This window comes from Aythya fuligula, chromosome 16 (assembly GCF_009819795.1).
Source record: "Aythya fuligula isolate bAytFul2 chromosome 16, bAytFul2.pri, whole genome shotgun sequence".
Classification (NCBI taxonomy): Eukaryota; Metazoa; Chordata; class Aves; order Anseriformes; family Anatidae; genus Aythya; species Aythya fuligula.
Genome location: NC_045574.1, coordinates 15,377,820 through 15,509,836, shown reverse-complemented (window position 1 = coordinate 15,509,836; position 132,017 = coordinate 15,377,820). Strand labels below are relative to the sequence as shown.

Genomic DNA, 132,017 nt, shown 5'->3' with positions numbered 1-132,017 from the left:
GAAGCAGCACTGCAGCTCCCTGGGCGTGTGCTTGCTCCCCATTTGCTCCACAGACAAGAAGGCAGTTTCTTCCCAAAGCGTCACAAAGCTTCCCTTCCCGCAGCTCCCAGGCCCACACGTAGCTTCTCAGCTTGCAGAAAAGCTGACATTTTTCCCCATTGCATTTCATGCAGTCCTGCATGAGCGACTAGAGCTGGTAACAAGGATAGGATGAATCGCATGCATGGAAAACAGAACAGGGAATCCTGCTGGCAAACCCAGGGACAGTATCTGCATATTTATTTTCCCATCTATCAGGCCATTCACAAGCATCTTAAGCTTAATAACGTGATTAAGGCGATTTAAAAAAAAAGAAAAAGAATCTTTGACAACGTCCTGCAAAATATTCCATCTCATTTTGGGTGGCAGGAAAAGCTATTTCAGGGAGGGAGAAAACCTCCGAAGGGCTGCTTTCTGAAGACAAAAGGATTTATTTTTTTTCCTTTACGTTTTCTGCTGCCTGTTCCTTTTATTTCTCCTCACCCTCCCAGTGCTGAGGCAACATCGCTCGACCCTATCCCGCCAGGGCGGGAGGTGGCCCACGGCGGTGCCGGGGCAGATGCCAGGCCCAGCCGCGGGTCAGGAACCCGCCGCCCCCTCCCCGTTTGGGATTAAGCTCCTCGGGGCTGACGCACACCGCGGCCTGCTGACCCCAAGCGCAGGGGTCGCCTCCATGCTGCTCCGCAATCCCCACGGGCATCTCTGATCGGCGGCATTACAGAGCTGCCGCCGCGCCACCGGGACGCGGCCTGACCTCCACGCTGCCACCCGCGGCCCCGCGGCCCCCCAGCCGCCCCCTTTCATCCCGCGCACTTGGCTGTGCATGAGCGGAGCTGGCAGCCCCGGCGGGGAGGGACGGGGCTCGGCACGGGGCGATGCTGACCGCAGGGGACTCAGGGCTGGCCTCGTGCCCCCGTGGCAGCTCCCAAAGCCTGTGCTGGGGTTTTGGGCGGCGAGCGCAGCCCTGAGCAGCAGCAGGGCACTGGGAGGGCTGAACGGGGACGGTGCCAGGAGCAGGGGCTGCTGCGGTGCCCGTTCCTGGGGGTTTCCTGGCAGGCAGCGGGGCCTCCCGTGGCGCCCGGTGCGCGCGGCCCCTTCCGGCTGCCCGTCAAGCCCAGCCAGCCGAGGGCTAATCTCCGCGGGGCAGCGGGCGCGGGGGAAGCAGGGGCCTCTTGCCGCGCAGGGTGAAGCCGACTGTATTTCTGCAGCGGTTTGCCTCCCCTGGGGCTTTCTCGGCCCATTTCCTCTGGTGCAGCCGCACCGCAGCCCCCCCCTGCTCCTGCCCAGACCCCGCAGTGGGGGCTGCAGAGGGGCAGGGGCAGCTCTGCGTGGCTGCAGCCACAAGGCAGCCACCCCTGCAAGCTCAGACACCCGCACAGCCCTGCTTGATGTGGTGGGGGGCACCCCACTGCATGCCAGGAGGTCTCTCCTGAAGCTGGGGGGCACAACGCAGCGCCCTGTGCTCCCACCTGCCCCTCCAGCCTCCCACAAAGCCACGGAGGGGGGACACAGAGTCTGCCCCCCCCCAGCATGGCTTCAATGCAGCTGCCGTGGCCAATAACGATGATGGAGGGGGCCAGGAAGCTTTAGGACATGGCACCCTCTCCCCTCATGGAGACGCCGCTGCCATTTCCCTCACATGCAAAGGAGCCCCCCAAGGCCCGAGAACAAAAGCCCTGGCGGCCCCCGCCGCCCTCCCCCTGCCCGGGGCAGACGCAGGCTCCGCTTCCTGCAGCCGGCGGGGAGGAAGGAACCGGGCGCTGCGGCTCCGCCTGACCTTGAGCAGGGCACACAGGCAGTGGCCGAGCTCCCGCGGGAGCCCCCCGCTTTCCCAGGGCTCGGGGCAGCAGCCGCAGGCTGGGCTCTTCTGAGAAGCCGGTCTTTATCCACGGCCAGGCTTTCCTGTTTGCAAAATAGGGCAGCGCGAGTTGGGGCTGGCCAGCGGCTGGGAAGGGGCTGCGGTAGGCGAGGATTTTGGAGGTTAGACCACAGACGAGCTGGGGAGGAGAAAGTCGGTCCTCAGAGCAGCCCAGAGCCCAGCTCAGCACCAGGCCAAGCCCTCAGTGAGGCCGTAGGGAAGTGCAGGGCCTGATGCAGCAGAGCAGCAGCCAAGGAGGGATTGCCCCCACCATGGCTTCAGTCCTGCACCGAGCACCGTGGCAGCAGCCAGCCCTGCCCCTCTGCACCCCACGCCTCCCCATCTCCAATTTCTCCAGGTTTTGGGGCCATACAGCATCTCGGTCTGGGGACCCAGCCCAGCAAAAAATCACGCTGCAAACTGCAGCTCCCAAACCCGCTTTGTTTCCCTGGGTACAGCAGCCCCAAGCACACCCCTGGGAGAGGCAGCAGGAGAGGCCCTGGGGCAGTGCCACCACCCTGGGTACAGGGACCCGCTGGGATGCATGGGGCTCCTCATGGCCAAAGCCCCAGGGCAGAGCCCCTCAGTGCCTGCCCACCCGGCGTGAGCTACATCCACTGAGCACCATCCCCTCCTGCAGCCAGGGTCTCCAGCGCAAGGAGCTGGAACCAGACCAGACGCAACCAGAAAACACAAATACCTATGGAGGAGTGCCAAGAGCTTTTCCTAGAAAGCGTTTGCTGTGGAAGAGACGGTGGCAGGGCCCAGCAGACCTCGCTGGAAGGAGACAGTGGGACTGCGGCGGACGGTGCTGCAGCACCAGCTCACCTCGCCTGCCTGCAGCAGGCAGGGCGCCTGCATTGCTAACCCAGCCACAGCTTTGTCCTTTGCTCCATTTCTGCTCCCAGGCTGTGCACGTCTGCTGCCTGCAGACGGGGCTTGGGGGGGATGCCCCCCTGGGAGCTGGCAGCAGAGGGTCCTCCCCTGGCACAGCTCCGGCTTGGTGGGCACAACTGCACTGGGATCAGCGGCACCAGGACTGGCCAGGGACCAGTGGTATGGTGAAAACATGACTGGCCCCAGCTCTCCACATTAGTCTAGAGCAATTGCAAGAACAAGTTCAGGTGCCCTAACCCCACAGATCAGCAAATTCCTTGCAGCAGAGGCCAGGCCCTGGGTTTGCACAGCGGGGCCTCCACGACCCCTATGGTAGGAAACAAACGCTCCATTATGGTGGTGACCCCACAGGCTTCCCAGGGCAGCCCCAGCTCCTCCAGCACCATCCCAGCCTCCACGGGGAGGCTGCTGCTGCTGCCTGGAGGCTGCCGTGGCCAGAGGGGGACGGCGGGGACAGCTCGCCCCAGGGCAGGCACTGCTGCACCCTGCTCCAGGCACGGGGAGAAACCCTGCACGTGAGCCTGGGCTGCCCATTCCTGCAGGAGGGGGGGAGAAGCTGGTCGTGTGCGAGGCACTGGAAATATTCCTAGCATGTCCTCCCTTCCTGAGCCTTGCCATCTCTCTAGGCATTTCTTTGTCCAGGCACACTGGGAACAATTGGGGTTGCTCAGCCAGACCGCAGGCTGTCGATCAGCAGAGCGAATGAATGCTCAGGCATAAGGAACCCATCTTCTCCCGCAGCACGGGGACGTGGCCACCAGAAACAGGGCCCGTGGCACACAAAGCAAACAATGCCCGGGCAGCAGCGCCAGCAGCAGCCCGAGGAAGGTGGTGGGAGCCCCGCAGCCCATCCGAGCAGCAGCAGAACGGGAGGGGATCGGCCGTGTCCCCGGCCCCACCGCTCAGTTTGCACCACGCGGGTGCCCAAAGGCAGCTGCTCGTGCCCCCACTGCCTGCCCCAGCTATTTCAGAGCCCCCTGATCCAGGACCGGTTGCAATCGCATCCTTTGTGGGCACAGCTCCACCACCAGCACCCCGGTCCTGCTGGGATGAGCCCGCCCCATCCCCCAGCCCCAGCTGCTCCCCACTGCAACCCCAGCCCCACTCCTGGGGGGGCTGCGCCCCATGAGCTCAGCGACCATTTCCCCGCGCTCCCTGCAGAGCACAGCTCCATTTTATAGGTCTGCTCTGTCCCAGGGGCATCGCTGCTGCAGCGCAGCCGCTAACGAGGTTATCCCCGACCACGCCACCGAGTTCGCCATGGAAAGAGAGGGAAAGGGGGGGGTTAACCCTTGTGCTGCCAGCCAGGCACCTCGTGACTCCAGGGAACATCTTTGTGCTCCTAGCAGCCCCAGCGGTGATGGTGCTGCTGCACAACACCAGGCAGGGAGGACCGTGCCAGCTCCTGCAGCATGGCATCCATCCCCCCTCTCAGAGCATCACCCACATCCACAGCAGCAGCCCCGAGCCCTGGGGCAACGCCAGCCCTTATGCAGGGTGCCCTCGGGACGGGTTTCAGGGAGTGGCCCGAGGAAGGGCTGTGCCTGCCACCAGCTATGGCCGAGCCCAAATCCTTCCCCAGGCTTTGTTCCACGCCAGCCCCTGGGATGGTGGATGACAGGAAGGACACCGTCAGCCTGCAGACAGCAGGCGTTGCTTGAACGCAGGCACCGTAAGCATCGCTACCCCGAGCACCATGGCACTGCTCACTTTTTTTGCACGTCCCTGCGCATCCACCCTACGGTGATGCCTTTGGTGCGGGGCTCCCACGCGCTCCTGGCTATGCTCCAGCACCCCCATGCTGCACGTCCGCCCCCCGGCAGCGGGACAGAGCCACATGCAGGGCGCTTTTGCTCAGCCAGGACCCCTTGGACCCAGCCACGGATGTCCCAAGCAGGCACCCCACAGCCCTAGGAGCCCCCCCAAACCCTTTACCAAACCGAAGCCATAGGAGCAGCGATGCGGCACCCCCTGCCCGGCCCTGCTCCCACCCCGAGCCGAGTGGGGGTCCCCGGGCAGGACCCTCCGGTCCATCCATCCCCCCCTTACCCCCCGCTTTCCCCACATCGAGTGCAAGCTCTGGGGAGCGGCTCTGCCCCCCTCCCCACCCCCGTGCCGCCCCCCGGTGCCTGCGGTGCGCGGTGCGGAGCAGCAGAGGGAGCCAAAGCACCGCGCAGCGGCCCCGCGCCGCCCCCGCCCCGTCCCCCGCCGCTCCCCGCAGCCCCCGGGCATCCCCGCAGCCCTGCTCTGCCCCGGCCCTGCCGCCAGCCCCCCCCCCCTCTCCCTCCCGCAGCCCCCATCTCCTCCAAGCATCCCTCCCTCTCTCCATCCTCTGCCCCATCGCTCCCAGCCCGCAGCGGTCGCCTCCTCCCCACCCGACGCCCCCCCCGGCAGCAGCAGCTTCCCCCCCCCGGTCCCCGCAAGCCCTTTGCCATTTGGGTTTCCCAGCCAGGAGCCACCCCGAGGCCACCCCCCGAGGGCACCACGTCCACTGCCTGCCTTGGCAATCCGGTGCCGTGGCCCCCGGGAGCCCCCAAACACCCTCCTGGGAGGGCAGGAGCCGTGTCACATCAGTCACCCCCTTCTCCATTTCCCAGATTTGTGCAGGATGAATAGAGCTGAAGGCCAACTGCCCCTGCTCCTTCCATCACCTGGGGACGGTGCCTTGGGGGGCCCCGTGCCACCCCACAACGCGCCACGTAGGGGCAGGTCACCCGCCAGGCTGCCTTTGCTGGGAGCCGATTAAAAATAATAACAATAGGAACCACGGGCTCTTTGGGGGCTAGCTCAAGGCATCTGGTTACTGAGCCAGGCAGGCTGGTATTTTTAGCCTCCACTACTGAGGAGCTGGCTTTTTATACCCACATATATATAGGAGCTACCACGCCACCACCTATGTAGGGCACGCAGGACGCCGGCGGGTGCCAGGGCCCCAGCTGCTGCCGAGGCCCGGCCAAGGCCCTGCTGTGCCAGGGGACGGGGCTGCAGAGCCCCCCAGGAGGAGCCCCCCCGTGCGGGGCTGCAGGCACAGAGCGGCTCGGAGCACTGCTGGAGCAGGTTGCAGGAAGGGGGAGCACACGCCTTTCCACCAGCTTTTCTGCTTGATCCATCTCACATGCAGGCGAATGCTAAGCATACAATGCAGTTATTGAATAAAATTATGCTTTTTTTAGTACTTGTGTGCATGTCATTTTTAAGGCTCTGCCTGGAAACCAAGCGTACAGACAGGAGAAAGGGCTGAGGGAAAAGCCAGGCCGAGCACAGGCTCCACGCAGGGTTTGGAGACTGCTGGGATGCGCAGAGGCGAGCGCAGCACCAGGGATGAGAACAGCTTGCGGGTGATGCGCCCGTGTCTCCATCACCCCTGGGACAGAGCCAAGAGCGCTCCTGGCTGGGGCAGGGGGAGCAGACACCACTGGGACCACCCCATCCCCTCCCCGTGCCCCCTCCTGAAGGCGTGAGTCACCCCCTTTATGCCCCCCACGCTCTGGGCAGCTCCACGCGCACAATGCAGCGAGTGCCCAGGCCCAGGCGCAGCACTCACGTTGTCTCAGAGCACAGCACACGCCACCGCCTCGCCACCGGTGTCACAAACGGGTGGCTGCAACAACAGCGCCATGAACCACTGCAGCCTCCCGGTCCCACACCAGGCTCTGCCTCCAGCTCAGCCCTCCCCAGGCCCGGGCTGTGCCCCAATTTCTAACCTGCCCCCAGGGCCTCTTCCCCTCAGCTGTGCCCCATCCCAGGTGCCCCCAGGCCCTAATTCCTCCCACTCAAGGGCTCGCCCGAAAGAATGTCTCCCTCTCGTTAGCAGTTTGGCCTTTATCTATCACTCCCCTCCCAGCAGGGCTCCCATCAGCTGGGGGCACAAAAAAAAAAAAAAGAAAAAAAAAAAGAAAAAAAAAGGGAGGGTCTGCTGCCCTGTGATAGACAGCATTGCCTAAACACAGAACAACACAAAGGGCTTGCAGAGCTTTTATTGCTGCTGATCCCTGCACTGCTACCCGAGACCTGCCTGGAGCGGAGGCTGCCCTTGTCGATGGCGTTTTGCAAACAGCCCCCCCGAGGGCCCCTCGGATGGGCCGGGGCGCAGCTCCCCGCTCCTGGCCGTGACAAACAGGCTTGGGGGCAGCAGGTCCCCCTCTGTCACCAAACCGGCTGCGGCGACGCCGGGCGCGGTGGTGCCATCTGTTCGGCAGGCACAGCCCAACGTCACGCTGTGCTGCAGGAGCCGTGCCAAAGCGCCCGGACCCTGCTGGGGCAATCGCACAGGGACTGCACGCGCCCTGGGCTGGAGCGTGGTCAGGGGCTCAGCTTCAACCCTAGCAAAAATGAGCACAGGGAGAGCAGCGGGGCCTCCCCAAGCCTGCAGATGAGCCCCCCTGGGGCAGGGGGAAGGGGTCCTGAGGCTGCCTGGTGGAGGTGGGCAATTCATGGAGTCCCAGCAGCAGCCAAAGCACCAGTCCGTCCCAGTGAGGACACGGTGTTGTGGGGCTGCAGCCACGCTGGGGAGCCTCGCGCCTGGCTCCGTCCTGCTCCGCTTGCTTGCGAGTGAAAGGATTTGTCAACAGGGAGCTGATGAGTCCCGCGGGGCCATGATCTCGCCAGCCCCCCGTGCACCTCCTGCCTGGCGGGCAGCCTGGGGAGGGTGTGTGGCTTGCGCAGGCACCGGAGAGCAAACTGGCCCTGTGCAGCCCAATGCTCCAGGTCTGCACCCGCTGCCCCACCAAGCACACCAGTGTGGGTCCTGACCCACTGCCCAGGGGAGGGCACACAGCATGTGTCAGGCTCCACCGGGTGGCTCCCGTGGTGCTGACCCCATGCACGTTTCTGAAAGATGCTGGGTGTAACCTGGGCAGCGCTTGGCACACAGAGCAGGCGCACGCCGCTGAGAGGAATATTCTTTCAGTGGGAGAACAAGAAGAGCCCTCTGATGGCTGCCTTGTCCCTTGTAAACACCAACTTTGAGAGCATCAAATTACAGCCGCTGTAGCGGCTCCAAACAAGATGGTAATCAGGAGCGCGGGAGGCACAGCGCCGTGCACAGCGGGTGCTGGAGGGGAGCGGGGGCCGGGAGGCAGCGGTGAGGCCGTGCCACTCGCTGCCATGCTGCACCACCTCCATGGCCCTGTGCTTCTGATGGCCCCGCTGCCTCCCGTCCCCCCAGCTGCATGGTGTGGAGCTCCCTGCCTTGCTGATCCCTGGGTGCCCGTGGGCGGATGCAAAGGGGGCACCCGGTGGGCACAGGGCACCCATGTGGGGAAAGCACCACGGCTTGGCCACAGCCCCATCAGGACCTGCCGCAGCCCTCGGCAGCCGTGGCTGCGCAGCAGGGGTGGCTCCCACAGCGAGGGCCAGGGTGGATGGAGCCCACGCGGGACGGGACTCGGCGTGCTGCGGCTGCCTTCCCCGCTGGGGCCGCAGCTTGTGAGATGAATCTTGCCTGCAGCCGGGGGCTTCTCCCCAGACACCACCTGCAGCAGGGCTGGCGCGCCCGGCTCTGGCACCAGAGGAAGCCGAGCGTGGGCGCAGCCGCGTGCTGCCGGGCAAACCCTCCGCAGGCGGCACAGCCCGGCCGGCAAAACCCCCGGGACTGCACAGCCCACGGGGCTCGGTCCCTGCTGGCCGCCTCCCCGGGCCCCTGCTCGCCCCCGCGGCCTCGGGCGCTCCCCGCCGGGCTGCGGCCCCCGCGCTGCGGCGCTCCCGGCCCCGGCTGCGGGCGCCCTCCCCGCATCCCTCCCTGCCTCCATCTGCTCCCGCGGCTGCCGGGAGGAGGCAAACGGCACCGCCCGCCCTCGCTCCCGTCCCCGCCGAGCTCAGGCACCGGGAGGCGAACGGGGCGGCCGCAGCTCGGTGCTTTCCCCCCCGGCTCCGCGAGCCCGGCGCTGGGGCTGTCCGGGCACCGCTCCAGCCCCGTGCCCGGCACCGCCGCACGCCCCCGCGCAGCCCTTTCTTCCCTCCCTCCCCGCAGCGGGGATTTGCTTTGCCCCCCCCCGAGCCTCCCCCTTCCCTCCTCCGGCGTCCCCCACCCTGCCCTCCCCTGCCTTCCACTTTCATTTCCCTCATCCTCAGCCGAGGCCCCTGCGCCCTCCTGGCCCGGGCTGCTCGCTCCGGGCGGGGGCCGGGGGGGGGAGAGCCCAGGGAAGGGGGGGTGTGGAGAGCCCGGGGACTGCCACGGCGGGGCAGGGGCTGCCCGGGCCACCGCCCCCCGCCCCCGGCCGGGCTCCACCGCCCCCGCTGCGGCAGCTGGCGGGGAGGGCAGGCGGGGAGGGCAGGCGGCGGCTCAGCTGCGCGCCGCGGCCGGGATCAGCTGCGCCGCGCCGCCCGCCGCTCCCCCAGGAGGGACGGGCTGGGGACGGGGCTCGGCCCCCTCCCGGGCAGCGGTGCGGGGCCGTGCTGCCCCCCCGGGTCACTGGCTGCCTCCCAGCCCCGAGCTGCCGCTCTCCTCTTCCTCCTCCTCCTCCTCCTCCTCCTCCTCCTCCTCGTCCCCGGCCCCGCAGAGCCGCCCGGCGCAGCCCAGCCCTGCCCGCTCGGAGCATCCGCGCTGCGGCTGTCGCCGCGGAGGAGACGGAGCGATGCTGGAGAGGCGCTGAGCCGCGAGATCTCTGGACAGGGGACGGGGAAGCACAAGGCAGGAAGGAGAGAGATGCTCGCAATTATTATCCGGCCAAACCCTTCCAGCATATTGCAGCCATAGCAACAGAGATGGGCTGTCCCAGCCGGAGTCTGCAGTGCAATAAAAGGAGAGAGAGGGACGCAGGGAAAGAAAGAGCCGTGCATTGCACTGGGCAATCTCCTAAGGGGTTGGCACAAACAAACAGCAACTGGAAGCAACTGGAGCCAATCCCCCAGCTCCCTTTGTAATGCTTTCTGACACAGATTCCCTCTCCATGGCTGACTTTGCAAGTTTCCCCATCCTCTCCCCTCCTTGCACGGCTTCTTTTCATGCGACTAAATTATACACGAGAGGAGGGACGTGCTGGAAATTCTAGCAAAAAATAAAATTAAAAAAAAAAATGTGCGGGTTTGTGCAGCCGCCTGCAGCACCGCTGCCTCCGGGGCTCCTCCTGCGCGTGGAGAGGGACGGGACCCGCTCCCAGGTCAGCAGCTCGGAAGCCTATGAATTCTGAAACCACGGCGAAAAAGGATCTTCCTGCGCAGGGCAGGAGAGCAGCAGGGCACCGCGAGCGTGCAGGGCAGGGCTGTGCCCGCAGCCAGCCCGCGGCGGGGGCCGGAGCCACGTCCCCTTCCCCTTCCCGAGCGGCTGCCGCTGCCCCAGCGCTCGGGGGAAGGGGGGCAGAGGCGTTCGCTTCCTCCCAGAAATGTCTTATTTAGGGGCCAGTAAAAAAAAAAATATGCAAATCTCGCAGGGATGGGCCTGCGAGGCTCCAACGCAACCTCTCCCCCTCCCCCGTCTCTGTAGTTAAATAGCAGCGAGCCGAGCCCCGGGCAGAGGGAAGGGAGCGCGGGGGCTGCGGGCCGGGGGCTGCGGCGAGCAGCACGGAGCGGGACAGCGGCTCCCCCGGCCCCAGGCGTGCGGAGAAGGCTCCTGCTCCCTCAGCCCGGGTGGGAGGAGCGAGCTGTCACTTTTCGGTGCTGGGCTCGCCCAGCATCCCTGTCGCAGCAGCGCTGCCGGGCTGCGATGAGTCAGGTCGGCGCTGCCACGCGTTCCTCCCCCAGCCCGCGCCCCGCTCCGGGGTGCTCAGCTCCGCAGCCGCCAGGGTGCTGGGCCGGCAGCCAGCCCCCGCCGGGCCCCCCCCCCCCTCCCCGGGTTTTGGGGCCGCAGAGTGCGGGGGTTGGTGCCCCGCAGCCCGGGGAGCCCCGGCTCGGGGCATCCCGCGGGACACGGGCACGTTCCCGTCCTGCGTCCCACCTCCTCTCGCAGACAATGAAAGCCTGCCCTCCTTCCCGAGCCGCAGCAGAACAAATAAAGCAAGCACCATATGGTGCCAAGACTCGTTGGAAATGGGGCCAAACCCAGGAGGCAGGGGGATGGCAAGCCTCCATCCCCACGCCAGGCCCCATCTCGAGCTCCAGGCGAGGGTGGGTTTGGGGCGAGCCCTGCACCGTGCCGGGGCTGCTCCTGCTGCCCCCGCTCCCTGCTCTGCAGGGGCACGGCTCCGTAGCTCAGCCCGGCTTTGCAGTGAGCCCCTTGTCCCCTTCCCTGCCTGCAGTGGGGCTGAGGACAGGACCGAAGCTGCCCACGGGACCCCTTCCTCCTGCGGGGGCTCGGGTAGCGACCTGGCTCACCTCCGGACCGGCACTGGATCTGCCAGGGATAATGCCCTGCACCCTGCCACATGACAGCCTGCGTTCTCCTGCCCTTCCCCCAGAATCACAAATCCAAGGAGAACTGCAGCCGGCCTCTCCCCTACAGTCCCTGCAGCCTCGGAAGCTGGCGGGGATGCCTCCCTACAGCTTCAGGACACCACAGACATCGTCCCCCGCTGTGGGCAGGACGGAGAGTGGCATCGTTTTCTACCTGCCTCAGCCATCCCCCCACCTGGACACGCTCCCACAGACCTGCAGCTCACAGCTTTACCTGGTGCCTGTGTGTTTTCAAGCCTGTCACCCCCACACACAGGCACCTGGAGGTGAGATGCCCCCAGACAGAGCTGGGCATCCCCACGGCTGGGTTTTTGGAGGTGCTGAGTGCCCGCAGTTGCTTTGCAGTCAGCTCCCTGCACATCCCTCCCAGCACCCAGCCCACCTGGGGCTAGGGCACAGCATGGGACAGAGGGACCCAGCGTGTCCTGGGGCTGGGCATGGGGAACTCCCAGGGTCAGAGGGCTCCCCCCAAACTTTGGCAGACCTCCTGCAGCTTTAGCAAACAGATACAAGCCCTGGGCGTGCCTGAGAGCCCCATTTGCAGAGCCAGAGTAGTACCTGGGCTTCCACTCTCATTTGCCCCATTCCCCCTGCAATGGCCTCATAGAGGGAAGCATTTGACTGTGCCCTCCAGGCCAAACTGAATCGAAATTAGGATCTCCCAAAGGTTTTGTAGCCATGGGGTTCACCTCCATCACTTGCTAATGTGAGCAGATCATTTGCACCTGAGTCATGCTGATGAGAATCAAGTAAGTTGTGCAAGCGAAGGGGTTTATTGAATCATACACAAAAATGCTCGGATGATAACCATCAAGCAGGGCCCAGGGAGCAGCCCACGGTCCTCCCCCTGCCCCCTTCCCTCCTGTCTAAGAGGCTGTGCGGGGAGGCTCACAGACCTCATCCTGCTCCCCCACCTGCCACCAGCTCCGAGCAAGGCGCTCAGCCTCTGGAAATGCTCCACGCTGACTTGTGTTTGCAGAGCACTCTGCGGACGTGAAGCGCTGTATGAAACGTTCTGTTATTATTTATTGCCAGTGTCAGAGATAACCAAGAAAGCAAGGGGCAGTCTTGTCCCACACAGCCTTCCTAGGCTTCCGAGCTCACACAGCCCTGGTGGAGGGTCCCTGCTGCGATGCTGTTTGTCGGCCAGCGGCCACGGCCGCCTGTGCTCATCCTGGCCCCAGCTCCACCCTCTGACTCACTATCCCTCCACTTGTTGATAAACAGAAAAAAAATGTACAATGGGCGCATTGAAGTTGCACAGTTAAGCAAAGAGTGCAGCAGTATGGGGTCAGAAGGGGAACCTCTGTCATTTTTTGCTCTATTAATTCAGAGGTGGGAATTGGCAGAAACGGGGACAATCGACAAAATGCAGGGACAGGTCTGAATTTCTGAACATCCCCCAGGGTTAGACCCTGGGCAGGCTTTAAACGCCAGCAGGCAGAAAGAACAGCAGCGAAATCAGGAACAAAGAGGCCGTGGGTGCTGCGGGCACACGCTGGCCAACTCCTGGGTGTGGAGGAAGGAGCCCGGGGGTGGTGCTGGGCCGTGCCGTGCCGTGCCGTGCCGCGTCCCTGCAGCCTGCGGGAAGAGCACGTGCAGCTGTGGTGGCGGGGCTGGGCACTGGCACCTGGGGTTTAACCAAGCAGGCAGCAGCGGGGAGCAATGGCAAGGTGCTCACCTTGCACAGCGACAACCTCCTTTGCTTGAGGTGCCTGCATGCAGGGGACAAGGGATGTACCAGCTGGTGGCTGTGCCAGCATCGCCACTGCATGCATGGGATGGTGCCCGGGCACCGCAGGGGTGAGCAGTGGGCACAGCTTCACCCAGCAGGTCACCGAGGTGCTGGCAGGGGCAGTGCAGCCAGGAGCTGCCTTGGCTTCATGCAGCAGCCAGCCTGGGCAGGAGAAGCCCGGGGAAGCTGTGGGTCCGTGCCAGGATTGGGACCCTTGCAGCTTCCGAGGCCTCTGGCTGGCGCGTTCGGCGCTGGGGCGCTGGGGTTTGTGCCAGGAGCTGCGTGTGCCCGCACGCTGCTCCGGCCAGAGCCTGCTGTCAGCAGGCAGGCCGGGGACCCACGCCTGCAGGAGGTATTTGCAGGATTGGGCCCGGAGCAATCTGTTCAGATAGAAGTGGGTGGTGAATTAATGGAAATGGGAGAACAACTCCCCTGTAGCTCCAAAGCGGGGCGTTAGCAGTGAGCAGAGCTCTGAGCCACGGAGAAGGCTGGAGCCCTCCGTGCCATTTCATCGCTGCTGCTCTGCGTCGGATTTCCCAGGAGCCCTGCAGCCTCGGCCTCATTAATTATGCAAATGAAAAGGTGTTGCCAGCACGCCATCCCGAGGTAGGATCCCTGTGGCCCAAGTTCTGCTCCCAACCTGCCGGCCGCTGCCCCTGCGCTCAGGCCAGCGAGGGTCCGGGAGCACATCAGGCAGGATGGATGTTTGCAATAATTATCCAGTCATCCCCTTCAAGTGTACTGCAGCCATAGCAACAGACAGATGTTCTGTCCCAGCCAGAGTCCGCAGCGAGCTGGGGAGAGAAGCACAAAAATTAACCCGTTCAGGCCCAGGACAATGCAGAATCCGCTTTATTCTGGGACCAGAGCAAGCTTCGACATCTCGGAGGAAATTCTAGGAAATCAGGTTAAAAAATAACAATATATACACACACACACGCGCCATGAATAACACTTGCCCCGATGCTCACTCACCCGCTGTCTTGCAGAAGGAGTTGGCCGAAGGGCAGCAGCACCCTGCAGCACCCCACAGCTCCCTGCAGGCCCTGTGGAGCCCCCCCTGTGCCCCCATCCCGGTGCAGGCTTGGCTGGCCCCACAGGAGGCGATGCTGCAGGTGCATGAGGCTCTCACTGCCCGTTGTTAACCGGCCCCTGGAGATGAACAAACGACACCGGGGCTGCTGCTGTGGCTGAGCACGATGGGCACCCAACCGGGCAGGGAAGGGAGACGGATGAACCACCTGGAGGAGCACCCACCGGTAAATTCACAGCTTTGTCAGAGTGTTTAAAGTATTAGGAGGTGGGACGCAGCCAGACGGAGAAATAGCTGGCATTTTGTTGTCCTGATTCTGCGCAGGTTTCTGGGATTCAGCCAAAGTCGCTGACATCCCACCCAGAAATGCTGTAACCAGGGCCCTCCTGCCCACTACAGGGGCCCTGACCAGCAGGCAGCCCTCTTCAGGCACAAGGTCTCTGCTGCCTTCTCCTTTCCCCACTTGCCAGAGCTTCCTTTAAGCACTAGAACCGAAGTGTTTTAAGCTGAAGGGCGGGCTCCCACCTAGCAGTGCCTTCCAAAGGGACTGAAACTGCCCAGCCTGGCCAGACCCTGCCCTCCCTTCCCATGGCAGCGATGTGCTGCGGTCCTGCAGTGGCAGCCCAGCCCTCAGCACCGCTCTGGGGATTCCTCTTGGCGGCCCGGAGCAATCCCTTGACCTCGGAGCACCATGAGCAGGCTCATGGGAAAGCCTCGTCCAGATGTCTGCAGCTGCAGATGCTGCTGGAGTGCACCCATGGTGAGGATTTCAGAAGAGGACAATGGAAACGGGGGAGGACAGCCCACGCAGATGTGCCTAGGGGAACTAATTACACCTAAAGGGAAGGAGAAAACCCTCTCCTCCCGGCTGGGTGAGCAAGACAACCCGCCGTCCTGCACCACTCGTAGAGGTCACAGGAGCGCAGTTTCACTTCCCAAACTGTAAGGCTATTTTTGATCCATATTACTTCCTTTCTCATCCTCTGCCACCCAGACAATGAGAACGCAGCTCGCAGAGGGCATCCTGGCTTCTCAACGTTCGTCTAGTGACAGCTTGTACCGTGTCAACATGGCCTACTCTGGAACTCTTCGGTCTCCTGGTTGGGGTTTTTCCTCCTTCTCCTCAAGAAGAAGGAGGAGAGCAGTAAATGTGCTGATCTTGAACGCGAGGGAGATGTGGCATCGTGTGCAGTCGCACAGGATGTGGGCAGGTGCCATCAGACTTCCCCACGCAGCTCTGGAAATGTAACTCAATCCTGATCTACAACTCCCTGGCTGTTCCTGTCCCAGGCTCCCACACAACTCTGGCAGCTGATGGGTATTTCAGTCCTAACCAAAACATTTAGGCTACTGCACTCCTTCTGCTTTCTTTTTTATCCTTTTTTTCTCTTTTCTTCAAGCACATCAGTTGAGCGTTCACGTGGTTTGATTCCCAGACCTCCAAAGCCAAGCTGGAGATAGAATAAGAAGGTGGGAGAAATGTCTATTATTCCCACAAATCCCAATTCAATTTGTAACTCCAGCTCCTCTGCTTGCTTCAGTCCCAGGCCTCTCTGGAGCAAGAGACACACCAAATAATGTTTTGGTGCTGTGACATGGACAGAAATTCAATAGGCTCCAGAAAGAATTCGCACTCTTTTCTGACTACCCTTAGCTGTTTTGACTTATTATCTGACCTGGATCTAAATTAGGTTTTGATTAAAGTCAAGAATCATTTCTACTTTGAAAAGTCTCATTGTTTAGGTTCCGAGTTAGCAAAAACTACAAGAGAATTACAACCGATTTCTCACTTTGGGGACAGAGACCCCAAAGGGCCCTGCCTGGCTGTGCCCAGAGCCCTCTGTGAGGGGCAGCTCCGCCACATGATGCTGTTCATGACCTGACCAGACTCCGTTTTCCCAGCGGTCAGGTTCTCTCCCCAGTTCTCCTCTGGGATCACTCCTGGGGAGACTCACTGTTCTGATGCCCGGTTAGCATCTTCTAATTCCGAGTGTGGCTTTCCACGCAGTAAGGTTATTCCTACTTGTTCTCACGTAGTGCTGTAGCTCAGTTCTTTTCTCTCCCTGGTGTTTATCTCCTGATTGTCCACAAATGCGTCTTCTCTCAGCATTCGTTTTGCTGAGATCAGTGAGCCGAGTCATCTCTGTAAGATACACTCCTTCCTCCTGAATATTCTAGCAAACTGTCTCCAACCAGAACTAGACAGCAGCCCGGGGCTTCACCAGAGCCTTTTATACATCACCATCTCTCTCCCAAAATGACTCTCCCAGGACAACTTGGGATCATTCTCCTTTTTCTTGACTGCATCCCGTTGGTGGATCACAGTTATCACCAGCTCCAGGCAGGTGCAGACGGAGACTAGGTGAGACAGGTAGGCTCCCTTTACAATAGGTAGAAAGAGTGAGGCACCTCCAGAGAGCAACTCATCTTGCTCCAAGACAGGCATTTAAAGCATCTGGGACGAATCGCTCCTGAAGGCGCTCATCTTCCTGCATCAACTGTGAAGGGAGTCTGGGCAGCCAGGTACCGGCTGGCCAGAGCTTGAATGACTGAAGCTAAGAGAGCCAAACCCTCACCCCTAGTGATCCAGTGAGTACCTCCATGTTTCTCTGCTATTTCGTTTCCAGAGGAGGAACTCCCAGCTCCTAGCAGAAGTGATACTACCTCCTCAGCTCACTTTGTGCTGCTCAGGACCCTGCCACATCCACTGACATGGTCCCAGTCCAGGAACGAATCCAGACAGTGACCAACACCCCCAGAACAACTTGGGACACTGCAGGGCACCGGCTGGCACCGTGCATCCCAGCAAGTCCCTGAGGTCTGTGGAGCACTTGCTGTGCGTGACTTTTTGCATTTTTTTTTGTCTTTCAGCTGATAAACTGCATTTAGAAGAACCCCAAGGAGATGGGTACTCTCCCGTTGTCCCCTTCCCACATCACTGTAAATGGGCAAGGGCTGGGAAGTGCCCCCCGCACCACCTCACCCCAAGCAGGCAGCCTGCAGCCCTTGCTCCTGGCCAGCCAAGAATGGCTCTGGCACCATCCTGCTGCACCGAGGCACGAATTGAGCTCCCATGGGAGGAGGGAAGGCTGATTCCCCGCAAGGAGCTCGCTGCCTTTTTGCTTTGCATCTCCCATGGAGGAAGTTGCCCAGTTGCCCAGGATACATCTATGTTGTGACATTTGTTTCAAAATACAACTAATCCTGCCGTGATTATTTGTTCCAAAACATCGCCATTCCTACCTGGCCAGCTTGGTGGGCACCGAGCTGCAGCCGAATGCGCCGTGTGCTCCTAATGGTGCTGGGTGCGAGGGCCCTGGCTAAGGTTTGAATACTGCAGCTGTTGGATGGGATGGCTGCAGGAAACACGGGAATATTGCTGGGCTGAATCAGCCCATCCAGGCTGCTGTGCCATCCCTGACCCTGATAAACATCAGGTACTTCAAAGGAAGGCCCGAGTGCTACAGCAAAAAAACGTGGAACGGAGCATCCACAAAGGCAGCGTCCTTCTCACTCCTGACAATTGGTTTTAGATTTATCCCCTAGAGCACAAATGTTTATCTTTCCCTTTCTCTTTCTTAAGTCTGTGCCTTCATGTGTTTCTCCTCCAAACAGGCACCCGGTCCCTTTGAATACACAAACACTCTGTGTGGTGATAAATTCCATGGGTTAGCTGTAAGATGGGTAAAAATTATCTGGTTTTATCCATCTGGGTGACTCATAATTCTGCTGATTGTCCCTTATTCTTGTACCTTGAGAAGAGACCTCTGAGCACCCACCCTTTGCCTTCTCCGTACATTCCCATCCTACAGAAAGGCATTGCAGCCTTCCCTGCTCGTCTCCCAACTCAGCTAACCTGCCTTAATGTTTCTAATTAAGTATTTCCAAGGTATTATAATCACTAATTCCTGATTTCCTTGTTTTTAGGAAGCTCCTTCCAGTGAGGGAATAACTACAAGCAGTACTTGTAAGTACCCCTCCATGAAAAAATGTTACAAAGAGAAGTGATGTCTAGATCATATTTCTTGGCAGTTACTAAGAACTTTATTTGTATGGTGTAAGTAGCAGTGGACCTCGTGTAATCTCACGCTTTTCTACAAAGGAACCTGCAGCAGATCCCCTGTGCTGAACAACTGGCATCGCTGTCATCCAGAGCTGAGAGCCCGAATGCCAGTGCCAGGAAACACACATTTTTTTTTTTTTCTTTTTCTATTTTTAAGGACAAGAGTGGCCTCAATTTCATGCATTATAATCTGGCATGTCATGAGATTACCCATGCAGTGCAAGTTAAACCCTTGTTGAATCTGTGCTGGATTGGGACCTAAAATGCTGGTCTGCACGCTGAGCCCGTCTGTGAGGGGTCTTCCCCAAACCTTCACGCAGAGGCTAACAGTTCTTCTTGTCGTGCCTTGCCTTGTCAAACTGGGGAAACTCCTGTCCCTACTCCCAGGAGAGCGATCCCCCCCCATTTTCTAGGTGGAGCCCCAAACCTTCTCAGCAGACAGATCAGAGAGATTCGGGTAGTCACATGAAAGAGCAGACAAGGCAATTAACTGCAACTGTTAACAAATCAAAACAGATGGGAGATAGCAGAGGAACCTAGCCAAAGGAAAAGGTGAGCAGGACGTAGCTCGTCACAGCTGGAATGCCAGCAAGCACAGAAATCAAGCCCGGCAATCGCTGCGCACCAGATGAAGGCCACTCACTGGGCATGCTGCAGCCTCCAGCAATTTTCTACAGGGGACAGCCACCGCCAGGGGAGACTGTTGCAGTGTGGCTCCATGTGGCTGGAGCAGGCTGGCTCGTCCCATGCCAAGGACGTGTCCCAGACAAATGCCACACTGCCGGTGACCACCAGGTCCCGCGGGCAGCACCTTGCTCCTCTGGGCAGCCCGTGCATACCCAGGCCCTTGATCCTTATTTCCTGATGTCCCAGCATTTCCCCGCTGTGCCACAGGTGAGCAGGTGACACACAGGTGACAACATCATGGCTCTAAGATGCAAATACCACCGGTGCACCTCACTTCTGAGCACAACCAGTAACCATAAGCCGTGCCGTGGCCCTCACAGCGTTGTTCTTCCTCCTCTTGACTCACCCCTCTATTCTGGCTCGCCCCACGCTAGAAATTACCTCCCACAGCCAGTGCCTCCAAGGCACGTTTTCCTCTTCCAAGCAAGCCCTTGTTGGAGGCTCTCCTCCAAGCCTTCCTGCACCTTGCTCCTGCCATCAGACAGCTCCCTGCACCTCTCTCCCCACACAGCAGCCCCGCTGCTTGTCTTGTGCCTGCCAGGTCCTTCGCTGCTTGGGGCACAGCCAATGTCCTCTGCAAAGTGCCGTGCTTGTCGGGGAGGGGTGTCCCGTAACCACCGAGGAATATAGTGCTTATTACTCTGCTTCACTGTGATGGAGCTAATTTTTGGTGGTCACCATGATTTGGCAGTGATAAAGCCCAAATCTGTGCTGTTCGTGGGAAACCATCCAAGTCCCGTGGGCAGGCAAGATCCTACTTTGGCTTCAGGCAGATCAGGCTTTTGTCCCCACCTGCAGTGCTGTGAGAAGATGTTCCCTCTCTCCTTAGCTCCTCAGTGTTTAGGTTGCAAGGTGGGAAATTCACTGATTTACTTCACTCAGGTCTGCTCACACTGAGGAAGGCAGCTCTGCCGCTGGTCAGAACAACTCATTTTCATAGCAAAAGGGAGGCTTCCTCTTACTCTTTTCCCCACTCAGATTCTTCTGTGAAGCAGCTGGACTAGTGCTGAGCACTTCTCTGACGCTCTGGACAGGCAGCGATCCCCACTTCCCACCAGGGCTATCTGCAGAGCTCTCAGGAAGCTCGCCCACCCCATTGCCACCCCACTGCCACCCCGCTGCCACCCCACTGCTGCTCAGCTGGTCACTGCTGGGCAACCACACAGCTGCAGTGCAGGAGCAGGCTGAGCCGAGCCTCAGCAAAGTCTGCGAGAAAGCTGGCCACCAAGTATGCAGAATATTTTTCTCTTTCCTGCCATTTCCATCCCCCCAACTGCTCCTTGCAGCTGTCCCCTGAGAAAGCTGTGCTTCCATGGCTGACTGAGGCTTGAAAGGATGTCCATCTTATTTTTAGTGGTCAGCAAAAATACTGCACTGCACTGGCAAGTTCCTCCAGGCATCCTGTGTTATGTGCCTTTGGGTAGAAAAACCAGAACAGGGCAGACCCTCTGCGCTCCACAAGTCCCTCTCCATCAGTGTCATGCTGGGCTCAGTGCAACCTGGATGGTGAAACTGGGAAATCTTTGAGAGCTGTCCAGAGCTGTCTAATGGGGTAGAAAGGGTCGACGTGATTCATAATGGAGCATTTCAATAATTAATTTCAGTGCTTCAGCGTGACAGACGTCACCTTGTGTTCACCGTACCGCCTCCAGCAGGGCTAGCCCACTGCTCAGGTCCTGCAGCATTTAGTTCTCACCTCGGAGACCTGGACGGGCGCAGTGTGGCCGACAGGGTGCAGGGTGCCAGAGAGAGGAGCCGCCAGCCACTGGAGCTGCCTCGCTTTTGCCCCTGCCTCCAGCCCCAGGCGTGCAGCACCGTGGCAGCGCTGTGCCCTTCAGCTCCAGCCCCAGCCCCAGCCCCGCTCCCTGAAGCATCCCGTTCCTTTGCCAGGTTCCCACAGGCTCCCGACTGCGGCTTCTACCTCCTCGGGTCGGCCCTACCCCTACCGGCACCGCAGGCAGCCCCCGCTGCGCACCAGCGCCGTGCTCCTGCATGACACGGAGCAGGCGTGTGCCCCCACGGGGCAGGGCCGGTGCACACGCGTGGCACCGATGGGCACACGCGTGGGACCAGCAAAATCATGGCACGTGTGTGTGTCACTGCAGGAGACAGCCGGGACCGGCCTTCCTGTCCCCACGGTGCCCCCCGAGCTGGCGGCACGCAGCCGTCACCGGAGCCCCCCCCGGAAAATCAAGGACGGTCCCCTCGGAGCCCACCCCCGCAGCGGCCGGGCCCGGTGCCCCCCGCGGGACAGCTCCGTGCGCCCCAGGCGGCCGCGGGGACCGGGCTGCAGCCGGCCAGGCCCCGGCGCTGCCGGAGCAGATGCGCTCGGGGCGGGGGGCGGCTGCCTTCCCCCGGTCACCGCCACGGAGCGCGGCGGCACCGGGAGCCCCGGCTGCTGCCCCGGCCGGCTGGGGACCGCCCTTTGTCTGCAGCCCCGGGGCTGACAGAGGCACGGCTGGGATTGTCCCGGGGCGGAGGCTGTCCCGGGGCGGGCGCCGCCTTCTCCTCCGCTTCTCCCCCCCCCTAGCCCGGCCCGGCCCGGCCCGGCCCGGCCCGGCGGGACGACCCCGTCCTCCGCGGGGAGCCCCAAGCCGGTGCCCGCCCGCTCCCCGCAGGCCGCCGGTCCGGGACTAGCGCCGCGGGGCGGCCCCGGCGCGATCCCCGCCGGCCGTGCCGGGGCCGTACCGGGCGGGCGGCGGACCTGCCGCTGCCGCTGCCGCTGCCCCGCGGCTCCTCCCCGGCTCTGCGGCGGCCGCGGCGCCCGGCAGGTGCCCGCCTCCCCCGGTCCGCCCGGCCCGCGGCCCCCGCCGCACACGTGCGCCCGCGCCCCGCCGCGCCGCCGCAGCCGGCCGGCCTTTGTCTGGGGCCGGCACCTGGCCCCGCGCCCCCGGCCCGGCCCCCGAGCGCCCCCGCCGCCGGCCCCGGCCGCCCCCCCCCCCCCCCTCCGCCCTGCCCGGCCCGGCCCCCGGGCGCCCCCTGGGCCCGGCGTCCCGTCGCGGCCGGCCCGGGTAGAGCCGGGGGTGGGGGGGGGGGGGCGCGGGCAACGGCCCCGGGGGCGGAGGGGTAGGGGGTGAGGGGGGGGGGGGGGGGGCGCGGCCCCGCGGGTCCGGGCCGGGGGGAGCGCGGGGGCCGGGCCGGGCCGGGCAGGGCGAGGGGAGCGCGGGGCGGGCGGAGCGGGGGGGGCGCGGGGCTGCCGGCGGCCGGGCCGGGCCGGGCCGGGTCCGACGGGGGGGGGGAGCGGGGCTCCGAGGGTCCGGGCCGGGCCGGGGCCGTCCGGGGGAGGGGGGCCCGTCGGCGGCGGCGCGGCCGCTCTAACAGGTGGGATCCCGCTGAGAGGAGGAGGCGGCCGGAGGGGGCGGAGGAGGCAGGGACGGGCGGGCGGGCGGGCGGAGGGAGGGAGGGGGACGAGCCGGAGCCGCCTGTGATCCTGTGACAGGAGCGGCTGCTGCTGCTGCTGGCGCCGCCGGTGCCTCCCGCCGCCCGGCTCCCGGGTCGCTGTCCGAGCCCCGGCGCCCCCCCCGGCCGCGGCTCCTCCCCGGGCATCGCCCCGCAGCCCCGTCCCGGGCCGCGCCGCGCCGGGGCCGGCCGGGCTCGCCGCGCCGCCTCGGCTTCCCCCCAGCCCCGCCGCACGCCGCGCCGGGACAGGGCGCGGGGCCGGGCGCCGCCGCCGCCGCCGCCGCCGCCGCCGCCGCCGCCGCTGCCGCCGCCGGCCGGGCGATGCCGAAGCCGCCGCTGCTGCTGCGGGGGAGCCGCCCCGGGGACAGCGAGCTGGGGCGGCAGTTCCGGGACTGGTGCCTGCGCACCTACGGGGACTCGGCCAAAACCAAGACGGTGACCCGGAGCAAGTACCAGCGCATCGCCGAGGTGCTGCAGGGGGGATCCGGCTCCGGCGGCGGCTCCGGCGGGGGGGAGAAAGGCAAGTTCCAGTTCTGGGTCCGGTCCAAGGGCTTCCGCCTGGGAAACGGCACCAGGGAGGCGACGAAGATGGGTCAAGTGGTGGTTTATGTGCCGGTGAAAACGGGAACGGTTAGTGCGCTCCGTGCCCCGGGGGCTCTGTGTCTGTCTGTCTGCCTGCCTGTCCGTGTCTGTCTGTCCTCCCCACGGGGGTGCGGGGAGGGGGTGGGGGGTGGGGGGTGCGGCGGGCCGGGGGTGCGGGGAGGGTGGGGGGTCCGGGGCGGGGGCGGGCACCCCGGGGCCCCTCTGCCCGCTCCCCTACCGGCCCCGTCCCGTCAGCACCGGGCGGCCCAGCCCCGCCGCGCCGCCGGCCGCCGGGAGCGCGCATGCCCCATGCGGGGCGCGACGCGGGGCCCGGCCGCTCCCGCAGCCCCCGCGGCTCCGGGCGGCAGCACCGGGACAGCCGCCGCCGCCCCGAGCCGACCCACCCGGGATGCGGATGGCGAGAGGCGCCCGCCCGGAGCCTCGCACCTTCCGCCGCCCCCGCCCCCCCCGTCCCATCCGGTGCAGCCCCGGCGGGGACGGGGCCGGGGGCGGGGGAGGGGGGGGGCGGGGGGGAGCGAGGGGGCGGCGGTGCCCCCGTGCACCTGCCCCCGCCGGGGGGGTGTCGGGGGGGAGCAGCGCCGCCGCCCGGTGCGGGCCCCGCCGCCCCCCCCGCCCCGTCCGCTCACGTTCGCCCCGCATTTCCCATCCGCCCCACGGCCCGAGCCCGGGTTTGCAGTCAAGGGCAGAGCAGCGGCGGGGAGGGGGCGCCGGCACCCCCGCCGCTGCCGCTGCCGCCGCCGCGCCCCGCCCGCCCCGCCGCACCGAGCCGAGCCGAGCCGTGCGGAGCGGAGCGGAGCGAGCCCGGCCCGCTGCGGCTCGCCCGGCCCCGCCGTCCCGCGGCGCTGCCCGCCCCGTGCGGCCGCGGCAGCCGGTGCCCCGGGGGGTGCGGGCGGCGGCGGAGCCCGGATTAGGGCTGCCCCCCCTCCCCCGCGGCCGCCGTCCCGGGAAACTCCCCCGCCGGAGCCTCATTGTTCGGCGCCCCGCCGGGCCGGCGGCGCGGGGCGCACCGGGCCGCCTCCCTCCCTCTCTCTCTCCCTCTCTCCCTCCCTCCCTCTCTCCCTCCGTCCCTCCCGCCCCGCCGCCGCCCGGGGCTGCCCCGCCGCCCCATTGTTCCCGTCCCGAGCGCGCCCCGCTCGCTCCCCGGCGCGGAGGAAAAGGCGCAACTTTCGCAGCCCCCGGCCCCGCGCGCTGGGGTGCGCCCCGGCCCCGCTGCCCCCCGCCGCCCGCCGGGGGGGACCGGGGGATTGCTCCGGGCCAGCGGGCACAGAAGGGCTCCGGGAGGGTTTTTCTTTTTTTTTTTTTTTTTTTTTTTTCCTGTCCCTCCCCTCCTCTCCCCGCTGCTGCTGCTGCTGCTGCTGCCGCTGCTCTAAAGGGTGCAGTGTTTTCTGTGCACACACAGACTCCAGCATTGATGTGGCTGGAGGATGCTTCCATTGAGGGCAGCCCATCTGTGGCAAATGCTTCTAAACGCACTATTTACCTCCCATCTGGTCTGCCTTATTATTGGGGGGAGGGGGAAGGGTCATTATTTCTCCTTTTCCCTTCGTGGTGCTCAGAGGCGCCTTTCTTTCTCCCCTTGCAGCCCCCCTCCCCCATTCCATGCCCCAAAAAAATTCTTGGCAATTTTTTTTTTTTGAGACATCTCTGCAGCCCTCCTCTACCGCTTCCCCTCCGCTCCCAAACGGCCCCTGCCGAGGGCGGATTAGGAGCCGAGCCCCCTTGCACAGATCCTGCGCTTCCCCCGGGTCCTCTCCATCTAGCCGGCGACTCTATCCCAGATCTTCCAAATGCTGCAGAGTCATGGTACCCCAGAGAGGCCACGCCAGACTCCCTCGACCCCGCCGCCAGCTAGACACCCCCTCCCCTTTGTCCGTGGCGGAGTCCCGAGGGTCAGGAGCTCAACGAGGCCGGCGCAAGCCCGCGTATTCCCAAAGGGCTTCTGCACAGATGAAGTTTCAGCGAGGAGCGTGCCTAGGCCCCCACATCTTCCCTGGCAGAGTCCCTGCAGGCTACAGATAGGAGATACACCCAGGCTCCCGTAAGCCAACAAACAAAAAGCAGGCATGCCCTCCGGGGACAGCTGCGTTTTCCAAGGGGCAATACTGCCCATTTCCCAGGGACTGCAGTACCTGCCCGAAGTTAGGGCTGGCAGTGCTGCAAAGAGCCACTGGCTGGAGGAAAGAGCTGTCATCGCTCTCCCCGAAATCCTCCGGTGCCAGGTCTGTAGAAGTTGTGGCTGCCTCTCCCCCCGGCTCCCGGGCCCCCCCAACCCCACCTGGCGCCCCCCCCCGGGAATCCCGTGGCCAGTTTCAGCCCAATGTGTGTGCTGGGTTTTGGCTTTGCCTGAAGTGGCTCTCAAATGTAGAGATAACTTGACGGGGATTCTCTTCGGCTCCTGATAATTCAGTGCTCTCCTGGTCTTTGGTGCTTTGGGCTGGTTTTGGGGGTGCATTTCATTTCTCTCGTGCATGCAGTCAAATAATTCACGACGCCAATACGAGCTTTTGGCTTGACAGTAAAGTGTGTATTCTGGTTTCGTGCCTGTTCTGCTGCTTCTCCCAAATGGTCCCGGACCGGCATTTCGGCTGCTTTCTCCTGGCCGTGCTCCTCAGCAACCCGATACCTCTCGTCCTGTCCCCCCGTCCTCCTCCCAGCACATCTGCCGGGGCGCTGGCGTGCTCGGGACCGTCCCGGGCCGCAGGGACAGGCAGAAATATACAGGCGGCCGGGGGGCAGCGCCGGGGGCGAGGGGGGGGCTTGGGCGCCGCTGTGCTGCGTCTGCAGGTTGCTACAGGAAATCCGAGGGACCGGAGCGAGAGAGCTAGAGGAGAGGTGCTAAAGAGCGCGTAGAGGGCAGCAGCGGGGATAAGATCTTTCCTGCCCCTGATAGGGCTGGGGCCACTCCTCCTCTGAAAAAAAAAAAAAAAAAAAAAAAAAAAAGGGAAAAATCATCCTAGTAACCCCCCGCAGCAACCTGGTAGAGCTGTCCCTTTTGGCTTATGCATCCTGAGCTGGCTTGTGCATTTTCTGCGCATCTGTAGTGAAAACATAATTAACATGGGGTTATTATTTTCTCTCCCGAGTAACTTTCCCTTGCCCTCCTCCAGGCCTCTCATCAGAACAGGCCTAATCAGATTTGGGTGGCTTGAGAGCTGTGACTGTGCACTGAGAAGGGGGCATCTGCCTTAGGTGGTGGTCAGAGCAGATGGTGGTCTTCTCAAAGAATGCACTGGGAATAGGAACAGCAGTGCGGACGGATGTCTGGCACAGAGACTGTTCGGATTTCTTTTTCCCAGATGAACGTCCCAAAGATGCTGGACATTTAACACATCCAATTAAAAAAAAAACCCTCAGCAGCTACGCATGGGGTTTGGCAGCGTAGGGCGTTGTTGTCCGGCAGCCCGGTTCATGCCCCAGCCGGGTGCTGCATCCCGCAGGCCAGGCACTTGGACAAATCGGCGTTTAGGCTGTGCTGAGGAGGAGGGTATCTTTGTGTGCTGCTGCAGCACAAACAATGGATATCCCAAAGTGCCCAAGGCTGCCGTTCCCTCACGTGGATGGCGTGCACTAAGGTGCAAACCACCTCGTTATCCGCCTGCTGGGCCGAACCCCGCGTTCCCTGGGCAGCGCTCCCCCCCTTAGCCCCGGCTTTGCGAAGAACTGTGGGAGAATTCGGTCGTGACAAGGTGCTAAGATGCAGTTCGTTAAAATCTCGTGTCCCTCCTGTCCTAAGCATTTAGCATCACTTAGACAGCCTCGTACAGAAGTGCAGGGAGGCAGAGGAGCGGTGCAGGGGCGCGGGCGGCCCTTGGGTGCCAGCCGGGCTGCGGGTGCCTTTCCCGGCGCAGCAGGGTGTGCTGGGGCCGGCCGTTAGCTGCGGGAGTGGTTACGCACACTCTCTAAATCAATGCCGTACCTTGCCGTGCGTGGTGTGAGCCTGTCACAACTCCGGAGCGGTGGCCAGCCTCGCAGGATGGATTCATTCTGGCAGCCCCGCGGTGCAGGCTGGAGGACTGAGCCCAGTCGGACTGCGGGGTGAGGCACGGGAAAGCCTCGCGCTGGGCTGACCCTTTGGGTATTGTGCAAAGGCTCGGGGATTGGGTAGGCTCTGCAGCACTGCCTACGTTTGATTTTGCTTTCCTGCTCGCTCTCTGTCCCCTGCAGAGCTGGCATGAGGTTCTGGAGTTCTTTTAGGCATTAATAAAAGGCTGATGACATTTGTGAGGGTGGGCTGCTATTGTTGTACCAGTGCAGTTCACCTATGCTGGCTCCCCCGGAACCGAATGTTTGAAATCATTTCACGATTGTGCCTGGTGAAATTCATCTGAGGAAAGGTACTGTGGCGGGGAGGAGCGCTACAGAGAACAGAATGAGACCAAAAAGCAAAATGGATGCAGGCCTTTCACCAACAGCGGGAAAGACATCACATGGGACACGGATAAATCTCACAGTACAGCGTATCCCTAAATATATTTTAGTTCCCAGAGACAGAGAGCGTTGTGATGCTGAAGCATGTGAAAGCCGTGATGCTAGGCCGTGGGACAGCACAGCACAGTGGCAGAAAGCTTGAGTTGAGAAGCTGGGCATGTCGGAAAGATGCTGCTCCAACAGTTAATAGAGGCTACATTTTTCCTGGTACAAGTACACTTCAATGCCCATATTCAGTGCCCCAAAAAGCTGCACATCTATAACCTCTAAGAACATTAGTCAACAGAAGGTTTTCACTATTGTGAATAACCACTCAGACTTTCTGTGGACTTCACGTGATAAAAAAAAAATAAATCAAGACTGTTCAGAAGAGCCTGAGACAAGGCAAATGGGCCTGAGGGTATTATCTGAGAAATTGTCTATTACTTCTTTAGCACGAGCCTTACTTAGAGTATACAGAGCCTTCACCTGCTCTGGAATAGCCTACCCCTGAGCATGCAGGGCAGCACTGGCTCTTCCAAGGAGCTGAACTGGTGGCAGGTTTACATTCAAATCTGCACTTAGGAGACTGGCACAGTGCTAGCTGGGTGCATGGTCCCATCCAACCAAATACAGAGAAAATCTCCTACCTCAGTACCAGTTCCAGATTCGGCTCTAAGTTTGCACAATAGCAGCAGCGGTTTTTGCTTCTGAAGACTGCTGGTGGTCAGAGTCACGCTGGTGATAACCCATCCAAAGGTTCCTCATCCCACCCCTTCTCCCTGTCTCAGCCCCCTTACGCATGCCCAGATAAACAGTTTCAAAAACAGTCATCTCTATACACCATTTATGCTGTTTGCGATACCAGCGACATCGCTGGCATTGCTGATCTGAGAGGAACCGAGATCCAGGAGGATCCGAGGTATTTCCTTGACGAAGCACTCGTATCACCCGAAAGTTACCTCCCCCTGCAACTGCTTTAAGATTTGTGTTTCTTGTTGGGCATTGCTTTGAAGGAAGGAAATATAAAATAAAATAAAATAAAATAAAATAAAATAAAATAAAATAAAATAAAATAAAATAAAATAAAATAAAATAAAATAAGCAAATGAAACACAGCTTCTGTAAGGCTGCATTAAAATAATGCTAAAATACAAAGGAAGGAAAGCCAGGTCCAGTGAGATGCTGCCGTTGGGGTGTTGGGGCTCTTCAGATTATGCCCTGTCTTTGCAGAGGAAGAGGGGTCCAAGCACTCAGGGCCCTGCTTTACCGAGGAGCTGAGAGGACTGGCGATAAGAGCAAATGTGGGCTGTGCTCTCACCTCTCCTCCAAGGGCCGTGACTCAAAGGGACTTACTCTTATTCTGAGCAGGCAGGGGAATTCAGTTGCTGACTAAGGATGGCAGCAAAGCCCAGAAGAGGTTGCTGCGCTGGTTTCACTGACAACTTTCTCAAGAATGTTTGTCCAGACCATTCTCAGCAAAATGCTCAGATAATATCATTCCTTCAGTTTTGTTTTTGCTAGTAAACTAGGACAGATATGAGCGGTGTATGAATTTATGGACAAAAGAAATTGGCAGGGAAACCACAAAGAGGCATGGGCATCAATGGACTGTCCAGCCAGCCAGCGCGTGGTGATGCTCTGGCTTCTCAAAACCTTGTCTTCATTCCTGGGACAAAGGAATAGATATTCATTTCTCTTCCTTTAGTGCAAATTAGCAATTACCTTCCCCCGATCTCATGTTAGCTGTGCCCGCCTCTGAAGAATTGCATCAAGATGGGCCAAAGTCACCACAGAGTTTTGGTGTCTCATCTAATTAGCTGATTGTAGCTAGGAGGTACCTGTTGGCCCAAATCGTTGTCTTTGTTGGAATGCTGCTGACTTCCACTTCTATGGCTGGTGCCAAAGAGGAGCAATTTATTTGAGAAGAAATAGCTGCAGAATGGACGTGCATGTATATGGGAGCAGGCAGTAACAGCAGGGGTTTGGAGTAATGGTTTCTTTCAGCCAGCAGCCACTGAAAGTAGGAGGCTGGTTATGTCTTACCAGGGCGGTACTGGGCCTTTCACGGGAAGACAACTGGGAAACTGGGATGCTGTGTAAATGTTTTCTCTCTGCCCTTGTTCTGTTTTGGCTTGATGGCCTGGAAGGACACGTTTTCTCTTCTAACGCCCAGGCAGAAGCAATGCTAGCATCTCAGATGGACCCGTTAATCACAGAATATCCTTACTGAGGATATTCTCTGATCCGTTCCTCGCCGAGAGGGAGGGGTTACTCTAGGGAAGACAGAGCGGGTCCTTGGGACTCCTGGCTTGGCTTGCATTTGGGTGAGGGATCTAACAGGCCACCCATGCATCCATGCTGCTGACACATCCGAACCCTTCTGGGTGTTGATGCTGCAGGCGCCGCCTGTGCTGGTGCCGTCATGGCCAGGGCGCTCCATGGGCCCTGTGGCAGCACCCAGCCAGGGCAGCTCCTCCCTGGGCGATGCTTTTGGGTCGTTGTTCCCACTGCCAGTTCGGGTGCCGGGTACCGCGGGTACCTCGGGTACCCGTGGGGCTGTGGTGGCGGGGAGGAGGCCGGCCTGCCCTCGCTCACCTGCCTCGGGCCTTGTGATCCAGCACAAGCCCTTGAGCTGGTGACAAAGGTCTGGATGTGGGCTGGGAAGTGCGGTCCTGTCTCTTAGCAACTGGTTCCTACCTCTGAGCTCTCGGAGCTGTGTGGGACAGAGAGCATCAGTCACGCTCCTGCTGCAGCAGCAGCGTGCCGAGGAGGGGACGGGGGGTCCGTCCCGCTCCAGCCACAGCCCTGATGCTTAGAGAAGCTCGGGCGTTTCTACCACGAGCAGTCAGCTGCGAGTCCTAATCAAAGCTTGGGTTTAATTGCTTTCCCCGTGCCCTGTCTCTGCAGGGCGAACGCGTCGCCCATTGGCTGCCTGCAGGGGCTGCCTGCCAGCTCCCTCGGGAGCAGCTCCGCGCTGCCCCTGCTTTTCGGTGGCAGGGTGGGGACCGGGCGGGGAGGAGGGAGGACACGGCCCATGTATTTCTAGAAAAATTAGATGTCACAGGGTCCTTCCCTGAACTCCTCCGCACTGCACTTGGGAATCCCCCAGCCCTCCTAGGGACATTTGCATTGCTATTTTCTGTCTCGGTGCCTTGTTCTGCTATTTCACCCTCGTGCTTCCTCCTCCTAACCAAAAGCGACTCCTCTCTGGTGAGCATTTCTCAGAGGCTCCCTTGCAAAGGCCTGTTTCATAAACATTTTCACAAATCCTCTGCTTTGTCCTCCTAATTAACCATCCAATTGGCCCCCAATGGAGCCTTCACCTCTCCTGTGAAGATCCTGCTTGCACAGATTATAACCTGTCAGCTGCCAATTTATTCCTCATGCAGAGGGCAGGTTATATTAATTGTCTGTCTTCCCTGCCCCGTTTGGTTTGCCCTCCCTTTCTTCTGCTCACCGCAGCATCCCTGTTTCAAGACACAGGCTCACAGAGAGGCAGAGGAACCCAGCAGCGAGGCAGGGTGGCTTTACTGGTGTGCCCAGCCTGCAGCAGTGAGGCTGCTGGACCGGCCGTGGTGGGATGCTGCTGGGCGGTGTCAGCCCTGGGAGGGGGGGCCCTGTGGACGGATTGCCGTGATGGAGCCGTCGGTGTTAAGCAGCACGTTTGATTTCTGATCCTCCTACACGTAGTTGCAGTTGAGAGCTCAAAAAAAAATCCATTTGGCTGGCCCAGGTTAATCGGGAATCCCTGGGGATGATTTACAAGTCAGATTTTGGAAGAGTTGGGGCTCACCCTGTGTGGTTACAGTGGAAACAAGCCAGAATTTGGAGGAGGGTTACCTGACAGATGTAGCAAAATTCAGTCAACTTCTGCCCCCTCCCAGCTCCCTCTGTGGGACCCCCCCACCCTTTCAGGTCCGTGCATGCAGCCCAGAGTAAATAAACGCTGACTGCTGTAGGAGCCTGCTGTCACCAAGGGTAGGTGCCGTGTGTTTTGCTTGGTTCAGGTGTCAGGGAAAGGGGTGGTGGAGTCCAGCATAACCCTGATGGCTCAGCAACGTCAGCTTTTGGGGTAAAGGCAGGAAAAAGGCGCAGCAGCACAGCGCAGCGCATGTCCTCAGTGCCCTTACCTGGCACGGAGGCTCGGTTCTGGGAGGGAGCTTGAGCCCCCTCGAAGGGCTGCTGAGTTGTCAGCGCTTTCCTAGAGGCACATCTTGCAGTGCCTGCGGGAGTCTCTGACTCTGGCCCACATCCTCTGCATTGCCAGGGAACAATGAGCTGACACCAGGATGCCACGCGTTCGGGGCTCAGCCTCGGCCCACCTGACCTTGATTCACTGGAGCATCATTTGTAACTTATTTTACATAATTTTGCTTGCCCCTAACGAGCTGAGCTGCTGCTGCTGCACTCTGCCTCCTCCTACTTAGTTTCATTTTGACATCACTGTGTCCTCACGGTAGGTTCGATGATGTTGCACGGCTGCCCTGACGCTGCTGGGTCTGTTCCCAGGCAGAACGAGGGGTAACCTTGCGGCGAAGGGTGACCTCGTCACTTGGTACAGCGGCGTCTCCTCCTCCGGCTTGAAAGATTTTGCTTTGGTAGTGATCTTTATTAGATTCCTGCCTCAGAGCTGGGAAGATTGCTTACCGTGATAAGTTACTGTAGGGAAGATCCACCTCTAAACACATACTGAGTTTGTGTTGCAGCTATGTATTTTCAATATTATTCCAATATTCAATATATAATTTTCAACATGTAGCTGCAGACTTGCTTCAGAATGCTATTTAATATAAATGCTCTTCTAATTATAAATTCAGTTTCTTCCCAGACCCCTTGCATGCCCCTCCATATCACCTAAAAAGATCCAAATGCCATTCAGAAATTGCTCCTCATCTTTACAGATTTATTAAAAAAAAATAAAACAACAACAAGCTTGCAACAAAAACAGCAAAAAACACTGCAGCCTGGCAGCAGCCACCAGATAATGCCCATGACACCTGCCCGTGAGCAGCCGCCCTGTCACACCTCCCCGGCTCGGCGGAGCAGCGCGGTGCGGTCCGGGGGCTGCAGCCGGGGCGATTCCCCGGGCAGGCCAGAGCTCTCTGCAGTCAGGCGCTGTGCTCACGAGGCCGCAGCGGTGTTTCCACCCCAAACTGTCAGAGACGGAGCCCTGATGCAGCTCGGCCTGCCCCAGAGCACCCAGTGGATCATTCCCTTTGACGCGGCTGGCTCGCCCACGGCAGGCAGCGCTGCCTCCCGGCTGTACCCGGCCACGGGGTCACGTTCTCCCGGCAGCGTGCACTCACCTCCCTGCGCCCCACGCAGCTGCTCCTGTGGTTTCCCCGCAGCAGGCGGCCGGTGCTCGGGGGGAGGCAGCTCTGCTCTCCTGCGCCGTGCAAAATGTCCTCTGCCTGCAGGGCATGGCAGGCGCGCAACCAAGCCTCTGCCCTCCGCCGCTGCTGCGCCCGCCACCCTCGTGCCCCATCGGCACGGGGCATCGGCACCCACCCCACCACCCGCAGCCCCCCGCAGCCCACCTGGGCCCTCCCCGCAGCCGGAGGCAGGGCTGCCATTTCCAGGCTCGCCCCTCCCAGGCTGCCGTGTTTTCATTCAGAGCCCTGGGAGCCGGCAGAGAAATAAGCTGAGGTCAGAGCAAAGGCCTGGGCTCATGGAGACGGCTCAGCTGTGGCTGCTGAAAGAGCAGCTCGCTTCTAAGAGGCGCCTGTCCCCGGTGAGAGACATACACCTCAGCTTTGTTTGCCGTCTAAAAATAATGCGCCTGGCTCCCCCTCACAAGGAAGTATTTACCTTGGAAAAAAAGTATTGTGTACCGTGCCGGCTAGAGAAACAATGCGAATGCACCGAGCACAAGGCTGGCAGTCAGGGACTCGGGTATGCTGCTCCACCAGCCCCCGGCCAGAGTCAGCGGGTAGCCTTGGGGAAATTACTTCTTCTGCCTGCCTTGGTTCCCTCTGGAGAAATTACCTCTCCTGGGCCGTGGTGAAGATCAGTTGATCAGCAGAGCCAGGGCTGGTTTTACTGCAGTGAGGAGGACTGGAGCTATAACAGCTGGATTGGGCTTCATGTTTGCCTGGTAGTTCGTGCAAAATGATGTATAAATGCTTAGCACAGAGAAACGTCATCATTTTAGCTACCATTTTTTCCCAGATTTCCAACCAGATACATTCAGAAAAAAAAATCCCAGAAAAATACTTGAGGATCAAAAGGAGCAAAATCTTTAAGTTAAAGCATTTCCCATGTTACTCTGATGGGTTCTTTTTATCATTAGCTGTACGGTTGATATTGTCCTCAGTCTAGCATTTCCCCAGGGCCTATTCCTAAGGCATGCACTGTGCCCATGGTATGAGGGACAAGAGGAAGAGGGAAGTTCTAGGAATCGAGCTCTTCTTTCTCCTCGCAGCATTAGCAGAGGGAGCCTGCTGTGGTTTAACATATCCCCCGCAAAAGCTGCTTTCATCCTACACCTAAATACCATGAGGAGTGAACTTCCTAAAGCCCTGGAGAAGTCTAAATATAGAAGCCAATCAAGCACTGACTTCCCAGAGATGAGAAGTACCAAGAACAGTTTCTTGATCAAAAGTTGTAAGAGTCCATATTGAAATAAAGCGTCTGTCTCGGTACCCAAGCCTGTGCAGAAGGAGTAATTGTAGAGGTGGGCTCGTGCTCCTCGCATGTTGGCTCCGTCTGCCTTGTGGCACCTGCAGCGCCAGGCGCAGAGTCTGGAGGCTGTGGTCTGGTGAGGTGGATGGATGCAAGGTGCGAGCCACTGAAGCACTGACAGGAATTTTTCTGACAGTGCGACAGAATTTTGCCCCTTGCTGTATATTGTGGTTTCTGTCCCTCTGTAGGTGCCCACTGCTTTTTCCTGTGTGTGTCCGCTCCTGGTCACAGCTGATCATTTTTTTTTCTGAAGAACAACAATTTCCTTAGAACAAAGCACAACCTACAGGAAATTAGAAAGGCACAACACCAAGGTTGTGAATCTCAAAGCAGCAACCTGACAGCGCCTCCGTGCACGTAGCAGAGGGAACCACCACGGGCACTGAGGACGAGCAGGGATTGCTGATTGCTGCAGAGATGGCACCGCCAGGCATGAACCCTCGCGGGGGCACGGCATGGGGAGCCCGGCTCCTGCCCTGCAGCACTGCAGGCAGAGGGGATGGCACTGCCTCTTCCCGGCGTGCAAGAGAGGTGACCTTGAGGGGCCGCTCGATGCAACCAGCCCCAAAGCTCCCATTCGGGTGTCCCGGGGATGAGTGTGACAGCGGCCCTTCCAGGTAGCCAAGGGAAGTAAGAGTTTAACGTGTCGAGAGAGGCTGTACTGAGCCGGCGGGAGATGCTGTGGTCGAGAGACAGAGACCAGCACTTTCATGTGGGACGTGCGAGGCCAGGGGAGGGCTGAGGGTCTGCTCCTCGGACAGCACGCAGCGTGCAGCCATAATCAGCAGGGCTCTGCCAGCAGGAAGTGGCTTTTTGCTCGCAGGAAGCTGAATTCGGCTGCTATCAGCCCCTTGCGTAAAGGCCAGGGTGAGCGTTTTATCTGCCGTTGAGCGCAGCAGATGGGGAAGCAGCCGGCACTCCCTCCTGTCCCGCTCCTTTTCCAGCACCCCTGCCCCATGGCCCTTGCGTGACCCCCTCTGAAAACAGCCGCTTTCCTGCGGAGCGGTGCAGGGGCACGGCTTGCTGCACCCAGGAAAGCTGCCAGCACCGCTGGAGGACACGGACATTGCCCCACAGCCTCGGGACCCTCAGGCTCCTGAGCTCCTCCTGGGCCTGTGCCGCATCCTCCAGCAGTGACCCCACCAGGCGTGCAGGCTGCGGGGAGCTGGACCCCTGGGTGTTCGGACTGAATCCTCCCAGCTTCTCTCAAACCAGAGGCTGGAGCCAGGAGAGGGGACGAGGGCACAGAGGCTGTGGGGCTGAGCAGCCATTGCACGAGGCTGCTCCTCACACATTTGGGTCTGGCATTACACAGGGAGGCAGCAGCCGGTGCGGAGGTCAGCGCGGGTGTCCCAGCACCCAGGAGGGTGCAGCGTGCCCCTCGCCGCTGTGCTCAGCCGCAGACCCCCGGCTTTGACCACTTCCACACCCCGGGCAGCCAAGAAATGGCCGCAGGGGGCTGCAGAAGCCCGGCGGGCAGCCGGGAGCAGGGACCGGGGCAGCCGGGGGCTCTCGGGGTGGCCGCTGCCCACCGGGACCTGGGGCCGGCTTGCAGCCTAGGGAAATCACCCCGGGGCCGTGCCCCACGGCCGGGTAGGACCGGGGGGGATCCCCACCGGTGGCCGCTCCCCCGCCAGCCGGTGCCTCCCCACCGTGAGGAGCCGGCCCCGGCCCGGCCCGGCCCGGGGGAGCGGATTACCGCCGGCAGCGCGGCCCCGCCGGTTGCCATGGCGACGCCGCTACCTGCCGCCGGGGCCTCAGCCCGGGCCGGGCGGCGGCGAACGGGGAGGGTGGTGGTGGGGGGCGGCCTTTTATTTCCCCCCCCCATCCCTTCCCTTCGCCGCCGCCACCTCGGCAGATGTCACCGGGTGGCCCCCGCCGAGCTGCACGGCCCGGGGCAGGGAAATGGAGCCCGGGGGGGGGGGGGGGGACACACAGAGAAAGGGCACGGCCGCGCCCGAGCCGCTGGGCCCCGGGGGAACGGGGACGAGCAGGGGCTGCCGAGGAGGGGAGGGCAGGGAGGCTGCAGGAGAACAAAGATGCGGGGAGGGGGCCGTGAGGGCAGCCCCAGGGCCGCCGCCAGCTCCCCAAGCACGAGGCTCGCCCCTGGGTGCTGAGGGGTGAGGGGGGCTGCGGGGCTGTGGGTGTGAGGTGACCCTAACCACAACGTGGCCCCCGGCACCGAAAGGAGCCCCGGTGCCTTTAGGGTTGGTGCTCAGGGGGCTGGGGGTCGGCCAGGGGCAGTGAGGAGAGGTGGGGGGCACGGGGAGAAGGGTGCGGGAGGCTGGTGTGGGAATTGGGGATGAAGGGGGCTGTGAAGTGGGAGCGGGGGGCATGGGGGGAAAGGGGGGTGAGGAGAGGAGGGAGACAAAGGGCTGTGGGGAGGAAGGAGGCTGGTGGGAAGCGAGGGGAGAAATGGACAGGAGGGGTTGGAGAGCACCGAAGGTGGCTGGGATGGTGGGAGAAAGGGGAGCAAAAGCTGTAGGAATAGCACAGGGGACAGACCAGGGACAGGAGGGGAGGAGAAAGGGAAGGAGGAGAGGCCAAGTAACGCTGGACAAATGTGGGAGGAGGTGGGATGCCTGGGCATGGCAAGGGGGCTCCCTCTGCCAAGCACCTGAGGTGCCGCCGGCTTCCCAAGCACCTGTCTCAAGGCCGACTCCTGAAATCTTGCACGTGTTTTGGGGGCTGGCAGCTCCCAGTAAAGCCCCAACACCAGTAGGGGGCAAAAGCATCCTTTATGCTCATCCTTCTTCCCAACTGAATTTTTATTGCTTTCTAAACTTAATGGCTTTTAAGCCGTTCTGAGATATTACGGGCTCTGACTCATGCCTTGAATACTCGTGAGCAATCCTGGGTGTGGAAGGAAGAAGGAGAGGGGCGTAGGCCCTTTGAGAGGTAACCTATAGCACATATGTCCTCTTAAATCCTAGGTCAACATTTGGTTATATTGCCACTGATAAACCTTCATAATCCCAGAATCACCAACTTGTTACAGCTTCTGATATCCCGTGGCTTTGATACTGCTTGCATCTCACCTGCTTCCCAAAGCTAAATAGTCATCATGGGGGGAGAGGTCTCAGCACGGACAAGGGGCTGGAGAGCCTGAGGACTCGGGAGGGCTGCAGCAGGGGACGGGCTGGCGAGGAGGCAGCTCTGGCACCCAGCATCCAGACGGGCTGGCGAGGAAGCCAGCACTGATGAGCAGAGAGGCTGTAGTGATGCCAGACCCCAAGGCTCTCCTAGCTGCAGTCATTGTAAAACCAAGGAGGAAACGGGCAACCACCGGCCTTGCAGGGATGAGGGTATTTGCCAGTTGGGATAGCCCTGGAAATAGTGATTTGCGTGGGGAGTTGTTTGCAACCTTAATTTTGAGGGCTCTGCTTGTTGTGACTGACTGTGCTTTTCTCCTGATGCAGTTTCCTTTGTCCTGTTTCTCTAATTATCCTCATTTCAACCCTGCTCTGAGGATTATTGGTCAGTAGGAAGCCTCCTAATGCCCATTCCTCCTTGGCAAGGGAATACCCATGCCCTGGATTAAAGTGAAACTCCCCGAACAGTGACAGAAGAAATTAGATCTATATTCCTCAGAAACCCTCCCTCAGGCGAAGTTTCCCGACCCCCACCACATCAGCCCTGCCACCGTGCCCCTTGTGTTCGTTCTCAATATTCTCTTTGTTACAGCCACCTTTATACACAGCTCAGAGCTCCCGAGGGAAGGGAGAGGTGGCTTGTGCAGGAAAAGCCCCGTGCCCGTTTGCAGAGCGAGCACACCCACCCGTCCCACGTGTCGATGGTCTCTGCTCTGAAATCGGGGTGAGCAGCTTCACCAGGCAGCGCTTCACGGTAAAAGACTGCGTACCCAGCACGTTGGGTAGTCTTTAGCAGAAGTCCATCCCTCTAAATGATTGATTTTTGAGATTCCCTTGACTGGAGGCTTAAGAACAGCATTTATTCAATCTGTAGTCCGTGTGAGTATATACAGCCCAAGCACCACTAACAACAAAAAAAGACAGCTTGGAAGATGGGATATTTCCTTTGCACGCAGCCCTCGGCTCGCATTCACAGATTTGAATGCACATGAAGATAGTTTGCAGGTCATTTAGATGTGCAGGTTGCTGCTCACCAGCCTGCTGCGTACAAACTGGGCTGCATCTGTGCATTTATTTTCGGAACGCGGGCCTCAAAGGGAAGTGTTATATGTGTGTGTGTGTGTGTGTGTGTAGCATATATTTATATATCCATACGCAGCAATGGCATTTTTTCAAGCAGAGGCAGAGTGACCTCCAGAAGCCTGGCCCTTTCTGGTACCCCCTGCCGTCAGGGCAGGCACCGACCGCCTCCATCGCTGCTCCCCGTGCCGAGGCTTTGTGCCCGAGCGCCGTCAGCAGCTGCCGGCTACCAAAAGCTGCCTCCCCTCCCCGGCGCTCCCTGCCAGCGTGAGCTGACACCGTTCTTGCCAGTCGGCTCGGAGGAACACTGCTCACCACACTTCCCACTCCCACCAGTCTGTCACCACTGCCGTGTGGCAGAATTACAGCCTCCTGCTCCTCAGCACATCCGAACACAAAGAGCTGTGCTGCTGCTGCCAGCGCTCAGCTGCTCTGCGTATGGGAGGGAGGGAGGGTGCCGCGGAAAGGTCAGTGCAGGGAAGGAGGGCGATTCTGACTCGTTCCTTTAGGGGCCGTATCCTGGCATCGCAGTGAAATCTTGTCCTGCTTATCGACCGTGTTCATGGGGACAGCATTCAGCTGGGGTGCCCCACACATGGGCACGCACATCTCGGGGGTTCCCAGGGTGGTTTAGTACCGCTGCAGGTCCACAGAGCTTCCTCTGCCTATTCCCAGCCTAGCAAAATCATTCCACATTATGAAAATTGAATTTCTCGATTGGTTGCGACTCCGCTCTGGACTCTTCCCTCGTTTTTGTTCCTGGCCCAATTTCACTGGCAGCTTTAGCAGCAGAACAGCAGCAGCCGCCACTGCCCTGGCTACAGCATCCTCCTCCCCGGAGCACTGTTTAATTTATCCCCCACCTCCCCTGTGCCCCAGGCGGCTCGGGGCTGGCGCTCTGCGACTCTGCCCCCTCCAACCACATTAGCCCCGGGCCCATCTCGTCACCCCTGTCACCCACCGCTGACACTAACTCGACTTGCCTGCACTGTTGTAGGGGGCAGATGGACTGTCGGAGCCCGAGGGCATCTCTCTGAAACGCGTGGCTGTGGTGGAAGATTTCTTTGACATCATATACTCCATGCATGTGGAGAGCTCGTCGGAGCCAGGCAAAGCACCCAAACATGCCGGGCAGAAGAAAACCTACCGAGCGGTGAGACCCCTCTTGGTGCGCCCGGCGGCGAGGGGATGGGTGCGCAGGGCAGCGGGATGCGCTGCCAGCGGGACGGCCGGAGGGGGAGGCTGCAGGCTGGAGGCGATGGAGGCCGCTTGCCTGTGCGAGGAGGCGTGAGAAAAGAGTTGGTTAAAGGCACAGCAGCTGCGCTCAGGAGACGGGAAGCGGGGCTGCAGCAGCAGCACAACAGTACGGCTGCTTGGAGAGGAAAGACCGAATGAATCATACAAAGGCAACTGTACATGTCTGGGAAAAAAAAAGAAAAAAAAAAAAAAGGAAAAAAAAAAAGGAAAAGAGAAATGCTCAGCATCGCTGATGTGTGAGGGGATGTTTACCCTGTCCCCTGCGCTCTGCTCTGTGCCATCTGCCTCCCCTGTGCCAGCCTCTCCCCAGGGAAATGTCAGGGCTGGGCCTCAAAGGGCAGCAGCAGCCAGGAGAGCGGACTGGGGCACAGCCAGAGCCCGGCCCCGCTCTGCACCACGCCGGGGGCTTTGGCCTCAGCAGCCCAGGGCTCGGCTCCCTCCTCTGGAAAATGGAGGCTGTTCCCGAGCTGGGTCTCCTCAGGTGCTCCCCGGCTGCTGAGAAGCAGATCTATCCATCCTGATGCCACTCTAGTTAGGTCAGGAATAATTTAGCTTGAAGTGTGCTTCTCCAGGGAGCTCCCTCTTTCTCCTGACTCTGCACAGCCCTTCGATGCAAATATTTGGGCTCTCCCGTTAAAAGAAGAGCTGAATTTACTGTCCAAATCCGAGCTGTTCTCCTGAATCCCACAGCCCCAAAGACTGAGTCGCCTGGAGACAGAAGTGGCTGGCAGCAGCTGGCGTTTCTGGTGCCCGCAGCAGCTCGGAGAGCTCTGCACAGGCCACCCCACTCTCTGCAATGATGCCTGGGGTTGTGTGGGGCTTGGTGTAGGACTGGAGCCCTCACGGGGCTGGGGGCTGTCTGTGTGCATCCCACACCATGGGATGGTGCAGCCCTGCCCTGTGTCCCCGCTGCTGGCACTGCAACGTGCGTGCCCTCCTGCCCTATGGACCATGACAGCCGTTCCCTAATTCCTTCAGTTCATCATCCAGAAGGATGAGGCTGTGCCTGGGGAGCCCAGGGCAGCAGCGGGGTCCCACTCTTTGCCCTCAGGCTCCCTCCCAGGCCGAGCTCCCCCTGCAGCACCGTGCATCCCCCTGGGCCCGGGGCTGCAGCTCTGGCCGGTCGGCTCCGGGAGCTCGGCTGCCCCCAGCTGCCTCCCCCTCTCCCCAGCATTTCTGATTAGAGAGGCACTGGAGAGTTTGCCCTTGTCCCTGACCTCCAGAGGGAGGCAATCAGAAAGGGAGTTTGGATGGGAGATAACTCATCAGGGAAGCTGTCTGCTCTGCAGAGCATCAAATCAGCTGAGAAATAACAACTGTACCACTAAAATTAGCTGAACATTTGCAGCAGGAGCTGAGGGCCTGCTAGAGCAAAAGCGACAGGGACACCGGGCTCAGTCCCACAGGCGAGGCGGAGGGACAGCTCTCTGCATACGCCACGGTTCCACATTTGCCAGCAGCAATTTTCAGGCCCTTGAACGTCAGCGTTTCTGTGGGAGCTCCTGGTGCTGGAGCAGGGATAAATTATCGCGCAGAGGCAGGGGCTGAGCCGGGCATCTAGGCAGCCACAGCAGAGCTAGGTGGGGCTGTGCCTAAATAGAAGGAGAATCCCATGAGGACCAGGCACTGCATCCTCCATTTGAATCGCCGGGACGAGGAGGTCCCTGACTGAACTTTCTACCCATCTGGCATTAGCATGCATGTAAAACACTGGGCTCTGCTGCCGCTCAGTGGAGATGGATGTCTCTCCCTCCCACCGCAGCGCCAGGTCCCAGTGCTGCTTTGCCATCACCACAACCCCCCCCTGCCCCAGCAGGCTTCCTCCATACCGTATTTGCCATCTATTTAGGAAGACTTAAACGTCACCCCTTCCCGTGGGATAGAAAAAAAAAAAATGCTTGGAATTCCTGCACCTTTGATTTTGTTAACGAAATGAGGTGGGAGGCTGAAGCTCCTGGCCAGAGGAGGGTGCGGGGGTCCGGGCTGCTCTGCCCCGCTGCCGTGGTTCCCCGGGTGTCTGGTTGCAGCCCCGCTTCCCGTGTGAGCCCCGCTTCTGCTGGGCTCGCCGCCCCGAGGAGGGGCCCGAACAATTGAATTTCTGTCTGCTTTATGACCCCACTTGTAAGTGCTGTGACCCCTGCTGGGGTCATGGCCCTGGTTTGGGAACCGCTGCACTGGGACGAGTCGCTTAGACCAAACAGGATGGGTGATTAGCTGGAGGAACCAACCCCAACGTGAGAGGTGGACTCTCCACCCTCTTAATGTCTCCCAATTAAGACCAGATGTCTTCCTGGAAGATGTTTTAGGCTGCTGGGCTGCAGGAGAACCTGGGTGAAGCTCCCTGCCTGGTGCTATAGAGCAGGTCGGACTCCGTGGTCTCTTAACGGCCTTGAAGAAATCTTTACATTAAAATTGAAATTGCCTCCTCTTTTCTCCAAATAACCCAAACATGGTCTTTAGAAACACTGTAAGATTGCTGCTGGCAGGGACTAATTGGAACAGCAGGGGCCCACAACAGCCAGGTACCTTCCGTGGGTGCTGAGTTCTGGATATAGGGTTTTAACTTCAGGTACCCAAGTTTAAAAAATTTACCCTTAGCTCTTTCTCATCTGTAAAATACACATTTCCCACAAAGGTTCAGGGGATTTAATTCATTGCTATTTGTAAAAATGTTTTCAATTCCCTAGATAAAATATGTCACAAAAGTGCAAAGTATTATTAACAGTAATTGATTGTCATTGTGGGAAAAAGTGACCTGCCCTTACAAAAGATTAATGGATTCTTCAGGTTACTGGTGCGATGGTAATTAACAATGCAAACAGAGCAGAAGAGGCCTTACTTTCTCATTTGATTCATTCGTAGCTTCCTTCTTCTCAGATTCCAAGGAGGAGCAGAGAGGAGTTTTGGGGCAGGGGGGCTGAACCTGGCCCTTTTTGCTCGGCCGCCCTCCAAAGCGTGTTTGCAGGGCAGATGCTGCACGGGGCAGGGCAGGGCTGGGAGCAGCACCCCATTGCTGCCCCTACCCCAGCTCTCTGAGCTGTGCAGGGTGAGGGGGGACAGTGCCGGCTGCACCCCGGCCCTCGGGCTCTCAGGCAGGCCATGCAGCCCTCTCTTTGTTTCTCCAGATTGCAGAGACCTATGCCTTTCTCCCGAGAGAAGCTGTGACCAGGTTCCTGATGAGCTGCACCGAGTGCCAGAAGAGGATGCATTTCAACTCCAACGGACTGGAGCCCAAAGGTAAAGGCAACGGGATTGCACTAACAGAGCGGGCAGCATCCCCTACCAGACATCACTGGAGAGCTGTCAGTGGCTGCCCCACTCATGGGATGTGTCTGTATGAAACGTTTTTCCCAAACCATGCTATTTTCAGTGCACTTTTGCAGCAAGTGCTAAAGAATTGTTTAAAACTCGTTTTGTCTATCTCTGCTTATGCACTGTTTTCAGCAGAGGGAGTGGGAAGGGGCTGCTCAGCCCCGCTTTCCTTCCAAGCAGGCGATTCCTCTTCTGGGTCCACCTTCCCCAGGGCAACTGTACAAAGCTTGGGTCGAAACCTCTGCAGAGAGGTCTGCAATCAGCTCGTGACTGTATGTGGGTGGAAGCGTAGATCTCTGAGAAAACTTGAGCTAAAGTTTTTCCTTCAAACTATTAATTTGGTAATGAAAGACACTGAATATGTCTGAATAACTGAAGTTTCTGATAAAGAGGGAATTTGCAGTAATTAATAGATATGCACGTCATGATCCCATTTTGGATAACAGAAAGCGTTTTGGTAATCAAAGTTATATTATGCCTGTGTATACAACCAATTAGCATGGCAACTGTGGTAGTTAGCTCATTACGATTCTTTTGTAAACTGAGCCAATCTGCAGCTCTGAGGCCTAAAAGCTATAAGCAGTACGTAAGATGGGATCAAGTTTTCTTCTAGAGTAAACGGTTAAAGCTGATGTTTTTATGTTTTTGTTTTTGTTTTTTTTTTTTTGAATTGTGAACTTGTTTTCCTCATCAAGTGCAAAACATCAAACTGACTCTGAGAGGTTTCACCCAACAAAATTATAAAAAAATATAAGCAAACTGCAGAGAATTAGAATATTCCAAAACTCTTAAGGCAAATAGAATCATCTGGCAGCTCCTATCAAGCAGATGAGCAGAGTTAAATGAACACAGGATCCAACAATAGGAACTTTCTAGTATTAAATACCAATTTCCAACTGTTTACTACTAGGAACAGACCTACAGACAGCCCGGAGGTTCCGTTTAAGTGGATTATGTGTGCCACTTATCCATAGCTAGTTACTGAAATGCTTTGTGCTTGCTTTATATTTTTTAGAAACTCTCACAAATAATCCTACGTGACATTTATTAGCCCCAGCTCCATCCCTGCAGCCCTTGCCCATCCTGCCTGCCAAGGGCCCGATCCCTCCTTCAGATCAGGTCAAGAGAAATTGTGGCCTTTGGCCTCTGTGGGTGCAAGCCCGACCTTTACACCGGCCGCACTGCATCTGCCACACGTTGTGCCCCTTGTGCTGCCCCTCATGCTGCAGCTGCACCAGGAATTTGGGGCCAGGTCCCCTTTCCAGGGGCTGCTGGTGGCAGGGTCCTGCCCCATGTGCCCTGCGTGCCTCCCCTCGAGCCGTGGCACCATCCAGGCTCAGTGGCAGCACATGAAGGCGAGATGCTGGGTGTCCTCCCCAGGGTGGTCCTGGCTGCAGAAACCCTGAATGGAGCTGAGATCTGCTGCCCTGAGCAAAGCAGAGCAAAATGACTGCCATGAGGTTTTCCCCCTTACTAATTCTCTCGAAAATAAGCCCAAGAGGAAGAGAACACCCATCAGAAGTCCTGCTCCTTATCCAGCAGGAATGGAAGGACAGAAATACCTTTCTGCTCTGAGTAGTACCTAAATAGTGACTAAGTACCTGTGAAAACACATAGAGTAGATTAGATAAGGTAACTTTTACTGGGGAAGAGTGTCTGATTTCACTAATGCATATTCAACAATTCATCTGGAGCAAATCACCAAAAAAAATGCTGGGGTTGTAGAAAAATTATTTAGGTGTATTCACATGCATAAACACACACAGACACACATATGTAAACTCTAACTCAGTAAGATAGAAGCATTGGAGTCATTCCTATCTATTCCTACTTCTCTTGTCCATTAAACAAGCCTCAGCACACTTCATTTGTAATCAGAAAAATCCCTAATTAAACATATCTAACATTGAACCCTGCAGGGCACCCACGTAATTCATGGAAGCAAAATTATCTTGCTCATGGGAAGCTTTGAACAACACCATACTTTTACCCTGTTATTAAATTAGGGCTAATTCCAGTGGAATTATACGAGTCCAGAATTAGGATTGAAACCATTTTACTTTAAACCGTTCTGCCTGTTTCATCTGTATTTCCAACACATGGGGCACGTGGTAGTTAACTTTTACAAAAGGAGCTAAGTGATTCCAGCGTACCCCTTTTGTGACATAAGATTTGAGGATTGTTCCTGTGGAGTCCTCCAGGCCCTTTAAAACAAAGGTTTTCTTTATTTCCAGTTAGCTTTAAAACAAATAAACAAATACAAGTTTTTTAGGCTCCAGCTCTTCCTGTCGCAGTCGCCCAAATTACAGGACATTTGTTGCTGCTGAAGGGATGATTCCAGGGGTACACCGGGATGGTTTGAGGCAGATCTAAGTGCCAAGGTTCATCTCCCTTCTCCTGCTCTCACCTGGGGGTGCTGAGCTGCCTCTGATGGGCCTCGCTCAGCACAGCAGCTCTGAGCTCTGATGGGCAAGATGCAGGAGAGCAGCGTGCTGGCCTCGCCTCTTTCAGGCCTGGGCTTCAAGGAGAGAGCAGCCCCATCTGTGTTATTCTTAGCAAAGCTTTCCTAAACTCATCCCGGTGACCCCAGCCCAGCTGTGTAGGAGGCAGGTTTTGTTCCTGGGAGCTTTTTTTGCTTTTACTGCAGAACCAGCCTGCGGGAAGCACCCCTTGTGCTGGGATTTCGCGTCTTTTTATCACAAGATAACGTCCTTGCACAGTAGAAAAATGGCTTATTTTGCATGCTTGATGTATACATAGAACTGCTCCTAATTAATCCGTAGGTCGAAGCATGACAGGGAGCAGTGATATACAGCCATGAGAAAAGAGGAGAGGAATTAGTTTACAAGATCCCCAAGTTTACAACATTCCTAAAAGCTTTGCACCTTCATATGCGAGCGAGTGATGGCCTGAGTAACTGCGGCCATCTGTCCTGCGTGCCGAGGCAAGAACGCTTCAGATGCCCAGGACTGAATTAGCAGGACCTGGAAAGAAAACACCACATTTCCACGGCGCATTTCCTAGGCTCTGGATGTGGAAGATTTGCAAAAACTTTGCAATGTTTAACTCAGTTACAGACAGTATGTTTTTGGGTCAGGTAATTTCTTAGTCAGTCACGATAGATGTGAAATTTCCAGAGGTGTGAAGCGTCTTCAGGTCCACTGAGTTCCACGGGGATTTTGTGATATTCAGCATTTCTGAGAGTCAGGCCCATTACGTTTGGGTTGATGGATTTTCTAAGCTGCTGTAAAACATTTTGTGAAGGCTGTTTGTTAAAGGGGCTGTGTCAAAGGTGCCTGTGAAACTGGTGACCCCAGAAAATGCAAGCCAGGCAGTGGGATTCAGAGACGGGAATGGAAACCTCCCACCATCAGTTCACCTTCAGCTCCTGGAAATCCTTCTTCGTTGTTGCTTAAGCTCGCTTTCCCGTGGATGGCTGCACATCCCTTCTGAGTGCCCGGGAAGGTTGGGTCAGTTCTTCACACTTGCATATCCCTGTGCTGAAGGCAAAGAAATCTTTATTTTTTGCCAGCAGTCTTTCCTGTGGGAAATGGCAACTTTCCTCTTGAACAAACACACTGCATGAGCATGTAAATGTAGTGGTAGAATAAATAATTGTAGCAGTCTCCAAGTCCTGTGCAGGGAGCTCCACAGTGATGACGACAGAGCTGACAAATCTTTGTGAATTCAGAAAAATCACTGAGGATTTGCTTTACTGGGACTTGCCTAGTCTGGCTGGAAAAAGTGATCTGCAGGAGCAGTCTGAATCAAGAGTGATCTCCAGAGCTCAGTATGATGCAGCCAGAGGAATCAACAGGAACAATTTAAGTTGAAGATTTTTTAAAATTAAGTTTGTGTTTTAATGAGGGTGTTAAAAATAATCTTCATCACCAGATAGCGATACTTAATAAGTTGCCTTAATGTTAACTCCTACCTGAGGGAATCCCGGCAAAATTGGCAAGACTTTGCAATGCTAAAGCAAGCTGCAAATATATTTGTGTTCATCAACCTCTGCATAAATCCCATTTGCATGGAAGTGCTTCTGAGACTTCAGCAAGACTCAGTTTCTTCCTATTACATTTTAGCTTGGTAGGCTGCAAAATTATATATTGTGTGTAGTCTTTTTCCACAGGTGACAGCAATGCTTTTTTTTTTTTTTCTTTTTCCAAAACAACATCTGTTCTGTAATTATCCTCTTGGTGGGGTCGTATTCTTATAGGAACCTTAGCTCAGCGGGCACCAGCTCTAGTTAGGGATCCTAAGTGCTTCAAATACATATGTTTAATGATTATGAGAACGCATCGCAGGTTTGCGCTCCCACATCTAAACTGAGTTTTCCCTCTGTTCTTCAGAGAGCGAACCACCTTCCTCTTTGGTTTCTGGGATCATTGACTACAACATGCCGCTCACCTCTACTTATCTGAAGCAAATGAAGCTGCGGGTGATGAATTCGCAGGAACAGGTGAGTTCCTGCCTCAGAGCAGCGCGCGGCGCACAGCGGGTTTCTGCCCATGTGGAGGGGCAGAGGGGGCGGCTGGTGCTTTTCGGGGGATTTTTGGAGGATGCTTTTGGATATGTCCGGTTTGTCCAGGCGGGGATGGCTTTGGGGAAGTACAGCAAGTGTTGCTGCATGGCAGTGGGGAGGGCAGCCTGCCTTGAAGCTTTTGGCTGTGAAAAAGCAAACAGCTGCATCAGTCCTGTCAGCGGGGAGGAGCTGAGGTGTACTTGGTGCACTTATTGTTTGTAGCAATCTGCTTGATCTTTGGACTTACGGTTCTTCCAAAAAGTTGTCTTAAAAATAAATATAGTGCATAGGAATTTGTTTCTCTACCCCTTCCTATTTGCCTGGGAGCTTTAGCAGATGGGCTCCGAAACCCTGCCAATGCTTCAGTCGCTCTGGTCAGCAGCTTGGTGAGGCTCAGCTCCGCTCTTGTGTCGCAGTGGGAGAGGGCTCAGTTGGTTGATGAGAGTATTAGGCCACTGGATTTTGATTTGGGACTGGATGGGGCAGGCTGCCACAGGATTATATGCCCAGGCTACGCAATTTTCTGAAGTTCTGCAGCTGCAGAATTAGCTACGGGAACCTCTGTGCACCATGGAAACAGTCTATAAAAAGAAAAGCATGTTTTACTCGCTCCCCACAAACCAGCACTGGAAGCCAGTGCTGGATCTTCTTTCCAGCACACTGAAACCTAAATCTGATCTCCTGCATTATTGCCAGTTTGCAGTAATGAAAGAGTTTGCATTGTGCCGGGGAGGGAAACATTGCTGATAGCTCGAACCGTGAAGTTGTGCCCCGTGGATATTTGTTTATCTAATAGCAACCTAAGGGGATGCTGGTAAGAGAATCCAGTGCCAGAGTATGAAATGCCAGACGTGGGTTTGCTGTCGGGAGCTGAAGGGACAGACACAGAGCTCCTCCGTCGTTTCAGCGGTGAAACCTTGCCTGAGAACAAATCGATGTCTGACAGGAAGCACTGCTGTGTTTCAGAATTTTTCCTTTGCCTGTGCTGGATGCCCAAGTGGGTTGAGGGCTTTGTTTGCAGCAGGCTGAGCTGCACGTCGGAGCTGCGCAGGGCCGGGCCAGAGGCAGAACTCTGGACAGCTCCAGCCTGGACTGCGGGATGAGGCTGCGGGGTTTGGGATGCAGGACGAGGGACAGGGCTGCGGGGTTTGAGATGCAGGATAGGGGACAGGCTGCGGTAGGTGCCGCTGCAGGGACCCGTTTGGCCATCCAGGATCGAGGGCTGCCATTTCCTTTGGCTCATGCAGAGCTGTTGCTGGGTTTTGGTGCAAATCCCAGCAGAGCGGTGTGACTGCAGCCCCCGCCGATGCACGTGCCATTAACTGCCAACCTTTTCTCCACCAAGGTTAAGGACTTAGTGGGCTGTGGAGGCTAACCGTGTTTTTCAGCATTTGAGGTGGTTCCTTCAAGTTAAGCTTGATGTATACGTAAAGGACAGTCTGACAGGTTTGTTTATTTACCACTCACACGTTTTCTACTGATAGGGCAATTCCTCTTGGCTCCAAAGCGCTGTTCAAGAGAAGCGTGTTGTGAAGCTTAACTAAACTCCTGTGCCAGTTTCTGCAGGCAGAAAGCAGGACTTGCAGTTTGATCTTATTTCTCTAACAGGAAATCTCCTGGAAGCTAGCAGACAGAATCTTGAGTTTTGAAGCTGCATGTTTAGGGATGCGTGTTTCGAGAACTTTGGTTTGTTTTGGTAACTCAGAGTTTTGAGAAGTGTGTGCCCTGAATTTTGCTGTAGGAGTTTGCACTGGCTCTATCACTATACAGACAGATACGATGTACTGCTAACAAGAATGCTCCCTGAGCTGGGGGACTGCTGGGGGACAGGCTGCTGCCCCCCTCTTCCCAGCAAGGCAGCTTTAGGGTTAGGGAGCTGCAGCTACAGTGGTTTCAGGTGTTTGCAAACTGCAAAAGTCCTTTAAAGGCAGGAGTTATTCTGACGTGGCTACTAATGTAAAAACAAGTTGAAAATGCTCCCTGCTTTTTAAGTTTGTTTGCACTACACAAATATACATGGTATGGTTTTTATATCTCAGAATTTACAAAAAGATATTGGTTCCTCTATCTCAGCTTTGCTGCCTTGCCACCTTGCCGCCTTGCACTACGCTAACATTTGATGGTATTAATAGAAATAAATTAAGCAACCGACTTGTGTTCTACTTGGCTTTTGCCAAAAGCAATTATTTGTATGCAGCAGCACCAGGAGGAACTTGCTTCACTAGGGGTAACAATGAATGAATTTATGCCAAAGTGGCCTTTTAACTTCATTATTCAGGAAAAAAAATGTGCATGTAACTGTAATTTATTACTGCCGTTAAGCACATCAGTATTAGGGCAACAGTGTCTCCACGAGGAAGCACAGCCAGAAGAACCTTAGAGAAAGCATTTTATCTATGCTTAGGGACAAAAAAAAAAAAAAAAAAAAAAAAAAAAAGAACAGTAAAGTAAGGAGTTCTTTCCATGGCTGTTCATACAATGAGGAGTTCCTGCAGAATTTACAGAACAAGAAGGCAAATTACTATCCTGCATGGAAGTATGCAGAGAACAAAAGTCAAATAATTTTCTCACATCAGTGAAGATCAATATATTTTGAGTCAGTACATTTATTCTGGCATGCCTGACCCATGCAGCTTATATTGGGTTCAGTAGAACATGCAGGAGCTCCTGGGCTGTGCACCCTCCTTCACTCCAATTTTATAGCAATTCTCCTGTGTGAGAAAAATCGGGCCCTTACCCTTGCCACATAGTGCAGAATTTGCCATATTTCAGGGTATCTGCTGAGGTATTAAAGCCTCCTCTGAACTTCTGACCTTTTCAGTCTAGCAGCAAAAAGGAATGAAAAGAGGATATTTGATATTTATCTATAATGATCCTTCCACCTCATTTTCAAACGATAAATATTAGCATTTTTAAATGATTGCTTATTTGAGTTTATTGCAGTCATTTTCCAGACAATCTTTTCTATCTCATTCAAACTCATCCTTGGATTTATTTTCCATGCCACACCGTTCAGCATGATTTCCACTGAGGCCTCGTGCACAGCGGCTGGTGGAATATGACCACTGTAGGAGAACAAACCCCAGCACTGAAATGCCAAGCTCCCTCTGCTTGGAGATGCTGGTGCTACCTTGGCAGATTCGGTCTGGGCTGAGTAACCGGGTTTAAATGATACAGAAACATTTTCAAAGGTTGCTTCAATGACTGCTGACAGAAGGTCACACAATCAGTGAATGGCAGGAGCTGCTCGTGGATGTGAAATAACACAAGCTTTTTTCTTGTTGCTATGGCTTTGCTACACGGACTTGTAAGTGCTTGAGAGGGAGAGGGCCTTGTCCTGCACCCTCACACACTCCACCCGCCCATTAACAGCACGGTGAGGCTGGGGTGACAGTGCAAGGATGTGAAGTGCTTTGCAAAATAAGAACTCGGTTTCAATAAATATTTTATTGAAATATTTTTTTATTGAAATATTTTAACCAAAGCAAAAGGGTGAGCCTGGAAGGGGGGGGGGGCAGAGGGCTCAGGTCCCCCCAGTGCACAGCGAGCTGACATCTCATGGTGGTTAGGGTCCAGCCTTGCTGCAGGACCTGGGAGATCACACAGCCTCGTGGCCAGGGGGGCTGTCAGCAGCGTGAGGCCCTTTGCCTTCCACTCTGCTTCCTCCCTGGTCCACCGCTGTTGTGCTTGCTCACTTGGGTGTCTCAGAAGGCTCCGGTATTACCAGAACAGCAGAGATGCATCTTGCCCTGGCACCGTGCTTGCTTCCTTGCTGCTTCAGGTCCATCTCCGTGCTAATGCTGGGGATGCAGAACTGGCTCACTGGAGGCTGCTGGGGCAGGGAGGAGCGCACGGCTGGAGCGGAGGGCTCGTGGCTGTGTGACGGTGCTGGCCAGCCACGGCTCAGGGCCGTCCTATGACCGGTGCAGGGTTGGTCTAGCAAATGTCCTGGGGCAGATTTCTGAAATCTGACAGCATTGTGGTGATTAACGCAGGTCTGAGTCTCTCAGTTCATTAGTGAGAATCGTAGACATCTCTTTTCGCGTGGTCCAGAAGACCAGAGCCAGGTCTGGCAGATCTGTGCGAGGTCCAGGTACCAGGATTTAGCTGTTTGGGTGCGCTGTGAACAGTTGTGAAGAAATGCTGTGCGTTCATTGATGTGCGGAGAAAGCAGAAGCGTGCAGTAAGTATTCCTGTTCGGTGCTTGGAAGGAAGCGGGATGATGTGTTTGCATCACATGAGAATGATAAGGTACTTCCTAGTCCATTAGTAATTAGAGAGGGTGTTAAACATCTCCAGGAATAAATATCTCTAAATCAACATGACAAGATAACTTGCATTCAAGAGTCTTTTCCTCAGCTTGCGAAGATCGGTGTTTCCTGACATTCATTTTTAAGACACTTTGGAGCTCTAGCAAAATCCCCTCGGATTTTCCCCTGGAGAAAGGGGCATATTAGCCCTACGTGGAGCGTGGCACTGGGACCAGTGGTGATGCTGGGAAGGACAGGAGAGCTGCGGCACCGGGTGCATGGCCTGGCAGGGAGAGCTTTCCGTGACCCTTGGGTGAACAGACAGGGACAGGGACAGGGACAGCAAGAGGAGGCTGCGTCACCCCAGTTCGGCTTGCTAAGACCAAGACTGCGATGCCACATCCAGGTCTAGGGGCTGTTTTTGAGAGGCCACTGAGAAGCTGCTGAGGGAGCAAAGTGACACCAGGGCTGCCCTGCGGCTCGGCTGGCAGCGAGGGGCTGCAGGAGCTGCGTCTGCCTGACCAGGCAAGGAGCTGTAGGGGTAATTTGATTGCAGGCTCTGAGTACCTTGAAGTCAAACAAACTTAATAAGGAAATAGCGTAGACATAACAAGGAAAAAGGCTTAAGGGCTGAACTTAGGAAAACTCAAAAATAAAGGGCACATTCTTAGCGCAGAGAGAATGAACATTCACTGAAACAAGCTCGCAGGGAAGAGATGGGTTCTCCAAATGTGTATCTCCCAATCCAAACGCCTTCCCCTTCTAGAAGATACTGTTTTGCTGGATGCAAAATACCGAGTTTGGTATAGACATGACTCTGAAATACAGATTTAATTTATGCAATAAAGCCTTGCTGGTAGATCTGCATCAGCAAAAAAAGCCCTCTAGTGGAGATGCAGCTTCTACTGGCAGCAGTGGGCTTTGGCCGATAAATTTAAATTTTGCCCTAAATGACAGACTTTGTCCAGGCAGAAGCAGGGGAGGCGGGCCCAGCCATCATAACAGCATTCCGTACATTTGCTGCTTCCCTTCACCCTCTTAACTGACAAAGACAGTTTAGCAAAACTTTTATCCTTGGCCTTAATGGCTCATGAGATGCGGGAGGTCAGATGATCAAACCATTTAGCCTGGTCTCAAACTTCTGTGAATGGCTTGCTTTCAGTGAAGGTCAGCTCATTTTTGTTATTGGAATTAACCATGACGTTCCCAGCTGGTAAAAACATGTGACGTTTATTTCCAGCTGTGTGGATCCTACAGTATTTTTCCCGGTGTAGCTGCATTACAGGTAAGCTTTCTAGATGCTCAATGCAAACAATACAATTTGAGAGCAGACCCTGGGCTGGCTGGGGTAAATTCGGCCACCGCAGTTCCCATCTTCCGCACGCGGTGTGACGCCAAGGCCCCGACTCTTGGCAGTTACAAGGAAAATCACGTAATTTTCTGTAAGAAAGGAGGTGTTAAATCAAGCGGCACTGCCAGATTCTGGCGATGCTCGCCACGGTTTGTCCTCCTGCACTGCCCCCAGGCGTGTTTAGCGGCTGCGTGCTGCTGCTCCCCTTCCCTCGCTGGCAGTTTTGTGTTGGAGGAGTGGTGCTGGACCCTTGGCCATGCAGCTCCGGGGCTGCTTGGTCCCCCCGGTGCCCCCGCCGGTTCCCTGCCTCTGCACCAGGCCTGGCCATGGCCTGGGCCCCGCTGGCTGAGCAGCCTGAGGCAGCCTCGCTGCCATAGCCTGTTTCTGGGAATACTGAGTGAATAGGGCCAGAAATCACATCCTCTTTCTTGAATTCAACGTTTCTTCCAAGTACATTCATGTTTTGTGAGGAAGATGCTGCCCGCTCACTGTGTGGCAACAAGCATCACGGGCAGCTCCTCCAGCAGAACCAGAGACCAGGTTTTGGTTCAGATCCTGCAAAGGGGGCTCTGAGGCATTTCCACGGGGGCACCGTGCCAAGCCCACGTAGGGTTACAAGAGCATTCAGTGTGTGTCCCACGGATCTGGTTCAGATCTGGTTTGGGTTTCCCACAGCCGTGAGAGGTCGCGCCGGGGGCTCTGCGTCGCCTCGCAAAGCCGGTTGCTGACGTGCTGCGTGTTGACTTTGATCGAGTCACACAAATGGCTGCTTCTTAATTGCCTTCTCCCTCTAAAAGGGGGCTAATACCTTAGAGAGACTTCTGAGGTCTCGCTCGCTAATAAAGCTCTTCGAGAGCTCGGATGGCAACTACTTTGAGAGCGTGAACTGTTATTAATGATTTCCGTTATTATAGAAGATGAAGCTGTGTGGTTCAGCTTTGTAACCTTGAATCATGCACTTGCTTGTGTTTCTGCTCCTGTTAAACCTGCACAGGCAGGCTCGCACCTTGCTTGGTTGCACAGGCTCTTAAGTCCCCCATCATGAGGCTTGCCTGCACAAAATGAGCGTGTGCATCTCTGAGGAGCCAGAGGACTCACAAAGATGGATGCTGAAAAAACAGCGTGGCTTGAGGATGGCTGGGAATGGGGTTAGTGTCGATTGTGTTTCAGTCGATTCAGTTCTGGTTGGGGTGTCTAAGAGGTAAGCTGTGAGGGTCGGTCTCAATTTTTAGCACAATGCAGACATCCCTGCTGGTGCCGTGTGTTCATGCTTTGACAAACAGCGTTAGGGGAGAGTGGATCACGCTTGGCTGCTGGTACCCCGGCCCTTCAGACACTCGGTTCCCTGTATTCTGCAGAAAGCAAATTCCATCCACAGAAACTACTCCTTTCTTGCCTCTTTATTTGGCAGTGATTGGTGTACTCCCTGAAGTATGCTGTATTTCCTCTCTATCTCTTGGTCTTGGCCCCTCAGGGAAAAAAAAAAAAAAAAAAAAAAAAAAAAAAGGCAGTTTTATTCATGCATACGCCAGATGCTAACAACTGTTACTCCTACAGAAGGAGCCACCAAGAAGTGGGAATACAGCCCTCAGCCCACAACAAATCTGGTCTATAATAAAGTTTCCCAAAGCTTTACTCTCCTTTTTTTTTTTCCCGGCTCTGCTCTGGGTGCCAGATAATTTAAAATACAGCGTTGATAAAAGTTGTGTCTCCTCCTGCCACCTGACTGTGGCCCTCCTTCAGCTGCTCTCTGCTTTTACAGCCCTGCCCCTCTTGCCCCGCTCTCCTTACAGGCCTCACTCGTGGCAGATTTGCATTTTTGATGCGTATTATCTCTTAGTGTGTGATGCTCACGGAGCATCAAACGCAGGAGGGCCCGTTTGTTATCTAACCTACTTTCCAGAGGCACAAGAACATCAAGTGACTTGCACAAGGTCGCCCATGAGTCAGTGACTCCTCTGGCATGATAGCCGGATCCTGCATAGTGCAGTCCTTGCTCTCACCACTAGATCCCCGTGCCCACGCTCATCAGCAATGTAACTCCTACAGTTTTCGAAAGGTGGTTGACTCCTGGACCTGGCAGCAGCCCCGGTGCTGCCTATGGAGCCTTGCCTGGGGAAAAGATGGCAGATTAGTACCTTAAGGCATTATTATCTGGAATTGGGATAAGCTGTGCAATGCGTGGGCAGTCAGGGACTCGGGGCATGGTTCTTGTCAAGACCTCGAGCTCAGGCTGTGGTGGCATTGGCAGTGACCTGCCCGGGCAAGCGCTGCCTGACAGGGAGCCCAAGTTTTCCGCACGGGTAGGTCTGTGTCCATGAGAAAGGGTTTGCAGGGATCAGAAGTAATGAACACACAGAGAGGGAAGGAAGCGACTTATAAATAATATATTTGATGTGTATTATATATATAATATAATAACAGTAGTACTGGTTTATTATGTGTGTTTGTTTTTTTTTTTAAACTTAATCCCGTAAGGCACTTACCCCTGTTCTTGACAACCTGATAAATTATTATTACCGATTCTGTATCTAATTGCCAGTTATTTCCCCCCAGATAGTTTGAATCAGAAAAATGCCCACCAGCAGGCAACTCCACATGCTGCCCTCTGGAGCTCTCCCAGCTCCTCCTGGAGGCATCCCCGCTTCCGCCGGTGAGCCCCACTTCTGCCAGCCTCGTGACCCCGAGTGCTGGCACAAACAATCGCATTTCTGTCGGGCTCATGACCCCACTTGTAGCGGCGGTGACCCCATTTGGGGTCAGGACCTCCAGCCTGCATGGGGAAAGGCTCCTGCCCGGCAGCTCTCGTGGAATTGCGTTTCCACCCTCGCTCCCTGTGTGGACGCGTCTGCTCGGCACTAAGTTTGCCGATGCGAAATTTAGGTTAATCCGTTTCCAAAGTGGATTAACCTAGCCCACACAAAGGCACTTAGTATAAAATAAGAGTGTCCACATGGGGAGGCAGCACGGAATGGTGACTGGGCTTTAAACTCGCACCCTTGCTGTTTTGTGCTCCTCTGCACGACAGCGCAGCCGCCTCGGTCCCGCGAGGACCTCCGCTCCCCAACAGCTTTGTGCCGGTCCAGCTCGAAGCCGAAGGGAGTGCAAGGAATAAACAAAGCCCGGCAATGGGAAGGGGTTAAAAGCCCGCTCCGCCGAAGTCCACGCGTCTCCCGTTCACCTTAAATGGTCACGATTTTATTTTAGCTCCAGGGAGGAGCAGCAGCCATCGAGCTGGAAGGAGCGCGGGGCAGGCCCGGGCTGGGGGCTGCAGCTGCTGCCCCCCTGTCCGCCACCTCCCGTGGGACCCCAGGGGATCCCCAGGGGACCCCCAGGGCCCCGTTTTCACCCTCCAGCCCCCGGCCCAGAGCTGGAGGGGCCGGAGTCCAGCCGTGCCCCGTGCGCCTCCCGGCCCGGTGGTGCGGGTCGTGCCTGGCACCCCCCGGGCGGGCCCGGTACCGGGGGGGTTACGGCGGGGGCAGGCTCCGCTCGGCTCGTCTGGTGGGAATTTCCCCCGAGTCGTTACCGGAGGGCAGAGGGACCCGGACCCGGGCCATTGGTGCCCACCGGGACACCCCCGGGCAGCCGGGGGGCAGCGGCCGCCGCCACCGGGGCGCAGCCTGGACGGGGCGGCCGGGCACCGCTCGCTGCTCGCGGCACCCCCGGGGCTCCGGGCACCGTGCCCCGGGCAGGGGGCTGCCGGGGGGGCTGCCCCAGGAGCGGCTGTAACGCTTCGAGGCGGCCACGGGGGCGCGGAGCGGGGCCCCCGTCCGCTCCCCCCCCGGTGCGGCCGGAACAAAAGGATTCGCCGGGGGCTGCAGGAGGGGGCTTGGGCACCGTGCGCCCACCGGGCTGCCGGCAACGAGACGGGGGGGGTCCGGCCTCGAGCCCCCGGGCACGGCCGAGGGTGACCCCAGCTCCCCGGGGTCCCGGCGCGGACAAACCCCGGGGCTGAGCCGAGCGGCCCCGGTCGGGGTGCGGGTCCCCGGGGCCGTGCGGTGCCGAGCGGGGCGCACCCCCCCGGGGGCCGTGCCGTGCGGTACCGAGCAGGGTGCAGCCCCCCCGGCTGTGCCGTGCCGAGCCGTGCCGTGCCGTGCCGAGCCGTGCATTCTCGCGGCTCTCCAGCAGGCGCCCGGCCCTGGACATTGTCTCTTCCTCCCGGAGGAAGGGCCCTCCCCGGCCCTCCACAATGTGCTCTTCCAGGCGCGGCTCCCCGCGCCCCCCGCCCGGTGCGCCGCCCCCCGCGGCCCCGCTCCCCTTCCCCCGCCGCCTCCGCCCCCTCCTCCCGCGGCCGCCGGGGCCCCCGCTCTCTCTCCCACCCCCCCCCCCCCCCAACCTCCTCTACTCCTCGCCTCCCCGTCCAACCTCCCCCCCCCCCCACCCCCCCCACACCCCCCGCCCGCCCCCCCGGGAGCCGGGAGTGACGCGCTCCGCAGCGCCGGCCCCTCTCCCCGGGCAGCAGCTGGCTGTCAGCCTCTCCGGAGCGCCGCCAGCCCGGGCCCCCTCCCTCCGTCCCTCCGTCCCTCCCCGCCCCGAGCACCGAGCCGCGCCGCCGGGCTGGCGCAGGCCGGCAGGGCCCCGGCCCCGCTCCAGGTAGGCGCCCCCCCCGAACCTTTTCCCGGACCCCCCCCCCCCCCCCCTTTCCTCCCCGGACCCCCTCCCACCCCCCCTTCCCCTCTCTTTTTCCCCTCGGGGGGATGCGCGGGGGCTGCGGGCGGCGGCGGGGGGCGGGCGGGGCGGGGGCGGGGGCCCGGCGGCGGGGCCGTTCCCCAACTCCGGGGCCGGGAGGAGGAGGAGGAGGTGGTGGAAGAGGAGGAGGAGGAGGAGGAGGAGGAGGAGGAGGAGGAGGAGGAGGCCGGGGGGAGCGGCCGCGCCGCCCCGCTTCCCCGGGAAGTTGCGGCTCGGCGGGGCTGCGAGGAAGGGTTAAGGTTAGCGCGTCCTTCCCCGCGCTCCCCCTTCCCCGGAAGAGCACAAAAGCCCAGAAGAAAGTGGGAGGAGGCGGCGGTGGGAGCGCTCCGGCCCCATTAATTCCCGGGCACCGGCCCCGCGCCGCCGCCGCCATCGCCGCGCCGCTCCCCCGGCCCCGGCCCCGGCCCCGGCCCCGGCCCCGGGCGGGGATTGTGCTGGAAATAGCCTCCTCCTCCCTCGAGGTAAAGCCCTACTTACGTGTCAATCCCCGCCGCACGCCGAGCCCCGGCTGCCGGAGGCTTTGCGCCGCGATCCGTCCCCGCTTCCCCGCGGGCGAGGCCCGGCCGGGAGCGAGGAGCTCGGGTCCCGACGGCGGCTCCGCGCCCCTCGGTGTCCCCCGTCCCCGCCGGGCTCCGGCCGTGGCTGCCCCGGCTGCGCGGAGGACAGCGGTGCCCTTTCGTTCCCGGCAGGGTCCTGGCGAGGAGGAAGCGCCGAGGGGGTCCCCAGGAGCGGGGCGCGTCCGAGGGGGCGAGCACCGGGACCCCCGCGCCGGGAGACGGCTGCTCGGGGCAGGGACAGGGGCAGAGCACGGGCAGGGGCAGAGCACGGGCAGGGGCAGGACAGGGGCAGGGGCAGGACAGGGGCAGAGCCGTCGTCGTGCCCGGCTCCCTCTCCTCGCACCGACCCCGGCGTTCAGCACCTCCCCGCTGAACAGCAGGAGCGCGGCACGGCCCGGCCCGACCCGCGGGGGCAGCCGGGGAAGGGGCAACCGCAGCCCTCGCCCCCTGCCCGGGCAGCATCCTGCCCCTCGGTGACCGCGGGGCCTCTCCTCGGGGTGATTTTCCCAGAAGGAGGACTCCGAAGGGGGAGGGGGAGAGGTAGCGATCCTCCCTTCCCCTTCCATTTGTTGTTCCACGTTGAGGCTCCCCCGTTTTTGGGAAGTAACAAACACTCATTGTTGCCGTGTCCCGTACAAATCAGCAGAAATTGCCCTCGGTGAGGACGCCCGGAACCTGACAAAGAGCGCCCGGGGTATTTTGTTTGGCGCGTGGATGGCGCACACGAGTGGGCAGCGCGGTCACGGATCGCTGCCGCCACGGCCGAGCGTGCTCGGCTGCGCTTCGGGGCTCCTCGGGCTCCCCGAAGCAACGACCACTACAGCAATTGTGGCTGCGGTACCAATCTTTGCCCCGGAGTGGTTTATCTTCCATTAGTAAGCCTTTCTCTGCGCTGAACTGGTTAAGTTAGGGTCAAATCTGGTTCAATACCTTCTTGGCATGCTCGGAGGGCCGGGTTTAAACAGTTGCTGAGACGGAGATGAGGCCACCTTCCTGATAGCTGCCGCGTGGGCTGGCGCTGGGAGCTGCGTGCCCCAGCGGGTCGTGGCTGGCACCGAGGTGGGGTGCTGATGGGCCTGGCGGTCACCCGTCACCTTTTGTTGCCTCTAAAAACACCTCTGCTGCTGGTGGGAAGCTGAGCGAGGCTGCCTGCCGAGGGGTTGCGTGGCACACGGCCTCGGTTCCTGCTCCACGGAAGGAAATCCGACCGGGACAGGAGGCTGCGGCTTGAAAGGACGTGTTTTAAAATGAAAGGCCTTGAAAAGAGAAAACAAACTATCCTCAGAGCCGGAGCCTGGAATATTTAGCGTAAGGCACGGCGTGCAAAGGACTGGAGAGACGCTTGCAGGGCAGTCCCCGAGAAACTGAGCCAGGCTGTAAAATAAGCAGGTTACCGATAGCCTTGCATTTATTTACGAGATACGGTTAGAAGAGCAGCTCCCCCCTGCCCTGCTCAGCCCGCGCTACGGGAGGTTGTTCTCCAAGAAGGAGAGCTGCTGGTGGAGAATCGCTGTCTAGCAATTAAAGCGTCGCAGTCCGGAGGTCTCGCTCCTGCTCCCGGCCCTGCCACCAGCCTGCTGCCTTCTTGCACGACCGGTGCTGCTGTCGGGACCCCGGGATTCTGGCTCGATAACGGGAGGAATACTTCCCCAACGCAGAGGAAAGTTGAGAGCCTCAGCAGATGAGTGCACACACGGTGCTTGAAGATTCGTGAATGAAAAGTGGGACAGAAACGCCGAGCGTTCGCTCTGCACATGCGAGTGTCTGCCTTTGCCAGTTGGAAAACATTGGCTGCGAGTGTCTGTAAAGCAGCTGTGAATATTGGACTGTAGATAAGGAGAGGAGCAGGGATGTTGTTTTTCCAAACCCTGCGCGGTGCCTGGAGTCCTGCTCCGATGTTTGGGTGTGGCTTGTGAACGCACCAGCAGGATCCGACTTCCCCTTTCAAAAGAGGAGCTGCACGCACACTGCCTGACCCTTGATCGCTCGGTCCCTTGAACGTTGGAAACAAAGCGATGGGACTTTACAGCGGGGTGAGAAGATCTCTCCGGAGAGCTGGGCAAAGCAGGAAGGAGGAGGGCAGCGGCCACAATGCTCGGGTTTGAGGAGGGACTGCGGGCCGGCGGAGCAGGGCAGGCGCTATCGCTCCCCTCCGTGCCACGGGTGGCGTGGAGCTGGGGACGAGGCGGCCAGTCCTGAGACAGGCGCTGGTAATGGATTGTGTTCTGTTTTCTAATGAAAGTTTCATTTGAAGTTTGTTTACAGGAAAGAAGAAATTAGCAGAGAGAATTCTCCTGAGAACCCAGAGAGGAAAAAGAATGAGCTGCCTGACTCGCAAGCCAAAAGAGGGTGGAAGGGTAGATTAGATTTACCGTATTGCTCCGAGTTGTAGCTGTTGCTACTGTTCAGAAACGCTTCCTTGTTTGCCTGGACAGCCGAGCCCGCTGTGAGTCTGTGCTCAGCCGGGTTTCTGGCGTTTGGAGAAAATTCGGAGCTGCCCACCCAGCCAGGTGTTTTGATCCCATGGCAGGGTGCTTTGGTGCCGGGAAGCTGTGCCGCAGCCCCGGGTCTGGCTGGCGGCTGCAGGGCAGTGCTGGGAGTCACTGCTGGCACGGGTGGGCAGCAGAGGAGGTCGCAAAGCCTGGGTGTCCAACCCTGATGGGTGTCGTGAGGACAGAGCGTGCTGGAGGCCGCCAGTGGCCCTGCTGGCAGTGATGAGGTGGGCGCAGGGGCACGGAGGGTGCCACAGCCACAGCTGGAGCTGCTGGGTTGTGCAGCAGAGCAGCTCCCTGGGCTGCAGCCCTGCTCTGTTCAGGGAAGAGGCACAGAGGCCCAAGGAGCTCCCAGGGCACCATCGCTTGGTGCCAAGCAGAGGGGTTCCTCCAACAGCTCATGCCCCCAGCTCGGGCTGCTCACTGCTGGGACCCCGTCAAGGTGCTTGCTGCAGCATCACCGGCAGTATTAGCTGAGCTTGCTTGGGGTCTGCTCTGCTCCTGGACCCGTGCACTGCCCGGGAGGTTTATCCCGTTTGCGTTTTGGATGGTGCTGAAAAGCAGGCGGCCTTGGCTGAAAGCAGAGGGTGACACTGGGGACACGGGGATGGGATGGCCGGGCAGGGTCCCGCATCCACAACATGCTCCCTGCTGGTGGCTGGAGCGTGGACCTGAGAACATGCGGCCGCCTTGTTTGTCTTGAGTCATTTATAGCTTATCAGTTTCTGGTTTGATACCCAGGGCATTTCTAATAATAGGCTAATGTTACTGCACCTCGAGAGAATTGTACACGTTTGTACAGCACTTTACATAGCATGTGCATGCGAGGCATCTTCATGGCTCTGATTTTCTGACTCGTGTGATGCCTCCAGGGCTACGTTTGGGTGCTGAGGCTGGGCGTCCTGTGCAGTGCGAGCCCTGCGGAGTTACTCCTGAGCCAGGCACTGTCCGAAAAACCTTCTGGTCTCTCCCAGGGCTCCTCACCCTCCAGCTGCCAGGTGTTTGGCTGTGGGCAGCGAGGACCTTGGCATTTGTGTTTGTCTCTTAAGCTCTGACAGTAATCTTGGGTAAGCCTTGTGCAGAAGGCCAGCTAGGAGGGTGGCTGGCTCCCTGTGAGTGAGTGCGGTAACGGGACTAGAGAAAGCGTGCAGCGGGGAGACCTGCGTGCTCCTCTCCTGTATGTGCAAGATGGAGTTTGCAGAGAGGCAGGATTGCTTCCTGGCTGGGGCAGCAGCTCGGTATGCCAGCAGCAGCGTGCTTCCCAGTGCCTCCCAGTGCCTCCCAGCGCCTCCCAGCGCCTCCCAGTACCACCTGCCCTGCTCGAGCCCCGTACAAGTGCAGGATCTGCACCAGGGGCCCCTTGCCTGTGGGTGTGGTGTGTGCGGGCACCCCAGTCCTGGGGCAGTGGGCAGCTGAGCCGTAAATTCCAGGAAACTCCCCAGGAGGCCGGGGGTGGCGCGAGCCAGCGCCCGCAGCTCCTGCCTGGGGCCAGCAGATGTGTCTGCAGGGACAGGGAGCGGGAGGAAAAGCACAAACCTGTCTTTAAAGACATTTATTTGTTCACAATAAAAACTGTCAGCCAGAGGCAGCCAGACAGGGCAGTTTTTATGAGGCGCAGCCTTACGTTGGAGGGGTTCTTGCCAATTGCTTCTTACACGGAAAGGGAGCGGGTGGTGTGTGTTATCTCAGGACGAGGGGAAGGAAAGAAAAGGAGCTGAGCGTTTACAAGCCTTTGAAATTCTTCAATCAAAGGGAAGCGCGGTTGAAAGCGCTTCTGGAAACATTTTTGGTGTTCCCCTCCACCCCGCAGCCCTGGATGCGGTCTCCGTCCGTTATTTTGGGAGGGCGGCCGGGGAGAGGAAGGCAGATAAAGGAATTGCCGGCGGGGCCGTGTGGATGCGGGGACGCGCATCTGCTTCCTGCGAAGCGGCGTGCTCGGCTCGGCTCGGAGGGCTCGGCTCGGGGAGCTCCCCCGGCCCCTCCTCTCATTCAGGATCTCAGCACCGCCGGGATGGTGATGGTTTTGAAATCCTGCGGCTGACCTTTCCGGCTCTGGAAGCGATCCAAGGGCTGTGTCTCGAAGTACTGTAAAGGTTAGCCAGAAGGGAGAGAGAAAATGTCCTTTCAGCAGCAGGAGTGGGAGAGAGGAATGTAATCTATGCCGCTGGGAAGCCGCTGCCGGGGCTGGCAGGGCTCTCCTGCCCCAGGCGGTGCCTCCCGGGGCGGGCAGGGGCCACCGCAGCCCCTCCGCCAGCCTCCAGCCTGGACGAGCCTCAGCCACCCAGCCGCGGGGTCCTCCCTTTGCCAACACAACCCCCTTCCCTCCAGGGAAGGGCCTTTTCTGCAGCATCGGGCAGCTGGGGGCCATGGGGACTGATGGCACCATCCCCGGCTACCCCCCCGGACGCCCCCCTGCAGCAGATGATTTGGTTTCGGGAAAGTCTGTGATGTTTTACGGAGCCGTTTTAATGGAGCTGCGCCCTGGCCCCAGCTCCCACACGCCGCTCGCTTGCCAGAAACACGCTGGTGTGGATGGAGATTAAAGGGTAAACTCCAGGGCTCAGCCATCCGCTCCTACAGGATGCGAGCTCTTTCTAATTGTCCTCAATTAGAGACAGTGCCATTGCTCAGGCACGTCTTCAGGCAGGAAGCAGAGCTGGGGCGTTCTCCGCTGGGAAAACCACCTACCCCGGGGCTGCTCGCCAGGGCTCGGGGCCGGCAAGTTTCCGTGGGGTGCAGGAGCTGGGGGCCGAGTGGCTTTTAGGAGGGCGTGCGGCCGGGAGATGCTAGAGCTGGGGAAAGGAGGAAAGAAAATAGCTCGGCGCCTTAACCCTTTCCTGCTTGCCCCTAGGATGAGACATCGGTGAGCAGCGAGGACTTTGATATGAACGACTCCACATGGATCTCAGCTGACCAGCACCTGAACTCCAGCCTGAGCCCCAGCCAGGACGAGAGCATGCGCAGCCCGCAGAACCTGCACGGCCAGGAGGACGGTGAGTGCCCGCGGCGGGCGGGAAGAGCTCGGCGCCTCTCGCTCGGGATGTTTTTGTGACTTATTAAACATTAACCAGGCCTTTCTGATCAGGTGTCCCACCTGGAGGATGGATTTCATATCGGCACAGGCTTCGAAGCCTTCCCGTTCACCTCCAGCTTGCATTCAGCCGGGGCCCTCCCCAGCTCCCAGCTGAGGGTCCCAGCTCCTCCAGCGCCGGGTGCTGGGGTTCCCCAGGCGTGGCGAGGAGACCCCCTTAGTCCTCTGCCTGCCACAGGGAGGAGACCAGCCCTTTGTGATGCTGGCTGCAGCTTCCCATGCCTGGGAAGTTGCCCTGTGGGCAGTATGTGTGGTCCCCAGGCAAGAAATGTGTCCTCTGCAGGAGCTGGCCACAATGAGGCTGTGGGGTGGCCGCGGGACGTCACCTCTCTTTGGGCAGGCGCTTGGAAGGGGCTGGAGGTGCTGCACGTGGGATGGGTGGGAGGGAGCCTTTGGCACAAAGTTGTGTTGTGTTTCTTCTGTGAAGCGAACTGGTTTAAAGAAATGCTCGAGTAAATAAGTGGTAGAAGCACGAGCTCAGGTCAGAGTTCATCTCTGTGATGCTTGCACGGGTTCGGTGCTCGGACTGCTCCTCAGCCTGTGCTCTGGAGGTTGAAGCCCTTATCCACGGCTCAGATGCTGCTGGGAGGGCAGAAAGGGATTGGGGGGCAGCCCAGGCTGTGGGGGGGAGCTCTACAAAAGGGGTCTGGAAAACCCCAGGAAGGAAAGGGCTTTCATACCCACGGGTCTCCCTGGGGTGGCTCTGTGTGGCCGGAGGCAGGGTGACCGGGATGCTCTGTCCATGAGTCCGGTGTGCCATGGCACCCAGCTCCTATTGCAAAGCTGCACTTTGGGGAAACTGCTAATTGTAAAACCATCCAGGAGCCTGGCAGCCTCAGTGGGGATGTGAAATTGTCCAGTAATGCACTTCCCTGCCCAGCGAGGCTGTGCCCACAGTGCTGGGAGGGCATTTGGGTGCTCGCACCGCTCCGGGGCCAGGCTGCACACGCAGGGCTCCCATGGCAGAGCCTCGAGCACCCCGGCCTCTCTTACCCGTGGCCTTGACGGGTCTCTCCATATCCCCCAAACTTTGCTGTTCTCCTGCCAGGACATTTCAGGCATGTGGCTTATCCCTCACCGCTGTATTCCCAAGGCTCATTTACAATCTAGAATGACACGGTTTTGAACCCTCTTCTCAACGCTATTATTCACCAGGACAGTAATTTAATAAGGGACGCACGTATTTAGGCAAATCAAAGTATTCTCACTCAAGCTAAATCCTTTCTCTGCCCTCTTAGGAAATGCGTCCAATTTTTCATGCCCTGTGATTTTTCTTCAAAAGCAGGTGTACTCTTTGGGGCCCTTCTTGGCTCCTCCAGTTTCTCTTGTAAGGTTCAGTTGTGAGTGATGAAGGACAAATAGCTCCTTCCTTTTGTGAGGAATGGAAGTGAACTGAAAAAAGGGGAAACCTGGCCCACGGCGCTCCCAGAAGGCGACGCCGTGGCCCAGGCGAGGGAAGTGCCAAGGGGGGACCTGGAGGGCACCAGGCTGGAGGAGAGGAGCACGGCGTGGAGAGGGGGCATCGTGTCGTGAAGGGAAAGGCGAATTACTGGCGGGAGGAAGTGAATGCATGTGAATTAAAATGTTGAGTGCTCTTCAGTTTCCTCTTCTCACGGCCCATGAAAAGTCTTTTAAAGAAGCAAACGTGTTTTCCCGTGTTCGTGCTCATTTATTTGGGCTGTCCACGTGCAAGACTCCCAGGGAAACCAGTGTCAGCAACCAGCGCTTGTAAACTGTCCAAGAGGCACCGCACGGAGGGCACAAGCCGTGGTGGCACCAGGGTCTGTTCAGAGTACTTCGTGCCTGGTCTCCTGCCCCTGAAAATCCTTCTCAGGTTCTGAGCTGCTCCCATCTGCCATCGTGTAATGGGAAGGGTGCCTGGAGTGTGTTTTCTGTGAAAGGCTTCCTGAAGCATAGACTTTTACTGAAGAGTTGCCTGTTTGGACAGCAGCATCATCTGACACCCTTGCTTAAAAAAAAGCCTTGTTTGGAGAACTGAAGCACCGACTTCAGGTCTTCTGGAGGGCTGCAAAGAGCGCACTCTCATATGACACACAAGCACAGCCGCATGAAATCCAGAAAGGCGTGAGAGCAGGAAGCGGCTGTCCCACGCCTTGATACACAGGTATCTGCTAAATCTTCAGAGAGCTAAAGAGCAGCTCGGACAGAAGCCAACGCCTTATTTTGTCTGCGTGCCCAGAAACCTTGGCCCGGTATAACCACGCTGCAAACAGCGTCAGCCTTTGGAACAGCGGGGAGAACAAACAGGAGCTAATGGCTTGGGGAGGTAAGGGATAGCAGAAGACACTGTCGGGAGAGCATCAGCAGCAGAGATGGGGCTCGTGTTGGGACGCGTGGACGTAGGGACACGCCGCAGGGACACGTTGCAGGACGCAGAGATGCACAGCAGGATGCAGGGACACGGTGGGACGCGGGGTCAGACAGCCCTGAGCAGCGCCGCCGGCACAGGCACACACTTGCTCCTTCCATTTTCCTTTGTTACTCATCCTGCGGGCCCCAGCACGGAAAACGTGAAGCTCCCTGCAACATCCCTTCCCCGTAGGATGTTACTCACAGCGTACGTGCCCCGCAGGAAGCCGGTGGATACCCAGAGCTGCAGCAAGATCAACATCAGCTTTTTGCTGCTGGAGCTGAGCCATTGTGCAGGACATCCTGGAGGGACGTGGCCGTGGGAGCCAACACGCTTTGGGAGCAAAACACCCCAAAAGGGGCGGCATTGTGCTCATCCCACACCCATCACCCTCCCCAAAGTCCCGGGCATCGGGCTCTGCACTGCCTGAGCTGGCTTCAGGCATGGGCAGCTGGGGTGGGGAGGCCAGGGGAAGGGGCTGCTCCTCGCCCCTGTCCTTCCTAGTAAGTGGGCTGGCTCCCCAGCACTGGTTCTGCCTCCTTGCAAGCACGGGGCTGCTTTGTGGCACCATCCTGGGACAGATTGCTCTGGGTGAGGTCTCTGCACGCCGTCCTTTGTGCCTGGCAGTGTCCCTGCTGAGCCTGGGCTGCCAGGAGCAGCAGGCGCTAATCCAGACCTTGGAGAAAGGACTTTCTTAACCTGCTTAGCTGCGAAGGCGCACGCTCGGCAGGGCATCCCTTGGGAAGGCTCCTGGGTGCCGGGGACGTCCCCTGGGAGCCCTTCGAGGAGGAGCCACAGGGATGTGCATGTGGGTGTTATTTCTAAATGATGTTCTGGGGAGCAAGGGGGGTTTGTGGCTCCTCAGGACACATGGAGAATGGCAGGGGCAGCACAAACTGTCCCACCTCTTCTGGCACCGCACACGTGCCATGGATCCTGGTCTCAGCACCATCATTTCTCAAGGTGCCTCTGACTCTGCACATCTCCAGGTTTCCTGCGGTACTGACACAGCAGAGAGATTTCTGGGGAGAGGAGTGATCCCCTGGAAAAACGTTCAACCAGAAGCCAGGCAGTGCCTGCACACTGAGCTCAGCCTGCCCCACACCACAGCCACCCCAACGGCTCAACCACAGAGCGCTCGCTGCAGGGATTCAGCAGGCCCTGACCGGATCTGTTTGTGCTTTTCCCAAAGCCAAATTCTCACTTTTCAGGGCTCCGTGATCCAGTGTGGGACTTCACCCTCTTGGAGACCCCAGCTCGGGGCCATCCTCCCCGCTCTGCCCTGCCTGGGCTGTATGAGGCTGGTGGCTCGCTGTGCCCTCACCTCTCCCCAGGTCACCCTCTGTTTATCGGGGGGCTCAGAGGCCCTCTCCAACAGCGGGCACCCTCGTTCCAGCCACTTTTGGAGCCTGAGGAATGCAGCGCTGGTGCTGAGGGACCCCAGCTTCACCCACCCTTGGAGCTGAACAGGGCACAAGGCTCCCTGCGCCTCCCTCCATCTCTTCCCCATCATTTTGTTTATCGCAAACCCAGCACTGCTGAGCTGGGCTCCTCAGATCCTGGAGCTTCCCCCTTGTGCCCCCACCTCCATCCCCAATGAGGGGCAGCAGGGTGACCCCTCAGAACACACCTTAGTTAGTAGGGTGCTCCCAACCCCTCACTGCCACCATCCCGGCAGCAGGGACAAGGCAAATCCACGCCACGAGGCCTCCTGCAGCTGTGGTGCGGGGCAAGATGTCTGTCCCGAGGCCCTGTGCTGTGTCCGCTCCCTCTGGCCATGGGAGACGGCACCGGGGGGCACCGGGGGGTGCCGGGGAGGGGCAGCGGCCTCACAGCGCTGCCTTGTCCGGCCGGGCCCGCCCGCGGCCGCGCTCCGTGCCCAGCCGTGCCAGGTGTCCGGCTCGCCGGGGGCTCCGGGAGGGCGGGCGGGGAGGATGGAGGTTTCGTCTGGGACCTAACGAGGTTTGCATTAACGGAGGAAGACAGGAAATACAGCGTCTGAACTGGATGCTGGCCAGCCCCGCTTCTGCGCATCGCCCGTCGATGTTTCAGTTTTTTTCTTTTTTTTTTTTTGTGCGTCTTGGAGGAAATCGGCCGGGCAGGACCTGGAGAAAGCAGACGTCCCCTCCGGCCTCCCAGCACCCTGCCCTTGGGTGCCGAGGCCCTGGAACGCCGCCCGCTTGTGCCTGATGAAAGCTGTGCTCCTGCCCAGCAGTGGCCCCCCGCGAGGCCCCCTTTCCCACTCCGTCTCTCTAATTTGTATTAAGTATCCCTTCCTCGCAGGCTTTCCTCCTCCCCTTCTTCCCCCTTCTCGTCTCTTTTGTGAGTGAATAATTTATGGCACTTTTCATCTTCCTGGCTGTTGTTACAGTCAGACGTCTGTGGGATGCTTTGAACACTTTTGACAGTCGTTTGCAGGCTGGATGCGAAGCTCCAGCCCGTGCGGGTGACACGGCGCTGGGCACGGCTGGCACTGGGCACGGCCAGCAAAGGACACGGCCACCTCTGCCACCACCATGGGCATGGGCGGGCACGGCCAGGGCAGTGCGGGGAGCAGGGGGCTCCCCGGGACCCCAGAGCTCCCAGTGCTGGCCATGGGTGGGAGGGCAGGGGCTGAGCCCCCCGTCCCAGTCCCGGTCCCGGTTGGGGGCTCGGTGGCCCCTGCCCCGCCGTGGCGGTGCGGGGCTGCGGCGAGGTTTCCGTGGGCCGCTGGCTCTTACATAAGCTCATTGTTTTCCAAGTCAAAAGAGGTTTTGTCTTCGCTCTGGAGATGTGACAGGAGGAGGAACAATTTGCCCCATTCATCTTTAATTCTGCCTTTGGACAGCGGCGCGGTGGCCCTCGCTGACATAGACGTTAAACCCAACCACTTCCCTGCCGTAAAATCTCCCGGGGAGCAGGTGTTGGAAATCTCCCCTTCCCCTCCTGATCTCTGCAAATCCAGTGTCACAGAAATCAAGGATAATCCAGAAGCCTCTTCAAAATGAAAACGCTGAGCCCTGATTAATTCATTTAATAAGTGACTGATCCCCTCCTCCCCCATCACCGCTACCCAAGAAGCCATTTTGCTTCTCCGCTTCCCTGGGATTGGCGCAGCCGGGGAGGGACGGAGGCCACAATAGACCCGGCGCTGCCTCCCCGCTCCGCAGCCGCCGCTCGCCCTCACCCCTCGCCGTGCAGGAGCTGCCGTGGCCGAGGCAGAAAGGAGCGGGGATCCCGTGCCGAGGGTGCTCCCAGCCCGGCCCCTGCGCCCGGCCACGCGCGCCCGGCTTTCAGGGGCTCCTTCGCCTCCAGCCCCCTGCCCGCGGAGCCCCCCAGCTCCGGAGGTTCGATAGGGGAGTGAAATATTTCGCTTCCCCGACTGAAAGATCAAACCAGCTCGAAGTGACATTGTTTTTACAGTTCCATCTGCTTCAATTAGGTCGTGGGGGTGGAGCAGAGGGGCTTCCAATTATCCTCATTAGAGGGGCTCCTCGCTCAGCCAAACTCCAGCCGCGAGCAGAGAGCTCACGAGACTCGTGCTGGTTGATAATGAATATATTCATGGCTGCACAGCCTGGCTTTGCTCTCCTGCTGCTCGCGGAGCCCTGCTATTTATCTGTGTGTTTTGGGCGCGCTCTGGGAGTTTGCAGAAAAGCTCCCGAATCGCAGAAGTTTGGTGCGCGCGTCTCAGCAGTGGTGTCTGGGAGCGCAGCCCTCCCTCACCTCTGCTCGTGGTCCTGCGGATGCCACGTCCCTGGTGGAGGGTGCGTGGGGCCAGGCTTGGGACCAGGCTCTCCAACAGCATCCCCTGTGGCCTAGGGAGCCCTAGGTCTGGTCCTAGCACCGGGGGGGGGTCCGGATCTGGCCCCCCAGGGCAGCACTCGCTGCTGGCCATGGGCTGGAGCTGCCCTGGTGCTCCCTCCCGAGGGCTTCCCCGTTTTTAAGCTGGCTGAAGCCATTCCCGTTCTGATCCGAGGTCCTCGGCAATCTGGATTTGCAGCCGTTTCTCTGCCCACAAGACTGAGATTAATCCACCGCTCTACCAACAGAGCTTCTGGGAGAGCACAGCCCATAAAAGTGAAGAATTAAGAAAATTATCTGTAGCTCGTGGGTTTACAGACCTCGCTATTTACATCCATTCATCCTCGGTTTAAACGAAATTGTTCTTGCAGTAGGTGCTGGTCCCTTATGTTCGATTCCCATTTCATTTCCATATTCCACCTGAACAGGCTCCCGAACACCACTTCGTGTTTGCTTTCGGTATTTTTTTTTTGTCTGTAGCAAAGCCAAGGTTTGTAAATGCGGTGGGACCGGCTGGAAACCTGGTCTGCAGCTGCTGTGCGTGTGTTGTGCTGCACAAAGGCAACCCAGAGACATTGGAAGCCGGGGGGGCCGTGCCTCCCCCTGCACCCTGCCCGGGGGTCTCTGTGCCGGGTGCTGTGCCGGGGGCTGCATGCCACCCCGGGGAGCTGACGGGAGGTCCCTGCCGTGGGTGCTGATGGTGTTGTTGCTGTGGCTGTGCCCGGGCTGGTGATGGGGCCTGGTGTGCAGCTCGTGCCTCCGCACACAGCAATAATGCTCCTTAATCCCCCCGAGAGGCATCGCAGGATGAGGCCGGAGCCTCCCTCTGAGCCCTGTCTGCATGTTTTAATTCGGGGATGTTTTAATTCGGGGGCTTGCAGGGGATGGAGCAGTCTGGGAGCAGGGAGCGCTCGTGCCTGTGCTGGGGCGGTTCGGGACACGCAGGGCCCTGGCCGGCCCCCACGGTCTGTTCGGATGCCTGAGCGTCCTCAAGTCTGTTTATTTTAAGGGATACAAAGTCCTGCGCTGCTGCAGCCTCCGCAGGGGTCACAGGAAAGTTCGCTGCAGCCTCTCATTAAAGTTCCCTGCAGATGCTGGCCGGGGTTTGGGGAAAGAAGGAGGAGGAGGAGGTGGTGGCAGCGGCCGGGCACCGTCCCTCTGCCCTGCGCCCGCACACCTTTGGACTCTGCACCCATGTGCGGGCAGCTGGCGGCACGGGGACAGGGTGACCCCACAGCCTGACCCTGGGGCTGGGGACCAGGGACCAGGGGCTGGGGATCAGGGACCGGGGACCGGGGCCCAGGGACCGCCATCTGCTTGTCACCGGCTGCAGCTTCTTTGTTCGCAGCTCGGCGCACACTTGCACAGGAAGCGGCTCCCCACGTGCTTCGCCCTTTCCCTCTCGCGGAGGCACCTAATGAAATAAAGGATTTACTGCAGCGAGGGGGAGGGCAGGGGCAGGGGCTGAGCGGGGTTTGACAACGTTGTCCCTGGCCTGGGGTCGGGCTCCTTGGTGGGCGTGGGGCCGCTGGCAGCACAGGGGATGGGGACGGGAACGGGGACAGGGATGGGGACGGGGATGGGGATGGGGATGGGCTCTGCTGCAGCCAGGCAGAGCAGCACAAACATGGGAGGCTGGGGACAGCCAAAAACCCGAGTGTGTGAACGGACAGAGGAAGAGAAAGCAGGTTTGGGGCAGGGGAGGGTGCGTGGTGCTGCCAGGGCTAAGCCCGTGGGGTGCGGCGAGGGCGATGCTTTGCATGGGCAATGGGGCACTGTGGGGAGGCCGCGGCTGCCAGCAGAGCTTTGCATTTGGAAAAGCAGCAGCAGGAAGAGGGAGGGCAGGGAGGGGCGGTTGTGGCCGCCCTGGTGGCCCTGGGGATGGGGCTGAGCCCAGGAGGGGCACGGCACAGGGGGACGAGAGAGCCCGAAGGGGGCTGAGGGCGGTGTGTGACTGGTGCTGGGGGCACGGGGACGTGGGCAGGAAGGAGATCTTGAGGAGAAGCCTCGCCAAGGGGTCTGCAGCCTGTTCACAAAGCTCCCACAGCTGCTTGCAGGCTGCACGAGCCCGCTTTTACCTCCCCAGATGATCCTGTGCTCACACGAGGGGCAGGTCCCCAGGTGCTGGAGTTCATCTCCTCCCTCCCGCGCCGGGTCCCAAACCGTGCCAGGTGCACCCCTTGTGAAAGCCCTCGGAGGCGAGGGACCCAGGCGGGGAGAGGAAATGCCCCTTTCTCCTCCCTGCAATGCAAACAGAAACCTAAAAGGACCAAATTCCAAAGTTCTTATTCAAGCCTGGGCGCCACGGCCCCAGGCAGGGGTGCGGACGGTGGGACTGACACCTCCAGAGGGACAGGGGGACAGGGGGACAGCTGGCTGGCTGCGGTGCAGAGGGTGCAGGGAACGACAGGAATGAGGTGGCGGAGCCATAAAGCGATGGCCCTACAGCCTCCACCTGCTGCCTGTGAGATCCCAGAGCCGGCTGTGCCCCGTCTGTCCCTGAGCACCTCGCAGCAAGGCCAGGCCTCTCCGAGCGGCACCGCGGCCGTGCTGTACGTCCAGCCGGGCTGGGGGGGGAATCATTTGGGGGGCCGGGGCTGCCACCTCAGGGCTGTGGCCCCAGGACATCCCCGGGGTGACCGTGCGTCTGTCCTTGCAGATGACTCCTCGTCAGAGAGCTGCAGCGGGAATGGCTCCTCCACCCTGAACCCCTCCACCTCCAGCAGCACGCAGGGCGACAGCGCCTTCCCCGAAATGAACGGCAATGGCACCGCGGCCCCCATGGACTTCACCGCCTCGGCCGACGACCAGCCCATCAACCTCTGCGACAAGCTGACCCCTGCCCACGTCACCCCCTCCTACCAGTCGGACAGCTGCAGCACCGACGGGCTGCGCAGCAGGGTCAAGTACGCGGTGAAGACCACGGCAGAGGTACGGGGCCGGGCTGGGCTGCGCGGTCCCGATCCACGGGGCACGGCACGCGGGGAGCGAGCGCACGTGGTGCTCGCGGGCTGGGCTGCGAGGGGGAGGCTGGGACATAAGGAAGGGGAACAGCAACATCAGGACAAGGAAAGGGCTTCTGAGCTGCCCATCCCATGGCTCTGCCTGTGGGGTGGTGCGGGGTGCCCACGGTAACCCCCGTCTCCTCGCAGTCCCCGCCGTACAGCTCCGGCAGCTACGACTCCATCAAGACCGAAGTCAGCGGCTGCCCCGAGGACCTGACCGTCGGCAGGGCCCCCACGGCCGATGAGGATGACGACGACCACGATGACCACGAGGACAACGATAAGATAAATGACTCGGAAGGGATGGACCCGGAGAGGCTAAAGGCCTTCAACGTAAGGACGGCACCGCGGGGACGGGGTTGGGCTTAGCGAGCCCGCCGTGCGCCGGTTCGGCGTTCCCACCTCGTGTCTCTGTGCTCTGCAGATGTTCGTGCGCCTCTTCGTGGACGAGAACCTGGACCGGATGGTTCCCATCTCCAAGCAGCCCAAAGAGAAGATCCAGGCCATCATCGAGTCCTGCAGCCGGCAGTTCCCAGAGTTCCAGGAGCGGGCTCGCAAGCGCATCCGCACGTACCTCAAGTCCTGCCGCCGCATGAAGAAGAACGGCATGGAGATGGTGAGCGGCCGCCCCTCTCCCACCTTGCCGTGGGGGCCTGGCAGCAGGGCCTGAGCAGGGCTCTCCCCTTGTGTCTCCTCAGACCCGGCCCACGCCGCCGCACCTGACCTCAGCCATGGCCGAGAACATCCTGGCCGCCGCCTGCGAGAGCGAGACGCGGAAAGCAGCCAAGAGGATGCGGCTGGAGATCTACCAGACCTCCCAGGTACCGCGCTCGCGGCAGGAAGGCTGCAAAACGGGGCAGGAGGGGAGAGCGGGAGGACTCGGAGCGAGTTGGCGAAGCGTTTTCAAAAGCCTTCCTCAAAGTCATGGGGCTGCAGGGTGGGGAGATGGGGAGGGGGAGCCCTGCTTGGTCCCGGCCATGCGTCGGCCCTCGCGGCCTCGCTGCAGCCAGCCTCTGCTTCCCTGTGCAGGACGAGCCGATCGCCCTAGACAAGCAGCACTCCAGAGACTCCACAGCCATCACCCACTCCTCCTATTCACTGCCAGCCTCGTCCTACTCCCAAGACCCCGTCTACATCAATGGAAGCCTGAACTACAGCTACCGTGGCTACGGGTCCCTGGGAGGCAGCCTGCAGCCACCCGCGCCGCTCCAGACAGGGAACCACAGTAACGGTGAGTGGCCCCCGGCCCCCCCAGCACCCAGCCCCGCTCCCGCAGAGCCTCTCCAAAAATCCCCTCTGCCTTGGCAGGGCTCTGCCCCACGGTTCAGCTCACCTCGTTAGCAAGCTGTTAATTGTTGACCTGAACTTGGAAGGACAGTCTAGGTGGAACTGGTGGAGTGAAGGAGTGTCACTTAAAAAAAAAGAGAATCTGTAGCAGCTATTAATAATTAACAGAGCGAGTGCCTATCACCGCCCTGATCTCATGGCTGGTATGAGCCATTCCCTCCCCAGCCTTCATCGCCTGCTCTCGGGGATGGGGCCGGGGCCGGTGCAGTTTGGGGCACAGCTCAGGATGGCGAGGGGCTGCCTGGCAAAAGCAGCTGGGGAAACAGAACGGATGCTGCAGGGCGAGAAAGCCGTAGGAGAAAGCAGGCGAGGCATGTGGGGCCGGCTTAGCCGTGAGCAAGTGAGCGGAGCGGAGCAGCCTGGGCTGGAGGAGGGCATGTGGGGGAGCACGATGGGAACAGGAACGGGCAAAACGAAGCTCCCCGGGCAGCAGCCCTTTGGCTTTGCTCGCCCCTCGGCCTGTCATATGGCCCCATGGCCACGAGCAGCCCTGCTGGACACCTCAGGGGGTCCCTCCTGGCCCTGCTCTGCCTTCACCCACCCCGTGCACCCCGGCTTCCTGCCCCTGCCCTCCCTGGTGGAGGGAGGATTTGAAGGGATGTGATTTCCGGAGTCCTGAGAGATGCCTGTCTGGGATTAACTCTTATCATCCCTTCCTAATGCTTCTTAACCCTGAATAAAGATCCCACCCTGGCCTCCAGCTGCTGAGACCTAATCCTTGTGGCTGCCGTGGAGGCAGCTCTGGGCCCCCTCCAGCCCAGCACGCACAGCCCTGGCCCCGCCGCCCTCCTCGTGCTGGGCACAGACACCGAGTGGGCCCTGGGCAGGAGACAGCAAACAGCTGCAGCCACATCCCACTGAGAGCCCCAGCAGGAGCAAACAGGCTCTGTTTATAGCAGACATCAGCAAATTTGCTTCTTTTTAATGGATTTTTAAACCTCTGCTTCCCAATTTTTTTTTTCCTTTGCTCAGGCGCTTGCCCAGCGCCGTGCGAGCACGCTGCCCTGGCACGGGGCAGGATGGAGCCCGCAGGGGGCTGCTGCCCCCAGGCTGCCTCCTCCCTCCATCCCCTACCGAAGGCGAGTCTTGCTCAAACCCACTCCCAGTGTTTTGCAGGACTCCATTTCATTGATGGACTAAGCCAGGGACACGTACAGCCCAGTGAGCGCACCCAGCCCTCCCCACGCCGTGTGTCCGGGCAGCCCGAGCCAGCAGCCTGTGCAGCGCCTCTTGGCCAGTGCCCCCGGGCTCCCGTGGGCTGCAGTTACCCAACAATAAAACAGGGAAACGCACCCTGGGCAGGATGTGACTTGTCACGTGCAGGGGAAAAAGCAGAGACTGGAGGATGGGTTTGAGCAGGGGCAGGGACGTCCCTGGCAGGCAGTTTGGCAGCGCAGGTTCGGCGCCTGGCAGCTCGGGGCTGGCAGGCGGCGGTCACGAACTTCCAGCAGAGCAGATGAGGCAGACTGCAGGAAGTGATTTTTGTAATGTTGACTCAAAAGTCCCTTCCCTCGCAGCTCGTGGCCGCTTACCCGTGCTCGGCTCCGAGCGCAGCGCTGCAGCACGGGGTCCGGCTGGGGACCTGCTGCCTCGTCCTGAGCTTCCCTCTTGCTTCTCCTTGGCAGGTCCGACTGATCTCAGCATGAAAGGGGGGGCCTCCAGCACGGCCCCGTCCAACAGCACCAGCAGGGGAATGCAGGCCGCCCAGCTCAGCCCCACGGAGATCAGCGCGGTGCGGCAGCTGATCGCCGGCTACCGGGAGTCCGCGGCGTTTCTGCTCCGATCTGCAGATGAACTGGAAAACCTCATTTTACAGCAGAACTGACTCCTCGTGTCTGCGTCGCTCCTCTGTCAAGAAGACAATTTATACCTGCTAGAAAGAGGCTCCCAGCAGTGTCCTGCTCAGGACCACCATCGTCCTCCCGTGAAGCAGTGGGTACATGTAGTTTTAGAAGGTGGAACCCAAAAGACCTGTTTTCTTTTACACTCCAAGCACCTGGGACTTCAGGCACAAGGACACATTTTTGAACCGTACCACCACACGTGCGTCCAGCTGACCAGAAGCCAAACCTGCGGCTTGGAAGGATGTGGGACTTTCAAGGGCAGAAGGGAGCCTGGGGAGGTTTGGGGCTGCAGATGTATTTAGAATAACCTTTGTGGACCCAAATGTTAGAATCCCGTCCCCAGATAATTTCCAAGTCTTAGGTGAGCTGAATCACATATTTATTGAGAAATGGACCCTCCTCACCCCTTAGTAATTTATTTTTCTGAAAATGGATTCTTTTGAGTTTGTACAGATTGCCAGTTTTTTTTGTCTGTCTGATCGGAAGGAGTTTATTCCTGTGAAATAACACATTCCATATCACTACACTACTAATTTCCAGGCAGCTATGCCTGTTTCTCTGGGGAGCCCTTGTCCCACAGGGTGCGAGTTCGCCATCCAGCCCTCGCGCCTGTAGGTTGCTCAGCCCCCGGTAAGCGCAGGTGGAAGCTGACCAACGGAGGGAGCGTCCTGCTTAGACCTTGGCGCTAAGCAGCCCCGTGTAGCAGCAGCAGTGGGGGCTCAGATCTCCTGCAGAGACTCGGCAAGCTCAGCAGACCGGCTAGAAGGACGTCTGGCGCTCCTTTAAGTCACTGCAGATCAGAGAAGGAAGGAAGGAAGCACCTGAGAAACACTGTCTCGCGTTCACCATCTGTATTCTACCTCACACTCCATTGTGGGCTTTTTCCAGGACTCCCGAGCTGGCTCTGTGACTGTAAGCGTGGCAGACAAGCGGACAGGACAGCACGGAGGAGCCCGGGACCAAACCAGCAGCCAAGGACCGCCGGCGCCGCGCTCCGTCCCGCCGGGGTGCCGCCGCTGGCCCAGCGCGCGCCGACCACGCTCGCGCCGCGCTCCTCGGCGAGGGAGGCTGTGCTCAAAAGTCTGTGTGAAACCGACACTGGGGGTTGCAACAAGAGAATAAACTATTTAGAAACCACGCACGGGTGTAATAAAGGCTAGCGCGGACTCTCTGCGCGAAAGCAAGCTCCGCCAGCGAGCGGCTCGCTCCTTCCCAGAAGACGTTCGGGCACCGCTCAGCAGCAGACCTGACAAAAAAGCCCTCCAGGGCCCAGGATCCTCCCCCCCTCCCTGGCCACAGTCCTGGAACAAGCCCACAATTCCCAAAGTGTGGAAAAAAAAAAAAAACAAACAAAAAAACATAGTCTGGTCACCATCCTGCCCCGTTACCGTCCCTCTCCCCCAATAATGCACTTCGTTTTGCTCAGTGCAATACCTACTACCAGTGCTGCTAAAACCAGGGACTTCGCTCAGGCACTAGGATGCTGAGCAGAGCCAAGCAATGCAAGGCGCTCTGTAGCCATATAGAGCAGCAAGAAGTGCTGCCTGACACCGCCAATTCTTCTCGCCGCCTCCCTCCCAGTGCTGGCGTGGCTCCTCCCGGCCCTGCTCAAGGGCAGGAATTGTCACCACGAGATCGATTTGATAAGTACAAAACCATATATAGCTCATTTTGACCAGAGATACTCTCTCTCCTTGGAGCCAGCTTCTTTTTCTTTTCTTTTTTTTTTTTTTTTTTTCCCCTCTTTTTTTCCTCTCTTTTTAGGCCGCTTTGAGCCTGAGGATGAGGGCTGCTGCTCTGCGGAGGGCGCGGGCAGGAGCTGCAGAGAGCCCTGCTGGCGCGGCCCGGGGCTGTTACAGGTAGCAGAGGCCGGTCCCCCACCAGGAGTGGACCCGGGCAGCTCGTTCAGTAGCCTTCGTAGCCAACTGAACGCCCAACACACTGGAAGAAAAACAAAAACCTAGACCCAGTTCTTAGTTTCAGTACAGAAAAAGCCACCGGCTTTTGAGGACAGGCTTGCCTGGCCCGGCATCAGAAGGGATGAGGCGCTGCATTGACTGTTTTCCCCAAACCTTAAACTTCCCCTGACATTTGGAGAAAAGGGACGGAGCTCCCGGCCGCCCCGCGCAGCCCGAGCGTCCCTGTAGAGGTAAGGTGGAGGCCTGCTGGTGCCGTGCTGGTGTGGGAACGGGGAGCATCGTGTCCGCTCGGAGCACCCCGGGTTGGGGCCGGGCTCCCCCCGGCCCGGCAGGCAGGGGAGCGGGGCTGGGGTCCGCAGCAGGACCCCGGCCCCGGCGGCCGCAAGCGAGCCAGGTTCCAGACTCAATGCTTTCCCCAGCACTTCACAAGCCTGCTTGGTTTGTCCACTGCATCCTCCCATACTTGGAATTTATGTAAATATTTATTTTTGTGTGGATACCATGAAGTAACAAACCTTTTACAAAATATGTAACCGCAGCCATTTGTGAAAGTCTTAATGTTAAAGAAAGAGAGGCAGAGACAATCGCTGTCCCAGAATTCTCTCTCTCTACGATTATAACCCAATTGGTGCCTCTGCTCCCGTAAGAGGCCCCGAAGAACATTTAGCCATAGGTTTGCCATCCAGTTCACCGAAAAAGAGGTTACCCAGGGGCTTATGAACAGATTGACATCAGCTACAGTTTGTTTAAAGTTTTATTTATACAAGTTTTAGCTGTCTTGACCAGATCACCTTTGAACTTGTCTTAGCATGTATTAAAGTTTAGTAGCTCTTACACTTTTTTAAACTGCTGGTAGAACACAGATGAGACTCATGTTTGCATAGGAAGGATGTTAAACAGTCTACCCTGTCACAACAACTGATGTTCATAACTTGCAGCTGAATGGTACAGACTCAGATTTCCAAAGCCCTGGTGACAGCCACATCTGTGACAAGTTATGAAACAAACGAGATCGACTACGAATTTCTCTGTCAGGGATTTTTTTTTTTTCTTCTCATTTTATTTTTTTGCGAGCCACAGCTTTATGGTTTCTTTGGAGCAAGCTCCGCAGACATCTCAGTGCTCTTTACCTGATCTGCACCCAGCTGTGGCTCCTCTGCGGGCCAGGACTGTTTCGCAGCCACGTTCCTGTGCTCTCCCCAGGCAGGAAGGGGTCAGGATCTAGTCTAGGTTCTCAACAAGGAGTGAGCAGGAGCAGAATACAACAGCTTTCCAGATTTTCTGAGAGGTGAAAGGAGAATGCTGGGTTAGCAAATGGTCTGGATGTTTTTTTTGTTTAAGAAAAGCTAATCACGGATCGAGAAAATAGGCTTTTTTTTTTGGTGTTTTATTATTATTTTTTTTAAATACAACCATCCTGCCCTGGATGTGCGGTTCCCATGACGGTGTTTCTACATGGGAGAGCGTTCCCGGGATTCCGAGCAGATGTAACTCGTACCTCCCCGATCCAAAGGGCCACTTCCCTCCCACGGGTGGCTGTCGGATTTAGTACCAGTTCATTACAAAAATGCTGCTTTGAACTCAGAGGGTTAATATACTTTTGATTTGTAATTTTTTGTAAAACTTTTTACAAGGTAGCATAGTATTTCACCAGAATACCAACTACAATCCGTCCATGGTCTGATTTTTATATAATTTAGTGGTGCTTTAGAAACTTTTGTTTGGTTGTTTCGGAGCTGTACAGCTCAGTTCTTCGCCTGTATCTACCTAAGACCAATGTGAACCTTTGTATTTTTGCTCCTAATTTTGGACTCAGTGAAAGTGTACTGTTTACATGTACAGAACTCCCGGCCCCTGTGTGTTCTGCAAGACCTGCTGTTGAAGAGGAAGCTGCACCTCACCCGGTTCGTCTGCTTAACAAAGCCACAGACTCACTCACCCTCATTGACACACGTCCCTACCTTAAGGAAGACCCCACAGAATCGAAACGCCCTTTAAACAGCTTTGGGTTTTGCACAAGATATTATCACTTTTTTTTTTTTTTTTTCCTGTGGCCAATTTAAAGATTGGCTGCGCTTCAAAATGAGAATTAATCTGAAGTTCAGTTCACTAAATAACCAGACCTCCAAACACAAATGGCACGGTCCTGCTATTTCACCATCTTCCTTCTGACATTGGAGGCACAAAGGTGAAAGCTGCCCAGCTCAATTTAGGGTCCAAACAATGGAGAAGCGCAATCGAGCCAACTGGGGGCTTGTGAGGAAGCAGGGGGGGGAAAACACTCATCGGCATAATTGGAAACATACTTTAACTAACATGGTTAAATCGCCCGAGATGTTAATTTCAGATTAAAATGGTAGGAGAGCGTTCCCTCGGGAGACGGAGGGGCTCCAAAACGAAGCAGAAGATGGCTCTTCGGAAAGTCAGCGCTTTCCAGAGGGGCCAGAGAGAAAGCATATGGCACTTAATCCAGCTTTTAAGGTGACACTTTATTGCTTAATCAATTGATTCATTTCAAAATGATATTTTTGCAGATAGGCACCTATGCAACTTAATGTGGCTCTTAAGCAGATGAGCACTTCCTCCTCAACGAGCTTGATAAGAGTTATTTGTGTTATATACTGTGGATTTTTCCAGTAAATGTGGCTTAATATTTTAATTCTTAGAATGTGTGTCTATTATATATGTGATGCAACTTAATTCTGTTCTGTTGGTGGAATGATTAGCACAGGCCAACTCCCTGTTCCCCTCACTTAACAAAGACCAATGAGCTGTTAATCAAGCTGTTATCTCCATGGTATTACTTGCTAAATGCACTGATTTCATAAGTATGTGGAATCCTTTTTTTCTTTTGAATCTGTATATCATATATAAGACTGAATCTACTTAATAAACACTGTATAACAAAAAGGGCTCTCTCCTCAAAATCAACCCCAGCGGGGGCTGCTGGCTCCCCGCTGCGCCCCGCGCCATCGCCAGCCGCGTCTGCTCAGCGCAGCACAGGCGGAGCCCAGCCCCAGCCCCGCAGCGCGCGAGAGGTCAGTGTCATTCGCCACCAAAACGGCTTCTAAATTTAGGTCTTTTTTAAAAAAAAATTTACCATGCAGTTATTTTGACATAAGCTGTGCTTTCCATTCCGTAACAGACAGGTGCAGTTACCGTAGAGAGCAGCGTTAGCACTCACAGGCGGGGATAGTCACGGATTAATGCTTAATTTATATTTTGACAAAATTAATTTTGTGAAGTGTCTGTTTTTTGTGGAAATATGGAGTTTTCATTGAAGTTTGTGGAAAGTTCTCCCTCTCCTCATGGAAAATACTGATTTTTCGTTATCAGCTTTATTCATTAAGTATAATAAATCTTTGCATCCATAAAATGTCTATCTCAAAGCGCTATGTAGATAAAATCTCCTGACCGGGCTCAGTGACTGGCTGAGTCAGGAGGGCCGAGGAAAGATGAGTCAAATCCGGTCACAGCTTTGGTGGAAATATCCCATTTTGACGTACGCCCTTACCTGTGATGCAGAACGGGCAGGACCTTCCCAGGGATTTGCTGCTGAAGCCTTGAGCGAGCAGCCAAAGGGTGCCCTGAACATTTGCACTCGTCAATAGTCAGCTGGGACAGCGCATCCCAAAACGGGCCCTGCGCGTTAATTGCTGTTAACACACGTGTCTGTGTGCACACACAGCTACTGCAGGTAATGCATGTCCCAGCACTTCCAGAACACCATTCAGTTTTAACACACAGCAAGCCACTGGGGAAGCTTTGTTCCCAAAGTGAAAACCAAGCAAGGGAGGTGCTGCTGCAAGTCATGGACAGCAGCAGCAGCAGCAGTCGCGTGGCCGTGCAGAGCCCTTCCCCTACCTCTGGAAATTCCTGCTGCTGCTTCTGCAGCTCTGCCACAGAGAGCCTTGGCTGGGCTGTCCACTGCTCCACGGCACTGCAAAGCGGGATGCAAACAGCGGGCAGGAGATTGCCTTTGGAAGAGGAAATCGGTTATTTAGTAGATAAATGTCATGGAGGAAAAAAAAAATATTTATATTTGTTCTGTGTGAAATTCAGCCATTAATAACAGTTTTACTTTGAAGCCTCCGAGCTCCTCTGTTCTGCAGATAACTAATCCTGACATCACCCTTCACCACACCAATGAAAGACAACTGCTGATTTCAATTATTTAACAATTTTAAAGCTCCCTTAAGTAACAACGAAGTTTTTGCATTCCTTGGTTTTAGCTTATTTAAATTACCTGGGTATGTTTAAAGGCACCCATGTTTGCAGACAGGCTGCCAGTCAGGGCACCACCAGCACACAACCCTAAGCCACAGCCCACTCTTCTCCTTCCCAAGTCCCCTTTTCTCCCTGCCAAGCTGGTGCCAAAGCAGCTGCTGCCCCAGCCCACGGCTCCCCTCGTGAACAGGACCCCAGAGCAGCAGCAGCTGATGTTCAGCCAGCTGAGGTCAGGGGGTTTCCATGAGCCAGCTGCCTCTGCCGAAAGACTGCAGCGAGGACTGATGGCTACATGGAGACATCTCAGCTCCAAAAGCGAGGGATTCAGAGCTTTAACCTCCTCCTGTGCTTGGGACAGAGCTTCTCTTTGCACTCAAATGGAGCAAACATTCAGCTTTTGGTTTTGCTCCCCCCCTTTCATTCCTATCACTATTTTTAAAGCAAGCAGCCCAAGGAATGTGGGCTCTGTTACCACCACGCTCGTGCACGCAAACAGCCCAGAATTAATTACGTGGTGGAGCTGAGAGCAGAGCACGGCCACGGCTGTTTTGCAGCACGACAGAGCCTCGTTACACGCTGCACTGCTGCACAGATCCGAGCACCCCCAGCAGCCCCACCGCCCGCTGCATGAGATCGCCACCTGCCTTGGGAGGATCCACGCAGTGAGAGCAGAAGCGAGGCACGTAACGGGATCTTTCGTGTTATTCTTTTTAAAAATGCTTCCTACCTAGAAAAAAAAAAAAAAAGAGAATGTATCAATAACGTACAGATAGCTTCAAAAAAAACCCACAAATGTGTAATTGGTATCCCAATGTTGTGCTTTTGAAAGCATTTCCAGATCCATTTACTCAGCAGCTTGTTAGGACAGCACCATAGCACACGAGCTGTACAACAGCAGGAGCAGAGGCTCTGCCCGGTGCTGCTGGGGAAGCCCCAGCACATCGCCTGCAGCCCGGTGCCACGGGGAGGCTGGTGGCTGGGGGTCACCGTCACTGCGGAGGGGATCGTGCAAACTTGGCTCCAGCAGCATCCCACACCCACACGGCTTCTGTGCGAGCCTTTCCAGCATCTACTTCCCAAGAGCCACGCAGTGTTTGCAGCAGGTGCATGGTCTTCGGTTATCTGCAAGTGTATAAAAAACAACGTGATGAGGCTGTGACAACAACACTCCCCCCCTCTTTTTAATCATCTGAGCCCAGAAGCTCTGGAGCGCTCCCAGTTAAAAAAAAAAAAAAAAAAAAAAAAAAAAAGCAATATTGCCTTAAAGAGCACAGTGGATGATTTCAGAAAAAGAGGATTGAAACCACAAATGGAGGTTTTACAGAGTGTTTATTTTTCCAATACCACAAGGGACATACATGAGCAGGCCCCCCCGGAGGGCTCTGCAAACCAGACCGGTTCAATCTGTACACTACAGTGGCCCCAGAGGAGACAGAGCCAGAGAACCCCAGCTCTGCTCCCGATCTTTGGTAAGCAGGTTTCACACCTCCGCTCCGACCTCACTAATACTGCGTTTCAGCTCATCCCAGGGTGCGCGTGTGCACGCAGGAGTTGGTTCTCTCTCTCCTTCCACAATATGAGACTGTCAGATGCACTAAAGATAAACCATTTGAGACTAAACTTGTTGCATCCCTCAGGCTTGCATCTCAGTTTAAAAAAAAAAAAAAAAAAAAAAAAAAAGTGCACGGTGAAGGGAGGTAGGATAGAGCTAGAAAAGATACAAGCAGAAAAAAAATAAAAATAACCCCCCCACAATTCTTGCTACTGTGTGCTTGAAGAACAGCCAACTTTTGGCCCCGTTGAAGCAATTCACTTTTGGTAAGTAATTACTCCGAGGAGGAAGAGAGGCGAGTTTCTGCTCTCTGCCAGCCCACGGCTGCACGAGGCCGTTCAGCTTTTTGCAGTGCAGCCCCAGCCGAGCGCTGGGAGATGCGGTTACAGCGACAGCTGGCAGCTAGCTCGGAGTGACCAGGAAAGCACACTCAGCTCAGCAAAGCCCCTCGGGTCATCCTTGAGCTTCTACATCACAGTCTACCTGCACAACACAGCACGGAGCCCTGGGCAGAGGAGGAGGCTGTCAGAACCGAGAGTCACCTTTGCATGTCGAGCCTCACGCTAGGTAAGACAGAATACAGTGGCTCTGACTACAGATGCAGATTAATAACTAACACCACTTTAATGCAATACTGCTGTAGAGCCCGAAAATCCAAGGAAAAAAAAGAACCCTTTATGTTCTATGTACATTACATCCATTTACAGAGTTGGCCAGTACTGTGTACAACATATAAATACATGATCAAACAGATGCATAGAGGATACTTACAGGAGCCAAATAATTCACTTTATACATCCAAGAATGAAAATATTTTTTAAAAAAGGAAAAAAAAAAAAATACTGCTTTAAATGTTAGATGGTCGTCACACAGATGCACAGCTAGACACTTGCAAGTGGTCAGATGCTGTCACGTTAAGGTCCTCATTGCAGAGCTACAATACAGAGATCGCTGGCCACCTAAACGAGCTTCTAGGAACCTTTGACTTTCCCCACTAACTTGTAGCAACAGCCAGCCAAAAGAGGCAGTCACAGCAGCTGGTCCAAGAGTTCAGCCAGGCACGCAGTCCCATGGCCCACGCGTCTTCCTGCAGACCAGCAGAAGGCATTCAGGTGGCACGTGCCACCTATTTGCTTCTTGCATCCTCTCAGTTGGCTCCAGCCAGTACCCGGTCAGCTGCACGCGGCTCCACCTGCAGAGTGCTTCGCTGGTCCCTCCGTCCACCTGCAGCATCCAGAGCCCGTGCAGAACCGTCTCCTGCAGAGCAGCTTTCTGCTCGCACTTACTGCACAGTGGTGCTGCCCACACAAACCGAGAATGGAGATGGCAGAAGGGGAGAGTGGAAGACTGTAGGGGCTAACCTAGCGCAGCCCTGAAATAGAAAACACCCTGTTCCAGTTCCTTTGGATGTAAAGATTTCCTCTACAGAGGGTCCACGGATTGCCACAGCAAACTGCCTCCCGGCCAGGTGTTAGCCTCAGCATGTGTACCAGAGCACAATCAGTATTTCCACAAGAGCGTTAAGCAGAAGGATGGCTCCAGTGGGGCGCAGCCCACAGACAGTGGAGTAGTTGTGAGCAAGGAAGGGTTTTGCGCTGTAGATTTCAGTGGGAAGGCAAGTCAACTTTCCTCACCAAAACAAAGTGTAACAGCATTTCTACTATAAACAGAATAGCATTTTGTGTACAGGTTTTAGGATCAGTCATTATCAAAATACACACACTGAATATACAATTTGTCCCATGGCCATAATTTATTATCTCACCACAAGGCACAATACACAAAGCTTAGAGGGTCCTATACAGTCGTCATGACAAAATGCCCCACAGCCTTTACACATAATCATGGCTTTAAGGCTGCACGAACACTTGAACGATATTTCTTCAACACTGCTGCTATCAGCAAACATCTGCACAGAAAGGGATGTATTATGGTTTGCAGCAAAGTTCGCTTTGTGGGTTAGCTGCATCATGCTTCCAGCAAGACTTCTGGGAAAAGCTGGAGTGTTAGATGAATAATTAAAGCTGGTGGAATTAAGCTGCAGCTTAGAAAGCTTCCCATAAAATGCCTGTTTGATATTGAACTGAGAAGGTATGGAAGAAGGCTCCAAAGGGTGATTGTGTCTTTTCCCTGGTTCCCTTGAAAACTTAAGAAATGGCAGGTCCATAACCAGCGGAACACTTTGCAAGTGCTCAGTTAGCTCCAGAGGGCTTTGTGCTGCTGCCTTCTGCTTCTCTCCACTGTTCTTGGTTGGGCTGTCACATGCCAGCGCGTTCTCATTTCTTATTTCTCCCATGGTGTTCACGTGCTGCTTTGAAGTCCATTCTTCCCTTACACCTGGCATTCCTTCTCCAGACGCACAGCTCTTGGTCAAAGGAATCTGTTTGCTGGGGGCCAAGGTCCCCATGTCTGAAACTTGATCTGAAGCCCTCGAGTGATGTAGTCTGACACTGGCATTGCAAGGAAAACCAGAACCAAAGAGCTTTTTGCCTTTAACTCCAATGTAATTTTTATTGGCCGGTGTACTCCCTGTCTGATTTGGACCAAGAGAATTCACATTTGGAGATAAAAACGGAGGCTCTGGAGATGGGTTCAACTTCTCAGGACTTTTATTTGTGATAACATTTGTTAGTGGGTTGCGCTGCGGCACCCGATGGATCTTGGGCACTTCCTTTTGCTCTTCAAAGCTACAGGAAGAAAACGTTCTTTCCTGAGGGCTCATCTCTTCATGCTTCTGAGAGGCACTTGCCACATTTACTAGTTGGTCTTGGCAGCTTAAAGCTGAGTCAATTTTGGAATGTTTCTCTGGAATAGACTGATTCTCCATATCCTCTGCTCTAGGCACCACTGCCCCTGGTCCCCGCTTCTTTTCCTGGGGATCTACAGATCTCACTGAGTGGAAGTCATCACTCCTGCTTAGGGCGCTCGTCTTCATTTGTACATCTGGAGAAGATTCTTTGCCAAAATAGCAACTGCTACCTCCCTCCACTTGCACGGAGAGGCCTTCTGACTGCTTGTCTGCAGGCGGTTGTGTAACTTCCAGCTTGACACTGGCTTGAGATCCTGGGATGACTTCTTCCAGTGGACGGTTCCCCTTAAGCAGCTGCATCACCAAAGGGTTGTTGGTTTCAACAGAGGATACGGGCCGAGCAGAACCTGACAGCCTCTCGGATTTTGGGGGCAATGGTGCACGCAGCCCCCATCTCTGAGGTGGAGGTGCAGTGCTCGTCTCTGTGACCGAAGGGAAGTCCACAGCAAAGGCCAGACTATCTGTTTCCACAGGTAACTTCGATCTAACTCTATCACGTCTCTCAGTGTTGCTCTGACAGGAGTCTTTCCTTGCTACATCCCTGCAGTTGACACTTCTGAAACATATATCCATCTCTACATTTTCATCAGCTATGTCAGCTTCAAAATCCGAAGCAGTATCTGTTGTCTCACTGTGTGTACTCCGTACTTCATCGTCTCCATTCAGCTTGAACTCTTGAGTTGCTCTCAGTGGCTGACACACATCTTCCGATTCTGTTCTGGGGCACCTCTCTCTAGGCTGCACAAGTTTTTCAGAGGTATCTATCCTATTCTGAGAAATGAAGTCCTCACATAAAGAGGATTTCACCAGAGACTCTGTATTCTGTTCCTCATTACTTGTTTTGCCATCACTCTCTTTCTCTGCCTGCAGATGTGTGAACTGATACCGTGCAGGCATTACTTTCTCCACTCCTGCAGTCACTGTTCTGGAGTTATCGCTATCGTTTCTCGTGCACTGTTCCACAAATGTTTCAGAACCATTACATCTAAATCTAGATATCACTTCTGGCTCACGGCATTCTTTACCACCTGATGACAATTCTGGCAGAAGAGCAGGACAACTGGAGGAATTTTCCTTAACATCAGAAGGATAATCCAGCTGTACTGGGGGAGAGCTACCACCTTTGAGTTCTGACGGAATCCCATCTCCTGTAGGGCTGATCACAGCTCCCTGTACCTGAGAACAAGACAGACCGTTTACTGGAGGAACCAGGCATTTCAGCTTTATACTTTGCCTCTCCTCTGATGCAACACAAGCTGGGGTTTCAGTCCTTGCATCACAGGGGAGCTGTTCAGGGCTCTCCTCCCGCCTCTCCAAAGTTGCACTGTCAGACGATGACCCAGTCACAGCATCACAGAACTGCCTTCTAGGTGAGCCATCCACGGGCTGAGCTTCCCCTGAGCTAGTGCCTGCAGCGCGCTCCGGAACGCCGCTTCCCTCACGCTTTGAAGAAAAGGAGTCTTGTGTTGAAGAGGCAAAGGAATCCGCGTTAGCTGCCTGAGCAGCCATCTCAGAGTCAGCCTTTTCTCCATTTAGACGGAGAGACGGCAGTAATTGTGTTCGTTGTAGATCTGACGAACGCTTTCCATGAGTTCTCTTTGATCTCCTGTGCTCTGTGTGGCTGTTGGATTCTCCTCCGCCACCTCCTTCGTCAGTGCTTCTCCCTCCGCCTGGGCCACCCCCACCTCCGATGGCAGCTGTAGCAGCTTCTCGCTGGGCTCGGGCCTGCAGAGCACGGGCTTTAATGTCTGCGAGTGTTCGGGCCCCGCTCCTGCCCCGGCTGGAGGGCTCCGTGTTGGGGATGATCCTGGGGCATATTTGGTAAGCTGGCTGACCTTTAACCACCCAGGGTGGTTTAATACGTGAAAGTTGAATCTGAAAGAAAGAGAAAAGCACTTAGTGCTAAGGCTCGACTATTTTCAGACAGTGAAATGCATTTTATTAACATCTGTTCATCGTAAGTCTTGCTATGAGAATTCAGTATAAAGAGTTAAAATTCCAACTTAAAAACAAACTTTGGCAGAGAAGTAGCATGGCTCCCGTAACCTCTGCTTATGCGCTCTGTCACGCGATACGTAAAGCTCACTTAGCATTAACACTGCTTTACCAGAGCCAGCAGATGAATATGAAACGGGTGGTTTGCTTTCAGAGCTTTAGAAATCAAAATGGTCTCCTTTACATCAGGATGACTACTCTGAAGCTAGCAAGATGGATGCCTCCAGTTAAAACAGCAAAAGTGAGAAGGAATACTTTTCTGCCCCCAAAGGAAAGGAATTGGGAAACTACACGTGATAAAGAACACGATTTGAAGGTCTCTTCTGCAATAAGTCAGATAGTTTCAGGAAAAGTGATTTCTGTATTCGCAAAAATGCAAACTAACAGTCAAGGTTACCCTGCGCTCTTGTGCAAAGACCTTGGAATGATTTTCCATTCTTTGCCCTTCTAAACAAGATAGTGACCTGTGGTAATCCGAGGTACTTAGCCAGCTCTGCCAATGAAACCCTGGACTACTTCTGCTAAGATGACAACACTTGACATTTCAGTAATGTTTTGATGCTAATAAGCATGACAGCCCTGGGATACCAAGCAGCTATAATTCTCTTTCCTACCCGGATGGGTGGGACTTTTGGCTCCTCTTTAGTAGGCTGTGGCTTTTCTGGGTGAACACTTTCAATTGTGTTACGAAAGGACTGACGATCTTCAAGCCGGGGCTTCTTTTCGGGGAAGGATGCAGAGGCAGCCTCCTCAAAGCATTTCCTCTTCTGGTCCTTTGACTCCCGAGCTGAGTTCTCCTGGGGCAAACTAGGAATTCTGCTTGCAGCTGCCGATGACGGATCTTCCGATTTACTGTGCGACTTGGAAGTTTCTGGAGAGAGATGCAGTTCTGAACTCTCTGGATTCAGTACTGCAGTAGAAGTGCTTGTTGGATCATCTTTCTTCAGGTCCATCTCAGGTTTGGTCTCTTTACGAAGAGAGGAATCTGGTCCCACAGAGGCAGTCTCTTTGGAGGCCTCCTTTTGCTCAGATTCACGTAATTTGTACAGGCTCCTCCTGGCTCTGCATCGCAGGTCGGCCCGGGAGCGTTTCTTGAAGTGCCCGTCTCTCTGCCGTGTAGAAGGACCGCGTGACAATCTTGCTTCTCCTTTAACAGACAGTCCTGTCCTGTTCTCAGCATCTTCTTGCACCAAATTCTGTTCCTGGGATTCTTCTTGGGTCAAGCCCAACCTATAAGGCAAACATAAAAACTAGTTAGAAGCTAAAGCCCATCCTAATTTAAGCATTTCATCTATTATTTATAGCTGTACTGTCACCACTATACATAGTAACATACACATTACAAAGCAGAGACTCATCAAAACCTCATTAAGTCAGTCTGCAATGAGATAACCTGTACATCTGCTATCCCACATTACTGTCACAGGGAACAATGAAAATCAGAAAATGTAAAGATCTGTGATGGAAAACAAATAGTATTCACTTGTCTCAAAAACAAAATAAATAGGCTATAAAACTCTGCTCTGACCAAGCCAATTCCACTTAAGGATTCCCCTGAAGCAACAGTCCGAATGATTCACTCCACAACTATATTTTTACAAGGAGTTCATGGTGCATCTTCTCAAGCAGAAACACTCTGCCACCTTCATAAGCATAGATAAAACAGGACAGGGGAGGCAAAATTTATTACCTTTGTCCGTAGTAGTCCTCAAAGAACTTCTCCTTCCATTGTTCCACTCTCTTCTCCTTTTCCATCTCCTGCCGAATTCGGACTTGCATTTCATGTGTGAATTCACCTACAAGAAAGCAAGATACTGAAATTCAGTTCCAAACAAAATAAATTTTGCAAATGTAACCTTTTTTTGTTTTAATAGTATAGTACAGCAGCTCTCTCTCTCTGAAGGCCATATCTTCTGTTATCATGCTGCTCTCCACCCTATTACGGATCTACAAGCCGCCTGCAACTACTTAAGGACAGTCACACAGCCTCAAGCAAATCTGAAAACAAAACAAAACAAATTCTGTTTTACCAGATGTAGGTCACCATTTAACGGAAGATAAGTCTAATGTTACTTTACACCTCCACCATTCCATTCTGAAGGCCCCATGGCACCTAAGGAAAACACATCTTTGATTTTAACAAAAAAAAGAGATAAAAATTGGGGGCAATACAGCCAGATATACAGCCAAACTGGACTGAATTTCCATTTGCTAACTGTAAGAGGAAAAACAAAGAAAGCTCACAAAATGATTACCCATTCTCCAACCACAGAAGCAAGCAAACCTACTCACCATCAGCTAGTCTTTCTCTCCAGCTCTGAGCAGCATGGGTGAAAAATTCGTTATTCAGAGCACTGCCACTGAGACGCATCAGCCCATCAGCCCCAACCTAAGAGGACAAAAAACAGGTCAAAGAGAAAACATTTGCTTCAGATGTTCCGCAAGCAAGAGGCTACACAGCGAGTGGAAAACACCCAAGTGCTGCACCTCCATACCTGTCTGTCAACTTCTGGAAGGAGGTAAAGAAGCTGCTGCTGGAAGTGCGATGGGAGCGCGTTAAATGTTCTGGAGTTTATCAGAGCTCGCAGGTTTGTATTGACAAGAATGGAACCCGGTGTTTCGAAGTCAATATCCTCACCCCTGTTTCGTTTCATTTGCCCTGTAGTTTAAGGACAGGTAAATAAGATAAACATTATTGTACAAAAATGTTTCAGCATTATGGGCAAAAACCCCACACCACGAACTACTGCAGCAAAACCAGTAAAGACTGTAGTATTCAAGTGTGAAGAATGGCTCTCTCAGCCATGCTAATTAATAGCAAGCACGCATGTGGGATTTTGATACGAGGTCATATTTTTGTCATGTTCAGGTACAGTTCTTGATACTGCTTTTCAGACTAGACAAACTTCTCAACAACTGGCTCACTATGGTTCAGAGAGGAAGGTCCAGATGAAGAGCCTTAAGAATGTCATATGCCCTCCAAAGGAAGAGAACCCTGGTGTTCTTTTCTTGGAAATACACAGACTTCAACATTGCCTGCTTTTATGGATGATTTTCTCCTAACTTTAATCAGGAGCACTTACCAGCTGTGGGCTTTCGGATACCTCTCAGTAGCTGTGGCGGATCCCTGTTTATTTCTGTTCTACTGCGCAAGGTGGTGTTGCACAGGGCCAAAGAGCTGCTGCTACTGCTGGATGTGCTACTGCTCTCCCCATCAGCATGCCTTCCTGTGAAGCCTAAAAGCAAAACAATCTCACAAAAACATGCAAAGGATAGCAGAAGCCCAACTTGCAGAGTGTTTTTAGCATACCAAAATTACCTGCTAAGAACAACAGTTTTACTACTACAAGGTTTTGTCCAGTTACCAGCTATTTTGATGGAGATAAACGTATACTCAACAGCACAACTCAGTCACTGTGCATTCTCAGCAATTATTAAAGAAGTCCTCAGTCAAACTTACAATTAGGGACTACTGATTAAGAGCTAACTACAGAGCCATTGCAAAAATCACCAAAACAAAAGCAATGCTCACCAGATGCAGACTCCATGTGTGCCCCATTTACTTTCAGCGGTGTTAAAACAACACGTGGCAGCATTACACCGGTCTTTTTCTTTTGTTTGGTTGTCTGTGGTCCAGAAAGAAAACAAGAACAAAACAAAGAAAGACATTACAGAAAGACAGGTTAATCTTCCATGTACCATATTTCCCAAATAAAGAACCACCCAGATCCTAGGTAAATCTTCACGTGTCAGTCATTAATTACATTTACAAATAGCAGAGTGTTCAAAATTACCTCCTTGTATATGATCCCTCCATGTCATAGAAACTCCTCGCCTAAGGACACAAGCCCGTAACTCTCCCCGAGGCACCTGTGCACACCTAGTCCCTGTCATGCTAATCCCAACAGCATGCAGCAATGAAAGCTTCCCTTCGGAGGCTTTTTGTTTCCATTAGTCCCACATTTTCCTACCTGTGAGGCTGTTCTGCTGCTCTCCCTGGCAGTAGAGGATGCCTTGCTCTGAGATTCAGTGGAACAGGAAGCATTAGAGGAGGTTTCATCAAGAGACACTGAAATAGACGGGCACTCGGTCAGACACAGAAGTAGATGCTTATAACTTAAGATTAATGTTATCAGACACTTACCATCATTATCACCACTCACAGTGCTTGCTTCATTGGACTCGCAGCTTTCTGCGTCTGCTGTATCCTCCAGTTCATCCCCTTCTGGCACAGACAGATTTCGAGACCACTGAAGAGCATCCTTCTAAAGGGGTAAACAAAGCTCAGGTGACTACAGTCCTTCCTCCCAACAACTACCACTTGAGCCAATGGGAACAGATGGTTTAGTGGATGTAGCTTTTAGTTTAGATTTTTTATCTTCCCTATTTTAATCCTTTTCATGCAGTAAGATATTTTTAAGCATGTTTAGGCTCCTAATGGAAAGAAGTCATCCTAACTATCAGCACGCTTCACAGACACTTCCTAGATGAATAACTCAAATATATCCAAAACATGTAAGGTTAACATATCACGCTTTTCTGCAAGAAACAAGCAAGCACTTTCTAATGAAGAGAAACATCTCATTCTTACTACTAAAAGAACAGGTATCACCAGAATTATCAACTACTAAGATAGCAAGCTTAGTAGATGCATTTACTACTTGTATAATCAAAGCCATTTCAATTCCATCTGTTTGCAGTAAAGTATGACAAATTAACAAAATTTTCTGACAGCAGGAAAAAAGGATGCAAACAAAATAGCCAAAAATACCAGTGTCTATTAAGCTGATATTTATCAGGGAATCCAACAGTACAAAACAATGCAGAAGAAAAGCCTGAGACCAGAAATGTTTTCAACATTTATGATTACTGGGACAATAGACTAAAATAAAAAACATTTCAGAGGGACCTTGAGATGTGAGGAAGATGGTGATGCTAACTGTACACAGGATGCAGTGAAACACCATCCACCCAGAGAAAATGGGAATACATTTTCCAATTGAGATTTTACTCGGAGCTACAAGTTCTCAGACCAATGTAATTTATTGGTTGGCCTTGTGGCTGTCGGAAAAGGAGTGAAACAGGACCATTCTGATAATCAGCCACCTGAGTTGAACTCCAAATACTGGAAGAAGAATTTATCTTACTTGAGCAATTCAAGAAATAATAAGGGGTTTAAAATGAATATATCACCTATGGCTGAATATAGCCGAAAAATACAAACTAAAGTGAAATAATGAATTCCAGACACACTTTCAGAGGATGATCTCAGATGCAGCACATTCAGCTCATATGATGCTCAGTTACAGTTTAGCACGCAGCTATGCATTACAAGCAGAGCTTGCACCTTGGCCTTCAACTGAGAGTAGAAACTCAACATTTACCTTGAGCGTGAACAGGCTGATCCGTCCAGGCAGTTTGTAGAAGAGGCCATCGCCTCCCCTTGAATTGGAATGGAGCATGGCATTGAGGCAGGCCAGGGGAGAAGTGCCACTGAAAAAGAGGAAGGCAGGAAAGGGACTCAGACAATAACTAAAAAAAAAAACAAAACAACAAAAAAACACCAGAAACGGGGGCTGATCAAGAAAACAGCCTGAAAGATCTCTTTAAATTAGCATCATTTATCTGACTTAGGAGAATAAAGATGATACTTATTAACCTTATGGGATAGGCTCTTCAGTCAGGATAGTATTACTGTTTTCCTGTTTGACCTGTAATTAGCCTCAACACATCACAGTAAAACAATCCGCAGAAAACAGGAAACGCGCTGATTTTGAAGTTACTCCTGGTCATTATTTTAGCCCTTTCTAACTTGTATTATTCCTTTTTTGCTTCAAATTTTCAGGACTGGTTTGAATTTATTAAAAACCAGATTTACTCAGCAGTAGAAAAACACAAAGTCGGCAAAAATTATACACATTTCTGAAACGTCTCTCCTAATTGACAGGACTGCACTGGCAGGGTTAGATAGAAAAGGTCTGATGAACTGATTTGTCAAGTCCTCTGTACCAGCCTGGTTTTGCCATTTGTGATTAAAGCAGCCTACGCTCACACTGATGGAACTTCTGTGCATGTGAATCTCATGTTTTCCAATAAGTCACACATGTGCATGCAGAAAGTTACCTGGAAAAGACATTAAAGCAATATTGATTTCAAAATTATTAAAAGTGAAACTGAAAATTGGACTGAGACAAAACATTTCAAAGAAAATCATTCTCAAATTGAAAACTGCACTTAGAACAATTTCTGTTTCCACCCTCAATGCATTTGGTTGTTGGGTGTTTATTCACAAGCCCCAACAACAGAGGAAATTACCCTCGATCATTTTTAGATACTATGAAAAAAAATTTCCAGCCTTCTGGCCTGTTAGTGCTTTCCCTTCTGTATTTAACGGAACACTCAGCAACCCAACCAGACACAACAAGTTTTCTTAGAATGGCAAAAAAACACCCAAACCCCCCAAAACAACAACAACAACAACAAAAAACAAACCATACTTTTTCGCCCAAAGAAGGAAAAAAAAATAGTTAAAACTTTCCCAGGAGGCAGAAGCCAGCTCTGGTGCTGGAGGCCAACGTCCCAGCTCGTGCACAGGGCACGTAGGACAAGCAAGGGCCAGGACCCTTCCGACGGGCTGGCGTTACCCCGGACCAGGACAACACTGCCTTAAATTGATTCAAAGGGAAAACCACATCTTGAGTCGCCAAGCCATTTCCTTCAGGAAATGGAGTTTCAGGAAGGCCTTTTATTCAAGGACCAGGAAAGTCTGCCGCATATTTAGCTAGACAGGATCACTGCCTGCATTCTTTGAACAATTATGCGGTGAAGAAAACAGTCTTTGCTTAAAGCAGAGAATTAATAACGGGAAGAAAACAGACATCCCAAAGGAAAACCACCAGCCTCTAAACAAATGATGTAGCTCGGTGGGGTTTAGCATGATGCATGCTGCGGAGTTGGGTCCTTAGCTACCTGCTGTGACAGGTCACTTGTTAAAAACAGGGAGAACATCGCAATAACTAATGTCTGAGAAAATGGATCTGCTGTTACCCGTAGCACAGGACAGCCTGTGCACATAGGGCTTCAGCTAGCTACCTGCTTGAACAACAGGGCTGATCTGAGAAAGGTGCAGGCTATTGATTAAAACAAAGATATATGGCAGTTTTCATTAAAAGCCTGCCTCAGGGCTGTGATACCACCACCCGCATCCAAACCACAGAAGACCTACTCGGTAAGGATCCCAAGCCACAAGCTTCCAGCAGCTCCAGTACTGATGCAGCAGCACGGTGGCACAGCACCTCACCAAACAATGGTAACTCCCACGCACAACACCTCCTCGTGCATCAAAGTTTTTCACTATTCAAACCACCACAGCTGTTTCCTGACTTCGCATACAAACACGGAGCAGAAACAAGATAACGCTTGGAGTTGCTGGGTCCCAGAAGAAATTAGTTTACTTTCTGTAGCTGGTTGAGTACAGGTTCAAAAAATGCAAACCCAATGGTGGGAAACAATCTGCAGAATCAAGGCGAGGAGGTAAACGTGACTAGAAAAAGTCTGCACATCTGCAGAAGTCAGTCAATAGGCTGTGGATGGAAAAGACTGCTTTTTCTGCCACTGGTCCTCAGTGGCAGAACTCATGCAGAACCTCAAATCCTCATCCTTTCTTTTTTTCTTTTTGGTGGGGGGCCACACGGCACTAACTGAGGCACTTGGACTGTCACAGCTACTTATTTTCTTTGATGTGCAAGACAATCCTTATTTTCTACTGGCTCACAGAAACAGAGGTCCACAGGAACTTAACCAAAGCAAATAATCTCCCACTCCTGTAGTTTCCTAAGTTCCATATCAGTTTTTTTCCAGATTGAGAAGGACATATCCTCTGCACGATGTCAAGAGCCACAACAGTGTAAGCAGCACTACCACAGTGCTCAAAAATCTGAGCAGAAGCCAGGACAGTAATATAAAACAAAGGAGACTTTTCTGAGTCTCCTACTGTATAACGTCTGCTCTGGAAATGAAGCATCAAAGGAGACAGAACTTAAACTTACTAAACTAGAGCTGCAATAGTAGAACGTACCAGGAGCTACTTGTGAGAGAAACACATGAGTGGCAAACACAATACAGGAATCAGAGCTGCAACAGGCATTTATTTCACAATAGGTGGATGAAGGGGGCTCTGTATGTTATCAAAAAATCCAAGAAAAGCTTCCAGTTATTGTCAAAGAAAAAAAAAGTATATAAATGTCTGTAATGTAATCTGAAATTACCATGCTGGCAGAGAAAGAAGGAAGAAAAGTGGGCTAGAGATGAGGCAGAATCACATGAAACAAGCCAAGGCTTTGTATGAGGCCTCCTCACCCTCCATGCACAGTTTTAAATGAGATCCCCAATACTAACCTCATTTCCTTTAGTCCTTCAGCCTCTATGACCTGCAGAATCTGTTTTGGGGTCATGGGAGCATCCGAGTAGTTTTCCAGCACCTGAGGAGACAGAAACACTGGGTGTCATCACAGAACTTGCTTCTGTATTCACGGAACTGCTCCATAGGCTGGGGTTCAGAGACAAAGAAAGTTCTGTGTGGCACAGCATTACCTACAAAAGACGTGCTAAAAATTTCAGGCTACCTCAAGGTGACGGTAAGCATTACAACAGCCTCACCTTCACTTGGTCCCTGATCAGCTGAAATATGAACACGAAGAAGAAAAAAGCAGCAGAATTCGGCTTTGACCCCGTAACAAGAAAGCCAGTTGGTGCTTTACCAGACTTCAACCTGCATTACACCACGTTGCTACCACATCCAGCCTTCAACACTGTGCTTAGAGACCCTCAAGTGATGTAAAAGTTCTCCCTACCTCTCAGCAGAGAATCCAGTACTTTTCTGGCAATAACAATATCACTGCCCAACTATGTACTTCTGAAGCCTACCTTCCTTGGATTACTGCATTCATTTCAGCTTCGCTCCATCTCCAGAGTCAGAATTCTTGTCAGAGAAGGACAGAACTCAGAAAGGGACTACGATAACAGCAAAGGATATGGGAAAAATTATGGGTAGACACTAAAAAGATTTGGACTGCTTGCCTTTGAAAGCAAACGAGTAAAGTCAGGTATTAAAAAGGCAATAAAATAAATAACATCTCATCCTTTCATATATCATAGGAAGAACAGAATTGCCACTTACACATGAAGGATTAAAGAGGCTATTCATTACTTTTAAAGCCTGTAGAACTTACTGCTCCAAAGAATCTAGAAATAAGAATTTCAATGACACAAAAAGAGGACCGGACTTTTCTGTGATAAGGAGATTATCCACAAAATCAGGAAACAATGACCAAAAGAAAGCTGCAGTAGATGTAAACCACCAGGTTTCTTTGGAAGCAGATAACCCTACAACTCCCTGACACCCCTGGGTCTGCTCGAGCATGAGGACTGCACCACAGGCGTGTGACGTGGCCCGAAACAGCCAAGAAAAGTGGCCACAGGTATTCAGCCTGGAACTTTCTGATCATAATCATGATCTAAATTCCCCAAGCGTAATGGCTACGGTGATGCACAATCCTGATTTTGTTCGTCACCAGGCTTTAGAGGGCTCCACAACCCGATACTGGCTTTCAGTTTGACTTGAGTGAGAAGCAGCAGAGGAACCCAAATGCCCCAGTTATATCAGCAGCATCTGGAACTGAGTCACTGCAGCAACGAGTCAAGGCACAGGGACTGCTGCCTGCCCTGCAGGGCTGTGTGAATGGGACACTTCCAAACAATGCCATGCAGGGGACCACTTGGGTCTCCATCCCATCTCCCAACCTCTGCAAATAGGGAAAAAACAACCTCACGTTACTGTAGGGCTCAGCCACGGGTTTTGATTAAGGAACTTCTTAAATGACATCCGCCCTATATGGATTTTTCAGATGCTTGAAGATCACACGAATAAGTGATGCTAACCTGGTAGGGGAGAACTACAAACCCTGAGATAACACACGGTGAAAACACGAAGTGATGAGCTATACTCAAAGAGTAAACAATTTTAATTCCCTGCCAATACGGCTCCATCACACTTTTTCCTTCACTAATCAGAAAACCTCCGCGGGTTACCATTCCTCTGAGCCTCCCTCGGAATCTGTCACTGCCCATCACTCCGAGGGGACAGGCTGACGAGGGGAAGCACATCGCTGCAGGGGCAGATGCAAGATCCACAAAAGGGAAGCTGCCTGTTCTGAAAAAAAAACAAGGAAATTCTTCACAGCTTACAAAACCTCTCTCAAGTGTCAGACACAGCGCAGCCTAAAACTGAGCATGAATGAGCATTTACATAAAGATAAAAGAATCTGCGCTCAGGGGAACAATTTCCAATCAACAGCTATATTAAGTGTACAGACTGCTTAACGCAAGCGCTGGGAGAAGATCCTGCCTCGTTAGCCAGCAGAGCCCAGCCTCCAGCAGCCATACCCCAACCCGACCCTGCCTGTGCCACGTTAATCCTGCAGCACAAGCGACACCGTAACCAACCCACGAGGATTTTCCCCTCCAGGATTTGTAGTACTGAGAGCCAGGGGTTCCTGCGCTGGAGCCTTACATCGCTCCCCCCACCAAATCACCCGTGTTGGAGGTGTTTGGCACTGACAGCACTTGCCCAACAGTTCCGTGGCTCTGGGTGTTCGAACGGATCTTTGAAGGCTTATTTTATGGGATGTGCATGATATTAGCTCTGTAGGGGCAGCAACACTAAAAAGCACTTTTGCCTGTGATTCTCGGAAACACTGAGAGGAATGCAGAATCCAATAGCGTGCGTCAGAAAGGAAAATTAAAAGCATTTTGACAGGGAGCATGTGTAAGCCTAGTGTTAAATAAAGATCTATTTTTAGTGGATTTACAATCAGTCCTGCAAGCTGGAAGTGCAGCTACGCAACTGCAGGTCTCTCTAAGTAGATAATCTAGGAGGAGATGGTTCTATTTCTGGTTCTTCAATGGCTCTAAGATGCTGCTGAGGCTTAGCCATCTCACGCACCTACTGTGATGTGCCTGAGGCTCTAGCCAGAAGAGCAGTAGGTGAGACGAGCAGTGTTTGTGAAGAGATCCCTTCCCCATCGCTCCACGAGGGCGGGGAGGTACGTCAGGAAACGGCTTCTTAGAAACCCAGCAGCATGTGGTGTTCTGGGCAGCCCATAGATAGGGATCTTTCATCCCTCAGAGCTCAGGACATTTGAATGAGAGGGGATTTGGTACCAGATCACCCAGCGCTGCTCCGGCCACGAGGTCGCTACCCACAGAGCCTCCCAGGGGCGCAGGGTGCGGCCCCGCAGTGCCGGCTTCCCGCACCCAGGCTCTGCAGAGGTTCACTTGCACCCTTTTCCAGTTTTTCAAGCGACGTCACGTGGGTCAAAAACATTATCATTTTCACACAAAAAGATTATGCAAGTTGCTGGAAGACGGATGCCTGTCTGATTAGGTTTCTCCCTGGCAAGCAGTGAGAACACACTCGGATACCCAAACCAGTCTCACACAGGAGAGGCACCAAGACCCTATTGTAGGACACGCTCGGTGTGAGAGGTGAGCCTCAGCTGGACTCACCCATGCTGTCCCCTCCTGATGTTTGTACAATCCAAGCCATAACCTCACCGGGTTAAAACATCAAAACAACACAGCCCAACAAACCAAACAAGCCAGCAGAATACCCTCAAGCCCAATAAATCCCTTCCTCTATAGCAAGCAGGCCCGCATCCTCACAGAGCAGAGGCTGAGCATCGCTATGGAGCTAACGGCAGCAGGGATGGGATCACTGCTCGATCCATGCACCAGCACCTGGGATCTGCAGAGATCCACCTCAGGGTGCCCTGAGGACAGTGGCTGCTGCCCGGGGACCAAGGCAGCGAGCTGTGGTGCTCAATGCACACTAGCAGGACAAGAGGAGCTCACTTGTTCATTCACCTTCACTACCTGCGAAGTGTCCAGGCTGGGTTTGTCGCGTTCCCTTGCTCGCAAATTGGGGTGGGGATGGATTCAGCTTAAAGGCTTGACGGGGAGAAGCTGGGGTGGGCAGAGAGCAGCAAGGAGCCGCCCCACCGCTGCGGGCACCACTTGGGAAGTTGGAGGGGGCTCCACAAACGTCCCCAGAGCACCGACACCAACCCCAGGGCTCAGCCCAGCTCCTGGCACGCCCAGCCCCACGCTCTCCCCGTGCTGGGACCCCGCTGCCCCTCGGTACCGGGAGCAGCCCCCTCGGTGGCAGCACCCCCGGGGCTCCCCACAGGCCTCTCCTGGGGGGGCTGCGGGGCCGGGAGGAGGCCACCAGCGGCCGGCTCCCAGCGTGGGGCAGCTCCGGGCCCCTCGGGCTGCGGCTGGGGGGGACCGAGAGGACCCCGGGCACCCCCCGGGCACCCCCCCGAGCCCGGGGCCCACCCCAGGAGCCCCCCACCGAGCGCCGCGGCCTGGAGGCGGCCCCGGGCCCGGGACACCCCCGGTGTTGTGGAACCCCCCCCAACCCCCGTTAGGCCCCCTCAGCCCCGGTTCGTCCCGGTGGGCCCGGGGGGGGCCTAGAGGCGCTCCGGGGGTGCCGCCCCCGCCCCCCTCCCGTTCTCCCAGCCCCGTTTCCCCCCTCACCAGGCGGGCGGCCTCGGCCCACGTGCGCTCCTTCTTCCTCCGCTGCTTCATCTCCTTCATCCTCCTCCTCCTCCTCCTCCTCCCTCCCGCGCGGCGCGGACCGTTAGGCGCGGGCGGGCGGGCGGGCGGCGGCAGCAGCGGGCGGGCGGGCGGGCGGCGGCGGGGGCGGGGCGGGGCCGAGGTGAGGCGGCCGGGGGGGGGTGGGGGCGGGGGCGGGCGGGGCGGCGGGGGCGGCTCCGGGCGCTACGGGAGGAGGCGGCGGCGGCGGCGGCGGCTCGGGCCCGGCATAACAACGGGGTCAAAGGGCTCGGAGCATTGAGGGGGGGGGGGAGGAGGTGAGGGGGGAGGAGGCGGGGCGTAGGCGACGGTGGCCGCGCCGGGACACGGGAGGGCCCCGCGCGCCGCCAGGCTGAGGGGAGGGGCCGCGCGGCGGGGCTGGGAGCCGTTTGAAGGAAAACAAAGCGCGGGGGGTGCTGGGAGTTGTAGTTCGCCGCGGGGCATTGCGCTGCTAAGGCAGGAGGAGCGCGGACTACAACTCCCAGAGGGCGCCGCGCGCGCGGTGCGCGGTATGGCGGGCGGGCCGCGGGCCTCGCCTGGTGGCTGAGGGGCGCTGAGGGCCCGGCCTCGCCTCAGGCCGCGGAGCGGGACCGGGACCGGCACCGGGCACGGCCCCACCGGGGGCGCCGCCGCGGCTCGGGGGCGTTTGGCTCAGCGCCTGGCGGCCCCGCTGCTCGCCCCGAGGCTTCTTTAGAGCACGAAGTCCCCGCGCCCGGCCGCCCCCTCACAGATTAACGGTGATAACGGGCGCGCTGCGGTGCCCCGAAACTCTGTGTGGGGGTGGCCCTGCGCTGCTGGACCGAAAAGGTGGTACAAATAAATAGAAAACGTGAAAGTATGGGCAGGGTTCAGCCACCCGAGGGGCAGCCGGGCTCAGTGTGGCTCTGAGGAGCTTGGAGGGCTTTGGGAGCTCTCTGGGAGCTCTGCGACACGGCCATGCCTGTGAGGAGAACCTTGGGTTCAAAAAGAGGAATTTAAGAGGTAGTAAGCGCCTGGAGCACTCAGAGTTAAACCCACGGTGAGCAGCCGGGACCAGGGCTCTCCCTTCAGTTCCATTTCAGCCTCCTATGGCTTTTGCAGGTTGAGTTTTCCAATCTGTGTTTCAACAGAACAGAAACAACCTAAAACCGGGTGCACGTTAAACGCTGCGGGTAGAAGAGAGGTAGAAGAGTAGATCCAGCTGTACAGGTGCCTCTCTGAAACTTGGCAAGTGCTCCATGTGCAGTGAAGGCTGGCTTACTACAGCTAAAAAATAAAGAGAAGTTTGATCTGATCTGTGTAATGCACCAGTGTAATCCCAGGTGCTATCACAGGGGTATGCGTGTGTTTTAGAAGAGTCAAGCAGTATGCAAATATTTTTAAAAAGGTGCTACCCCTATGTTAAAGATTTTAAGAAAGTGCTTTAACTCCTACACTTCAGTGTCATGTGGTGCTTGCTCCTGGGGACAAGGGGCTGCTTTTGCTGCAGGTCACTTTAAAAAAACAAAACAGATCCCACTATACAGATCAGAGCAAAGATGAGAAGGATGTAAAACATTCCTATGAAAAAGCTGTGACTGCGCACCAGGTCCAAGGGCCTCTTCCAGGAGTCTGCTGGATTTCCTGTCTTTGGCTGTTAACCTGCAGGAAGCCCAGATGGTTCAGATAACAGCCAGAGGCACGCAAACTTGGCAGGAATGTTTCTTAAAAATTTCAACACAGAGTTCAGTACATTTTGTAGAGCTTAAGACAATGTATTTTATCTTAATATCAGTGCCACCGAGTATCTGGTCAAGGGTACGTCCATCAAAATGAGAATCTAACAGCTTCTGTAACAATCTGGGATTGCCCGTGAACACGCTAACCAAATCTCTACCCACTGCTCCGATTTAAATACAATGACTAAATATGCAATTTTATTCTTTTTCCACCTCACTGAGTTTCTTTTACCTTGCTAATGAATTTCTACAGAATTAAAAGCAGAGCCTTTCCGACATATTTACCAGCTAGCTTATCAGTACTAAAATGAGAACGGTTTGGGTTTGCACTGTGATTTCCACTGTACCAGTCCTGCCACAAGGGGAGTTTCCAGCATATGAGTGTAACGTAGGATTCCCTATGGAACAGAAGTAACTGAGGCAGTGTGCGCATGTGCAAACACACGTGGCTGTGGATGCAGCTTCCCGTGAAACATACACGTAGGTATGGACATACAGGCGTCTATATTACCTTGCTAGTACAGGTTGTAGAACCCCCTTGTTTCACTTCAGTTCTCTGAGCACTTACAGCATACAATCATCTTTTAAAATGTCAAGGTACAGAATATTATGTGCTAGGGAGAGACGGAGGAGAGGGAAGAGAAGTTGACGTTACATTATACAACAAGAGCTAAGTAAAAGGCTCTCTGTACACAAACAGTGCTTTATAAAAAGGAAGATTATACCAGCTTTCCATCTTCTGCTTGAAATTTGTCTGGTGATTCTCTCTCGGTTATGGCCAAACTCCTCTTTCCTCCACCAAAACTAAAATATGTGTGTGCGTGTGTATTGATCCTGTGATCCAGAAAAGCACTCCATGAACCAGAGCAGCTGACTTGGAGTTTTTCGGGGCCCACCTGGGCAGCTGGCTCACCGAGGCACCATGCCCGCAAGATGCAGAGGTGAGCTGTGCTGAGTGTGCAGTTCCTTCTGCTCATGGGGGTCAGACACAATGGAGTTCTCCAGCCCGGATGAAGTCACTCAGCAGATACGTAACGAGCACACAAGGCAGAGTCCATATATCAGAGCATTTCTAAAACCAGGCAAGTCCTCATACACTCACACATGTCAGTCTGGAGAAAGTCATCAGTGAAGGAGAGGAAATAGGTAAAAACATTCATAGGGTGACAGGCAACAGCAACCAGGAAAAATAACATCCCAAGTCTCAATATACAATGAACTAAAACTTACAAATGAGCTGCGAGACACTAGACAGGGACACCTTACTCTGTCTTCAACACGGCAGTTCCATCTCCCTCAACCCCGCCACACAAGCCTGCAGCATTACAGCAGCCTGCTTTAGTCATAGGGCAGCTTGCAGAGAGACCATCAAAAGCAGGAGTTCTTCCTCCCTTGTTTTCAAAGTACAGCCCCTGGATTTAATGCCAGATTCCATTACCCAGACTCGGTTACGTGTGCTTTTGCTCCCACCGGGCCCTGCATGCTCCAGGAGGTGCAAAGGAAAAGCTTCGAACGTGACCCGGGTGAGGCACAAGGGGTACCGAGTGCTGAACCTCCTGAGACACTTAGGAGGGGCCATACTCACAAGAACAGTGCGCTCAAAAGCCAGCTTCTCATCAAGGTGCTCTACTTTCCACCCAGCTTACGGGGGAGAGCAGAGCCAGCCCTAGGAGCCTGCTGGGCAGTTAGCTCCATGCCAACGCCACATTTCCTGTGAACAGGGGGAGATTTGAGCAAATGGCCGCGCGCTGCCCCCCGTTCAGGCTTGGTGTGGATACTGGTGTCAAATGCCAGGGGTAAAGATGGAAGCAACAGAGAGGAAGAAAGCTGTGGAGCTGGCACTGGTATGCAGATGAATTCTTTGACAAGGTGGTTCCTGTTGGTAGGGGTGAGGTCTGCAGGAGGTCAGTTTGGAGGAGCTCTTACTTACGCCTGTAAACAAGTAAAGGACTTCAATTTCTATTGCTTCCTTTCTACCGAGTACAAAGTTGCTTTCAAGACCCCTTCTTGTCCTACAGTTCTAAAGGGAGGCACAGCTATCTGGTGGTGAATACATGCTGACAGCTGCCATTCTGCCTGGTCAGACCAACTTCTTAACCCCAAAGGATGATGCCAGCCTTTCAAGCAGGAAGAGGAAAAAATGTGCACCTAGTCAAGTTTGGATAAATCCTTTGCTTTTTAACCTCATTTGGTTCTCACTATGAAGCTCTGGAGCCGTGGTTCTGTTGAGGTGACTTTCAACTCTGTCTTCTTATTGCCCAACAGCAAAAAAGCCCAGTGCAGCAAGAGGGCTAGTGCAGAAGGAGAGACGGTGATGCTGTGAGGTGATCCCCATGCTTCCCATTGCTTCTAATACACTGTAACGTACCTCATGCATTTCTGATTTCCTAACTAAAATCTGTTTCCCACAGAGGCCAAATGCTGAACTGCAAGCACGTATCTTCCTGTGGCTCAGTGCACCTGGACTGGCACAAGTCAGTTAAACAGCAAAGAGGCCACCTCCAGGGGAAGGGGGTTGGAGTCTGGCTGGGAGGTCTCTCTGCAGGTTTTTACTTGTCTGCTCTCAGAAGGCAAAGGCTGTTCACGCCCTGGAGAGGAATTGCTGGTTTTACTTTGGAACCAGCCCTCGGGACTGTGGGTAGAGCTGAGAACTATGGGTGCCTGCTGAAGAGGATCCCCCTGATTTCCTTCCAGTTTTAGGCCTGAAGAAGTAAAAATGAAAAAAAAAATAAACAAAAAAAGCCCCAACAATGTCACCTGTTACTCATCAAAATTAAACTTCCAATTTTTTTTACTGGATTTATACTCTAATCAGTCTCATCTTTCTCTACTGTCCTACGTTCCCTTCTCTCTCTATCTCTGCTTTACAGCCACATTAGCCATAGCTTTACTGATGAGAACTGCAGACAGACAGCAATTAGCTTTGTCCCTTTGCTGCTGGCTAGTCTGCTTACTAAAAATTCAGCTCACCTGGCTTTTGGTTTTTTATTTGAAGTGCTCTCAAAGGTCGAAGCATCCACCTGTATCTCATCTTCATCCTGCAGAGCTGCTTCTAGAGCAGCCTGAACTTTGGGAGCGATGGCTGGTCCTTCATAGTCTCTTGTTGTTCGGCTGGGCATGTCGAGTTCCAGTAATACAATATTCTCTGCCTGGGAAAGTAGAAGCAAAATCAAAGCCTGCATGCTTTCATGCAAATAGTTTCTTTTCCCCCCAAAGCATATTCTGAAGTACTTTATAAATCTACCAGGACACTGTAAAAATGTACGTCCCATAGAAGAACTAACAATCCTCTGAAATCACATTCCCCTGACCAGGAAGGTGAACATTTGAAAGTTGTCACCACGTCTGGACTTACCCTGTACCGAGCTTCTGGACGAATCATCATGGACGTCCTGGCGTGCTGGCTTAGTGGCCTTTTGTATCCTACAGCAGACACCGGTCTTTTCATCATTTGCTGGTTACTAGAGAAACACAGATACTCAGTCTATTATACACCAGAACCAAAAACTCTTCTTGGAATTTATGAGCTACAACATCTGCAAATTCCACATGGAAATATGTTTCAAGAGAGCAGAAACAACCTAGATTGCATTTCCAAGAACAGCTCTCAGCAGTCAGTCAACAAGATAAAGCAGTTATCCCTTGTCATCTGTTCCCTGCACAAAGCAGGGTATCTCTATGGTTTTTGTTGTTGTTTTTTATCATACAGACCACAGATGCACTTGGTTGCTCCCTGCTTACCAAATTTGCTTTAGAGAACTTCCTCTGTAGAGATTCAGGATATACCCACAGCTCTCGCATAGTAATTTTTGAGAGCTTTCCCAACTCATCTAGGAAACAAATACAATAGGAATTTACTGCTACTTCAGTGGTGTGTGGAGAATTACGTATATGCTACATATAATTACTGGGCTCATCTAGAAGACAAATCTTAATCTTCCACGAATTTTCCTAATTGTGCATTCCTATTTTATTCAACCTACTCAGATGAATAATAACTTTGTTTTATAATTCAACAAGAAGCTAAGAAGTTGGAGGGCCATTTTATATCCCCAGTTCAATCCCCTGTTGGGGTACCTTGTTCTTAGTAACTAGAGGGTCTTTTGTGACCTGTAACTAGATCCTACGTAAAAGATTAGAAGTACACTCACTCCAGCCGGGTGATGGGATGCAGTTTCCACTGGTCTTCCTCTTCATCAAAGAATGATCTGTTCATGATCTTATTCTTTTCTTCCAAAGGAATAAAGTTTTCAATAATCAAGTGCCTACATAAAACCACAACAACAGGAAATACACAAGAAACGCAATCAGCAGACAATTTTCTCTATTGCTCCTCTCGCGCTGACTTAATATAGCCATGGAAAAGGAGGAATTTTTTGGCTTTCTCTTGTTGAAATCATTCCACAAGCATGTGCAGAACAGTCCTTCCTTTCACTCCCCCCGTAAGAAACCGTCTCTGTTGAAGTTAACTGACAGGAAACGAAGTGACGGGACTTACTTTAGCTTTAGTTCCCTGGTAAGTTCATTCTGGGTCTGCTCCAGTTCCTGGCGCTCCTTGATGTGCTCTTCTTGGAGATCATGGATCTCTGCCTTCACAGCTTGCAGCTTGGAAAATAACTGGAACAGACAACAAGAGCTGAAGTCATAACTTGCCAATGTTCCTCTCAGTTTCACACACAAGTTGGTTTTATTCCTAACCCAGTGGACAAGAAAGAATTTTCTTGTTACCTTTTTGAGTTTTTTGGTCTTTATGTCCACCTCTTGCTGAAGAGAACTATAGGTCTCCTTCAGCTCTAGTGTTTCCTCATCCCGACTTTCCATCTGCTGCTGGATTTCTCGCTCCCGACGTTTCTGAAGAATGTGATGTACAATGTTAGGGACCACAATTGCATTGCCACCTCCAGGCTGACACACATGAAACCAACACTTAGGATGTTTTTACTTCCCTGGGTTCCAGGGCTTTTGCTTTAGCTTCTAGTTCTTCCTATCTCTTGCCTTAGAAATACCAGAAGCATTAGCTCTTCTTTGTCTTTATTTTGGTGAAGGGTCTATTGGAATCAGATAGGGTGAGTAAGCGCTCAGGTTTCAATTAAAGGAATGAAATGTTGTGGTTAGATTTTTTTAAAAATCTATTCATACTAATCATTGCACTTAATGAATTACCATCAGAAAATGCGTAATAGAAAATAAGCTTCTGTCACATAGTAAACACCCCTTCCCTTGAGTTAACAGTTGAACTGTCACTCCCTGAGGCCTTCCAATTATTTCTTCACTTACAGACATATCCAATTAAGATGGAATATAAATCTTTAATGGGAAAAGCTGGAAGAAAAGTATTATAAGCCTTATCTACATATTTCATACAACAACAAATAGTACACAAGCCCTTGACCCTTTTTTTGAGATTTATGATTGCCATTTAATCAATTTCAGGGTTAACCCTGTGCAAACTTTCTTACCTTTCTCCTGATACAATGTTTTATAGAAGTTCCACAGCAAGGCTTTTTATACAAAAATAACAAATGTTCTTCCTTGTACCTGTTCCGCAATTTCCTGTCGTTTCTGTTCCAGGATTTTCTGCTGTTCATTTGTATGATCCACAATATTTTTTCCTCCCACCAGAAGTTTGCTTTCCATTGCCTGAAAGAAAACACGGTCATAAGTTTCCCTCTCAGTGACCAGTTAACAAGTCTTTTCCACAGGATGTGACTTTCTCTCATTTACAGACAGCTTCACGAGGGCAGCCCTCTCTTAAGTTACCTGCTATGAGCATTACTATTTCTAACAATTCCTGTAAAACTGTGGGAGAAATGAAACAGTAACTTGCTTGGAATTACACACTGCTGTAACGTGGCCAATCTGAAGAACGAAAATGTGTACTCTCATATAAAATCTTGTTAATGATCTGTTGCAGAATGAAGCTTTTTTTTTGTGCTACAGCTTGCGAAAAGATGCATCATCACATTTCATTGTGATGATTGCTTAAGATCTTACAAGATCAGCATATAAGAACAATGCAGCAACTCATGAATATTGAGGTTCCTAATTAATGGTGGAAACAAAGGGAATTTCAACTTCTGTCTAGAAACAGTTTATTTTAAAATCTGATTAAACACAAACCACTATTCTGGAAACTTCTTTTGAAATACCTTTCCTAACTGGGAAACCTGCTATTCTCCCCACACCCTAAATAAAGTGCTTTAAAAAGTATGAAAGTATGACGAGGAAGAATTCTACCTTGATTTTAGCACTCAACATTTCTGTTGCTTCCTTCTCTCGTCTCAGGTCCTCCATTTTCTTTTCCTTCTCTTTCAGCAGTCTCATCTTTTCCTCTGCTACCAAGCTGTGATCCTCAACAATGGCTTTCTTTTCAATCTCCAGCTTTTCTTGTTGCTCCCTCCAATAGTCATCTTTGTCGTCTCCTTCATCCTCACCCTCTTCAGTATCCTCCTCCTCTTCCCCACCCTCTCTTCTCCTTTCCCTCCTCTTTCTTTTCCCAATGGACCGTTTTTCCAGCTGCGCCTTGAGTCGAGCAATTTCTTCCTGGAATTCGCGTAGCAGAGCATCCTTAGGATCCTCATTCACTCTCGGCTTGTTCTTGATGTTTTTGGCACGATTGGCATACCTTAGTGTTGTAAGAGTCTCCTCTACGTTGTAGGAGGCAGGGCCTATATTGGCCACCATCACAGTCTTGGCATTGCCACCTAACGAGTCTTGAAGTAACCTAGTTAGCTTTGAGTCCCGGTATGGAATGTGTGTGCTTTTGCCATCTACTAGGGCAGATATCACGTTGCCCAAAGCTGAAAGAGAGAGATTGATTTTAGTAGCTTCCTTTAACCTTTCCCCCTGTGCTCCAGTCTTAGCTTGGCGCTCGCTGCCCGCGAGGTCTACCAGGTTGAGTTTTCCGACACGGATGTGATTCTCTCCATCAAGTCCCAGCTCGCTGCATTCAATGGTGATCACAAAAATGGCGTGAGACCGAGAGCTGTGCTCGTTCATGTTGGTGGCACCAACTGAGCGATTTTGGTTTCCCACGTTCATGACGTGCTCTATCTCTTTGACACTTTTTGTAACAAAGGAGGACAAATCCTTAACATACACACCTGTATCCGGCCTCTCTTTTAACTCCAGCCGTTTGGATTGATCCTTTGATAACAAGTCTCTGATTTCTTCTTGGTATATTTCCAAGTAAGAAGCTCTAACTAGGTATTGCTGATTTTGGGATCTAGAGATGTGGGTGAAGATGTGATCAAATGAATTGGGGATGACCCCTCTTTTTTCGGGATCACCACGCACCCCCTCCATCGTGTATGTTTTCCCCGTTCCAGTCTGCCCATACGCAAAGATTGTCCCGTTAAAACCTTGCAGCACAGAGTCCACGAGAGGTCTGAAGGTCTCATCGTAGAGTTCAACCTGCTTGGAATTCCAGTCGTACACAGCATCGAAGGTGAAAGTTTTAGGCAGTTCATGAGATGTTCCCCGCGGATTCTTCACTGAGACCTGCCCTAATTTGACATCCACGTTAACGACTTTTTCATACGAAGCCACCTTCTCTTTGCTGTTCATCGGCCGGCATCGTACCACCACCCGAACAGACTCAGAGCTCTTTAACTTAGACATGACAGCAGGGCTGTGGCTGGCGTGTTCTGATCAATGGCTGATCCAGTGCTAGAAACCTAGAACAGAAACAAGGAAGGCATATATATGAAGGCAGTTTGCTGCACAGAGCCAATATTTGACTCATCTATTCAAGCAGAATTTTGCATTACGTTCTGAGGGATTTTGAAGAATAACAATTAAGGACAACATAAAAATTAAAAAAAAGGCCTGAGCCAAGACAGTATTATTTCACCAAAGCCTGTCAGTATCAGTTATACAGGCTCTGCTGCTAAGAATCTTCATCAAATCTCACCTTTGCAGTTGGCAGAGATCCTTTTCTTGACCTTTAAAAATAATAACGCTTTTTAAACTATTTATAAAAATGATGTAACTCCTTGCCACTGATTCCCTTTGCAGCTTAGCTTTTTGTTTTAAGTCCTGTGCTTTGAAAATCCAGCACAGACCTGCTCTGTCCATATTGCTCAGAACGCAGCTGCAGGCTCATGAAAGGAAATCAGCCGGTGATTCACCTGCGTGCTTCACCTACCTACCAACAGTCGAGAGATTACAAAACACAAATATAGTATTTTCAGAGTTGCCTCTTTTTACGCCTCCTACATATTGACAAAAACGTCTCATTTTTATGAGGCCACCTTTATATTACAGTCTTCTCACATGTGATGTGATGTGATGCATCATCAGGACCATCCTGACACAAGAGGTTTAGAACCTATGCCTGGTTTTTCTTTAGTGACAGCAGTTCCCTGGAATGCTGCCCAAATGCTTTTATGTCTTCTGCATTAAAACTTCTAAAGTCACTTTCTGAAGCCTACCTACAGCATAATAGATCTTTAATTGGGCTACAGCAGCTGCGAGGCTTCAAGACAAAATCATTAAATGGTTCGTCCATTTCCAGGCATCCCACCCCCAAACGTTCCGTTTCCACACCTGGGAAAACTGATGTTACTTTTACTTTTCTGTCAAGTGAAGGAACATAATGGTTACCCCAAAGTTTTCCCACGTCTCTAGCTGGCTGCAAAGTAGAGCGTTACGGCAGCCAAGCGTAGCAGCGTTCCAAGGCTTGCAGATACTGTAAGCCAAACCAGCCAGGGGACCAAATCACCCCAGTGAGCTGGACTCCAAAATCCGTTGGCAGCTAAGAGGAGCATTAAAACAGAGGTGGCATTTCCAGCCTGTATCCAGCTGAGAGTAGAAGGGAAAGCTCTAACGGTGGAACGACCCACGGTACGCCTCGCCTAATGCTCAAGCAGTCAGAGGACATGAGGGTGCGAAGCGGACACCTGCCAGGTTTGCCCTTCTCAGCCTTCTGAGGTGAGTTTAAGCTCCTTCCATATCACTTCCAAACATTTCATAAAGCTCGCAGTCCTCTGAGGCCACCCTCGTCTTTCTCTAACGTGATAGCCCTCTGGGACAGGATTCTGCAAACCAATGTGTTCCTCAGCTAGAGCTCGTGCGTCTGCTTTTATAGGAAACAGAAAACAACCCTGTGTGCCTGAGAGCCTTCAAGCACAACTGTTCGCACAGACCTATGCTATTGTTTTTCTTTCAAAAACACACTTTTAGGGGGATTTTCCATGAAAGCCAGCTCTGCTCACGCATGCCAACCACACCGCCTGCACGCCACGCTCCTGCTCTGCTGCACCGGCTGAGCGGGGACCACCGGGCTCACAAGGCTCAGCGCCAGCCTGGAGGCACGGTGCACAAATCCAGCTCAGGGACCCGAGCCGCTGATGACTCCGGGCTGCAGAGGAAGACACGTGCTGCTGCATTTCCCAGCAGTTGGCACCACGAGCTGCCATTTAAAACAGAGCACAAGGACTGCGTTGCTGCTAAAGCGGCAGCCTCACACTGAAGATCTCAATGGTACAGCTCGAGAAATGCAGTGTGATTTCTAAGAAGTTTATTTTTTTTTTTCCAAATCCATCTTTCTACCAGCTGGATCTGCAGCAGCCCATGGATTTAGTCTGGTTTTACTCAGTAACTGCAAGTCTCCAGAGAGCTTCTCAAGTAAGGTGACAGAGAACTTCAAGAGCAGAGCTAGAGGACTGAAGAAGGAAGCAGAACGCTCCTATCTCAACGCCCAGACTGCAGATCTGCACTACAAAGAATAGCACAAGAGGAACAAACAAACATGTTGAAGAATTGTATGGAAACCTCAACACGACCTTCAGAATTTCCTTGCTGCTGTGCAGGGAAGCGCCTCGCTCCCTCGTTGTTCCCATGAAAGCATTTAGAAGTTACCAGCAGGAAGATGAGGAACGTGCGTGGGGCTGCCCAAACTGGACAATCATCCAGAAGTGCTCAACAACCCGCACGCTGCACTGGAACCACGACAGGAATTTGGGATTGCAACTGAAGAAAAACATTTCCCTCCTAGCTGACAACTCCAAATAAAGATGACCTTATTTTCTGGCCCACAGGGAACATGTATTTTGGTATACCAACAGAAAAGAACACTTGAAATGGGGACAAGTCTTGCAGAAGCAGAAAAAGCAACTCTCTCTCTACTCATCATGAGTAATTATATATATAAATGTGTGCTGTGCTTCTGTGATGCTTCTCCTTCCCCACCTACCTGAGATATTCCTACAGTTCAAGTTCACAAGAGACAAGCTCACAAAACAAGCAGCGCGTCATTTATCTGCATTGCACGGGGAGCGTACATACTGGCAAAGACTCAAATTAGGCACAAACTCTGACAGGAGGAGCCTGGTCCTATTTTACATAATTAACATCCAAAATATAACATTGATGAGAAGGGCAGCTTGCAAAAGAGATGCTGACTAGGATTAAATGATGAAGATTAAGTTAATCTTCACATTGGTTGCTTTGTTTTTCAAGAGCATACATTGCTGTGCACATACTCACCTGGAAGTTAAAAGTGAAATGTCCAGCACCTGTTCTGTTCAGATTTGGCAACGCATACGGTTAACAAAAAATGTGCTGCATGTTTGCTGCTCCTCTGGGTGTATCTCAGCAATATGAGCTTCCTAAACTTTTGATGCATTCCCCCGTTTCACTTGCAAGTCTCTTTTTATAGACCCAGATAATTTATCTTACCCCCGATGTGGGCTATTTTCATAACAACCTATCACGAATCATCTCCCCTTATTTTAGCTGCTGGTGTGAAGCTTCCTGAGAGAGCACAGCACATCAAATCACGTTTCTCCCCGGCCTCACCCAGCTGCGTGACCAGGAGCAGAACCAGTTGGTGGTGTTTGTGCTCACAGAAACTCTCCTGCAAGGACGGAGCTGGACAGGGCCTGCCCAGAGGGGCCTGGCAGCGAGACGCGGCGCAGGCTGCAGCACCACAAACTTCTGTGCCACGGGGATTCCTTCACACAGGGAGGTCTCAAGAGACCCGGGTCAGTCCCCTGAGCATCCTTTTGGGTCTCAGGGCTGAAGGAATGCGTTGGAAGATGGCTCCACGTAACCAAGGTGGGGAGCAAAGGGAGCATTTGAGTTCCTTTCTACGACAGCAGACTGCTCCTGAGGAAACGAGCCCTGCCGTGGGCTGGCTGTGGGCTAACGCGGGCTCTTCTGGTCGGGATATTTGGCAGCGAGGTCGTGGCACACCTGGGCGACCCCAATGCCTCGGCCCTCACGAGGCTTCCCTGCATGGGGTGCGGAGATCTGGGTTCAGATCTGGGGAATTTTGGGGCTCGGTGCCTAAATCCTCACCTCGCACCTCCCAGGCACCACCCTGAGCCCCCCTGAATCCCACCGCCGCTCCCCTGCGTGAACCTTCCAGGTACCGGGGGGGGCGACGATGCCCTAGGGCTCAGCCCCCCCCGTGCCTCTCAGCCCCTCCTCGGGCCCGGTGCCCCCCGACCTCCCCGCAGCCCCCGGCCACCGCCCGGGGCCAACCCCCCCCAGAGCCCCCGCTCGCCTCCCGCTGCCGGGCACCGCCCGGGAGCCCCCGACCCGGGCCTGGGCCCACCGGGAGGGACCGGGGGGGGGCGTAAACGGGGACCCCCCGGGGCCGGGCCGGGCCGCGCTGCTCTCACCTGCGCCGTCACCATGGAGCCCCGCGGCCGCCTCCTCCCGCGGCACCGGATGCGGCGGGGCCGGAGCGGCGCCGCCTCCCCCCCCCCCCCCCGCCCCGTTCCCCGGTCACTTCCTTGGCAACGCCCGCACCCGCCCCACGCCGCCGCTTCCGCAGCGCCATCGGGCCCGGTAGGCCCCGGAGACACCTCCCCGGTGGGCCCCGGTAGGCCCCAGGCCCCCCCCCGGTAGGCCCCGGTAGGCCCCAGGCCCCCCCCGGTAGGCCCCGGAGCCCCCCAAAAAGGATGCGCAGGGCAACGGCATTGCCTACAAAAGCTCTTTATTGTTAGAAAAATACATGTTTTTTTTTTTCTAAAAAATATCCTTTTTTCTCCCTCTCCCCCCGCCCACCCCCGGGCAGCAGCGGGGGGCCGAGGCACGGAGCCACCAACCTGCTTCACAGCATGGGGAGGGAGGTGGAAAGTAACAGCAGGAACAACAAAAACCCCAAAATGCCAGAATTAAACCCAAGTGAACTGCAGCAGAGGCGGCCAGCCCAGACCCACAGCCTCACGAGTGGCACTATCAGGAATTAACCCCAGTTCTGCAGTCTGGATTCAAAAAAAGGTGACAGGAGGACAAAAGGCAGTGGGCGCTTTGAGACCTGCTGCTGAAGGCCCCGACGTGGTGGCAGAGGTAAATGGATAAATGCTGGGGCAAACTGAAGCTTTTTGGTGGTTTTGCTGTTTCGCCATTAGCTAACGCTGTTCAGTTCGCTGTGCTGGGAAGCAGCCCTACCACCAGGGGTTCTGCTGTCAGAGGGGTTACTTTTACAGAGTACAGAAATCAAAAAAAAACAAACAGACACCATTAACACGGACCTAGGTAAAACATGCACCAACCCACGCTACAGCTACGGCAGGACCTTTAGCTTAAAAACAATTTCTAACAGACTTCCACCTTACATCAACAGCTACAAAACCCTAAGTCCCCAACTCGACTACAAAAAATCGTCCATCCACGTCCCTCCAAAACCCTTCCCCAGTTCAATACAGAGACCATCTGAACACGTAACTGTAATGAGTGAACGCGCTGCCACCAGGCTTCTCTAGCACCGCTGGAGATCGAGGCGTTGCTCCACAGCCGCCCACTCAGCACTGCTGTGAGGCAGGTGTGGAATCTCCCGCCACAGGGAACGGAAAGTGAGGCACCGAGGTGATGTGGGTCCAGCAAGGCAACAGCTGTACCCGATAAAACCCAGATCTTACTTCCTATCCTGAGCTTTATCTTTATCTTTTCAGGACCATGATATTTCTGACAATACTCTGCACTTTAAAAGAACTTACAGTCAGTTCTGGACAATGAGAAGCTTCTCAACATCTCCAGATAAAAATTACTAATGGTAAAAGAGAGGAAATCTGAGCAGCTTCTTTGAAATTGTTGGCAAACCCCCAAAAATGAGGATGGAGAGATATATAAATTACATCATGAGAACCGTATATGTATAGTTTCCAGTTTCCTATAAACTGCATGATTTAAAATTTCTTTTCTGTCTGGTATCGCCCTGGAAACACAGAAGTGAGGTCAGACAGAAGAGTGACTGTGAGGAGTACCCAGGAGCTGGAAACAGCCCTGCTGCAGCCCGGCAGCGTGCTCTGCACAGCACAGAACACCGTTAGCACACGAGTGGTCCCCCAGTGAGGTACCACGCTCAGAGAACTATTGAGCCCGTTCCTCTTTTGGTCAGAATTCATCCCGTAACCTTGGCGGGTGGTCCATGCCAAAAAACGAAGAGGGTTTTCCATGCACGTCACGCTCTCTTTTTACAAAGGCAGTAAAGGAGGAGACACAGTTCCCGATGAAGTGATCGGACTGGCCGAGGATATACAGATCGATCTGAGCCACCTCCGGCTGCAGGCTCACGACTTTGACCTGCAGGGAAAAGCAAGGAAAGTAAATCAACCCAGTCACCTGTTGTTACAAGCCAAATGTCTCAGCATAATACCAGCTTTTATTAAAGCACTCCTGCTGGAATAAGATTTATCCTTAGCTTTACCTTTCCTTGGAAGAACTGCTGTATTTCCTTCGTGTAGGGCTCGGAATCAGTGGCAATATAAACAGACTTAGCTTCTGTCTTCTTTACCCAGAGCTTGAGAGCCCGTTTGATCTCTTTGAGGTCCGGCAGGCACATGTCCATGGTGAGGGGCACAGCAGTGCTTCGGTCATAGCCCACGCACTGAGGTGACGCCATGAAGTGAGCCCCGGCTGTCCCGTCCTTTAACATGTTACAAGCATTTTTCTGTTGGAAGAAGAGAAAACATCACGTTTGAACGGAAAGGCTGCAAGAACACACCAAGAACACGCTACCAAGCCCCAAACCCCTTCCAGCAGCGTTACGATCTGTCTGCAGGAGGAATCCCAACAGCATTCCTAGCACTGAAACGCAGCAGTTACTGAGTGCAAGCAGGTTCAGGCTCCCGTCCCAGAAGGGCAGCGTCTACTCCAACCATGTTCCATGGTTGTCAGCTTTTCCATGGTGTCAGCCACCCAACTACAGCAACGAGCCCCGCGCCGAGCCATACCCAATCCGAGCCGATCCTCAGGTGAATTCCTACAAACGGCCTGACCAGCAGGGAGTGGATGTAGGCGTCTCCTTTCTTCACCATCTCGTCAGACCACTCGATGTACTTCTGCAGGGGGCGGTGCTCCTCTAGGACCGGGAACTGGGCTGGAGCCCCAGGTAAGGCAAGTACGGGGTGCTTGGATGGTGGAAACCTAAGGGGAGGAAAAAAAACCACAAAAAAGTCAAACAGATGGGAGTTTAACAACCTTGCACACACAATTTTGCACAAGGACTGCTGAGTAGAAGTTCTGTGAAGGTAAGAACAGCCTGAGACATACAGCATCTGCTGCCCCGGATTTATACAAGACAGGTCCGAACCATTTTGCTGTGGGAATAGAATGGAGCAAAACTCTGACAGCACATTTTACCTCCCACCCAGTAACAAATTCACTAGTGTTCTTTGACAAAAAGGTAAGAATCCAATACATGTAACAAAGAGGTACCTAGCAATGACAGCTTACATCTTCATCCCAGGCTAGAGCAATTATCACCCAAACACATCGATATGTCTAAAGACACTCATGGCTTTGTTTTCCTGAGTTAATCTAAATGCCTAGAGCATCATGCCAGCAGTTCTCCAGCTTCTTGGTACCTTTGGATCCACTGGTCCTTGTATGCAGGACTGAAGGAGATTCCCTTGAAGAGTTCAGACTTATCAAAATCCACTTTGAACTGATCCCAGAACGGACCAAAGGGATTTCCATCCTGCAAAGGAGAGACAAGCGCTCGCTCAGTGCACGCGTGGGGTCTGAGAGTGAGCTAACAAGATCCCGGGCTGCAGAGCCAAAGAGTTCCTCCGTTACAGGAAGAGCACAGAGGGAATATAACTGCCTGCCTGTCCCTTATCAGTTCCACGGGAAGGAGGGAGTGAAACATTAAAGAGTTAATTGAGAACTAATGCAAAGGCTGCTTTAAAAGAACAAGAACACCCCAGTCATTAAATGTTTTAAAGGTTACTCTAAAACGAGCTGCACAATTATACCACAGACAGGAACCAGGCAAGGACCAGTAGGAGATGGGCATTATTTGTTCCAGGTTTGCTTTCCTGACAGTCGCAATCAGGTCAGAAGAGGTAAGACCCATTTACACAAACAGCCTTCCTGAACCCCGGGCATTTGCTGGCAATTCTTTGGAAGAATTACAAATAATTCTTTGGAAGAATTGCCAGGAAGGTGCAGCAAGGCACGCAGAGCAGCAAAAGGAACAGCACTCGTGGCAATTCGGGGCCGTGCCTGCAAACGGAGGAGCCAGCCAGCCCTGAATGTCCCCAGCGAGCCGTGCTGTGAGGGGCAGGGTGCCCGTACCTTCATGGGGCAGCTGCTCCTGTCTGTGCTCCTCTGCGCCGCCGCCTCGAAGCAGTAAGCCACGCGCTGCCCGGGCGGCCAGTGCCGTGGTGCCAGCTCTGCCATGAAGTCCTCGAGGCTGAGCACGCGGTGGTAGCGCAGCAGCGGCTGCAGCTTGAAGTACTGCTCGTACGGCACATGCAGCTGCGGGCGGCGGGCACGGCCTCAAGTGGAGCCCCAGTACCCCAAGGCCAGGCCCGGGACCTGCCCCCCAGTTCCCTCCGGTGCTCCCCCCTCTGTTCACCCCAGTCCCTCCCCCCCAGTTCCTTCCCCCAGTCCCCCCCGGTTCCCTCCCGGTCCCTCCTGGTGCTCCCTCTGCACCCCCCCGGTTCCCCCCAGGTCCCTCCCAGTGCTCCCTCCAGTCCTCCCCCCGTTTCCTCATGGTGCTCCCCCCCAGCCTTCCCCCGGTTCTCCCTCTGGTCCCCCCAGTTCCCTTTGGTACTCCCTCCCGGTGCTCCCCTCCGGTTCCCTCCCGGTGCTCCCTCTGGTACCCCCATTTCCCCCCACGTTCTCTCCCAGTCCCTCCCAGTGTTGCATCTGGTCCCCCCAGTTCTCCCCCTGGTTCCCTCCGGTGCTCCCCCCCGCTGCTCCCTCCGATCCCCCCGTTTCCCCCCCGTTCCCCCCCGGTGCTCACGTTGGTGTACGGCGGCCGGTGATGCCGGTACTCGATCCACGGCGGCACAGCCAGCGTGCGGTTGAGGGCCCGTGCGAAGGCGAGGGCGCCCAGGAGGTGCTCGGCCTGGTTCCCGAACCGGCCTGAGGGGAGGGAGGAGGAGGAGGAGAGGAGAGGAACGGGCCTCAGCCTCCGCCACACCGGGCCCCGGCGGCGGGCAGGGGCGGGGAGAGGGCGGCGGGAGGGCCTCACCCATGCAGGGGCAGTACAGGAGGTACCCGGCCGCGTCCCAGGCACCGGCTGCCAGCGGCGGCAGCAGCAGGAGGAGGAAAACGGCGACGGGAGGAGGAGGAGGAGGAGGCGGCGGCGCCATGGCGGTGGCGGAGGAGGCCGGCGGGAGGCCGCCCCCTTCCCGGCGTGCCCCGCGGCGCGGCCGCTCTAGCGGGGCGCGGGCACCATCGAGGCGGCGGCGGCGGGCGCTGACGTCACTCCCACAATGCCCCGCACAATGGGGCCGCCGCGGCCTGCGCCGGAGCCGCGCCTGGCGGGGCCCGGGGGAGCGGGGTGAGTGCGGGGGGGGGGGAGGGGCGGGGCGGGGGCGGCACCGGCTCCCTCCGGACCCCCCCCAACCCGCACCGGCTCCCTCCCGACCTCCCCCTCCTCATCCTCAGCCTCCTCCCGGGGCTGCCCGTGCGCACCGGGGGCGGCACCGGGGGGGTCCCGGTACCGGCAGCGCCCCCCCCCCACACACACACACACCCCCGGGGCCTCCCCTCAGGGCCGGTCCCGGGCTGCTGCCGCCATTGCCTGAGGGGCACCGGGGAGGCCTCAGGGCCGAGCTCCCGGTACCGGGCACCGGGCAGAGGCTCGGGGGGCTCGGCGGGGGCAACCCCGGGGGGCACCGGGGGGCTCGGGGCGGCAGCGGGGCCGTGGGGGGGGGGAGGGAAACGGGGCGGGGGCAGCAGGTGCCTGAGGGCTGCGGCTGGGTGCCTGTAAACGTTACTAATGACAGTTAATTATGGTAATTAATTATGGTAATGATAATAATAAATCAGTGGGAAGCGGCAGCAGGGAAGGGGCAGCGAGGATTTGGCTCAGCGCAGGGGCCGGGCTGAGCTCCCGAGCTGCAGCCCCCGCCCGGTGCTGGGCTCCCACCGGCTGCAGCTCTGCGGGGTCGCCGCCGGGTTCTGCCTGAGCAGGTTGGGGCTTTAACGACGTGGGGAGGCTCAGCAAAGCTGGCCGGGGGGCTCAGCTGGCCGGGGGAGGGAAAATTAGAAAGTAAGAGGCTTTGCAGCAGGGTGAGCCCCTCAGGCACGCTGCTGTGGAACAGCTGGGCCAGGGCAGTGCAGAGGGAAGGGGATGAGGGGGACCCGAGGCCGACCTCACCGGTCCCACCGTGAGTGTGAGCACAGCTGCCTGCGTGCGGGAGGAAAAGGGGCAGCGCTGGAGCAGCTCCTTAGCAGCAGGCAGAAGCCAAGGATGGAGAAATGCAAACTGCACAGTGAAGGGGCCCTTTAGAAAAGAGGAGCTGCAGCTGCAAGGTGTCAGCCAAGCCCTCGTCCCACCGTCCCCGCCACAGCACAGCTCTGCTGTTGCCCAGGTCAGAGACCCGACCCAAGCCCCTTTTGGTGTTGCCTGGAGGTTTTTAACCTGGGTCAGCTCCCCCATGTGGTTCCCAGCACGGCTCTGTCACCGGAGGGCTCTCAAGGGTACTCGGTAAGGAACCGTGCCTGGAGGGGGTTTAACTGCTGGAAGAAACGGTCAGAGCAGGTGGGGGACTCCACGGCAGGGGCTTGCTATGAAGCCAGGGAGGTTTTTGTAGAACTGGGACCTGTCTCACTGCATTCTGGGCAGTGACAGCTGGCTGGGGTGGCCCACGGTCCGTCCTTGTACGCTGCCTTCCAGCTTTCATTCGCACAGACCCGACGTGCACAGTGAAATATTTCCTGTGTGTTGGCAGCCAGTGGGAATCCAGCCCTCAGGTGGATCGTGTTTTTTTCCAGCTTGTTCACTGACAACCTCTCAACCTCTGTAGAACTGAAAGAGAGGAAAATTCTTCTGCTGGGAGTTTTCTGTAACCATCCTATCTGAGGTTCCTGGAGCTTTGTAGCCTGGAAGTGTTTTTCAAGGACTGCATAAGACAAACAGGCTCCTGGTGCTGGCAGCACCGCTGTGATGGAGCACAGGTTAAGTGTCTCCACGCAGCGGTGACTGTTACTCTCTGCTGGCCACAGAGTTTAGGGAAGTGCTGCTGAGAAAGCTGTTTTAAATATGAGCACAGAGGAAAAAAACTCACACCGAGTTTTTAGCCAGGTGTGAGTTGTGTTGTTAACCTCCCAAAGCTCCCTGTCACGGTGCTTACGCTGTTCCTTGTAGGTGAACCAAGCTGCTAAAGAGTTTTCATTGATACTATGCCAGACCCTCATCTTGTGGGCTTTTTTTTTTCTTTCTCACTCTGCAGCTGTCAGCGTCCTGCCACTTGTCTTTAGAATTGGAAACAGACTCAGTAGGCCGTGTCCTTTTTCTTGTGAGAATCTCACAGTTTGTAAGGAAGGTTCATGAAATTTAACAGTAATCAAATACCGAAATTACCAGGTCTTAATTCATTTGGATTTTTGCTCTGAAGGCAACAGGTGGTTTGTGCACCTTACTGTTAAAGGCAGCAAAATTGAAATTTTGTCTCCTTTCAGGTAGCTTTGAAACTGGCACAGATGGCCGAGCGTGTTCGGAGGGAAACAAGCAAATACCTGGAGGAAGTGGCAGAGAGACCTGGAACGTCTACGCAGCCCTGAAGCAGGAGACAGAGAACATTCACCACGTTCAGCACCCATCATACAGAGGTGAAATACCCGCAGCCCTACACGCCAGCAAAGACCTCTCCGAAGCACGGGATTCCTGCAGCCTAAAGGGTAGGGGCAGCCACCACGTCGCGCTGCGTTGTACCAAAGCGGCGCTCAGCAGGCCCGGTCCTTTTTCCTTGCGCTCTGCCTGCGTGGATTCAGCCTGCCCAAAGCTGAATTCTGTTCCTAGCAGACGTTTCCACACCTCCTGCACAGGACGCATTGTCTTGGAGCCATCCCGTTTCCCGGTGTTCCCCGCCCCGAGGGAACGGCTCGGGTATGGCGTTGATTGTGCGGCTGCCGTTATTGTTGTTTCAGCTATTTATAACCCTCGGCGGGGCACTTTCTTCATGGGGGTTGGTTAGTTCCCTCGTAGTTGCACATCCTGCCCGCAACTGGCACTCTTGTTGATGTGCAGGCAGGAAGTTCCTCCCTCTGAAGCAATCATGGAGCGAGAAAGAGCTTGAGGGCTCGATGCTATTTTAAGAAGTTTCTTAGGTAGCTACATTCAGTGAGAGCTTTTCTGAGGTTTCCATTCCATCTCACCACGTACTGGTGTAAGTGCTGGTAGAACCTGCCAGAAATGCAGTACCGTGCCAACGAGACAAACACGACTCAAGACCAACCTGCTAGCAGAGATCAGTAGAAATTTTCTACATAAAAGCCAGCAGAGAATTGCTATAGATTAAGAGGATGCGGGAGGTGCGTTCGGGTGAGTGGGTGACAGTTTGGAGTTCCATAGCGATGGATAAGAGCATGAAAGAAAAAAAATGTTTTAGGAGATGGTCTTGCTAGTGCAGCGTGGTGGTAGGAGAGTGGCTGAGAAAAGAAATAATATCTTAAATTTCTGGTCCAGGGGAGCAAAGAGCAAGAGCAAGGGAGAGTAGCCATGAAGAACGTGAAAAAAGGGGATGAGCACGGTCTGCAAAAGGTGCTGGGAAAGGGCAGGTATTTAAAGCTCCAGAGACACACCCACCTATTTCAGGAGAAAATGCACACAGCAGGTAACGCTGGCTCTCAACAGTTGCACAAACATTGTTCAAAGAAGCTTAACATCATTTTATTCAGGGAGACGGAACAGAGGGTAAGGGAGGAAAGAACCAGGCGTGTTCTGGAGCTGGGAATTTCCCACCTCTGTGAACGTGCAGCGCGAGTGCCTTCGTGCATTTGTAGCACTTGCTGATGCTCACCCGCGTTCGTGTGCTCAGGTGGAAGGTGCAGGGGGTTAACACCAACTCTTCTGTGATTCCAGATGATGATGTTTTGCTGTTAAGGCAGTTTGGTCACAGAGGGCTCCAACTGAAACCGCACCCAGGCAACATCACGGCAAGATGCCAGCAGGCTCGAGTTCTGCTTGACATGGCCACGTTCCACTAGGCCTGCCATGACGGCATTTTTTCCCGGTGTTCCCAACTGGATTCAAGATGCAAAGCAGGAGGAGGAAGAGACAGGCTGGAAATTAGTTCCCAGGCCAAGAGGTGAAGAGACCGCAAGTCAGGGAAAATGCCACTGTGAAATATCAGAGACCTCCTTCACTAATGTGGACAAGCTGAGAACTCACACGCTTTCTCATACTGAGCAGAGACCGTACAACTGCCCCCAGCTGCACTGTGGCAAAGCCTTTGCTTCTAAGTACAAGCTGTATAGGTAGGTAACTGCTGAGGGCCTCTGCAGAACAATGCTCCTCTGCCAGAAGAGAGGGGAAAACCCCTCCGACATGTTTTTTTGATTGAATTTCTGAGAAGGTGGAGGAGGGGGAATGCCCTTGTTACCTTGCGAAGCAGTTGAGTCCCAGACATTACCATACTTGGCATCTCTTTAAGCACCTTCCAGAGAACCTCAGATAATACTTTATCCTGAGCTCAAGACGTTTTCTGTTTTACTAAGGAGGAAATTGAAGCAGAAAGTGAAGTTCACAGATTAAAAACCAAAAAGAAAAGCAAGAATAGCATTCACATTTCCTAAGCCCTGCCTCTGTAACTTTTTAATCAGAAGTATTTCTATGGCACTATTGCTCTAGCATGAAGAAGTAGAGCTCCCATTTCCGTACTGAAATATAGAATAGTTAAATGATGTGATCGTTAGGAACTTGAAGTGATGAACAGTGTCAGAGCGTAAGGTACCAAGGTAAAATCAGTCCGCAGTGGCTGTCAACAGACATTGCCACCACCTGGTGCTTCCTGATGACGTGAAGCCATCTCATCAGCGGACGAGCATTTCTTGTCCCAAACTGCTACGACTTTCTTTGTCCTTTCCCCCTTTGGTAGCCTCAACAGAGAGCAGGAGCTGAGTAGGTGACTGAAGTACCCGTCCGCAGAGGTGACACGTTCTAGGGAGGCCAGGAACTGCTGAGACAGACCCTAACCGTGGCTCGAGATGTTGTGCTTCTGTGCCTGGAGAGTCGCTGCTGCCCGGGCTGTCAGTTCAGCACCGCTCGGCGGCGTTAAAATGCCCCCTGGGATTTCTGTGGCGTACAGTGTAGGACGCAAGGAACGGTTTGAAAAAGTAGCATGTGTTCTCCTAGGGCTTGGCCGCTAGTCTAAACTTTCCCGCTTTTCTCCCAAAAGGCATATGGCCACTCACTCTGCTCAGAAGCCTCATCAGTGCATGTACTGCGAGAAGATGTTTCACCGGAAAGATCACCTCCGCAACCACCTGCAGACCCACGATCCCAACAAGGAGGCCCTCCACTGCCCCGAGTGCGGCAAGAACTACAACACCAAGCTCGGTTTCAGGCGGCACCTGGCCATGCACGCGGCTGCCAGCGGTGACCTGAGCTGCAAGGTGTGCCTGCAGACCTTCGAAAGCACCCAGGTCCTGCTGGAGCACCTCAAAGCTCATTCCAGGCGGGCTTCTGGCGGGGCGAAGGAAAAGAAGCATCCGTGTGACCACTGCGACAGGCGCTTCTACACCCGGAAAGATGTGCGGAGACACTTGGTGGTGCACACGGGACGGAAGGATTTCCTGTGCCAGTACTGCGCTCAGAGGTTTGGGCGGAAGGATCATCTGACCAGGCACATGAAGAAAAGCCACTCCCAGGAACTGCTGAAGATTAAGACGGAGCCCGTTGACATGCTGGGGCTCCTGAGCTGCAGCTCGTCTGTAGCTGTGAAAGAAGAGCTGAGTCCCGTCCTGTGTATGGCATCCAGAGACATGATAGGTGGTAAGAGCTTCCCTGGCATGCTGCCCGTGGGCATGTACAGCACGCATCTCCAAACCATGCCAAGCTCAGGAATGCCCCATTCTTTGGTTCCTAATTCTCTTCCCATGGGAATGAGTTATCCTCTGGAGTCTTCTTCTCCCATCTCCTCCCCACCGCAACCTCCTCCAAAGTATCAGCTTGGATCTACCTCATATTTGCCTGAGAAACTACCCAAAGTAGAGGTGGACAGCTTTTTGTCAGACTTCCCTGGCAGCCTGTCTCTCTCATCTGGTGAGCCTCAGTCCTCTTCGCCTCAGCCACCCCCCCTGGATGAGGCTTTGCTTTCCAAGAGCCCTGCTAACCTTTCAGAGGCTCTCTGTGCTGCTAACATGGACTTCTCTCATCTTCTTGGCTTCCTCCCCCTAAATCTTCCTCCTTGCAATCCACCCGTGTCTTCAGGGGGATTGGTCATGGGCTACTCACAGGGGGAGACGCAGCCACTGCTTACCACTTTGCAACATCAACCTCAAGAATCTCCTGGAGCTGGGGCCTCCCTGAACTTTGGGCCCCTTCATTCATTGCCCCCCGTCTTCACCTCCAGCTTGAGCACAACCACGCTGCCACGTTTCCACCAGGCGTTCCAATAAGCTGCAAATAGCACTGGAGAACAGATCTTTCGGCCACCCTTCTGCGGAGAGCCTTAAAAACGCACAACTCTTCCTTCCCTTTGGGGTGCGAAAGCTTTGCAGAGCTGTTTCAGCCAGGAGGTTCTGATCTCTGGAGGGAGCACTTGTAGACTGGAACGGCAGAGATCCCCGTGCGAGTCCCAGTCCTGTACAGCAGAGAGTTTTCAGCTAATAGACTGGATATATTTTATCTAATTCTTAATCTGTGAATCAGGAGCCACACTTAGCACTGACCTTCCCTGAGAGCCTGGAGCGACGTTCCTCTTTGGGAAGGGCTCGTCCCTGAGAAGGAGTTGAGACTCTTTCATCCGGGGCTAAACTTTTGAAGAGTCCAGCTTCCATTTCATGTTATGACACTGCAATTCTGGCAAAACAGCCGATACCTTCACACGGAGAAGGAGAAGTCAGGACGCCCGCTGTGTATGAAGCCAACGGGGAAGAGGCTGTCCTTCCCCACTACCTCTCATCCCATCACCTCGTACAGCTTACTCCACCGAATCCAGCTTACTCCACATCAGTGTTAAGCACCGAGACCGTTTACATGGCGAATTCAGCTACGTCTCCTCGTTCCTCGTTGCGGAGCCGTTAGGTTAAACTCATTTCAGTGACCTTTGTTTACACAATGCAAATCTCTTCCCACCGTTACAAACATAGGAGGCACCAGGATACACTGGCTTTATATCTGGTGTAGCTAGAACACTGTTTACACGAGGAAGTCAGGTTGCACTGATTTCTCTTCACTTATCACGTTCTTCCCCCATGGGGAAATACACTGCTTTTTCGGACCATTTCAGCCCCTGCCACTGCAGGCAGCAGCTCCCTGTGTATTTTCTCTGACTATCCACGTGTCAAGGGGATGGAGCAGCTCGCAGAACTTAGCTTGTTTTTGTGGTGTGTGGATAAAGCCCTTTTAAGTATCTCCCGCAGGCAAACAGATCGTGCATCTGTTCTGGAAACCAAAGCATGTGAAGGAGCTGGGTGAGGAGGGGGCAGCAGCACTGAGCACCGTCCGACCAGGCACGGGTGGGAACGAGCCTCAGGCCCCCACTCCACGGGTTCCCTTGAGATGAGGAACAGAGTACGAGTTTCTAGTGTTTGGTTTGTTGTTTGTTGGTTGTTTTTTTTGTTTGTTCGTTTTGTTTTTTAACCACAACAGTTCAGTGAGGTCAGTACCCTTCTGGCTTATCTACGAAGCAGTCTCAAGAGATAGATTTTTATTTTTTTTTAAACCTCTGTCGTAGGGTGATAACAGCAAGGAGTTGGGAGGAAAAATTGGTCCCAGCTTCATTTACACTCTGGTACTGTACTTGAAGCATTTTTCCCAACACTAATAGTTGCAACAAATGCTGAGAGTTTGGGCCTGCAGTCACCCTTCCACTTTGGATTTGGTTCCACTGCCCTTTTTGTTCTCTCTTTTTTTTTTTTTTGAGCCTTGCCTCTTGAAGTTCTGCTTCCCTTGCTCCCTGCCCCACCTCTTAAACTCTTCCCCGGACTGTCTCCCTCCCGAGGGCAGGAGGGTTACACTGCTAAGTGGCAGCGAGCTGCTGGGTGTCATTTAGCATTGTCTCGTCTCCTGCTCTCGTTTTCCTGGGCCCTGGTGTTGAAGCAATGACACGTGGAGGTCACTCACCCTACAGTAGTCCATGTTTGTGATTACAGACGTGCAGATCCTTGTACCTCAGCATGCAGGAACCACTGTAGGTAATATAAACCAGGAAATCTGTCAGTATTTTTCTCTATAAATCCAGAAAATGCAAAATCTACCTCTATTCTGTTATCTCAGCTCCTTCCGTGAAGCCAGATGCTGCCCTTGCTCAGCTCCCCAGAGCACCCCCACTGCAGTCAGGAGTTACCTTCTGCTGGGCCACCGATCCCACAGCCTGACATCAGCCGTGCCTCGTGTTTCATGGGCTTGTCCCCGTTCCATTTTGCCCACAAATTTTATTTTAATTTAGCTTAGGAATTCCTCCCAGAAGGGCTGTTTAGCGATCCATTGATTCTCCAAACCATAGATCATTTGTTTTAGGTTAGCCAGCGATGCTGCAAATAATACTTTTGTATCAAAATGTAATATAAGATTTATTTACCTCAGCAATATCCTGTGGCAATGATCTCCCCGAGTTAAATGCAGTACTTCCTTTTCCCCACCGTAAACGTTGCCTTTCAAAGTTCAACGAGTGCCTTCTTGTTCTCTAACATAGAAAAGGTAAATAGGGCATTGCAGCTAGTCTTCTGTTTACCACCACTGAATACCTCAGTCCCCTCTCCTACCGCTTTTCTCTTGGCACACCGAAGAGTTTCTCACCGTTATCAATAATATGCAAGCCTTACCCCTGTCTTCAGCTGAGAATTTTTTTTTTTTGAGAAATAAATGGCCAGAACTGATCACTTACTGCAAGTGAGGATTAGCAGAGTTACGCGATGCCATCGCACACCTTCTTCTTCCCCTTCCAAGTATTCAGCTTTCTTGCTTTTTGCCTGCATTGTACTCTCAACAGATGTCATCACTGGAATTCCTTTAGCAGCGGTAGCTAAACTTAGAGCCAGGCATCTTTTTCCTCCCAGTAGTCTGTCAAAGAATAAATGGAATTCATTTCACTATTATTTGCATGTGTGATTTGCTTTCCACAGCCACCCTAACGATCGGACTTGCAGAAACATTTGTTAATTAAATGAAAGTTGAAACCAGCAAGGGGAGCGTGTTTGCAGACAGCGTGCACAAGCTGATACCAGATATTTACACTGGAAACTGGAGTCAAAGTTTCTGCTGCACAGCAGAGCTTAGCACTTGCAAAGAGTTTCTCAGCCAGTCTAAAACTACCGCGTCTGTTTGCACCTGAAAGCGTCTCCTTCCACCTGAAGTACTGAGGAATTATTTACTGAAGCTGATCGGTGAATATCTTTTAGCTGATTGTAACAAAAGACTACGACAAGCTAAGATATGCCACTTAAATCTAAATTCTTTAGGAGGCGTGTACTGAGCTGTTAGAAAAATCAGAAGTCAGCTTAGACAAGCTCTTGCTAGTGCTAGTTGTAGGTAGAGTGCAGCATCGTGCTTGCCACGCCGTGAGGATGTCCGGGCTGTGCTGCAGCAAGCAATTGCTCTGGTTGTGCACAGGATATTTGTGAGGGAATGGCTCCCATTATGATAGTTACATGGTGATAAAAAGTTTCAGCCCAGAAAGTTTTTTTTTTCTTTTAAATCAAGGTTTAGGGAGGTTTAAGTCAACGTCCTGCTTTCTCCCATAACATTGTGATTAACAGGGAGTGAGAGACTGCAGGGAAAAAGGTGAATGTGAAGTGTTCCTTAACCAGAGACCCAGAGCATCGGTGTCAGCGACCGCAGCACCAAGCCTTAGGGTTACAGCGCAGCGTTGGGCAGGCAGCTGAGGACAGCGGGTACGGGGCTGCAGGTGCTGGGTACCTTTGCAAGTCAAACAGGACAAACACAAATTAAGCCATCTGGAGAGGCACAAAATGCTTTGATAGAAGAGCGGAGTTTTTAAAGCAATATTTTCAGAGAGACTGAATAAATATAGGAGACGGCAAGCTAGGTGGGGTCTTATGCTGAAATAGGGCAGCGGGGACTCAGCAGGATTTGAGGCACTGAGCACCAGGTGTAGGAGAGGAAAACTCTGAATGGCTCTGTCAGAACTGCTGAGCCTCATCTGCAATAAACACTGTGCCAGCAGACTTCTCATTCTCTTAGCCTACTAAGTGCAAGACAGACTGCAAAGATGCAGAGCATTTTAAATGCTAAATGGGCTTCAGGGGGAGTGCCCCCGGACCCTCCCATTGTGTTGTCTTTATTCCAGGCACGTCTGTAGCAGAAAGGTGTCAACAGATTGAGCCCGAGAGGAGCAGCTACAGCAAATAATTGGCCAGAAGGGCTTAGTTAAGTAAAGAAATATTCTGAAATATTCTGGAGTGTGGCTGACGAGGGTTCAAGACCTGCAGGCACCGTGCAGATGCCTGAGATACAATTAGAGAGCACAAGGCTGTGAAAGGACAGGACGTGACACAAACGCCAGCAATTACAAATCAGAACGTCCCTCGGGTATCAAAAAGGCACGGACACAGTGTCCCACTGAAATAGGAACAATTCCAGCTCCTTCATCAGAAAACACGCAGGACAAGCCACTTCTGGGGCAGCGCAGGGTTAACTCACCTAGCCAGCCCTTCCCGGGCTCAGATTTCTGGAGCTGTGTGAAAGTCTGAAGATCTTTTTCCCCATGGGATTACAGCTTGCTCAAAATCCATTTGTATGAAGGAACAACATGTTAACTTGCATTTGTTTCCACTGAATTTCACTTGACAGAATGTCCACGTACGGCGTTTTGACAGATCCTGTTCAGCTGTCTCACAATAGCGCCTGCTCTTTAGCCTTCGTGTTGAAAAATGTTGTCACTTCAATGGGAATCCCTTTTTTCCCTCTGGTAGATTGATGATTTCAGTACTTTTGTTGGGAGCTCAGCTCTTTGTTCTTTAATTCCTTCCTTGCTGACAGGTGAATAGCAGCTGCCTGGAAGATTTCCTGCAGTTCGCCGTTAAAAATCCCTATTTCCTTTCTCTGACATTGCATCACTTTTGCTATCTGCAAAGAATAATCCCACAGAGGCATTTTCTACCGCCTGCAATTAAAATTTTTACAAAGAAATCTTCAAAGATGCTCCCCCCATCACCCTACCTTCCTGCTTATCCTCTCTAATCCTGGCTACTCAGCCTCACTGAATTCTCCCTTGGGTGCCTATTTTTCAGCTAATTGCTTGCCCAAGCCCAGCAGACTGCCACCAGTGCACGGCTCCGAGCAGAATGGCTCGAACAGAACCACTTCGTTAAAACTTCACGGGTTTTCATCTTTTTCCAAAATTTGTTTCATTTTTTGTTACTCATTTCTTCCCATGTGATCTGCACCCAGCCCCGCACGCTTGCACACACCACGCACCGCTGAGCGCTTCGGACCTCAGGAGCAGGTCAAGCAAAATTCTTCCTGGGTCTGATTTTGCAATGACCAAATAGATCGTTTTCTGCTTTTTACAAATCACATGCTGGAATTAAATTTGCTTTCCCATTGAAAGCACGCTTTGTTTCCGTGCATACAGGTGCCTTCTGCGCATTTCTGTGCCTTCTGCATCGTCTGCGCTGGGTGCTCGCAGCTGAAGCTGGGGCTCCAATAATTCCCTCCAGCAGTGCCTGAACAGCAGCACACGCAAAGAACTCGTGTGGCATGGAGGTACCTTCCGTCAGGCTGGAGCTCACTGAGACAAGGAAAGTTAAACACTGCAAAGAAAGAACAGGGATTTGGAATCTTTTTTTTTTTTTTTTTTTTTTTTTTTTAATTGCCGTTAAAGGTTAGCTCATCATTTTCAGTTAGGGGAACAATCCTCAACAGGAAAACATCTCGTTAACAACACCCCCCAGCCTCCTTTTCTAAGTTACCCTCACCTTCACTCTCGCCCTCTATTTCACATCCCGTGTCTCTCTCTGAAACTACTATGCAAACAGACAGCCAGGGCCGATGGATAACGTACTGAGACGAAAGAAAAGCTCCACGTAAAGCCCACGGGACAGGAAGAGCTGCCACGTGTCACTCAGCACATGGGCCTGGTGAAAAGCTCCCACGCAGGTGCCTGCCCCAGCTGCCTCTTTTCCTTCACAGCTCACTGTCCTGTGCTGGAAGGTAACACCTGAGCTGCTGCTTTCCGTGCAGGCAGAGCTGGCCGTGAGCAGCTGCAGTTACTGCCGCTGGAAGCCTGGCCTGAGTTTCTGACTCCTCCTTGCCCTACTGAGTGCCTACGCCTTGACTTTTTCTTGTGCTAGTGTTCCCTAATACCTAGAAACTATTTTTAGAAAGCTTCTTTTGTAATACTTGTACTGGCATTTTACTTGAATGAGGATATTGGACAAAAAAAAAAAAAAAGTAGAGACGTCTGCCTTCGAAGCAGTCACGAGAGGGAACCTGTGGAAGCCACGAGGATTCACCCCGGGAAGCTGTCACACAACGAAACTGCTGCTGGAGGAGAAGCTGCTGCGGGGCCCTCACAGCTGCATCCCGCTGAGAATCCTGGCCCAAAAGGGCAGCACCACTTCTGCTCCTGCCACAAGCCGAGGGCAGCACCTGATCCGGAGCCTGCAGAGGTCCTGCTGTAAGGTGGGGGCTTGGGATTTCTCAGCCCTGGTGGCTGATGGCAGGGGTTCAGCTCCTTTCCCTGCAGCTGCAGCCCGTGCCAGCCCCAGTACCTGACCTCTTCCTGCAGCTACAGCTGGCAGAGCCAGAGCTTCCCCTCGTTAAAGCGTGAGTGGTTTTCTAAAAATAAACTTTCTAGCACTTTTACACACGTTGAATAACCTCGTAATGGAGTATTTTGGGGGCTATAAACAAGGTTTTTAAATCGTAAAAATATGAAGTGCCATTAGGAAATGTACAATTCGCAACTGAAGTTAGCTCTTTCCTTGTCTTGCAAAATGAACTTCAAATTGGAAGTTTTTTTTAATAAGGAAGGTGTTCATTAAAAACATTTGAATTACTTGCCTTGA

At 54.6% G+C, this 132,017-nt stretch overlaps 5 protein-coding genes across 13 annotated transcripts; 2 read left to right on the top strand and 3 right to left on the bottom strand.

The window, feature by feature from the left end:
- Positions 1–22,360: 22,360 nt before the first annotated feature.
- NOL4L (nucleolar protein 4 like) lies at positions 22,361–77,125 on the top strand. 5 transcript variants are annotated; one of them, XM_032198393.1, is made up of 11 exons: positions 22,361–22,669; positions 38,903–39,058; positions 42,288–42,399; positions 46,827–46,936; positions 63,190–63,331; positions 72,243–72,514; positions 72,736–72,921; positions 73,013–73,204; positions 73,287–73,409; positions 73,618–73,819; positions 75,561–77,125. In XM_032198393.1, the coding sequence occupies exons 1-11, from the start codon at positions 22,361–22,363 to the stop codon at positions 75,758–75,760; spliced, it is 2,004 nt and encodes a 667-aa protein (XP_032054284.1). In that variant the 3' UTR covers positions 75,761–77,125. The 5 variants fall into 5 exon arrangements, with proteins under 5 accessions (XP_032054284.1, XP_032054289.1, XP_032054285.1 ...); XM_032198398.1 differs by lacking the exons at positions 22,361–22,669; positions 38,903–39,058; positions 42,288–42,399; positions 46,827–46,936 and adding an exon at positions 57,150–57,193; XM_032198394.1 differs by lacking the exons at positions 22,361–22,669; positions 38,903–39,058; positions 42,288–42,399; positions 46,827–46,936 and adding an exon at positions 57,719–57,750.
- A 6,953-nt stretch (positions 77,126–84,078) lies between these two features.
- ASXL1 (ASXL transcriptional regulator 1) lies at positions 84,079–100,945 on the bottom strand. 2 transcript variants are annotated; one of them, XM_032198411.1, is made up of 12 exons: positions 100,876–100,945; positions 96,679–96,761; positions 93,666–93,774; positions 92,426–92,546; positions 92,253–92,350; positions 91,814–91,907; positions 91,365–91,517; positions 90,777–90,940; positions 90,574–90,670; positions 89,972–90,077; positions 88,896–89,511; positions 84,079–88,161 (listed from the first exon to the last, which is right to left on the bottom strand). In XM_032198411.1, the coding sequence occupies exons 1-12, from the start codon at positions 100,933–100,935 to the stop codon at positions 85,234–85,236; spliced, it is 4,629 nt and encodes a 1,542-aa protein (XP_032054302.1). In that variant the 5' UTR covers positions 100,936–100,945; the 3' UTR covers positions 84,079–85,233. The 2 variants fall into 2 exon arrangements, with proteins under 2 accessions (XP_032054302.1, XP_032054301.1); XM_032198410.1 differs by having other exon boundaries at positions 92,253–92,546.
- A 1,699-nt stretch (positions 100,946–102,644) lies between these two features.
- On the bottom strand, positions 102,645–114,312 carry KIF3B (kinesin family member 3B). Of its 3 annotated transcripts, none has more exons than XM_032198163.1 (9): positions 114,257–114,312; positions 108,867–110,305; positions 108,168–108,269; positions 107,358–107,480; positions 107,128–107,246; positions 106,781–106,894; positions 105,985–106,090; positions 105,600–105,778; positions 102,645–105,331 (listed from the first exon to the last, which is right to left on the bottom strand). In XM_032198163.1, the coding sequence occupies exons 2-9, from the start codon at positions 110,247–110,249 to the stop codon at positions 105,238–105,240; spliced, it is 2,220 nt and encodes a 739-aa protein (XP_032054054.1). In that variant the 5' UTR covers positions 110,250–110,305; positions 114,257–114,312; the 3' UTR covers positions 102,645–105,237. The 3 variants fall into 3 exon arrangements, with proteins under 3 accessions (XP_032054054.1, XP_032054056.1, XP_032054055.1); XM_032198165.1 differs by having other exon boundaries at positions 102,645–104,561; XM_032198164.1 differs by lacking the exon at positions 114,257–114,312 and adding an exon at positions 113,118–113,171.
- Positions 114,313–114,609: 297 nt separating this feature from the next.
- POFUT1 (protein O-fucosyltransferase 1) lies at positions 114,610–119,137 on the bottom strand (the record flags this gene model as incomplete). The annotated part of the gene is made up of 7 exons (XM_032198572.1): positions 114,610–116,165; positions 116,290–116,532; positions 116,816–117,008; positions 117,449–117,561; positions 118,161–118,343; positions 118,834–118,955; positions 119,065–119,137. Coding segments are annotated over 7 exons (1,116 nt in total), but the record flags the coding sequence as incomplete, so codon positions are not given.
- A 187-nt stretch (positions 119,138–119,324) lies between these two features.
- PLAGL2 (PLAG1 like zinc finger 2) lies at positions 119,325–126,874 on the top strand. 2 transcript variants are annotated; one of them, XM_032198401.1, is made up of 4 exons: positions 119,325–119,376; positions 121,503–121,721; positions 122,905–123,299; positions 124,220–126,874. In XM_032198401.1, the coding sequence occupies exons 3-4, from the start codon at positions 123,037–123,039 to the stop codon at positions 125,439–125,441; spliced, it is 1,485 nt and encodes a 494-aa protein (XP_032054292.1). In that variant the 5' UTR covers positions 119,325–119,376; positions 121,503–121,721; positions 122,905–123,036; the 3' UTR covers positions 125,442–126,874. The 2 variants fall into 2 exon arrangements, with proteins under 2 accessions (XP_032054292.1, XP_032054293.1); XM_032198402.1 differs by lacking the exons at positions 119,325–119,376; positions 121,503–121,721 and adding an exon at positions 122,175–122,364.
- The last annotated feature ends 5,143 nt before the right edge of the window (positions 126,875–132,017 follow it).

Coding starts and splice junctions, on each gene's coding strand:
- NOL4L (XM_032198393.1), top strand. CDS start 22,361: ATGCCGAAGCCGCCGCTGCTGCTGCGGGGGAGCCGCCCCGGGGACAGC. Junction 39,059..42,287: donor AGAAGAAAACCTACCGAGCG/GTGAGACCCCTC, acceptor TTGTTTCTCCAG/ATTGCAGAGACCTATGCCTT. Junction 46,937..63,189: donor TGATGAATTCGCAGGAACAG/GTGAGTTCCTGC, acceptor GCTTGCCCCTAG/GATGAGACATCGGTGAGCAG.
- ASXL1 (XM_032198410.1), bottom strand. CDS start 100,935: ATGAAGGAGATGAAGCAGCGGAGGAAGAAGGAGCGCACGTGGGCCGAG. Junction 90,941..91,364: donor TATCCGAAAGCCCACAGCTG/GTAAGTGCTCCT, acceptor CTTAAACTACAG/GGCAAATGAAACGAAACAGG. Junction 90,671..90,776: donor TTCCAGAAGTTGACAGACAG/GTATGGAGGTGC, acceptor TTGTCCTCTTAG/GTTGGGGCTGATGGGCTGAT.
- KIF3B (XM_032198163.1), bottom strand. CDS start 110,249: ATGTCTAAGTTAAAGAGCTCTGAGTCTGTTCGGGTGGTGGTACGATGC. Junction 106,091..106,780: donor CATCCCATCACCCGGCTGGA/GTGAGTGTACTT, acceptor GTGTTTCTCTAG/TAACCAGCAAATGATGAAAA. Junction 105,779..105,984: donor GTCCAGAAGCTCGGTACAGG/GTAAGTCCAGAC, acceptor CTACTTTCCCAG/GCAGAGAATATTGTATTACT.
- PLAGL2 (XM_032198401.1), top strand. CDS start 123,037: ATGACGGCATTTTTTCCCGGTGTTCCCAACTGGATTCAAGATGCAAAG. Junction 123,300..124,219: donor TCTAAGTACAAGCTGTATAG/GTAGGTAACTGC, acceptor TTCTCCCAAAAG/GCATATGGCCACTCACTCTG.